This window comes from Nannobrachium achirus (assembly GCF_963921795.1).
Source record: "Nannobrachium achirus genome assembly, chromosome: 15".
NCBI lineage: Eukaryota > Metazoa > Chordata > Actinopteri > Myctophiformes > Myctophidae > Nannobrachium > Nannobrachium achirus.
Window position 1 is genome coordinate 36,942,020 of NC_137822.1, and position 144,179 is coordinate 37,086,198.

A 144,179-nucleotide genomic window follows, 5' to 3' on the forward strand; every position below is an offset into this window, starting at 1 on the left:
ACTGCACATTGTAGATCAGCTTCATACGTTTAGTATTAAGTGGTTTATATATGTTAACTATTAATAATAAAATCTGCAAAGTAACAAAAACTGAAGCTGTCAAATGCTGTAATTGTAGTCGAGTATAAGTAACAAAAATGGAATGTACAGTAAAAGTACCTCAAAATTGTACTGTTGGTACAAGTACTTGAATATACTTGAGTAAATGTACTTGGTTACTTTGCAGCACCACAGAACAGCCAATGACAGACAGGCCTGCCATCACAGGTGTGATGATTAACAGAGTGCAACTAGAGTGCAAATGGACATGGGTTGATATTAATGGTTTGAACTCCAAATAATACATCACACAGCTTAGATCTTTGGATTAAATCAGAGAGCAGACCTGTGTGAACTTGATGTTATAAAAAGAATATCTGAAGTGTGAAGATTGCAGCCACAGCACCTTAACATAAACATGGGTCTCTTATCCTCTCTCTCCAGACTCACTAAACCCATTGGAAATGCATTGGGTGCTTAAAGTTAAATATTTCAAAAACGACAAAACATTTCAAAAAGAAAGGTACAAGCACACGTGTCCACAGTAAGCTGAACATATTAGTTTGAATGGTGCTTCTAGGTGTAAGTATGTAGGAGTTGAATCGTGCCAAAGTTTTGAGGAGAACTTGACTATAAATAAATAATGAAGATAACATACGTGTGCTCGCCTTCAGAGAGCCCACAATGACATGCCAGGTTGAAACAGGTATAATTCTGGACTACCTTCTACAGTGGTTCCCAAACCTTTCAGGTCGGGACCAGAAAGAGTGATTATACATTTGCCTGGGACCCAAACTAGTGAAAACCGCAGATCTACAAGCTCACAACGCGTCGCGCCACGTTGTGGGCTTGTAGATCGGCTATTTTCACTACTCCTTAAACATTTGTGTTCTAATTTATGGAATTGCTTTGATTCTTCTTTGATTTCTTCATGAAATAACTGAAAGAAATCACTGAATTTTGTTTTTAATTCATGAAAATCTTAGAGCTTTTCTGGGAATGTTTTTTGAAAATGTTTTAAAATAATAATAATTCAAAACAAAATGCAGGAAACCAAAAAACTAAGGTACCCTGAAAAAATCTGTCCACGACCCACAAATGGGTCCTGACCCAGTGCTTGGGAAACAGAACAGACAAGGCCTCACAGCCAGGCCCCCACCCGCCCCCCCCCCCCCTCCCCCTTGTGATCTTTGGCGCCCCCCAGAGGGGGTCCCTGGCCCCAGGTTGGGGACCACCGGTGTCGGGTGTTCTTCACAGGTTGTTGAGTTCCAGCAGGGTCTGGTCCAGAACCTGGTGCATGTCTAGGTTCTCTTCTTTAGCCTGGGCCAGTTTCTCTGCAAACAGACGTACAGCGCGTCAGTAAATTAGAAAAATACTTGCTGTGTGAAAAACTACAGAAGGGCCATTTGTAATTTCAGGGTGAATAACACAAGAATCCCAAAGGTTACTGGCAGATATAAAAGGTTGGAAAGAAGCCAGAGGAGGTTTTGTAATCTATGCAACGACAACAGAGTTGTGGATGAGGTCCATGTATTTGGTGAGTGCAAGAACTCCACTCCAGTATTGTGAATTTCAGACAAAAATACTTGCCAAAGTACTACATAACCCGTCCATTTATGTGGAAATGGACTTTATTATTACAAACCGACAAGGCAAAGGTTATTTGTAAATTGGGTGCTTTCCTAAAGAGTGTTATGCCCCTGTTCAAATAATGTATGCCATGGCCCCTATTTTTGCTATGTCCGTTTGAATATTGCATTGTATTGACCAGTGCTACATAATGCATAACCTGTTGATGGTTGCATGAAACATTACTACAGTATTAGTCTTGCGTAGCCAGACAACTATTCCACAATCTCTGAATGCTATATAGTCTGGAACAGCAGCTCCCGAACGGCGAGTAATGGAAACGGGCATTACCGTTCAAGAAAATATAATTTAAAATGTCATTTCTGCTAAGCAGCAAGCTAAACATGCTTATATGATTTTTATTTATATAATGATAAATGTGTGCGATGTGAGACGGAAACGGAAGTGACGAGGAGGCTTCACTTCCGCTTTAACCGGTACTCATCGTTCTTCTTTCGATGCACCAGACTGTATGACGGGAGCATTTCTAAATCGCGGAGTTAACAGTCTGGCCACGCGAGACTACTACAGTATTCATTGGATGAAGCCTGCCCCTCCTACAGTGGCGGTTACAACAACTTGCAGATACAGTACCTGGGATGGAACATATGACAGTCCGGCTACAATTAAAGCTTCCTTTTTTGTGTCGTTTCTGTTTTATCGTTCCCATATTATTTAAAACAAATACAAAAAATAATTCTATTTAATGTAATGTTCTTTTTTTTTGTTTTTTTTTACTTAAAGCAGCACTATCTAACCCTTTTTAATTACTGGTAATAAAATGTAATTGTCCAATCTGTGTGGTATGAATGGTAGAGTATGTTAATACAATATACTGTAACTTATACAATTGGGGTGGTTGTATTGTGTATCCCTGCTCTTCTAGTGAGACATTTAAGATCGTGTCAAAGTTCATGTCTCACCAAGACCCAGGATCTGACACCAATTTTGACCTGATGGTCAAAAACTAGACCAGGTCACCTGGTTCTGCCAGACCCGCAATGAAAATCAGAATGCAAGGAAGGGGGGGGGGGGGGGGTGGATCAATCTTAGTCTGGCCTCTGAGCTTGTAGATGGGCTGAGGAATTTATAGTGTCAGCAGCTCGTCAGCCAACTCAACTCAGCTGGTCCTGTACAGGTGACGGCACTCAAGGCAATCAGCCGAGCAAGGGAAGGGAGGGGCAGATGAGCAGTCAGAGGCAAACACAGGCACACTGAGGAAAAGAGGGACCGACCGACCGACCGACAGACCGACAGACCGACAAAGCCTTTTGTAGGCCGACCCCCTGGGTCTGGCAAATATATATAGAGAGAGAGATGTAGTTGCAAAATGTGAGAGGCAGGGGCTGACATTTCTAAAAGGGCCTTTTCGTGAAATAGCCGTTATAGAAATAACCTCCAAGAAATAACCTCCAAGCTCACAACATGTCACGCTGTGACATGCTGTGAGCTTGGAGGTCGGCTATTTTCAGCAGTTGATACACTAAACTAAGCATAAAAAAGGCAATACTGGAGATGTGGTGTACAGCATGGATTTCTACACAGATAGGGCAATTCTTTCAACATAAGATGCTGCGTTCAAGTTCAGGAGACTGAGAGTTTGGACAAGGCAATTCTCTTGAATGCTGCCTTCAGGCATGGCATGGAAAGAGGGTATTTGCATTTCTTTCACCATAGTGAAAACGGCATTCATGGTCTGGAGAGGGCGCTTTTTGTCTATGTGTGCACGTGCCTGCACGTCATATATTTTACTGTAAGCCCTGGGCATTGTGCCTGACAAGCCATCCAGAACGTCACAAGGGGCCGTGTTTCACACTTAATGAGCTGACCCTCTTCTGTTGCGGTTCAGCTTGAAGTACTTTTTGGAATTGAAGCACAACTTAAGCCTTCTCAAATGACCAACGATAGTGATCATGTCTTCTTCTCATGTCACACACATACAGTACCGGCAGTTGTGATCCAAGTTTCTCCAAAGTAAATTAAAATAGAATGAAATGGAGAAAAAAATATATTAATAATCTTCACTTTCCTACATTACTGAATGTGGGTTCAGGGGCCACATGAATACTGTCCTTCACGGACCACCAATTGTCAACAAACCACATGTTTGAAAATCCCTGATCTAGAGCAGTGGTTCTCAACCTTTTCAGGCCACGACCCCCAAAATAATCATATTTTAACTGGGGACCCCCCACCCTGACGAGCACTAAGAGTTGAGGAATAACATTTTGTATAACACGATTCTATTGTGAAAATAGCCGATCTACATGCTCACAACATGCTCACAACGTGCTCACAACGTGGAACATGTAGATCGTCTAATATTTGACAATTTGGCCAATGTTTAATTTGTCATTTTAGAAATGTGTAGATACCCTCTACACAATTTGTTGGGTTGTTTACTGTTGAGTGAGGAAAACAATGTTGCACATTAAGGTCATCATCTGGGGACCCCCCAACATAATTTGGGGGTCCCGACCCACAGGTTGAGAACCAGACTAGAGGTATAAATTTATTGTATATTACTACTTATATATTATTATATATCAAGTGCCCTCCTCGTCTTTGTAGGACAATAATCATATAATATTGTCGCGCATACAGTACATTGCCTCAAAGGACAACTACACGCATTTTCAACATATCTTCATATAATTGGTCCTCACTAATGCAGTATTATAAGATGATAAAGATTGATACCATGTTTGTCTGCTCGTTCTGTGTCTCACAGGAGGGCTGCATGTGGACAGTTCAGAAACCCACCTACCAGTGACATCATCGATGAGGAATCCAAGCAAACAGAAACAGCAGGCTTTCTTTCCTGGAACATTAGCATGCTAGAATGGAAGCCCTTGTTCCCACCTTAATACAAATCTAAATAATAAATTTGAATTCTGTCAGTTTGAAACAGGATTTTTGATCAAACAAAATATGGAATTTTCACAAAAATGTCCACCGCACGCCAACTGGCTTAGGATGACCGCTGAGCTGCTGCCTGTAGTCAGATAATAAAGACGTGCTTAGAGGCTGTAACAGCAGGACAGTTCAGAAATAGAAGACAGCGTTTCACACACATGTGTGCTGTTTCAGTGTATGCTGAAATAATCAGTGGTGGAAAGTAACTAAGAACATTAATTTACTCACGCACTGTACTTAAAGGAACAGGTCACCCCCAACGACTATTACACACCCCACGCACGAAGCCTTGAATTCATGAAGCTAATAATTTGATGACCGCTGGAGTCTACGGTCGGAGACTCAAATGCAGGTCAATTGAGTCTCCTACAGAGTGTATGGGGTGTGTAATTGATAGTAAATAAATATTTTTTTGGGTGACCTACTCCTTTAAGCACCGATTTGAGGCACTTTACTAAAAATACCTTTCTTTTTTTTTACTCCACTACAATTATTTGAAAACTGTATTAGTAGTGGATTATAATTTACCAATTCAGACCTAATACTTTAGCTAAAATAGCAAATCTACAATCTCCCGACATGTCACATTGTGATGTGATGTGAGCGTGTAGATCTGCCATTTCAAAATATTTTAATACATTAAAAAATAAAATGTGAGGGTATATAATGTGAGGGTAAAGGGTATATAATGAGTATACTTTGTCAGTACTTTTCACTTTAACTCAAGTAAAAATGAAACAAACATTTACTTGAAAAGAGTATTTCAACATTATGGTATTGCTACATTTACTTGAGTAACAGATCAGAGTACTTCTTCCACCACTGAATAGAAAAGAGATGTTTAGAGTCTGGAAAAAGGACAGTTCAGAAACAGAAGACAGCTTTTCACAGACAGATTTATTAGAGAAGGGGAGAAGAAGGGAACAGTTTGTACATCGGTTTCATACAACGCTATAAAGACTCATTCCAAACCAAACCCCACATCTGCGCCGTACGGCTAAAAACGTGTATTCTCAACTGGTAAAAAAAAAGAAAAAGAGTTTCCAAAATCTTTTCTTGCCGTACGGAGCAGCCGTGCGACCATGCGGGAATTCGCCTCAACTTGATGCATTACAGGTCTAGAAACGCGGGAGTTTCCATCGACGCTGTCGGCGAGGGGGGAAACCATGTATCACAACCAGAATAGTTATTTGACATGGCTTTAACGGCATTCATTTACGGACAGACAAAAAAGAAAACATAAAAAGTTGATAAAAGTCAATGGTTCTCAAAGTGGATTCCAGGGTCTCTGTGGGTTCCTTTAGGGGGGGTCTAAATTGACCCATACAAGTCTGTAACTCTGACAGTGTACCCAGCAAGCACGGTCAGGACCTGGACCAATCAGTGACATCTCGATTGGGGCCAGATCACGTCAAACCATGACTAATCAGATCTGGCGAAGAATATCAAGTGATTTCAAACAACATAAATCCTGCCCACGAAAACGGACGTCCTGGATTAATCAGAGAGGGTCCGATCGAGGCCAGATAATAAATATCAAAACTAGTCAGATATGTCCCAGAATAACACCTTGTATGCTCATATTTCAACTAACATTACAAACAATAACAATAATCCTGTCAAACAAAAAAGTCCACATGACGTCCTGGTAATGACATCAAGATCATCCCCATACGGGCTGTGATCTGGCCTAGTTCTGAACGTCACTGGAGTCACCGGATGATGTTATCATAACGTCATCATGACGTAATTTGGCTTGCAGGGTACAAATGTGGAAGCATCATTTGGTTCCTACTTGTACACTGTCACAGAGTTAAGGGGGAAGACCTTGGGATTTTGAAAGTTTGAGAAACACTGATATAAAGTTTCTGCCCCGACAGCGACGATAACGTACTGTCATGGGTCACGTATAGCGTCTAAAAGCATTTGGAATGGACCAGACGTGAAACGAGGAAGGAAGAAGGGAAGGATGAAAGGAAGGGAGCAGAGCGGAGGGAGAGGCAGCAGCGGCGTCTAGAGCGTTGTCATGTCGTTGAGGGCCAGGTCCAGCTCCTCGCTGAGGGCCTTGCCCTTCAGCTTCTGTGCGTACACCTCGTCTGGAATGGGAAGGATCAGAGGACAGGCCAGGTGAAGAGAGAGAGAGCACAACACAGGCCACAGGTTGGAGGTAAGGTAAAGGAAGAAAAGAAGAGAGAAGAAAAACAGTCTAGTGGAAATGCAGCACAGGCGTGCGGCTACAGCCATGCAGTGTTGAATTAGTCTTGGGTCGAGCGCCTCCCGCCGCCCCCATATATTTTCTGAGCAGGGGTCTTGCTCGCCTCTCACGCAAACGGACATGCTTTGATCCCAAAACCCCCAAGTTCACACCTCGCCAACGCTTTAGTGTCACAACAGGGCGTTTTAACAAAGAAACAAGCCTATATGCATATCAATGAGTAGGTTAAGCGACATGCGTCTCTAGATAAGCAACCCCCCAAACATTAAATCACCAATGCACCACTGCAGCCATGTTATGTGTTAGGCGTGCAGACCGTTAATCGAACTATTCAATTAAGAAAAGTAAGTGATAATTTAATAAAATAATCTAACTATACTTTGGGGCGTGTCACAACACGATGTGGCTTATTGTGAGCTTATAGATCTGCTATTTCCACAATTCACACAAGTATAAAATATCACTCCAGAGGTTGATCTATTGTTAATGTATCAATTATCTATTTTTGAAAAAGAAAATAAATTATATATAAAATTACATATATCTCTCATTAGGATAGTCGCTACATAATCGCGATAATTGCAGCCGCACTGTTTGTAAAAGGAGTTCATTCTCATCAATCAACAAGCCGAGCAATTTTGAGCCAGAGTGTTGTTACAGGAGTTTTTAACTTTCTTAGTACAGCTCAGCTGCCTTGCCTTGCCTACATATTGGTCCTGGCTGGAGGCACAGTGGCAAAAAGATGAGGAGATAAACTCCATGGAGGAGAATACAGGAATTCAGTCAGCCAGGTCATGCAATGTCTACAGACACCTCAAACTCACACTTCAGCGTGCTTCAATAGCAAAATAAATAGCGGAAGGGAACAGAATCAGTTGACCTTAATTATTCACGCAGCAGCCATTTAGTTCTTGAAACCTATTTTTTTATCCTCTCAGAGTTATGTAAGGGTACATTTTGGACATTTAGGGGTCCGCCTCACCCGGACCGGACGTTGAGAACAAGTGGCCTAAAATTAAATCTCCTGCCTCAGCATCGTTCAAAGTCGGTCAAGCCCCTCCATCAAAAGGCTAGAATGTTAAACGGGTAGGTTAGGACACACCTAGGTAGCTTTGACTGGTTTAAAGAAACCGTACCTTCCAAATCGTCAATGGTCTTCTCAAGCTTGGCCACAGATCTCTCTGCGAACTCAGCACGGGTCTCAGCCTGGGAGGGACACACACATTAGAATGTCAGTGACCATTTTTCAAGGTAGGATATTGTGTCCAAGGGTATGCAGATGATGATGTTGGCCTTATGCTCTCCAAACAACAAGGGTGTCTGGGTCAGACACTTGTTTAGACATTCATGTGGCATCGTTATTGTAAAGGAAAAAGTAAAATATTTCAAAAATATGGTGGAAAACTGTGGTCAAATGTTTTATATCAGTGAAGTCTGGACTCTCTGGAGTCATGAACTCCTCCAAACATTTCTTCAGAGCAACACAAATGCACACTCACCTCTTTGAGTTTGTCCGAAAGAACCTTTATTTCTTCCTCGTATTTGTCTTCCTTTTGTGTGTACTGAAAACCAGACAGATAGGTGTGTTAAACTCACTTTGATGTCTCCCCCGGGACTCAAGCTAGTGAAAACGGCCGATCTACAAGCTCAAAACATACCACGATGTGACACGTTTGTAACATTCACCATTTCTTTGAAAATATATCTTTATCCTTTATGAAATTTCTTCTTTTCCTTTTTTTTAAATAATAATATATATAAGAAATCTAGGAAACTAGATTCTAGGGCTTTCTAGGGCTTCTACTGGCTCTACAGAGTGAAGACCCGCCCTCGCTGCCCTGGCAGCCAATAGCGTTCGTTTACGGTTGCTTTTCGGGACCGGAAATTCCAAGATGGTGGATTTGAATTCGCCTGAAAAAAGTGGCTTCAAAACGGGTCTGTAGAAAACCAATCGGTGGCGTCACCCTTCCCTTTGTCTGTATTCTTTCTACAGTCTATGGTCCTGTACCTTCTCAGCCTGCGCCTCCAGAGACTTCAGGTTGTTAGTGACATTTTTCAACTCTTCCTCAAGGTCACCTGATTTACTGCACAGCAGCAGAGAGACAGAGAGAGAGAAAGAGAGAGAGGAGGGGAAACAAAGGGATGGAAGAAAAGCGATTTGAGAGGACAGAGACTGCAGAGAAGAGCACTATTCTGGGTGTTTAAAGACCACTGATCCATTTAATGTTTGGATTGATAACTTCATAATAAATAAAATAAATGTCCGCTAAGGTGTTATTGTTACACCCTAAACACACTTTGGGGATATGAAAAATCCCTATGGTGCTTAGCTGTTTACCGGTTAATGACATTAAAAGTCTACTTATTTATAGCTATTAATAAATTAAACTCAAACTCCTGAAATGAGAAAAGGTTGAAAATCAGTGTTTACAGCATGACAGTGCAAAGTGCAGATGCAGGTCAGTGAGAAGGGAGATGCAGGTTAGAAAGTGCAGAGTGCAAAGGGCAACATGTTCAGTTCACCAGGCCCGCTAACAGCCCTGTCTGGCCTTGGCTAGAATCTAAATCAATGGTTCCTAAACTTTTAACTCGAGACCCAAAAGAGAAATTAGACGTTTGCCCGGGACCCAAACTAGTGAAAACAGCGGAGCTCACAAGCTCAAATGGAGCTCAAATGGACGGGTCCATTTGGTACAGTGTCAGAGTTAAGGGAAGACCTTGAAATGTAAAAGTTTGAGAACCAGTGATCTAAATGAACAGGAGACGGTCACAGTAAGGGTCTGGACAGTGGTACCAGCACAAATATAAAAAGCTAGATACCTCATCCGCCGCTGCAGTTCATTGGCGCGACAGGTAAAACAGGACTGGCGGCAGTGCGGCAGTGTGGAATGACTACTGACTGACCAATCACAGCGTGTCTTATCCAGGACTTACATTCAATTAAAAGGAGCTTTATTGGCATTAGGAGACAAACATTTATCTTGACAAAGCAAGTGCCTCTGGGAAAGAGGGAAATAGTCCTGCCTCTGATTGGCCTACCGAACGTCCCCTTCTGTGAGCACGCGAAGCATGCTTCAGAATTCCGGAAGCTTGCCTCAAAAAGAAAAAAGAAAAAGAAAAATGCCAGTCCTTTTTTACCAACGCCCCAGAGCCGGAGGAGGCGTCTACCTTTCTATGTCTATGGGTACCAGAGCCATCAGTGTTTGTGCATCAAGTACCTGGTCCTCGCCTGACATGAAAGATTTTAAATTCTGGTCCATGAGTTTGAGCTCCTCCTCCAGGTCTCTGACCCGACTGGGAGGGGCGGGGCCAGGAGGGCAGGCGGGAAAACCAGGAGCGCAGGGTGAACGGGCAGGGTTGGGTTGGGTTGGCAGCCACAAAAACAAGGCAAGTCCCAGGGAGTGGAGTGGATGTGGAGGGTTGCGTTCAGGCATGCAGGGAGAGAATGGAAACACACGCACGTATCCATGTACTCACACACACACACGCACGCATATGCAAACACACACACGCATCCATGCACGCTCACACCCAAATAAAGACACACGCACGCACGCACACATATGCAAACACACACACACACACACACACACACACACACACACACACACACACACACACACACACACACACACACACACACACACACACACACACACACACACACACACACACACACACGTGTGTCTAGGTGATTAGTGGATATCATTAAGTGCAGATCGTTAAGTCATGGGCTCGTTACAGGAAGTGCGTATTGAGCAGGAGGCCGGACATGGGACAGGAAGTCAGGATGGATGGGCGGGACCATCGCTAACCAATCAGTGGCTTGCTATTGATCTGAGCTAACCAATCAGTGGCTTGGTATTGATCAGCAAATGATTACTTTGGAAAAAAAGCCTTGTGATCCATCATGTCCGGGGAATTGAAAACCTCGCTGCTCAAGAGCTTGTTCCACTCACCAAACGTATCATGCTGCATGACTTTTGATGTTAAAGGTGTTGTAAGTGATTTTATGTTGTTTAAATACGTGTTAAATAGCACTGTATTGCGATAGTAATCATTGCTATAGAGGGTTTGTTCATTAACAGTGGTCTCTCCAGCTCTTTAGGAGACAGAAAAGAAAAGAAAAGGGTCGGGATACCAATTTTATCAAATTAGGAAAAAACAAATCTTAAAATACTTGATATAAATAATATTTTTGTAAATCTCTATACATGATAAACAAGTGAAACTGGTGATGAAAGGAAGAAAAAAAAGCAGACAAAACTGGAACTCGAACAGGATAAAACTGAGGCTTATATGATCTTTGTAGGGTACAAAACTGGTGACCCACCTGAAGATGTATTTTCTGTTTACTAAATCAGTGGTTCTCAAAGTGGATTCTAGGTTCCTTTAGGGAGGTCTAAATTGGCCCTTACAAGTCTGTAACTCTGACAGTGTACAAATGGAACATTTGGTTCCATTTGTACACTGTCAGAGTTAATGGGAGACCCTGAAATGTAAAAGATTTGAGAACCACTGTACTAAAGAGCTGTAGATACAACTGTAGTAACACCCTGTTACTATACCAATACTATCAGAATACAGAGCTTTAACTCGTCAGCTAAACAATATTACTTACAACCCATTTAACATATTGAGCTGATCGCAACGATGACGGCCTCCACGTCAATTCAGACTCACAACATCAGGTTAATTGGTTAATGTTCACAGTGTTTTCTGAATGTAAACGCTATATAAACCAGTGTAAGGAGATCTAGACATGGTACAGGTGATTACTTACGCCTCAGCCACCTCAGCGCGCTCCTCTGATCGCTCCAGGTCACCTTCAAGGATCACTAACTTGCGGGCGACCTGTGTTCAGCAACGTGTACAGATAAAGTAGTTAGACCCTGCGTTAACCTCTTGAACCCCTAGGTGTTGACCTCTGAACAGCTGTCAATAAATCAATAGAGACCAAATCAAACTACAATTTCATTGTTGATTATTGCTACAATGGGCCTACAGCATAATAATCAGCTGCCATTGTACTTTTCATATACATTACCCATATTACAAGATTATTATTGTTACTCTACTTAATTTTTATCATTAGTCACCCTATGCTTTTACATTACCAATATTGCAGCACTACTCTCACTAAAACATCTGTAGAGTTTACATAGTTTGGAATATATTCATACAATTTTGCCTATCAATTGATGACACCTTGGTGGACAATAGGTAAGTGATCACAGCAGGACAATTTGGTAAGAGAAATGTGATGTTTTACACTGCATTTGTGAATTTTCAGGGGTTAGCTGACATTTGGTGGGTCAAGCAACATACATACACATACTGTGTTCAACAACATACGAACACATAGTTAGACCAGGGTTTCCCAAAGTGGGTGCCGTGATGCCAGTCCAGGGGTGCCGCAGAATAATTTGATAATATTTGGAATTCATCAATGTCACTACATTAATATCACTTCACTATGATTAGTAAAACAGACTGATTTGCACTGTAGAGCTAGCCGATCTACAAGCTCCCAACGCGTCACAACATGACAAGTTGGGAGCTTGTAGATCGGCTATTTTTGGTGGACCTTCCCCCCAGAATAGGGATGCTGGGGTCATTGTTAAACATCAAGTATAAAGTTATTTTCAGTCTGTTCTGATAGAAAAGGATATTTCTCCAATATTTTCTCCTATATGATAAAAGATCACAATAGAACCGTGTTATACAAAATGTAATGACTCAACTCTTAGTGCTCGTCAGGGTGGGGGTGGGGGGGGGGGGGGTCTCCAGTTAAAATATGATTATTTTGGGTGTTGTGGCCTGAAAAGGTTGAGAACCACTGGTCTAGAGAGACAGACAGACAGACAGACAGACAGGCAAACAGACAGACACCTCTTCATATTTGCGGTCAGCCTCCTCAGCGATGTGTTTGGCCTCTTTGAGCTGCATTTCCTGAATCTCCATCTTCTCTTCATCTTTGGTGGCTCTGTTCTCTATGACCTTCATTCCTCTGAAGACAGGACACAAAACACACACATGCTCATTATAATATGGCACACTTTCTGTCTACTCACTGTGCGTCTCAGAGGAGGGCCGTGGACAGGTCAGAAACCTGAATACCAGCCACATCATCATAGGCAGGTTTGCTCATTTCAAACTAATATCTATAACTATATAGCAACATAAGTGTCCAAATAATTGTAATAAAAAATAAAAATAAAAATCTGTCATATCTCTTCAATGGCCACGGACCCTCATCTCAAAACATTTAGTTCCAGGAACCACCCAGAAGCAAAATTTGAGTTACAAACATTCGCTTTAAAAATACATACATTCAATACATTTTCACGACTTTTTCAAAAATAGCAGATCTACAAGGTCGCAGCGCGGCACTGTGAGCTTGTATATCTGCTATTTTTCACCGGTTAAAGCATTCAATAATTCTAGGCCTGAATGGGTTAAAGTATAATGGACAACGTTTCAAACGCCTTCGGGGTCTTCATCAGTTCTCAGCCGCGAAGGGGGTCGAAACGTTGTCCATTATACTTTAATAAAAAATCACTCCTGGGAGCAACAACTCAGTGTGCGGACCTCCTCCTCTTCTTATGTACGTATTTTTGTCTAGCAGCTGAAACTTTTTTTGGGATGTGCGTGCCTTCTCTTGAACTCGGCTCATACAATAATCCTGTCATATCTCGTCAACGGTAGTGAGTGAGTTAAGTTGTTGTTCTCGTGCGTGTGAATGAAGTAGAAATTCAAGGGCTGGGGCGTGGCGAGTTGTACTGACCTCTCGCTCTCGTCAGCAGCCTTCTCAGCCTCCTCCAGCTTCTGCAGCGCGGTGGCCAGTCTCTCCTGGGCTCTGTCCAACTCCTCCTCCACCAGCTGGATACGTCTGTTTAGAGAAGCCACCTCCGCCTCGGCCTGCAACACACACACATTTTACTCATTTATTTATGTCCACATAAGACTAAAATATACAATACAAGGACACACATATTACAAGGTGCTGTAAATAATATACAGTCAGCTAATCCTGGACAAATATCCAATACCCACACACCATTCAAGGGTACAAGTAACAATGCCTTCACCATATTTGGCGGCTACGCACACACACACACACACACACACACACACACACACACACACACACACACACACACACACACACACACACACACACACACACACACACACACACACACACACACACACACACACACAGTTTAGGCATTTACAGTTTAGGCATTTACAGTTTAGGCATTTAGCAGACGCTTTTAATCCAAAGCGACTTACAATAAGCAGATACAAAACATCACAAGATAATAATCAGTACATCAACAGCAATATAACAAGTGCAAATGGATATCTATCTAGAAAAAAAAACACAATAAAATCAAAGTTCTAAAAAAAAACTAAAAACAAATGCTAACTATCTTCATGTATGGTCATTGATTTTCTGTAGTGCTAAGGGTTTTTACACACACACACACACACACACACACACACACACACACACACACACACACACACACACACACACACACACACACACACACACACACACACACACACACAAAACTACAGAGTTAGAATATAAGTATAAAGCTATTGGGATAAACATATACTTAAAGTACCAAAAGTAAAAGTGCTCATTATGCTGAATGTCGGATTTCGAGTTTTCAAATGTATAAAAATATTTTTTACAAATAGCAGATCGACAAGCTCACAGCACGTCGCTTTGTGATGCATTGTGAGCATGTAGGATCGGCTATTTTCAAAAAGCCAAAGTAGGCCTGTGTGTATAGTGCTGGAGTGGTTCATGTATGTTTTGTAATAATAATCAAAATCTACAAAGTAACTAGCAACTTAAGATTCCAATCCTCTGGGATGTAGTGGAATAGAAGTAAAAGTATAGAAAATGTGAAATACTCCAGTAAAGTAAAAAGAAAAGACAAAAACTCCAAATTGTATAGTAGCCTACTTGAGTACATCTACTTACTGACTTTATACCACTGCCAAAGAGTGCAGGAATGTGCGTGACTCGTGAGTAGGTCTGTAATGAATGGTATTGCCGTTTAATTATCAATTAGTATTTTATCTTGTTATTGTAACGCCTTTAAATTAAAGTGCTTTATAAACAGCTAAGCTAGGGGTGTTCATAACTTGTGTGGTCTAGTTCTCAGAGGAACTTATAAAAACATGTTATGAGTAAATTATGACCAAAATAGGTCAATCATTTCAGTGCTGATTTAGAGCACATTACATAGGTAAGTCCAACAGACTGACTGATGGATTGATTGATTGATTGATTGATTGAATACTTTATTAGCAGTTCGCAGAAGAAAAAAAGCACAGAAAACTACAGTTCAATACGGTCTGATAAAAAGGACTTAAACCCAAGAAAGCACTATGGTTAATTGTAGTAACGATTGTTGGGGACGGGGTCTTTTGTACTCAATTCAATGGAGAAAAAAAGTTTTAACTTGAATTTGAAGATTTGGCGGAACAAATAGCCCAACCTTCATCTGCTCGTATTTCTCTCCTCATTCATGCATTCCTGGTTCAAAGTAAATAAATAAATAAAAATCACACCTGTGTGAACTGAGCGGTGGTCGTGGAGGCTGTGCAACAGCACTACTGGGTGGGTGCAGCGGGGTTAGTGTGCTTTACAATGCTGTAGTTTCTTCACACACTCTAATTTATTTGACCCTAAAACATTCAGTTTGTTAATAATAATAATAATACTTGACCACACATGCTGACCCACCCTTCCCCCCTGTGTGTGTGTGTGTGTGTGTGTGTGTGTGTGTGTGTGTGTGTGTGTGTGAGAGAGAGAACAACAGCGCCCCTCCCTTAACATGTGTGGTCAGAAAAGGTACTGCAGCCTTGAGGCTACATACAGACACGGCCGGACGGCCGGACGGACGGCCGGACACACACACGGCCACGTATAGGAGACGGTGTGACCACCGCTCAAAAAGTGACTGCTACTGTGCTGGAGCTGGTAACCATGGCAACTAGAGACAAACAGAAAACCTTACACCGTCACCCAGATGCGCCGCTGTGCCACTAGTGTCCGCATTTCAATGCAAATGAGAAATAAGAAACTGAATGAAACGTTGGCATATGAGTGTTTTTATATATTGCGTGTTATTCTTTTATTTTGTATGTTTTCCCCCTAGCAGCACGGTGTTGGGCTACATGAAAATTAAACACTTTAATACTCTCTAGAAGACTATAAAATGGACAGAAAGTTTGCTCTAGCTGTGAACTGTGACAGCTTTTTCCCGTCTACACCTGCAGGCTCATTATGTGTCGCAACGCAACGAGCTTATTATAGATCATAATAGCCTACGTTTCTTCTAAGTTATAATGTAGGGTTAGCTGAGCTCTAGTGGCGTCGAGTTCTCACTAACGCTCTGACGGGCGGCCGACTCACAGACAAGACCAGGAATTTCTCTGCCCTACGAGGGCTCGACTTCGGTCAAAATAAACAAAACTACTTCTCATCACCTAAACAAAAGTAGTTTTGCGTTGTTAAAAGTCTATTCTCCGCGGTGGGAAAACTCTCAACACCCTACTCTGAAGAAATAAACTATTTTTTATCATGAAATAAAATGCAGCATCCACCTCAACCGCCGCAGTTGAGCTCATTTCCGGCCGGGTTGTGTCTGCGGCGGTCGAAGTGGATGCATTTTATTTCATAACCAAAATAATGTATTTTACCTAGTAAAACAAACGTTGAGAGGTTGCCCACCTCGGAGAATAGACGTTCAACAACGCAAAACTACCTTCTTTTCCGTGAGTAACGACGTAGTTTAGTTTATTTTTTACTGAAGTCGAGCCAACAAAGGACAGGACAATCCCTGGTCCTGTCTGTGAGCCTGCTTACTGGCATAGCGGTTACGCTGTGGACCAGAGGCGTCAATTGGGTATGGCAAGCTATGGCAGCAGCCATACCTTGGCTAATTTACTTTTCATCGTGCCTGTTGCTAAGGTATGTCAACATGACTGGTGTCTTGCGCGCGTGCAAGACACCAGTCATGTTGCCATACCTTAGCTTTTGCTGAACTGACGCCGCTGCGCTGTGGACCAGAGCTATAGTCCTACCCGCTCCCTGTACTGAATGCCCTCGTCCGCCTCTCGCTGCAGCATCTCGGCTCGGTAGTCCGCGTCGTCCACCTGTTGCTGGAGCGTCTGGATCTTTCTCCTCACGGAATCCACGGAGTCCATGGAGATGTTTGTCGATGCCATGATCGCCCGATCGGTTCAGGCTACTGTCACTGTGACACTGACACGGGACGTGCAGACTAGAGGGGTCTTTCTTTTTGGTTGGGAATCAATGGAGCGATGATCTTTCGGCCCCGGAAAAAGTATGGGATCAGTGATCAGTGTGTGTTTGATTCACAGCCTGCTGTGTGCCGGCGCGGCGGAGAGGGGCGGGGCTAGTGGTGGAGGACTAGAACTAGTAATATAGGTCTACTAACCTCGCATCACAGATCGATCCATCTAAATTTAGAATATTGTGTAAAATGTCTTGAAACTTTCATAGCCTATATTCTTTTGAAACTTTCATATATTCTAGATACATTTCACATTCAGTGGATTATTCCAAACCTTTTTTGTTAACATTTTGATTTTTTTTTATGTCATACAGCTCACGAATATCAAAAGTCTATATTTCAAAATAGTGCAATATTACACATCTGTGCATAGTGGAAAGTAACTTCATTTGAGTATTACTCAAATGAAGTGAAAATAATATTAAATCTATATCTTGTACTTCAGAGGTTCCCAAACTGGTATCCCCAAATTATTTTTTGAGGGGTCTCCAGATGATTTAGCTTAAAGGAGTAGTTCACCCCCAAAATGACTTTTTTTCTATTGATTAGTCATGCCATGGAGACTAGAGTTCAATAATTTTTTTAGTTTTTTGTCGCTTTCCTAAGACAAAAATGTGATAACAATAAATTGACCCCCATTCATTCCGGATGGTGACCCATTTCGAAACGGGTCACCATCCGGAATCAATGGGGGTAAATTTACTCAAATCTAATTTTTGTCTTAGGAATGTGACAAAAACCAAAAAATATTATTGAACTCTACTCTCCATGGCATGAGTAATCAATAGAAAAAAAGTCATTTTGGGGGTGAACTACTCCTTTAATGTGCAACATTTTTTCTCACTCAACAGTAAACAAACCAACATCCAAGGTTTATACAGGATAACTGCACATTTCTTAAGTGACTATATTTAATTGATTTTAAGACCTTGTTAATACAAAATTGCCCAAATTGTCAAATATTACGTCAAAAAAATAGTCAAACATTGTGAAAAGACAATCTACAAGCTCACAACGCCTCAAAGTGCATTGTGTGAGCTTGTAGTTCGGCTATTTTCACAATATTTATCTGTGTAACTGAGTCAAACACTAAATGTACAATAATGTACAATTCCAAGTGCTTGTCAGGGTGGGGGGTCTCTAGTTCAAATATGATTATTGTGGGGGGTCGCGGCCTACAATGTTTGGGAACCAGAACCACTGGCCTACTTCATACCTCTCAAAGCCCCTTGCTGTAGCCTACTTTTTCCCCCTCTACTACAATTATTGTGTAGCTTTAGTTTCTAGTTGTTGTACTATTGTACTTTAGATTATTATCAAAACATAAATTAAGTGATGATGCAATGTTGTATCAAAAACTATCCCTTCAATCAAACAATTCAGCAGCAACACACATTAATAACAGTGGTAGATCAACATGCTCAGTCCTTTTGTGTTGGTTCATGGTGGAATTGTTGACAGAATGTAGAAGAAACTATAGATTAAAAAAAGGTTTTTCAATCAATGTGGATTCAACATTAAGTGCTGCTGTTTGTTCATCCTGCCACTGGGTGGCAGAGGAGGACTGAGAGCATACAGGCTCGCTCTGTGGAGTCTGGACCCCCTCAACAATGGAACGTAACATTTAAACTATTTTATCTTTCAAACTGTATGATATGGGCTGAACATCTAGTATCTACCAATCTACAAGCTCTATTCAAAGTGTTGATCAGAGCAGGTGTGCAGAGTGCACATCTGGTAGTGTTTCTGAGCTGTTGTTGGTAGTGAGGCCACCCAGATGTTTATGTTTGGATCATACAGTAGGTGCCTGAGGCAGGGGAGCCAACCTTTAAGTTGGACGTCTGTTTTAGGTTTTAGATGTGTCCAGAGCTAGCCTAGTAAACAACCAACTTCCGTAGTCCAGACTGAGGTGGGCAATTATTGTTTCCATGGGGCCACATGAACAACAGAAAATATTGAGGAGGGCCGGGCCAAAAGGCAGTGCTCCCCGCAAGATGTGCACCCCACAAACTAAACACACGGCTTTACCTCCGACTTCATTAAACAAATACTTAGCAGTCCATTTTTTTTGGAAAACCCAGCATTCGGCATCGACTTTTCTTTTTTTAGCCACTTTAGCCATTTTTGATGGGTAAGGTAAGGCAGGTTGTCTTGACGCGTGGCCGGTCAGAATGAACCAAAGGGCCGCATACGGCACCCGGGCCGCACAATGCCCAGGTCTGGTTCAGAGCCATGGCTGTGCCAGTCTGCAAAACAGTATAGTTAACCTAAACCTAAAGCCACGCACGCACACACACACATGCGCGCGCACACACATCAAAAGTAGCAGATCCACAAGCTCAAAATGTGGCGCTTGTTCGATCTGCTCTACTTTTAAGTTGAATCCTATAAAGTAACAGTTTTGGACATCGAGTTTCCACCCGACAGAGTCAATCGATATACATACACAAATCACAATCAGTGTGAAGTGAGCCTTTGATGAGTTGGATAGATTCCTGGGTTAGATTCCAGGAATAGATTCCATTTGTAGTTCTAAACGGCCATGTTGAGGACTAACACAGGTGTTTCAATTTGTCTGATTGGCACAGAACAGAACTAATGTTCTATGCCAATCAGAACACCTCTGTTGGTCCTTCAACATGGCCCGGTGTGGAACTACAAATGCAACCCATGAATAGATACCTTCATTATCCCAAGGGGGAAAATCAGTGATTGCATTACACTATATGAAGCAGAGGAACAATGTTAAATCCCTGTAGCCTACATTCCTTTCTGCTGCTCAACAGCACCGCTGGGTGGCTGCAGCTGTCGTTGCCGTGTTCATACAGCCATGCTCATATTAGTAAGGGGATATCTTCAGAAATAGTGTCAAATCCTGGAATAAATTCCTTACCAAAATATGTATTCACCAATGTGAACAAACACATTGGTGAAGAAAGCTTTTGGTAAGGGATTTATTCCAGGACTTTTTAAGATAGCCCCTTACTATATGGACAAACAAATACCAGTCTGTTCACCCTCCCTGCCGTTTGCCTCGGGCGTCTATCCGGCAGGAACTGTACACGGTCTCTGCCTCACTGCCTGGTATTCTTAAACGTAACCTCGGTAAAACGGTTAATACCTAAGTTTCCAAATAATTTCAGGCTCGCCTGGCTGGTAACTCTAAACTGTGTAACCCTAAACTTCTTCTTTCTCATCTTATCCTCAATAAAACAAAGTATACAAAAAGAAAAAATCACACCCGTGTGAACTGAGCGGTGGTCGTGGAGGCTGTGCAACAGCACTACTGGGTGGGTGCAGCGGGGTTAGTGTGCTTTACAATGCTGTAGTTTCTTCACACACTCTAATTTATTTGACCCTAAAACATTCAGTTTGTTAATAATAATAATAATACTTGACCACACATGCTGACCCACCCTTCTCCCCTGTGTGTGTGTGTGTGTGTGTGTGTGTGTGTGTGTGTGTGTGTGTGTGTGTGTGTGAGAACAACAGCGCCCCTCCCTTAACATGTGTGGTCAGAAAAGGTACTGCAGGCTTGAGGCTACATACGCGGACGGACGGCCGGACGGACGCATACACACACGGCCACGTATAGGAGACGGTGTGACCACCGCTCAAAAAAAAAAAAACAGCCCATCGAGCGGTCAGTGCAGTGAGCGTCAGGTCGGTGGAAAGAAATTTAGGGAATTAACGGCCGGGAGGGCTAACGGATTGGTTACCGAACAAACACCGACACGGGTCAAATGTTGGAGGCAGCAGCAGGCGCTGCTCAAAGAGCTGCAACATTCTACTACGATACAAGGTTTCACTCCAACAGCAAATCTATGTTTTAGTGCCTCTGGGATTGACAGGAGAATCTACTGTTGCCTACTGTAATCACATCCCGTTTGCGCTAATTAGGCTTTCTCCGCTCTCTCGTCCAAATGCTGATAGGGGGTGGGAACGAGTGAGGACGGGGCAGGGGAATGCTCGGAGCAGCAGAGGGGGTCACCCAAGAAAGCCAATTAAGCTCAACCGGAGCCACCCGGGGGGTGAGTGGGGGGCTTGGGTCAGAGGGGCTGCCCGGGGGGTGGGTGGGGGCAGGGGCGTCACAATAGGGGGGGGGGGGGGGGGGGGGGGGGGGAGTGGGACTGAGTTACTAGGGCCCAAGGTGGAGGGGCCTTAATTATTTTATACTTTAGCTATTGAAAAATAGCAGATATACGAGCTTGTATATTTTACGAGCTGCTGTATACGAGCTGCTATTTTTTGAAAAGTCGTGAAAATGTGTGCAAATCTTCTAATAATATATATATATATATATATATATGTGTGTTTTTAAGCGAACATTTGCAACTCAAAGTTTGCTTCTGGGGAGTCCCTGGAATGAAAATAGATGGGGGTTCCGTGGTCAAATACATCATTTTGGGGTCCCTTCACATGAAAGTTTGAGCACCACTGACATAGAAACATAGGTTTAAAAAAAAAAAGAAAACAATTGAAATATTCAAAGTATTTTCAAATTTTCATGATTTTTCAAGAATAGCAGATCTACAAGCTCGCAGCGCGGCACTCGGTGCCGCACTGTGAGCTTGTTTATCTGCTATTTTTCAATAGTTAAAGTACCCAGGGCCCAGAATGTGGTGCGACACCCCTGGGTGGGGGGCCTGGGGTCAGAGGGGCGAGCGCCATTGGCCCCCCGAGCTGCTGACAACCTTTATGATGTGTTTAGAAAATCCGATATGCGTCCGATTGGATGCGGTCGGCCTCCGTGCAGCTGTCAACAAGCAGCGTGGCCTGCTGGGAAAAGGAGGCTACGGTCAGGGGCGTCACAAGGGGGGGGGGGGGGGGGGAGTTGGACTGAGTTACTAGGGCCCAAGGTGGAGGGACCTTCATTATCTTATACTTTAGCTATTGAAAAATAGCAGATATACAAGCTCACTGTGAGCTTGTAGATCTGCTATTTTTGTTTTTTTTAAGCGAACATTTGTAACTCAAAATTTGGCCAAATACATATCATTTTGGGGGTCCTTCACATGAAAAAGTTTGAGCACCACTGACATAGAAACATAGGTTTCTTGCACACATTTTCACAATTTTTCAAAAATAGCAGATCTACAAGCTCGCAGCGCGGCACTCGCGCTGTGAGCTTGTATATCTGCTATTTTTCAATAGTTAACATTCATGGGGGGCCCACAGTGAATCCTTGCACCCAGGGCCCAGAATTTGGTGTGACGCCCCTGGCTACAGTACACATGCTCTGCTGGGGTCAGGTTGGAAAAGCCTTCGTTTAACGCATGCCGCGGCCCAAAATAGCCTCGATAATTAGGGCTGTCACAATCATGACATTTTACTTGAGGATTAGCTGCCGTGCTAATTGGCGATTGACGATTTATTTGTGTGTTTTTTTTGCATTGAACATTGGAATCAATAGGCTTTTTTCTTTTTTTTTGCAAAGGGTGGATATGACAAATTACTTAAGTAGGATATATAAAGACAATGACTGACAATGACCGGTATGCCTATTAATAATCACAATAAATAATTTACTAAGGCCAGAATAGTTCAATCCTCCAATTGATGCAGATTTGGACGATTATGCAAAAAAATAAAAAAATAAGCTATTATCTAATAATTCCGACAGGGATATTAAAAATACGTTGATAATGATATTGACAGAAAAACAGACTTTTTGTTGAAAGTGTGCTATTTCCGTGGACAGCAAGTTATCCTCGATGTAACTATGTAACTTTCTGCTGCACTATGTGACTTTCCTCTTCTGCCCCTGGATTTGAACCCACAGTTTCTTGTGCGGGACCTGACATGTTTTACATTGAGATAATAGAGAGCCTGCATCGTGTCAGATCCTGTGTCAAGGTGAGACATGACCTTTGACACAATCTAAAGCCCCTTTTCCACTGCAAGGTGGAACCAGAACTTTCAGGAACCTGAACCAATTTGTTTGGTTCTGGTTTTGTTTCCATAGCGTACGGCCCGGTAAGGGTTAGATCCAGATGAGGTTCCTGGAACCTTTTTTAGGTCCTGCTCCTGAGGTAGAACTAAACTTTAGTTCTATGTTCTACCTATGGGCGAGGCCAGCAGCGCTGCTGCTCTTTTTGGGACCTTCCCGGTTAGTTCTGGTTATATGGAAACGTAAGCAGAACTTTGTCCTGAAACTTCACAGGTTCTTGAAAGTTCTTGGTTCTAGTTCTGGGTTGGCTCTACAGTGGAAATAGGGCTTAAATGTCTCAATAGAGGAGCAGAGAGACAAAATACAACCACCCCGATTGTATAGGTTATATTGTATTAGTGTACTATGAAGGGGGAGGGGGTGGGCTGCGATGCGTTTGACTGACAGCGACACGTTGTGCAGCGGCGTGCGCTGACCACGGTCTGAATCCCTCCGAGCGAGGAGGAGGACTTAATTCATGGGGGGCGACAGATTTAGTTCCGTATAACTTTTTCCAAGATGGAAGGGCGATGACAGGCCCTGCGAAGATGCTGGCGAGTCAGGAAATAGCCTCCACGCACAAGCGTCCGGCATCCGGGGCACGATGTAAGTACGCAAGCGTTAAACTAACTATGCTCGCCACGTTTTGATGGGGGGGGGGGTTCAGCCCCCCCTCCTCAGCCCCTGCTTGTCACTCACGTCTGTGGCTTTCTTCTCGGCCTGCTCCAGTTTCTCCTGGGCATCCTTGAGAGACTCAGAGTATTTGTCCAACTCATCTTCCACTCCCTTCAGCTTCTTCTGCAAGCCCTGCAGCTCCTCTTCCAGCTAGGACAGAGGAAAGAACGCGGGCACAAAAGCAAACACACACACACACACACACACACACACACACACACACACACACACACACACACACACACACACACACACACACACACACACACACACACACACACACACACAGACACACACACACACACACACACACACACACACACACACACACACACACACAGGTTTGTATTACTATAGGCCTATGTGATTGATTGACTGAAGAATTTATTAGAAGGGTTACATAGAAAGAGTACAGTTTCATGACACTACGGCTTATTTACACAGGAACCACTTTATGTATCTCATATAACATTGAGAACATTGAGCCTATTGAGGTCATCAACAGCGTAGGACAGCAACTTGACAAACGTATATATATATTTTTTCTTTACCATTTTTAACCCCATTCTGGAGCCCAAAACAGCAGATCCATTGGCTCACAAGGTGTCGCGCTGCCGCGCACTGTGAACTTGTAGATCTTGCGCGACATCAACTGAATCTGTCGGTGACCAAATCGGGCAAAACTCCATTCCTAAACCCCTAATTCTATAACCTTTAAATGCATAATCCTTGCCGCAACCCCTAAACATTGAACTACTATCATCACGGTGTACTTTGCAAGCCAAACCCCACAATCAATCCTCCAGTTTCAGGCTTTTAGTTTTATGTTTTTAGGGGAGACTTTTTTCTTATTTCCACATAACAACTCAAAGGTATATTAATGACATAGTTCAATGTTGAAAAATGGGTGGTTTTCCCCTTTAACTAACCCCCAACTGTCTAAACCTTAATGCTAACTCCAACCTCAATCTTTTCTTTATTAACTCTAAAAACACTTTATTAACCATAAAATACATTCTCTTGTAAGGAGGACCAGTTCAATTGTCCTCCCATTCTGCTATGCTTCTGGTATTAAACATTTGGCCATCACAAGCATAGTGACGCACGGCGCTCTGCGCGTGTCAGAACACAAAACCAGAACTGAAGCGCTGTCATGAGCAGCAATAAATAGCTATGTTCACACAGAACAATTCAAACAAGGCCAGGTCCGTTTAGGGGGGAGAGAGATGGGGATAGAAATAGACTCCCGCTCTGGTGACAGACACGCCGTTCTTCCAGGGGACAACGATGGCAGCATGCAGGGACAGGGGGACCTTCTTTTTTTTAATGACAGCCACGGATAAACGCTGAAGGGGTCGCAACAGATGCACGGCTTAACCTTTGGCCTTTTCGGACAAAACCGGCGATCCGTTAACTCCTTGAGAGCATACGAATGGAACCAAATGGACCTTTATGGATCCAAATGGTTCCATTTGTTCGCTATCGAGAGTTACGGTACTGTAGGGGTCCATTTAGAACCCACCCAAGGAACCCAGAGGGTCCCTGGCTGGACCCCACTTTGATGAGTGAACCAAACCATCTGTTCCATTGTGTTCACTCACAGAGTTAAATAAACACTGCAGGATTTTACAGTGTAGATTGGGGGTATATTTTAAATCTCTGACGTCCCAGAGATTTAAAATATACATCAAACGGGGGTCCTTGGAATGTGTCGGACCCAATAATGGAACCTGATGAACTCGAGGACTCCAAAGTGGCCCATCAAGTTTTTATGTATTTATTTAAGAAACAATGACCGCCTTGGAACAACACTTAAACAGGTGGGAGCGTTCACATGGAAAGAATAGATCTGAATGTTGTGAATGTGAACTCAACACCCAGGAATACAGCTCTCTCTCAAGTTCAAGTCCAGGTTCAAGTAGAAGGTTCTCAGCTGAATCCTCAGTGTTAATTTAACTCTCGGGAGTGGACAGACGGACCCGCACGGGTCCGTTTGGTTCCATTTACTCTCAGGGTTACCAGATGGATAAGTTAACACTGAGGAAGCAAGGAACAAGATTAGTTTGTGTGTGTGAGTGAACCTAGCTATTACTTCTCTCTTTCCAACGTTCTTTCTCGATCTCGCTTTCACGCACACCCGCACATTCCTCAGCATTAATTTAACTGTCCTATGCTGTAAAAGGCGATTTTGGGGTTTATTTTTTTTTAGTACACTTGCAGAGTTAAATTAACACCACGGATTTGAGGGTGCGGTGAACTTGAGCTGACACCGGAGAGTCAAAGGCAGTTCGAAAGGAAGTCTACCCCCCCACCGACCAAAAAACAAACAAACAAAAAGAAAAAAACAATAATGCTGGGTTCAATTTAAGGCTGAGCATCTTAATTTAACTGACTGTTGGCTTTAGAAATATAATAATCCTGTGTCAATGTATCCTTTTGTAACTCTGACGGTGTCAACTGTAACCAAATGGACCCTTATGGCTCTGTAACTCTGAGAGTATCACTGAAGATTTTATATATTGTAGGGTCCCAGAGATGGAAGAAAACACACCAAATGGGGTCCGGGGTCTGTGATGCAAGCACCACCTGAGGGTCACATTTTGCACCCTCTCAGATCTACATTAAAAATAGCGGATCTATTTTTGAACCCCCCAGGTACCCGTTTGCTCTCAGATCTACACCAACACCCCCATGCAGGTGTCTCACGGACAGTACCTGTTTGCATTTGTCCTCCGCTCCCTTCTTGTCCCCCTCGGCCTGCTCCGCCCGGTCGATGGCGTTCTCCTTGTCCAGCTTCAGCATCTGCATCTTCTTCTTGATGGCCTCCATGGCTGCTGCTTCCTCTGGCTACTGCTGTGGCCCTTGTCAAAAGAAGAAAGAAAGACTCCCGGACTGGACGCACACGCACGGCTGGCTGGCTGGCTGGCTGGCTGGCTAGACGGCTGCTCTCGAAGGACGAGACTCAGACACGACCTGCTCTGGTGTGGGTCTGTTCTGTGGTGGTGGTGGTGGTGGGGGTTGGGGGGGTGCGTTAAGGGGGGGGGGGCAGAGAGAAGAGACAGACAGACAGACCCCCTGGGCTGGGACAGGACGGGCTGGACAAGACAAGACAAGACAAGACAGGCGCAGGGACGGACGGACGGACAGACAGACTGTGAGAGTTAGACTCGGGTTGGGAGACTGGGTAGAGAGAGAGAGAGTGAGAGGGGTGGGAGGTGCTGGTATGGGGGGGTGGGGGGGTAGGGAGGGGGGATCATTCTCCCAGCGGAGCAAGAATACTTTTTTTGGAAAGTTCTTGTTTAAAGCCCCCCCGTACAGCGTCCACACGCAGTGACATCACTCCCATCGCAGCGCCTGTGATTTGCTGCGACGCGCGGAGCGCTCAGCTGGAATGACCGTGCAAATATTTTCCCCATATTTGGGAGGGTCGTTATTTCTTTTCTTTCCTTTTTTCCCCCCTCCATCTCCCTCTCTCTCTCTCTCTCCCTCTCTGTGTAGTGCAGAGCTAGCTGTACAGTATGCGTGACGCTTTCATCTTCATAATTTACACACTGCCGGTTGCCAACTTGTGGTCCAGGGACCCCCAGGGGACCTTGAGGGGGTTTTAAAGAGCCCCCCCAGCTCAATGATTGATAGTTTGGAACCCGAGTGGATCCAAACAGGTCTGTAACTCTTGAGTGTGCAACAAATGGAACCAAATGGGCCCTGCAAAGGTCCATTTGTACACTCAGCGTTAAACACTGAGGATTTAACAGTGCGAATGGGTGTCGCGGGGATTATAAATAGCTAAATAAATAAACTGTTAATACTAATTTTAGAAGCAAGCATTATTAGATTATTTCAACGAGAGTAAAATCTATATTTATACACTAGTATATGAATACTATGCATATTACTAGTAAGACGCCTCAGGGCGACATCGCACCAATTCTTGGCCATCTGGCCAGTGATGTACTGTATATCGGACCAGTTACCCATATATGGAGACCCCTGGTACCCATATAAGGAGATCCATGTACTGTATATCGAGATATGCTGTGAGAGCCCAAACATGCTGACTCAGTTATTCGTTATGTGAAAGTCCTATGATGTCTGACATCTGACATCATACCCTTTTATGCCCATACATGGAGATCCCTGTCTGTAGAACCAGCCGTTAGTGTGGTATGTGGCCGATATGGCCTCCATATATGGGCATTCCCATATGAAGTCCTGTCAGATATGGGCTTAATATTGATGACATCAGGGAACTCCATATATGGGCATAAAAAGGTATTATGTTAGTGTGACATCACAGTGAAGCCAGAGTGTGATGTCAGAGCAGCAAACCCATTCTGTTAAGAGTGGCTAGAGTGTCAGGCGTGACAGAGACACATACATATGGACAAGCTGTGACTGTTCACATACTAAACTTGCGACCTATGGTCGCAAATATATATTTTTGCCAGACCCAGGGGGTCGGCCTACATAAGGCTTTGTCGGTCGGTCTGTCGGTCGGTCTGTCGGTCCCTCTTTTCCTCAGTGTGCCTGTCCCTTTTTTCCTCAGTGTGCCTGCTCATCTGCCCCTCCCTTCCCTTGCTGGGCTGATTGCCTTGAGTGCCGTCACCTGTACAGGACCAGCTGAGTTGAGTTGGCTGACGAGCTGCTGACACTATAAATTCCTCAGCCCATCTACAAGCTCACAAACATTTCCAGCTGCTCAGCCTATACAATCCTGTGTGTTCATGTGTTAGTTCAGTGCCATACTAGTGAAAACAGCCGATCTACAAGCTCACTACGCTTTGTTGCTGAGACTATAAAATCCTGTGTGTTCATGTGTTAGTTCAGTGCCATACTAGTTTTCATTGCGGGTCTGGCACGACCAGGTGACCTGGTCTAGTTTTTATCTCCGCCAGGCCAGAACGGCCGAGGGATGTTTTCGTCCCAGTCTGTGTCCACACGGACACGAAACGTCGGTGTGGAAAGCTAATCTCAGACAGTTGGTCCAATAGGTGTGAAAGATTGTACGCACCACTATTAGGACAAGGAAGAACCTCCACCCCAATATTTATTTGTTTTGTTTTTTCAAATCGGATTCATTGTGGCGCTATAACGAGACTCACATTTTAGACTAGAACTATTGAGAAGTATTTTCCCCCTCTGGATTCTGACGAAACTCCCCATATCGGCCCACACATTTCCACCTGAAGTCATTTTCCGCCATTTTGAGTTTACTTCAAAACACACTGGTATTTGCTACTACTCAGATGTTGTAAAATAAATAAATACATCACACAAATCTAAACATCATCTCTGGAGGTATGTGATCAAGATGTATCATTCAGGTGTTTCATATTCCATTCCGATTGGCGTCCAACGTTTGGGCAAGGGTCCCATTTGGCAAAATATGTAACAAATCATGAACAGTGTCCGATCTGCCCCAAATTTGAATCACACATCAAGGGGCCTCATGCTCCATACTGTTTGCCTGTAGACTCACAGAATTGTCAGCGGGGCCCATTTCTTACAAAAACAACAACGGCATACATCATGAACGCAACATTCAATCATACCCACAATGGAATCGCATGTTGAGGGGCCGCTACAGAGTGCACCTCTAAAATTCAGCTCCATAAACACTGTTGTGCTTACTTGTGTGCCCACGGCTGCACCCCCACGACTGACTGACACAGCCCTGGGTAGACCAGCAGGCCTGGTGGAGATCTGCGCTCCGAGGAGCACACCTAGCTTTTCTTGCGGGGGTGAAATGCAATGCATTTGTATTCATTTGGTTTAAGAACATGAACATTGAATGGATAATAAACAGGAAGAAGACATTGTTCCCAGGGGGTGAAAAACTTTATTGACTATATATAAATCTATGAATGATTGCCCTGTAATGCCATGATAATACCATGGTACTGCGATACCAGTGGTTCTACAACCTCCGTAACTCTGAGAGTGTACACATTGGTCCATTTGTACACTCTCAGAGTTACTGACCTGTAAGGGACCATATGGAGACCCTTGAGGGTCCCTGGATCCCACTTTGAGAACCAATGGTAACACATTCATACCAGAGTTCATGTAAAAAAAGAAAACAAACAAAAACAATAAGAAAGAAGAAATCACTTGATGTCTTGCAAAAATTAAACAACACCAAAGCCCTGTGTTTTCGTGTGCAATGTTTCGACGCTGAAATGTGAAGGATGGACGCATATCTAAGTCGTGTTATTTTAAACGATTAAGTGCACATACAGTACAAATGGGTAATGGGTGTAGTTAAATATTATGTAAAAAATAGATTACGTAGGCACTTTTGGAGTATTGAAAAATACGTTACTTTTCCGAGACTCGTTTCTGCAAAAAGAAAATACTGGATACAGTTCATACAGTTGGCTGCCAAGTTGAACATTACAATCTATTTAGCTAAAGAAATACATAAAAAAAAGGAAAGAAAAAAACAAAACAAAAAACAAAAAAACAATAGAACTTAACCGACAGCACCCAAAATAAAGTCATTTTTGACGAAAAACAAAATACAACATCCTGAAGCAGAATAGAAATGTATGGCTTTTTTATGACCTTTAAAATATTACAATACATCTCGTCCCAAAATGGAGCTCAAAGCGCTTTGACGCAGACAGACAAACTCGTATAGATTTCACTGATATCAATTTTCTTTTATCTCATAATAACACGTTTCATAGTTATAGCCTTATATTTCAAATAGAACCGACGTTTTCCCCCGCTTGAATGAAAATGTAAACTGGTGTTAGACTCAGGTTCCTGATTTCAACGGTTTCAATGTCCTAGTTAGGTTAAATAGAAAAAAACGACTACCCATTAAAATGCCAGTCTTTGTTTCTTCTAAGAGTTCGATCCCTTAACTGGTTCAAATCGCCACACTTGGCGCTCTGTCATCAAAGAAAATACGTTAAACAGTTGCTAACTAATCATAACTACCTAACAGTGGTTCTCAAACCTTTTTTTTTTTTCATCTCAAGGGCTTCCATAACTCTGAGAGCGTACACATGGAACCAAATGGTTACGAGTCCATTTGGTTCCATTTGTACACTCTCAGAGTTAAGAGTCCTGCAAGGGTCCGTTGGGAACCCCTCAAGGAATCCCTGGACCCCTACTTTGAGAATCACCAAACTAAACAATTTGTTCTAGCGGCAAAAAAAAAAAAAAAGATAAATCATTTGTTGGTAAGGAATTATTGAATTTACAAGGTCAAAAAATGTGTAGACATGCAACATTAGATACAAAGACTTTGACCTAAAAAATATTATCTCATGAACGTATAAAGCTAAAGAACCAATTTGCATAATATTATTACAAAACGCCTCAGGGCGGGAAAAGTAACTTTTAGATAAATCCCCCGCCTAGTGGCTGATATGTCATCGCTGCAAGTGCCCAATTTCAATCCTGTCGAGAGTAAAACTTCTTAGAACAGCCTTTTTTCCCTCCTTTACTTTACTCTTTTTTTATTACAATCGCGGGGTTGAAAGCGACACCTGGGAGTTATGGTGGCCGTTCGGCGCGGCGCAGAGCGAGGCTCCTCACTGATCCTGGCCTTCTTCCCGGAGTTCGGAGGGCAGGAACTTGTACTGCTGCTGGCGGATATGTGCCAGCTTCTTCCTGGCCTCGTCCAGCTCTCTCTCCTTCCTCAGCATCTCCTCCTGGGCGGCGATGATCTGTTGGGAAAAAGAAAAAAAGAAAAACCATAAGCCAATCAGCCCAGACGAGAACGATCAGTGATAACCAGTAAGACTCCCTAATCGGGAGATAAGCGACCGTTGGTCGCTTATCTCCACAAATAGGCCAAAAGTTTGTTTTACCAATTATCAAGACATACGGGCAGTTGACAGTTTGCCATGGTTACTCATTGAAGTTGAATCTCCATATATGGAGATAACCTACGCATCACACTAAGTCTGACCTCACCAGCCCATATTTGGGCATGAGCAACTTATGTCTCCATATATGGAGATATGATGACATCACACAGTCCTCAGCCGATGATGTGGCGTGATGTCATACAATACACAAACGAGCCCTACAGTATAAAGGGGCAATTCTTGCCAGGAAAGAAGCATTTCTTCGACTCAGACCTTATCGCCAGGGTTGGCTTATAGCAGCTGTCGGTAGGACCATATATGGATTCTGTTAGTGTGGATCTCCTAACAGGGCATCATCTGGGATACAATCCCTTTTATGCCCATATATGGAGATCCCTAACAGAATCCCTTTCATGCCCATATATGGAGATCCCTAACAGAATCCCTTTTATGCCCATATATGGAGATCCCTAACAGCATCCCTTTTATGCCCATATATGGAGATCACTAACAGCTAACAGAATCCCTTTTATGCCCATATATGGAGATCCCTAACAGAATCCATTTTATGCCCATATATGGAGATCCCTAACAGAATCCCTTTTATGCCCATATATGGAGATCCCTAACAGAATCCCTTTTATGCCCATATATGGAGATCGCTAACAGAATCCCTTTTATGCCCATATATGGAGATCCCTAACAGAATCCCTTTTATGCCCATATATGGAGATCCCTAACAGAATCCCTTGTATGCCCATATATGGAGATCCCTAACAGAATCCCTTTTATGCCCATATATGGAGATCCCTAACAGAATCCCTTGTATGCCCATATATTATGGAGAAATCCCTGCTCTGAGTATCTGACATCAGTGTGATGTCACCTGTTTATGCCCATATATGGAGATCCCTGCTCTGCGTATCTGGTTGCTATGGTAAACAGTTGGTTGCTAGGGTAAAAAAACATGGTTGCTATGGTAAACAGTTGGTTGCTAGGGTAAAACCATGGTTGCTAAGGTGGTTGCTAACGTACACTAACAGACCAGCAACAACAGACTGTTGCCACAGCAACGTACACAAAGGTTTGTGTACACATGTGGTGTGATGTCATACTGATGCGGAGATATGAGCAGGGCAAAGGTGTGACGTGTGACGTGTGACCGACGGACGGACGGACGGACGGACGGACGGCCGGCCGGTGGAGGTTTTCATAGTAAACTGCTCCCTGACGGTCGCAATAACCGATCAACAGGCTCACAATGTGTCGCATTTAGGGGTGTAACGATATAGTAACTGTAACGAAATATCGTGTTTAACTCATTTTGCGCCGATCCCGAGAATACTCGTGAAAAATACTCGAAAAGAACATGGTGCCGATCACGAGTATACTCGTGAAAAGTAATATATTACTGTAACGGCGGTTATATTACCGGATACAATGGCGGAACGTCCCGAGCCAAAATCCGTCGCTGATTTCTCATCATCACGGATCCACGAGCACAAAATAGTAATCCCATAACATTGAGGCAGGCGGGGGATCTCATCTTTAATGTCCATTATCTCAAAACTACACTTTAGAAGCGAAGATGGAGGCAGATGCTCGCTTATGTTACACATGTATAAAAGCTCCGGTCCGCCATTACACAACACCATGTGGAGGACGATCGCTTCCTGTGAATGACGCGATGACGTCAGACCGGAAGTGTTTACGCTATGGACTTCTGGCCTTCAAAATAAGACAATGGCCGTTTATGGAGCCTGAGGGTGGCATCGTGGACATGTTAACCCGTTAATTTCAGCAGCACAAAATGAGTTAACTTAAAAAATCGAAATAAAAACAGCTAAAATCAAATCGTATCGTTTTATTTTGTATCGTATCGGCAGTGCAAAGAATCGATTGTATCGATACTACCTATTTGTGCATTCTATTTAGCATTTTTAAGAAGAAAAAATTAAAAGGAGGGGTTTAATTACTTTTCCTTTCCATATAGCTACACTGGTCTATCGATAAATGTGTGTAATCTCTGGGTTCATGTCAAGGTGCAGGTTTGTCAATATACAATGTCCATGTATTTGGCAGATAATCACTGTGTTTACTTAATATATCCATAATACATGTTTCCCTTAAAAACCTGCACAATCCACAACTTTCACACAGATTTAATGTCTTTGCTAAATAGTTACCATATCGATTTTAAATCATTGAATCGAATCGTATCGTATCACCATGAATGAACCAATATCGTCCATGTATTGTATCGTCAATCAATGTATCGTGATATGTATCGAATCGCTATTAAAATGTATCGTTACACCCCTATTCGCATTCCAACACGTTGTTTTGTAAGACAGCTGTGTGAGTGCCAGAGACCTGGGGTCATTATTTAGTTGTTTATATTGTCACTCACCTGAGCGATGCCTCCCACCATCTTGCTCTTGACGACCACCGCCTGGTCGTCCTGGCGCTCGAAGGCTGCCGTCTGAGCAGCCTTCACCAGGTTGTCTGCAGCCCGCTTCACTGCATTACCAGCAGCCTAGAGACAGAGAGACAGATAGACAGAGAGAATATAATGTTAGCAGTGTTGGGAACAGTACTCACACTTTTTACTTAACCCATTTAGAACGGGTACACATTATGTGTATGATTATTTTATGCTTTAACTATTGAAAAATAGCAGATATACAAGCTCACAGCGCGGCACAAGTGCCGTGCTGCGAGCTTGTAGATCTGCTATTTTTGAAAAATTGTGAAAATTAGAATTTTGAGCCAATTCTATAAGTGTCTTTTGAATCCTTCTAGGGTTTTTTGAAAAACCTATGTTTCTATGTCAGCAATCTGGCTATAGCCATCGTCAAAGAAAAGGTCCTTTTCACTTGGAGCTCAGTTAACTGGAGCTCAGTTAGTCTGTTCTTGAGAGACTACTATGTCAGTGGTTCTCAAACGTTTTCATGTGAAGGACCCCCACATTGATATTTATTTGGCCACGGACCCCCATCTCAAAATATCTAGTTCCAGGGACCACCCAGAAGCAAAATTTGAGTTACAAACATTCGCTTTGAAAATACATATATTCAAAGATTTGCACACATTTTCACGACTTTTTCAAAAATAGCAGATCTACAAGCTCGCAGCGCGGCACCGGCACTCGGTGCCGCGCTGTGAGCTTGTATATCTGCTATTTTTTCACTGGTTAAAGCATTCAATAATTCTAACCCTAAATGGGTTAAGTAAAAGTATCAATGCTACAATCTAGAAATACTCTGTTGCAAATAAAAGTCCAGAATTAAAAATATACATGAGTAAAAGTACAAAAGATTGCCATCAAAATGTACTTAAAAGTACAAAAACTAAAAGTACTCATTGTGTAGAATGTACCATTTCACAAGTTTTCAAATGTATACAAATCTCTGAATAGCCGATCTCACAATCAGTCGCGATCCAACACATTTTGAGCTTGTAGTTCGGCTATTTTCAAATGGACGAAATGTATCTAGGTGTTAAGTACTAGTTAAGTTTTCATATACGTTTTGTGGAGTAAAAGTGCAATATGTGGATCTGAGGTGTAGTGCAGTACTAATGAAGTATAAGTATTGGAAATTGGAACTACTCCAGTAAAGTACAAATACCTCAAAATTGTACTTGAGTACAGCACTTGAGTAAATGTACTTAGTTCCTTTACGCCACTGTTGACATTCAAGTCGGGACGACGGAATCAAACGGGACCAAATATTTCCATGTTTATCCGTGGCTCTGGGATCAAATCCCTGCGTCCAAAACGTGAGCGAACGGTCCCGAGTCGTGTTAACGAGGCAGCGATATAGACTTCACTTCACTGAGGAGGCCTTTGGTTTACTTTAGAGCATAACTCTCCATGACGGACTCCCTGCTCGCTCGGCGGCAGAGCATGTCTTTAAAAGGCAATGGAAGAGCTCAAGCGCAGAAAACATCCATCTCCCTCTCGACTCGCTGACAGTCACTTTTAAACACAGAGCTAGCCAGGCTTGATGTTTCTCTCCTTTCCGGGTTCGGCTGGTGCAGACAGAGGCTGCAATCCTAGCTAGTCTCCCATCTGAGGCCTAGTTCCTCATGAAACGCCACAAATATGTGTCAACATTCTGTCTGACAACATATTTGACTAAAAGTACTCAACCGCAGTCCTTTATATGCTCCTGGTCAAAATAATTACTCCACCACAAGTGAAAGCTTCTCATCACATTTGTAAGTATAGTCTACTGTCGACTACTGGAGTAGATACTTCTAGTATTCAGACATTCTCTGCTTATACCGAAAATCTCTCTGACCTACTGAGCATTCAAAAGTGTATGTACTCAAGTATCCATGTATTTTTTCCCTTCCGAGAAAAGTAGAGGAGTCAGAAGTACAATATTTGTCTTTTAAATGTAGTGGAGTGAAAGTCATGTATACAAAAACAGAATACAGATACTCAGAAAATGTACTTAAGTACAGTAATTAAGTCCATGCTCTTTGTTACTGTCCAACACAGATCATGGGACACCACAAATCTATCATCGTTCTGGTGACAGCTCGATGCCACAAACCACTTGGAGAGATGTCTGCTACATCACTCATGTGGAAGAGTTTCAAAAACACTCCCCATGTCCTTGCTGGCTGCCACAGTAGCCCACCTGCTCCCATGGCTTCCAAGGCCCCAGATACCTGGATCCCTTTCAGCTACGTGTGAATCCCTTCAGTGCACAGAGGCCAAGGAGCCAGAGCACTGCCCGAAGTCAACTCACAGCTAATCGGATCTTAAAAGGTGATCTTAGGGCGGCCGTAGCTGAATGGTTTAGAGAGCCCAGCCCACCTAAAGTACCAAGCATAGTAATACATAAGGACCGCAAGTCTACACTAGAAACGGAGGGGGAGAGTGATTTAATCCTTTTGGTCTGTTGGTCTGTTCGTACCCTTACGGACAACCCTCAACCCGACGGATTAAAACCGATAAAAACGTACGTACGCATGAACTACCCGTGGTGAACTTTTGTCAACCGTGGGGGCAGTAGTGAGGAAAATTACTTTTCCTCTGCTCTATGACAGCGGTTCTGAAACTATGTGTCCCAATAAGAAATATATTTTATCAAGAAACGGGAAAAAAGGAACGTTGTTGCAACCACATGAAGAGGACGCCTCGACTCCACACACACACACACACACACACACACACACACACACACACACACACACACACACACACACACACACACACACACACACACACACACACACACACACACACACACACACACACACACACACACACACACACACACACACACACAGCCTCTCCTCCAACAGCGAGACGGGTGCACTCAGTGACAGTCAGTGCAGCAATAGTCTTGTTATAATTACTCCGGGTCCGGATCCATGTTGTTAAATATGTACCCTCGCGGCGTTGCATTTACCGTGATAACGTTGCCGACAAACAGCAGAACCAGTCCAGACTGTTACCACGTATTACCAAACATCACATCGGGTCAAGAAATTCTGTGGTTCTACATATTTTGGCTAAATGCTTCGGTTTACACGTGTGTGCAGAACCACCTCCATGTGGCACGCGGCTCCAACGGGAGCAGAATTGGAGCGGAGAGCGGGTCGGCACATAAATAACGTATAGGAACTATGCATGTCGACGGATTTACTGTACGTACTCTCTCACCCAAAACGTACACAACACGCATACGTAACTATAAACGGCCCTTAAAGGCCCCAGGTTCGATTCCAGCCATCTGCAATGTGTCGAAAATGTCTCTAAGCAAGACACTTAACCCCTAACTGCTCCCATGAGCGAGCGGTACAGCCAACGGCTGCTCACTGCTCCTAGGATGGATAACTGATGGGAAAATGTCAAGTATGTAACAATAAAACAGTCCAAGGACTGGGGACCCGATTATTTGTGATTATTATTAGGTGCGCTAATTTACACACTAATGCAATAATAGACCAGTGGTTTGCAAACATTTGTAATTTCCAGGAGCCCTATAACTGAGCATACAAATGGAACCGTACAGGTACATTTAGTTCCATTTGTGCACTCTCAGCGTTACAGACCTACAAGTGTCCATTTGGAACCCCCTCAAGGAACTGTGAGGGTCCCTGGACTGGACCCCATACCTCAGAGAATCTCTATCACAATGGCACCATTTCTGTCTACTCGCTCTGCTGCATTGGGTGGGCTGTGGACAGTTCAGAAACCTGCCTGGCCAGTGACATCAATGGGAATTCCAAGCTAACAGAAACTACAGCCCCTCTCTCAACAAAAACATAAATACAAATCAAAGTTTGAAATCTCGTTTGAAATGCCTACCGATGTCACTCACAGTCCACAGCCCTCCTTCGCACAGAAATGGTGTAGAAATGGACATGAATGGTGGAATCTTATAACAAAGCATTAGGGAGGACCAGGTATACGTTATGAAGATAAGTTTGAAAATGGCCAAAAATAGCCGAGCTCGCAGAGCTGCCACTTTCCCCATTTCTGAAAAGGGTATGAAAGAAAATGATATTGTTCTAAACTGTTCGCCTGTGACATGCCTAAGAATAGAGAGTAGAGACCCAAGGGTGAATGCGTTTAAAGAGCATCATTTATCGTTGTGGTCAGGCAGAAACCTTGCATCTCCATATTTAAACTTCTCCATGTTCGTCGTACTATAGCGTACACTGTATGAAAAGATCTGCTATTTTTGATGCAAGCCAGCGTCTGTGATTACATTGGATTCATTGCAACAGGTCATTTTCTCTTTTTCTGAAAGCAAGGGTTTTCAACATACAGTACAGTAGGCCTACTGTACAAGGTCTGACAGCAAAAACCCACAAGTGAGATGTGATGTCAATCCCTCAGAGCCCTATACTGTAAGTTAGGAAGCTAGGGTTTCAGCTAAGTGATGGAGATGACGTTTCTTTCAAAGCGAGGTGACAAGGGATGTTGCATCCACCACCAGATACCACAGACCAACACACACACGCACACACTGGTGTGGGAATTACCCGTGTGGCAGCTGCAAGCCCAAAACAGGAGGGGATAAGTCACTTGGTGATTGAATGGGAGAACATGAGCTGGCCTTGCCGCTCGCTCTAAAACACAGTGGTTCTCAAAAAGATGGGGTCTGGGGGACCCTTCCAGGGGTCCTTGAAGGGGTTCCCCAACAAAATAGGGTAATGTAGCATCAAAAGCGGTTTGAACACTTTTTTTTTTTTAAGATTTGTTTTTGGGCTTTTTGTGCCTTTATTTGATAGGATAGTAGACTGACAGGAAATGGGGAGAGAGATGGGGAATGACATGTGGCAAAGGTCGTCCGGATCGGGAATCGTACCAGTGACGCCAGCAGGCATCATAGCCTAGTATGTGGTATGCGCCTTGACCACTAGGCCAGCGGGCGCCCCCGGTTTGAACACTTTAACCCACTTTAGACAATTTGCCCTCCTGGCCCCCAAACTGTGGAATAAACTGTTGCAACATAAACGCACTTAGAACTACAGACTCACTCCCTAGCTTCTACCGTGGTCTGAAGACTCACCTCTTCAGACTCCACCTAAACCCATAGCACTACTGTAACACTCCGCTTCCCTCAATGACCATACATGAAGCGAGATAGCATTTTCAGGTTTTAGAAAAAAGGGGGAAAAAAAATGTTTTACTGATTAGGTGCGTGGTCTACCTACTGTATGTTATTGTTTTTCTAGATTGATATTCCTATGCCTTTGTTGTATTGTTGTTGATGTATGTCGCATTGGATTAAAAGTGTCTGCTAAATGCCTAAATTGTAAATTGTAACCCCAGCAAACTGAACATTGGCCATTTGGAAACAGCAGATCTATAAGCTCACAATGTGTGAAACCAAATGAAAAAGCAACACACATCTTGTATGGGTGTACCTGGTACGAAAAATATTTTCAGATGTGGGTCCAGGCCAAATGCATAATAATTTGGGGGTCCTTGACATGAAAAAGACTCCGCCATAATGTTCCCAACCTGTCTTGGTTTCAGTAACCCTTTCCCTGATGTGTTTAGAAAACAGCAAGAGAAAAGCAGAGGATGATGCTATGAATGGATGTGTCGTAGATCTGCTATTTTCGGCACACAGCTGAGTATAAATCAGGTATTTCAACACCATCAAGGCCTGCCAAAAATAAATAAATAATAATAATAATAATAGTCGACTAAATCAACCGTACATTTGGTCGACTAAAACCTCAGGCCTGTTAAAGCTCTCCAAAAGCGTCATTGTAGCCACAGATAAAAGCCTGCTCTAAATATAGTTTAGCCTAATCCTTAATGCGCCAGCTGTATATGCAGACTGTATGGGAGGGGGAAGACACATGTAACCCTAGAAACTGTCATTTAACAAATATTTATTTTATCCTTTTAAATTTGTCTTAAAATAATAATAACCCTGGTCTGAACCAAACCGATAAACAAACTACTTAAACATCAGCTCTTTTGACCTCAACTGTGACCTTGACCCAGTGACCTTGTGTGTTCAGGGGTGGTGAGCCTACAGGCCCACAGTCAAGATGTATTTATTCAAGATGTAACTTTGCTTCTGAGATGTAATGGAATATAATGCAAGTTACTTTGCAGATTTAAATTATTCTAACAAAACACATACTAACCACTGATCATTGGCCAATATATTTTGAAAATGGTCCATTCATCAAACACAGTAAAAGAGTACTTTTTGCAGTGGAGATTGCACAGTTGGCAAGCTTGACCTGGCAGACCATGGGATCAGGACGCTAGTGATGCGTGTAATGTTTACAGTTTTTCCATTTAAACACCAGCGTCTAGTAGATGTATTTTATTAATTTATGGTAAAAAAAAAAAAAAAGAAAAACAGAAAAACATTGCATTTTTCAAACAAGAAATTGTGAAGAGTCAGATCTGGAAGATTGACAGCGGTCTGGGAATCTTCGCGGTCGACGTCAATATTGACGCAAATGGTTGTAAATGACTTGGGAATATGACGTCCGTGAGCTGGATGGTCGTGAGTTTTCAACACGAGTGGTTGTAAATTCACTCAGGGTTACGATTAGGGTCAGTGTGACTGTGGTCTTACTGAGGTTTGCTGTTTACAACATGGAGAATACAGAAGTTTCAGGTGCATGGCCCAAAACTACGCCACATGAAGGGGTTTATTGGGTAGGCCCTAAAATTATGCTATTGAGTGCAGGGAATAATTATTTTAGGTTAAAACTGTTTCCGGTCTAGTAGTTCCGGCCAAAGTGTAGTCCGTCTGATTGGTTGTTTCTGCTCCCGACTGGATCAGAAACCCGAAAATGCAACTGATCCCAGGCTACTGTCCCACAGTCACACAGGGTCACAGTGTCATGACTCCCTGATCTCTGCTCAAAGACCCAAAGTCTCTCTCTCAGTCCTCAGTCTCTAACCCCAAGTAAAGTAAAAGTACCTGAAAGTAGTACAGCTGGCACAGAGTCCTGCAATCGGCCAGGGACCCGCGGATACCCGACCTGGCGTTTATGTAGGCTAATATAAATATAATTATTGCGTCGCGTGTAGGCTATATAACTGCGTTAGCCTACAGTATGTTCTCATAGCAAACACTGAGGACGGCGTGTGGGGCAGATCGAGTGCGTGCCATTTGGAAGCACGCACACCCTATTTACTTTACGGCATGTAATCATTCACGGTTAGCGGGGCGGGCAACGAGAAGATCTGGCCGCGATAATAGCGCTCGGCGATCCCTCCACGAGCGTTTTTGTGTGCGTTTGCGCGCGCGAGAATGAAAATCATTTGCGTCCTGCCTCGCTGCACGCACATATCACGGCCATTTCGGAACCTTTCACGTTTTCGTTGGACATTGGAATAAAAACAAATGTTGGCTGTATGTCTCGGGTCTAAATCGCATCCTGGTGAAATATCTGGCAGTGTGCGATCCCTCGTCGGCAATCAATCTTATGGTGTGAAAATCACAAAGATATGCCGATTTCAAGAAAGACACTTGTGCAGTGTGAAATACTCTAACGATCCAACAATCAATCCCCGACCACTTAAATATCGTTCAGTGTGTCCGAGTCTTAAATGTAGGGTGATGTCACTGACCTGCAGCCTCTTCATGGTCTGGGAGTCCTGGTCAGCCTTGACCTTGCAGGCCACCAGCAGCTGAGCGGTGGAAGCGGCCACCTGCTTGGCAGAGGAGATGAGCTTCTCCTCGCTGGCGTGGCCCTGCACCGCAGAGTTGGCCGCCTCACACAGGTTGTTGGTGGCGGCCGCAACCATCCTGGCCTGCATGGGGGGAGGGAGACATGATGGTCAATGTGGTGGTGCACCGCTAAGGACGATTTATATAATAAGAGAAATCATCAACTACCCATTATGTACAGTAGTTGTTTGCTGGCGTTATGCATTGAAAATAGCAGATCTGCAAGCGTTGTGAGCTTGTACATCGCCTATTTTAGTGTGTGCGACGCGCAACCAAGCATACAGGTGCATCAAAAACGGAATTGAATATTGTGCAAAAGCGATTTCCTTTTCTCATAATGTAATTCGAAAAGTTCAACTGTCATACATTCATTACACACACAGAAATATTTCAAGCCTTTGTTTTAATGTCGACAGTTACGGCATATAGTTCTTGAAGACCACCTTAAATCGCAACAGTCAGGAAAATAATATGTTTTCTTGGAATAAGTTGTGTCATATTCCACACGCACATGAACCTTTTCCACAACCTTTCCATTATATTTCTTTAGATGCACCTGTATACTGTAAGTCAAGCATTCATTTTGGAAATGAAAACCATGGGTGATGAGTGATACTTACAGCTGAAATGAGCCCCTGAGACCACTGTCCATCATCCACAGCGTTGGCAGGGCAGGCGCCCACCTGTTAAAGAGGATACAGGGATTAGAAGGTTCCTCAAAGTAACGCTAAAAACATAAGAGTTACAATAGGGATGGGACGATATGACATTGACCAAAGAAATCGCGATTCACGATACTATCGCGATAATCAAAATATCCCCAACATCCATTATCCTGGGGCAGAGCATTTAAAAAAAAATAGACGATCTACAAGCTCACAACGTGTTGCGTTGCGACTCGTTGTGAGCTTGTAGATCGGCAATTTTGGGGAAAAAAGATTTGGAAGAGTGGGAAAAAAAGCCGGTATCAAGTACGTATATTATAAGTACGTTTTACCAATAGAGGGTTTAAGTGGTGCAGCTATCCAAATAAAAGGTGAATTGATCCTAATGTATCAAGGAGGACGATTTCACGATAAATTAAATCTTCACAATACGATTATTGTTAGTGTTTTTTATCACGATAAACGATAATATCGTTCCGTCCCCAAGTTACATTCACCCCCGGGTGGGGAGTCTCAGCGGGACGCACCTTCCCCTGCGCCACCAGCTCCCTCTGGGCGGCCGAGGCTGCTTTGACCAGAGCGCTGGTCGCCGCCGCGATGGACTTGGCTGCTTCCAGGATCTGCTCCTCGAAGTTCAGGCTCTCATCGGCTTCCTGTTGATACAATTTAGGCAATTAGCAGATATTCTTATCCAGGATGACTTGCAAGAGCGAGATCAGAATAAGCGGAGTGAACATGAACTCTAGCCAACAGGCGACAAGGTAAATAATATGGGAAGATGCCAGGTAAACAATGAACCTAGAATCTATCTAAACAACATGCTATCTAAATAACTTTCTGTACATTTGAAAGTATGGAATACCTGGTAGACAATAGCATCAGTCTAAACAGCATGCTATCTAAATGACATTCTGTACATTTGAAACTATAGGATAATACCAGGTAAACAATGAACCTAGCATCTGTCTAGACAACATACTCCCTAATAAAGCACCTTTTTCAACAGACAGTAATGTGTTTGAAATAAACTGAGATAGTTTGCCAAAATTGTTATGAATCAATCTCTCAAAGTGAAACGTTTTCAAAAGAGTAGCTGATTATAGGTGTACAGATTTTAACCCATTAAAACCGGGAAAGTATCCATGTAATTTAGGATTTTAGCGTCTCTGTCGGGTGGAAACCTCTTGTGGCCGAAACTGTTACCATTCAGGATTCTAATTCAAAAGTAGCAAAAGTAGCAGATCTACAAGCTCAAAACGTTCAAGCTTGTGGATCTGCTGAGATAAGAGGTTTCTGCCTGACAGCAAAGATGCATAGATTTTTTTCAAAAAAAGATTTAGAAGGCATGTTTAGAATGGGCCTCAGGTCTTAATGGGTCAATGTGTACAGAGCAACGTGAACGATGTGGACCAGAAGCCCCTCTCTGAAGCCCCCTGACCTTGGGTTTGGTTCTGGGTCGAAGCAGCTCCAGTTTCCTGGCTGCGGCCTCGATGGCGGCGGCCGCACCCAGCAGCTCATTCTCCGCGATGACGGTGGGATCCTCCGGGTCCACCCATTCTGTTCCTGAAACACAGCACAAACACATTATTCAACCTCTCTGGGTCCACCCATTCTGTTCCTGAAACACAGCACAAACACATACATTATTCAACCTCTCTGGGTCCACCCATTCTGTCCCTGAAACACAGCACAAACACATACATTATTCAACCTCTCTGGGTCCACCCATTCTGTTCCTGAAACACAGCACAAACACATACATTATTCAACCTCTCTGGGTCCACCCATTCTGTCCCTGAAACACAGCACAAACACATACATTATTCAACCTCTCTGGGTCCACCCATTCTGTTCCTGAAACACAGCACAAACACATACATTATTCAACCTCTCTGGGTCCACCCATTCTGTTCCTGAAACACAGCACAAACACATACATTATTCAATCTCCGGGTCCACCCATTCTGTCCCTGAAACACAGCACAAACACATACATTATTCAACCTCTCTGGGTCCACCCATTCTGTTCCTGAAACACAGCACAAACACACACATTATTCAACCTCTCTGGGTCCACCCATTCTGTTCCTGAAACACAGCACAAACACATACATTATTCAACCTCTCTGGGTCCACCCATTCTGTCCCTGAAACACAGCACAAACACATACATTATTCAACCTCTCTGGGTCCACCCATTCTGTTCCTGAAACACAGCACAAACACACACATTATTCAACCTCTCTGGGTCCACCCATTCTGTTCCTGAAACACAGCACAAACACACACATTATTCAACCTCTCTGGGTCCACCCATTCTGTCCCTGAAACACAGCACAAACACATTATTCAACCTATCTGGGTCCACCCATTCTGTCCCTGAAACACAGCACAAACACACACACACACATTATTCAACCTCTCTGGGTCCACCCATTCTGTTCCTGAAACACAGCACAAACACATACATTATTCAATCTCCGGGTCCACCCATTCTGTTCCTGAAACACAGCACAAACACATTATTCAACCTCTCTGGGTCCACCCATTCTGTCCCTGAAACACAGCACAAACACACACACATTATTCAACCTCTCTGGGTCCACCCATTCTGTCCCTGAAACACAGCACAAACACATACATTATTCAACCTCTCTGGGTCCACCCATTCTGTTCCTGAAACACAGCACAAACACATACATTATTCAACCTCTCGGTCCACCCATTGTGTACCTGAAACAAAACAGCACACTAAACCCCTAATTGCTCCTGGTGTGCAGGTTGGTGCCTTGCATGGTTTCCTCCTGTCCAATGTGATTGTGAATGACACACACACACACATGCAGAGTCTAAACATTGTATTTACCTTTCATGGCTTCTGCAGCTTGGATGAGTTCAGTGACGGAGCCAGCAACACGTTTGGAGTAGTTGGACAGCTGCTGTTTGAGATCATGAGTGGGTTTCTGGATGATCTGCAGGCAACATGAGAGACAGCAATATGTCACATCTGTTCAATGTCAACAACACCATATGATCATAATGTGCTTTATGCCGGTAGCCATGGGGCTGTATGATATCAAACATGGTCCCTCCACATGGGTCCATAAGGTTAGGGTTAATAATGATAATTATAATATCCAATAATTCAGCAGTCTAATTGGTGGTCATGTTTGCAGTCTTAGGACAAATGTACATGACGATAATGCAATACTGTACTGACATAATGGCATATTATGTTGAACTTCATAGACACTGTGATTGTGAAATAAGCCCTCATGCACAATACACACTTACATTTGGAACTGTAAGTATATTTTGACGTGAAATCTTGAATGCAGTACTTCTACTGCATTCTACGTTGTAGTATTTCAGCATTGTGTTGTTATTGCTACCAAACTAGTAAAACAAAATCAGTAATTCTCCCACCAATGAGGGAAGCTGAATTGGTTAAAGCAGGGGTCTTCAACAGGGGGTCCTCAGAACTACAGGGGGTAGTCCTCCAAATCTTTATGTGATAGAAACCTTCTTTTCTCCTTTTTTTATATTAACCACTTGAACCCTGACGTTCATATTCTAAAAACTTTAGCCAAAAATAGCAGATCTACAAGCTCACGCTGCGAGGCGATGTGAGCTTGTAGATCGGCCATTTTCGGCAAAGAGGTTTGGTATAGAGGGGGAAGGTCAAGCTTATTAAATAATGACAGTTCAAGTGGTTAAATATCTGAAAACACAAATTGACATGAATCCAAAATACACTGACGATTGTGCTGTCAAACAATGAAACTATATGGAAGTTGTGGGGGTCCCTGCTTCATCTCTCTCTCAACTAAGGGGTCCTTGGCCTGAAAACGTTGAAGATCCCTGGGTTAAAGTATTTAAGGACTGGTCTAACATTGCATCAGGACTAACATTGTAAACCTTATTATTATTATTATTTCATGCTGCACATCACTCCAACACATGAAACTATGTGAAACCAAGCGTGCAGCAGTCCTGTCACAATTGTTACATAATTGGCTGGTCACAGTTATCTCAGATAACCACAATCATTTTACATAATCATCAGAATCACTTTGGAAAATAGTGATCACACTATTTATTTATCATCACACTGTGTTATGATTAAATATATAGCAATTTGTTGGCGATATGCTCTATTATTTATTTTGCTTATTGGTACCAGTCATCAAGTTATTTGTCATTTATGTTTACAGAAATGTAGTTTATATTCATAAATAGTTCCAATGCCAAAAACACAATTAAATCGTCAACCAGAATTCTTCTGTACAACAATTAATGGTCAACTACAATCTCCTGATCATGACAGCCCTAGCTGCACCGGGTGTACGCGCGCCACTATTAACACATCTCACATGCACTTATAAAACACTGGAGTGTTAATTTCACTGCCTGTGAGGCTTAATGCCAGCTTTAAAACTCACACTTAGTCCAAACAACCTGAAACCCACGTTAATACAAGACAAGCGCTGGCACAAGCGCTGGCACAAAGCGCTGGCGCAAGCGGGGCTTGTCTTGTCAGGTTATAAAAAGTCATGCTGATGCCAGGACCACGGCCATCAACCCCACATACGAGCATGGTGTTATTATATACGGAGTAGCGATAGCGTGTGATATGCTATCCTCTGGATGTTGGTCGGAGGTGGGAAGGGAGGGGAGGGGGGTTGCGAGGCATTTCCGGCTGACACTCACTCACACCTATGCAGGCTCTTGCACTTGTTCAGGTCAATCACACACACTCACCGGCTAGAAGCCACCGGCGGCGGTGAGGGGACCGTAGAGAGAGAGGTGGGGTAGGAGTAGAAAGGAGGGGCATTGAGACAGGGAGGGGGGCGAAAAAAAAGTGTTCAACTTTGACAAGATGCTGAGCTCAGTGGAACGGTGCCCCCCCCCAAAAAAGAAAGGCTCGACGCTTGAAGCTTACGGAAGTGGAGGGTTAATTAAGAGTTATATAATTGACACTGATTGGCTATTTCTGAAGAGTGAAACTGGCACTGGCACTTTATATTTTTTACCTAATCTACATTTTCTTGTTACTGGCATGGACCAGTATTATTGTACGGATACATTGTATTGTTGATTTACTGTAGCACTGTAATACATCTAAACGCCTCTTGATTCCTGAGAGGTCCCAAGAGATTTGACCACTGTCGCATGCCATAGCGATAGCGCAGTGGTTCCCAAACTGTTGTTCCAAGAGGATCCCCAAATTATTTTTGGGCGTCCCCAGATGGTTAGCTTAAGGTGCAACATTGCTTTCTCACTCAATAGTAAACAAACCAACATAGAGTATAAGTGTACAGGGTATCTGCACATTTATCAAGTGACAATCTAATGACTTTTAAGACCTTTTTAATACCAAATGGCCACATTGTCAAATATTACAATCTTGTAGTTTGGCTATTTTCACAATATTTAACTGCGGAAACCGAGTCAAACTAAATGTAATGCCTACAAAAAGTGCTTGTCGGGGAGGGGGTCTCCAGTTCAAATGATTATTATTTTGGGGGATCGCGACCTCTTTGTGTGTCAGACCAATCCTGAGAGCAGAACACTCACACATACTGTAGATGAGTGCATATTGAACCATGTGGCGCTTTTGATTGACACGTTCATTGTTCTAGGCTGGGCTGTTGTGAAATGCCTGCCACAGAAGCATGCCACCATCATCATACTACTATATATAAATATAGACATAAATATACACGGACAGCTGACAAATTAAAAGGGGAGACCGCCATGAGGTGTCTTAGTAAGGCTTGTTCATCATTAAAGGAGTAGTTCACCCCCAAAATGACTTTTTTTCTATTGATTACTCATGCCATGGAGACTTGAGTTCAATAATATTTTTTTGTATTTGTCGCATTCGTACGACAAAAATGTGATTATAGTAAATTTACCCCCATTGATTCTGGATGGGGACCCAAATGCATGGCACTGGATGGGGAAACCATCATGGTAAATCACATTATTGTCTTAGGAATGCGACAAAAAACAAGAAATATTATTGAACTCAAGTCTCCATGGTGAGTAATCAATAGGAAAAACATTATTTTGGGGGGTGAACTACTCCTTTAAACATGATGTTCTAACTTATGTGACATTATGTGTCTGTCTGTCTGTCTGTCTGTCTGTCTGTCTGTCTGTCTGTCTGTCTGTCTGTCTGTCTGTCTGTCTGTCTGTCTGTCTGTCTGTCTGTCTGTCTGTCTACTCTATATAAGCAGATATGGTATTACGTTGCTTATTGTAAGTCGCTCTGGATCAAGAGTGTTTGCTAAATGCCTAAATTGTAAGTTACGGTAAATGTAAGCGTTTACACAGAACTGGAAAGCTGTGCGTGGGACGTGCATAGTTTTGTTCTTTAAATATCTTGTGATGTACTGTAATGTGTTCAGGCCTAGAATTCTAAATGTCCGAAAAAGGTTTCGAGCCGCACCCACAAGATTTCTAAATCGCATTGCATTGTACTGTATTGCATGCATTAGTATTATCACTGATGAATTGAGTACAATGTTTGGACCACAATGGAAACAGGCCCTTTGTGGGCTTTTTGTGTAATGCTCTTGTTAATTAAGTATTAAATTAACAAAATGCATGGGACTCATATCTACATCACCTTCTCCTTTCTACCCTCTATTGGAACTATATGGTACTGCATGTGGTCAAATAGGAAATTCATGGTTTAGTAACATAATAGTTTAACATCTTCAAACATGAAAAATGACACGTCATGTTGTTGTTGTTCTCTCTTTGCACAAAGTAAAATAACAATGCTTTAAAAGACAGACGCAGTATAATTAAGCATAGTTAAAACGTATATTAATATGTCTTCTTTGATGTATTAACCATGTTTAGATGACGGATTACATTCAGAATACATTTGATGATGATGGATTACATTTAGATTTGTGCGATTAAAAACACAGTAATTACTCTCCCAAAAAAAATCTATTTCCATTCTGTGACAGGCAGCAAGTGATGCGTCCTACAGTATTATACTTGGTTGGGAGAGAGAGAGAGAGAGAGAGAGTGTGTGTGTGTGTGTGTGTGTGTGTGTGTGTGTGTGTGTGTGTGTGTGTGTGCAAGTACGAGTGTGTGCGTGTGCGAGCGAGCGCAAGTGTGTCCATGTGAGTGTGTACAGTATGTGTGTGTGTGTGTGTGTGTGTGTGTGCGTGCGAGTACGAGTACGAGTACGAGTGTGTGCATGTGTGTGCGTGTGTATGTCCTACCATGGTTACAAGGGGGCAGGCCTCTCTATTTGGAGAACCATTGTCATTGAACACACAATTGTCACGGTTCCCCCATCTAACCTCATCCCCCTCCCTTGAACACCGCTCTACAGCACACTGGTTGCATTGGGATTGGGAACGCCGCCTCATACGCAACCTACGCTGACGTCAGGACCAATGCGGTCGGCCCACACTCATTGAGTAAAATGTAAAAAGAAAATGCACCATGTTGGACGAATGCTGAACTGGGCCAAGGAAAGATGTATTAGCATCAATAGCACAATGTATACTTCGTCCTGCGACGGCGTCTCGCACTGAAAATAGGCAATCTACAAGCAGTGCTGGAGAGGAGCTAAGTACATAATATACTCAAGTTACTGTACTACTTTTCTTGAGTATTTCCATTTTGAGATGCCTAATACTGTACTTCTACTGTAATCCACTGAGCCTATTTTATACTTTTAAACTAAGAAAACCAAAAACCTTTAGTTTTGGCACTTCCAAGTATATTTAAAAATAATTTCGACATTGTGGTATTGCTACTTTGCTACTTTCAAATGTATGCGATACATTTTGACACGTATAATCGGCTATTTTCAGGCGTGCGGCGCTACAGCATAAATCATATTTTGCTCCATCAATGGCTGACTTAAGTGGGTGGTTAATCTATCGGGCTCTTAGTGCCCGGGCCCCGGGACATAAAACTTTAAAAATAATAGAAGGGCCCCAAGGTTGGAATTGTCCGGGGCAGTATTTCACACGTTGGCCTCACTCCAAATGAAGTGACAACTGTGTTGGTCTGGAAATACTCCGGGTGTGGTAAGAGGAGGAGAACCTTCTCACGTTACGGCTTCCAGAGCTTGGAGATTGACTGGCATGGGGACATTTGTTTGTCTAGGGTCAACCGCAACATAGCTGCTGTTTATTTAGCTATGACCTTGTCTCAACCGGGGAGGGGGCGAGTTGGAGGGAGGGAGGAGGGGGGATGGTTCTCGCGACACGACAGGGCTTTTGTTTCAGTTTGACAGGCATGGATATATAGACTCTAGTGGGGGGACTCAAGTACCACCAGTACATGAACCACAGGTTGAGAACCACAGAAGAGAGAGAGAGAGAGAGAGAGAGAGAGAGAGAGAGAGAGAGAGAGAGAGAGAGAGAGAGGAGAGAGAGAGAGCGCGCGCTAAGAGAGAACTAAGGCCTAATTTACGAGCTGAAAATAGCAGACCCACACACACACACAATTTTGAGCTTTGTTATACTAACTATACTGAAAGGAATGGCTGAAAACGATAAAGGAACTTCCTCATTGATTCAGTTTCGTCTTTGCAGTCACATACTGTATATTTGTCCGAATGAAAATCAAAGAAGCATGAAGCATATATACTGTAGCTCGCTGCTTTATCAGAAATGGAAATCCAAAAGGTATCTTTTAAAGATATTTTCGTGGTGGCTTTTCGGGAGGTGCAGTTCCCGACTATATATGTATAATCGGAGTTTGTGGAATAGCTGTCTGGCTCACGCAAGACTATCCGGAGTAGTCCAGTGATCTACAGTAGTAACCAGGGCAGGAATTTCAGGGAGGCCATATAGGCCATGGCCGTCGTTGCCCCTCAGTTTGGCCTTGTGCCCCTCCAAAAAGTGGCATGCCCTGAGGCCACTGCGGCCTTAATGCCCCAGCCCAGCTGACTGTAGGCCTACTACTTTCTCCTCTGTCTCTGTCTTGTCAATATGTAGACACCAGTGTCTGGTTGAGTCCCTCTTCAAACCAATCCAGTATCTTTGATGTGTTCAGGGCTGAGCATCAGATTGTAAATACCCACAGCAGATATTCTACATATTAAATGTAACCCATAAATATTATTTCAATGGACTAAAATCTTGTTTTTTGTGCCGTTGTGCCCTAAAGAAATGGACAACCCCAAAAGCCAAGTAGCCTTGCCCCTAAAATGATGAAATTCCAGGCCTGGTAGTAACCACTTCACTGACTGTTCCCATTCCTTACAGCGAACCCTATCGGTTCCTCCGTCCTCACCCACTCGCTCAGAGGCAGGGCTAAGGATCCAAGGATGTACGTTTGAGTGCTGGGATCTGACTAGAGAGATCGGAAGAGTGAGCAGAGGCAGAGAGAGAGGGGAGAGAGACACACAGAGACAGAGAGAGAGGTGTTCATTCTTACCACTAGCACATGCTCCAGCAGTCCCAGGTAGCCTGTAGCACATTCATTGCCGTAACGCAGCGCCCGGGACTGAACCTCCCGGCTGACCTCTGGATGGTACGCAGCTTGCTGGAGTGGACGGAAACAAACGTATAGATAGTTAGAATATACAGTAGACAATTACAAGCATGTGACATTTTAAACGTATAGATACATGAATTATTACCAGTAAGACTCCCTAATCGGGAGATAAGCGACGGTCACGTCGCATACACAAACTTTAGAAGGCAATCGTAGCCAATCAGGAAGGAATATGGGAAATGGGACAGATCCATGTTGATGACATGACTTTAGAGTTTCTGTGTACCGCTGTGTACTTTGCGTGATTTTAGGCCAAAATCTGTAGGAGAAGTGTCCAAAAATGTGTTTTGCAAAAGATTGGCCTGATGGTGGCGCTAGAAGAGGGCCATGTGAGATGGTTGTGATTTAACATCCAAGGAGTGTGTGCGCAAAGTTTGGCATTGGTAGGGCCAACGGTGGCGGAGATATGAGTAGGGCAAAAGTGTGACGTGATAGACTGACAGACTGACTGACTGACTGACTGACTTCCGGGGGAGCTTTTCATAGTAACTGCGACCTGACGGTCGCAATAACTTGATACACTCAATCTATGTATTTTCAGACAATAAAGACTTAAACCCTCAATACTTTGTAAACTTGACCTTTGGCTCTGTAGGCCTACTTGTTGGCCTGCTCTTTTTTCCCTCTACACCAAACCACTTTGCCAAAAACAGACGATAGAAAGGCTCACAACGTGCCACCACAATCTCATAAATCATGTTTTGTAGTGAGTGTTCGGGACAACTGCCAATCAAAGTGACTGTAATGGCCAATCACAGTAGCCTAGTTCCAGACCCTGAATCGCTAGCCACATCCCTTTATTTTTTTTGTTTTGGCGATTCAGGGGTCTAGAAGTGCTCTCATTGAAGAGGCCTGCCTCGGTTGAAAATCCGATCGGCGAATCAGCGTCGTGAATCAGCGTCTTGTGATCAGCGTGGGTGGGGGTTTCCCAGAACTCATGTGTGTTTCCAAGTACACCAGCGCCGCCGCCGTACCGTACCGCGCATCGCGTCTCGGTAAAATTTGGTAAATTGCGGTAAAATGCGATGATCTCGCTATGAAACAGCAGTAGCAGGCATGTTATGTTGTGTTTGATTACTAGTTCGTAGTGCTCCTATTCTGACTGTTTCTTTGGTTAGCAAGTAGCACTAGCAAGCAACAGGCTAGCCACTAGCCAGCCAGTCATGTGTTGGTCGGTGAACCAATCGCTGAAGACTGCCTCTTTTTGGCAACGCCCATCCCTGCAATCGCCCTGGGGGGAAGCGAGTTCAGACTGAATAATGAAGTGAAACGAAATGTCAATTCAGGCTGAGTGTCAGGCTACAATCACAGCGCATATTCTCAGAGACTTGGCAAAACACATAACAGCATAACATCTGTTTAGCAGACTGTGGTGGCTCATGTGGGACAACCAAGGCATGGATGTGTGTGTAATGACAACCAATAACCGATTGATAAAAAAATAAAATAAATAAATATATATATATATATATATATATATATATATATATATATCACTTTTTAATGCAACACATAGCGTGAGAAGCAATATTCTTATGTTATGGGGGCTGCTGGGGAAACTTGGCGCGACAGGGGCAATTCTGCAAAATAGACCAAGTCATTTGGGATCAATATAGGAAAATGAGCCTATACGTCATTTAGTCTGGAGTTGCCCGTTTAACCTTGTTTTTGTTAAGTTAAGTCAACTTTAAACAGTCCTCCTTGGTTTCTTGCATTACTTCTTTCGTTCTGAGTTCCTGCATATGGGTACAAAAACACCCAGGTTCCTCACAAAAGTGTAAAAAAAAAGAATGAACTGTTCACCCATTTAGACTCAGAATGCATATCTATTAGGGGTGCAACGGTTCACAAAATTCACGGTTCGGTTCGGTTCGATATTTTGGTGATAAACAGAAATGTCCTTGATTTATAAATGTATTTTTATAACTATGTATTTTTTTGTTTTAACTTTGAACAATTCGGTACCCAACCTATAGGGTAGTGGTTCTAAGTGGGCTCTGTGGACCCCTAGGGGTCCTTGAGGGGGTTCCAGGGGAATGTGGATGTGGAGTGGTATTGTATTGTTCGGTACAGGGTCATTCGGTTCGATATTTTGCACCCCTAATATCTATGTGTCACCGCTTTAACCATTATGTTATGCTTTAACTACTAAAAAATAGCAGTTATAAAGTAAAAGCTCACAGCGTGGCACTCTGCGAGCTTGTAGATCTGTTATTTTTGAAAAATCGTGAAAATGTGTGCAAATCTTTGAATGTATATATTTGTACATAAACAACGCAAATCCTTCTCTCACTTAGTCCCTGGAACAAAATACTTTCAGATGGGGGTCCGTGGTCAAAGGATGGAAATAGAGGCTGACCAACAGCCAAAAAGGTCATGCACATCCAAGGCCATATAGGCATTCATGACAAGCAGGTCCGTGTTCAAATACATATAATTCTAGGGGGTCCTTGACATGAAAAAGTTTGAGGACCACTGACATAGAAACAGTTTTTCAGAAAACTGTTAGGATTTAGAAGACTTTTTTGGTTGGTATTTTTCAGGCCTAAAAGGGTTCAAACCTTGCATGAGTGCAGCATGTCTAAAAGGGTTCAAACCTTGCATGAGTGCAGCATGTCTAAAAGGGTTCAAACCTTGCATGAGTGCAGCATGTCTAAAAGGGTTCAAACCTTGCATGAGTGCAGCATGTCGGCGATGGCTCTCCTGCTCAGGTTGGCCGTGGCGATGACGTCCTCCTGGCGGCAGGAGTTCCCAGCAGCCACTGCTTTGGCAGTGGCCATGGTGATCCCTTTGGTCATGCGGATGAAATCCTCCGGCGTGGAGGTCTTAGGAGGCGGATCCACGCTGCTGAACACCTGCAAACCATCAACACATGTTAATCACATCACTGAACACCTGCAATCCATGGCCACATGCTCACAGGTAGGGTAAGTGATTTCATTTAATTCAAATAATAACAGAATGGGTTTATGTTCCGATAGTATTAGTTAGTTAGTGTTTGGTCCATATTTGGACTTCAGCCTTATCCCCTGTGAGGAGAAAAAAAGCTGTTTTTGATGAAGCCCTATTTTATACTAAGTAATCCAATGGTGTTGCACAAAAACAGCGAAATCTGCTGTTTAACGTTTTGAATAAAAAAGTGGGTTATTAATTGCGACCGTAAGGTCGCAGTTTAGTATGAAAACCTCCACCGGCCGTCCGTCGGTCACACGTGCGGTCGACCGCACGTCACACGTGCGGTCGACGTGTGATGAGGTCACGATGAGTCATCTATGCCCAAATATAGATTTCTAGGTCAGATGGCCCATAGAGTTTGTGATGTCAAACCTAGCAACCCAATATAAACAAACCTGATGTCAGACCTGAAGTATCCTTTTATACCCATATATGGAGATACAGAGATCTCCATATATGGGCATATTAGAAAGCCCATATATGGGCATATACGGATGACATCAGGGATATCCATATATGGGCATAAAAGGGACAAGGGCTTACAGTTAAGAGATCTCCATATATGGGCATATCAGAAAGCCCATATATGTTCATATACTGATGACATCAGGAATATCCATATATGGGCATAAAAGGGACAAGGATTTACAGTTAAGAGATCTCCATATATGGGCATAAAGGGACAAGGACTGTTACAGTAGATATAGAGATGTCCATATATGGGCATAAATGAACAAGGACTGACAAACACTGAGATCTCCATATAACCTATGGGAATATAAGGGACGAGGACTGTCAGCTTGTAGACCTATTTTCTAAATATTGTTGTACATTAAAAACTTGAAATGGGTCGTTCTGCATAGTACTTGGGATTTGTTGATGTAAATGTTCACATAGAGTGTAATAATTGGTAAAACAAACCTTTGGCCTATTTGTGGAGATAAGCGACCAACGGTCGCTTATCTCCCGATTAGGGAGTCTTACTGGTCTATTTTACCCTAAAGTCTTATAATTGATTATTGTTGAACGACTTACGGCCAGCTCCTGTTTGATATGTTCGATGGTGGCTTCCAGACCCCTGGTCCCCTTGGTGGCTTCATCCTCTACCGCCTTCACCGTCTTCAGCAACGACGTCACGTTGGTCACCATCACCTGGAGGGTGCAAGGTAGGGGTGGGCGATATGGAAAAATACAATATCACGATATTGTACTTTTCAAAGCTGTATCACGATACACAATCTTATCGCGATTCTTTTTCATGTTGGTTTTTAAATGGTGAGCAGGCTCTACCTCCTTTCATATTATTATTATATGACATCTGCGTCAGAGCAGGTCACGGTAATGTTTTTAAAATGCAGTTCCAAATGTGTGGCATGATCAACATTTCAATCTGATAAAAAGAATGGTCATACTGTACATGTTTTTATGCATTCATGACAAGCAGGTGCTTACATGCAGTCTAATGCTGTGTCTAACTATTTGAACATTTGAGTAATGTACACATTTTATATAGCAGGGTTATCTTACACAAATACATGAATGTGCATTGAGCACATTCAGCATGCATAATAGTTTCTCAAGAATTAGTTGCGGTTGAACATAATTTCCTTCAGAATAACGAACAATCAAAGGGACCTACAGAAAAATGGGTACGTCAGATTAATCTTTCATAACGTGACTCAGCTGAACTGCTGAGGGAAAACAATATACTGTAGGTTACTCACAGACTATACTGTAATAGATACAGGCCTCTATCTACTGTATGTGAGACAGAGAGAGCAAGTTGAGCAAGAATTGCAGTGATATTATATTTAACGGTCGAACGGTCAGGATGTCCAGAGAGATTTATATTTTCCGGTCTTTGTCATAAAATATAGCTCAAAATATCGGCAATTACTGGACTAATGCAACCATTGATCTGCACACGTGTGCACAGATCAAGCAAAAAAAAAAACAGAATATTGTGTAAAAAAGCATTGCAGATGCCATAGAACCCCAAACTGACTGCGGAAACCTCCCACTGGACTTCAAACTACTCTGACTTCAGAAGGTTGACATTTCTCTATTATAAATCCTTGTTTTGAGTGGTCTTGTGTATTATTGTTATATTTTGAAATATGGACTTTTGATATTCATGCTGTATGTATCAAAATCTTGACAAAAAATGTTTGGGATAATTCACTGAATGTGCAAAGTATCTAGAACAGTGTTTCTCAAACTTTCAAATTTCAAGGTCTCCCCTTAACTCTGATAGTGTACAAATGGAACCAAATGAACCCGTCGGCGTTACAGACTTGTATGGGTCAATTTAGACCCCCCTAAAGGAACCCACAGAGTCCCTGGAATCCACTTTGAGAACCACTGATCTAGAACATATGAAAGTTTCAAAGAAAATGTACTTTTACACAATATTCTATTCTTCTTTTAGATTGATCTGTATGTCTGTGTGTGTGTTACCCACTGACCTTGGCAGAGTTCTTCAGTTGCAGCATGGCGGGGTCGTCGTGTGGTTTGCCCGCCGCTGCCTTGGTGGCACTGATGAGATCACCCAGCGCCTTGGCCACGTCTTTGACGGCGTTAATGAGCACCACCTGTGAATGATTTAACGTGTTAACCACCTGGAATGTTTTGTTAAAATAAACGTTAAATAGCTCTATGATAGTGTGATCATTGTTCTAGAGTGGTTGTTCAGTAACGGGGCAGGGTCTTTCCAGCTCTTTAGTAAAACAGAAAAGAAAATTTAGGTTGAACTACCAATTGTATGCCATCAGGAGAGAGCAATAATACTCATCCGTACTCATACACATCCATACTCATGCACACTCTGTCAAATGTTGGCACAGCAGGCACCGCTCACAAACGGGAAGACAAAATAAGAACACTCTAAAGTTAAAATTGAAGCTGATAAATGGGTCAGTGACCCACAGAAGTATTTTCTTTTTACTAAAGAGCTGGACAACTTATTGTTGGGAACAAAGAGAAAAGAAAACACTATCGATATCACTACCTACCAGTAAGACTCCCTAATCGGGAGATAAGCGACCGTTGGTCGCTTATCTCCACAAATATCACAGCCTCCACCTCTCACGTCATACGGGCAGCCATAGTTACACCTGGAATGTTGAATCTCCATATATGGAGATAACCTACCCATCACACAAAGTCTGACCTCACCAGCCCATACCTGGGCATGGACGACTTATATCTCCATATACGGAGATGGCCATATATGGTGATACGATGACATCACAGAGTCCACAGCTGATGATGTGGCGTGATGTCATACAATACACAAACAAGCCCTATATAAAGGGGCAATTCTCACCAGGGAAGAGAGCATTCCCCACTAGCTGAGTATCTTAAGATGGTTGGATGTGATGATAAGCCACAAATAGGCCAAAAGTTTGTTTTACCAATTATCAAGACATACGGGCAGTTGACAGTTTGCCATTGTTACTCATTGAAGTTGAATCTCCATCTGAATCAATTTTATGCCCATATATGGAGATCCCTGCTCTGAGTATCTGACATCACTAATCCCTTTTATGCCCATATATGGAGATCCCTGCTCTGAGTATCTGACATCACTAATCCCTTTTATGCCCATATACAGTATGGAGATCCCTAACAGAATCCATTTTATGCCCATATATGGAGATACCTGCTCTGAGTATCTGACATCACTGTGATGTCACCTGTTTATGCCTAAATATGGAGATCCCTGCTCTGAGTATCTGACATCACTGCGATCTCACCTGTGATGTCACAGTGACACATCACCTCAGTATCTGTGATGTCACAGTGACACATCACCTCAGTATCAGGCGTTACACGTATACATTGAGCAGGGCAAAGGTGTGACGTGTGTGACGGACGGACGGACGGCCGGTGGAGGTTTTCATACTAAACTGCGACCTTACGGTCGCAATAAATCTACAACAATTAACCCAACCTAAATCGAATCAAACCTAACCCAACTGTAAGGAATCAAATCATATTTAATCAGGTTTAATTACTAGACTAGAAAACGTCATGCTCCCACACCTGCGTCTCGGGGTCCTCAGCTCCCAGGCTGGCGGCGCCCAGCTTGACCACATCGGCCAGCTTGGTGATGGTGGTGACGGAGGACTGGGCAGCCTGTGCCAGTCTCTCCTGACTGGCACCCGCTCCTGATACCAGCAGCTTGGTGTCCTCCACCAACGCCTTGGCCGTCTTCAGTATGTGCTCTCTGTAAGGAACACACACACAACTCTGTTACGTCTTCAGTATGTGCTCTCTGTAAGGAACACACACACAACTCTGTTACGTCTTCAGTATGTGCTCTCTGTAAGGAACACACACACAACTCTGTTACGTCTCTATCACAGTGCAGATACATGGTAAATGTCTTCAGTATGTGCTCTCTGTAAGGAACACACACACAACTCCGTTACGTCTCTATCACAGTGCAGATACATGGTAAATGTCTTCAGTATGTGCTCTCTGTAAGGAACACACACACAACTCTGTTACGTCTCTATCACAGTGCAGATACATGGTAAACCCTTGGCCGTCTTCAGTATGTGCTCTCTGTAAGGAACACACACACACACAACTCTGTTATGTCTCTATCACAGTGCAGATACATGGTAAATGGTGCATTTATATAGCGCCTTCATCCAAGGCGCTTTACAGAGATTGGGCATCACATTCACCCATTCACAAACACAATCATACACCGATGGCGGAGGAAACCATGCAAGGCACCAACCTGCTCACTGGGAGCAATTAGGGGTTCAGAGTCTTGCTCAAGGACTCTTCGACACCAACTCTGGCGGAGCCTTGGATCGAACTGGGAACCCTCCGTGTTCTAATGACGGTTTATCTACCCCTGAGCCACTACCGCCCCTGGGGCGGTAAGTAACTAATTACAAGAAATCTTGTTACTGTAATTGAGTAGCTTATTAAAGTCCTCTTTATTCCCCCATTAGTTTTATTTAGAGTAGCCAATATTTCTTACCCACTTTCTCCCCGATTTAGTCTATGTCCTATACACAAGGGGGACTTTGGCATGGAACATTGGAACATATAGATCGATAATTACATTTCTGTTTGACGTTTACAAAAATTGCACAAGGCAGATATAAAATAACAAATAACTTATAATATACGGTAGGAAGAAACAACTGACAATGACCGCTACTAGTAATCAAAATAAACAATGCCAAAACAAGCTATATTTTTCTCACAAAGTGAGAATTATGCCAAATAATTGTGATGATCTCAAAGTGATAATACTATTATGTCATCTTTGTGACGGGCCTTACTTGTCGCCACACATGTCAGTATGTTCTGATTGTCTGGTTATGCGAGACTAAGAACGGACCAGAGATGGCGGCCTGCCTCGCCGCTGCATCGCAGTACCTGTGATCGGCGAAGGTCTCGGAGTTCTCTCGGTTGAGCGTGCCGGCGGTGGCGAACATGATGGTGGTGTCCAGGTCGGCGATGATGCCCGCCACGGCGCTGGCCGCCGTGATGCACGCCTGGGTGCCGCGGTTACCAGCCTGGAGGGCTGCCAACACGTACGATACCTGCAGGCAAACAAGACGGGAGGCTTAGAGCAGTGGTTCCCAAACGTTTTACCCTGTGACCCAAAAGAGAGATTAGACATTTGCCCGGTGGACTAAAACTAAATGACATTTCATTCAAAAGACTATGACTAAAACTAAATAAAAATGTGCTGTCAAAAACAACACTGCGGCTGAGTACATTTAAGGCAGAGTTACTGATGGTTGGCTGTATTTTTTTTGCGTTTACCTTTCCATTAACCTGTTGTTGACTTTGCATACTCTCTCTATCACCTCACCTTCTCAGAGACTATGCATACGCTATCTCACCTTCTCAGAGACTTTGCATACTCTCTCTATCACCTCACCTTCTCAGAGACTATGCATACGCTATCTCACCTTCTCAGGGACTTTGCATACTCTCTCTATCACCTCACCTTCTCAGAGACTATGCACACGCTATCTCACCTTCTCAGAGACTTTGCATACTCTCTCTATCACCTCACCTTCTCAGAGACTATGCATACGCTATCTCACCTTCTCAGGGACTTTGCATACTCTCTCTATCACCTCACCTTCTCAGAGACTATGCACACGCTATCTCACCTTCTCAGAGACTTTGCGTGCGCTCTCGATCAGCTCCTTCTTGGTGAAGGTGTCACTGGGGCTGCACTGCAGCGCTCCTGCTTTGGTCACCAGGCCTGTGCAGCTGAAGCCCAGCTCACCCACCTGCTTCTTGATGTGGGAGCCGATCTGTAAACACACACGTTTATATTAGTATACCTGAGAGGACATTTCACCTAAACCAGGGGTCCTTCAACGTTTTCAGGTCAGGGACCCCTTAGTTGAGAGAGAGAGATGAAGCACAACCCATAGATACAATGTAGTTTCATCGTTTGACAGCACAATCATCAGTGTATTTTGGATTCATGTAAATTTGTGTTTTCAGATATTTAACCACTTGACTTGAACCGTCAATACTTAATAAACTTGACCTTTCACTCTGCACTTAGTCTGCTCTTTTTTCTCCTCTACACCACAGTTCTTTGGCTGCGAGACGTTGTGAGCTTGTAGATCAGCTTTTTTTGGCTAAAGTTCTCAGAATCTGGACGCTAGAGTTCAAGTGGTTAATATAAAAAAGGAGAAAAAAAGGTTTATATCACTCGAATATTTGGAGGACCCCCTAGGGGTCCCGGACGCCCTGTTGAAGACCCTTGCCTTACATATTTCTCTTTGCAGTTTGATTTACTTTTCTCCTTGCTCTCCCTTCCCCCGCCCTGACATTTATTTTCCTCTTCCTGAAAATAACAAAAAACTATGGCGCTTGCACAAAAATAAATTTCACACACTTCTTTACACCTGTGATGTGATAATAAAAGTTGATTCTGAATCTTTTCCTACTTGTAAGCCTAAGTCTAAAAATCGTTTTAACCATAAAACAACCATTTATCTTGTGTGGAAGAGTAAAATTAAACAAAATTCTAATCTGATCCACTCTGATAGGGAATTACAGTTCTGAAGTCTTGGGCCAAGGGGATTACATTAACCCATTTAGGCCTAGAATTATTGAATGCTTTAACCAGTGAAAAATAGCAGATATACAAACTCACAGCACGGCTGTGAGCTTGTCGATCTGCTATTTTTGAAAAAGTCATGAAAATGTGTGCAAATCTTTGAATATATGTATTTTCAAAGCGAACGTTTGTAACTCAAATTTTGCTTCTGGGTGGTCCCTGGAACTAAATATTTTGAGATGGGGGTCCGTGGCCAAATAAATATAATTTTGGGGGTCCTTCACATGAAAAGGTTTGAACCACTGACATAGTAGTGTCTCAAGAACAGGCTAACTGAGCTCCAGTTGAAATGAAAAGGACCTTTTCTTTAACGATGGCTGGCCAGATTGATGACATAGAAACAGAGGTTTTTCAAAAAATCTTAGAAGAATCGGGTCAAAATTCTAATTTTCACAATTTTTCAAAAATAGCAGATCTACAAGCTCACAACACGTTGCATTGCATCACGTTGTGAGCTAAATGTATATTGACTAGTTTCACTACCAACAGCAACAACATTATGATCAAATATCAGTTGGATTACTTCGGCGTTCTCGGCGGTGATGGCGGCGTATTTGGCCTCGGTGGCCAGATCTCCAAACTCATTGGTCAGTTGATTGGCCAATCCCCCGAGGTCATCAGGGTTGGTGTTGGACTTGGTCACCTAGGGAGAGGGGGACAAAAAAGTGAATGGTTGAATGCATTTGGTGAAGCAATTTGCATAAAGATGAAAAAATAAATTCACCATTTACTATTTCGGGATATTTCACTTTCAAAAAAGCTTTTGGTCATTTTATCGCCTAATCAGGCTTTTATGAACACCCTGGACAGATTTTAATTTGCTTGATTCAGTATTTAGATATTTGATATAAATGTTATCAGGCCCTCCTCCTGCAGGACGCCTCCCCATACACACCCATTGTAACTTCAAACTCCATTATTAAATTATTATTATTACAAGTAAATGAAAAGAGTTATCAAAAAAACTGCTCACGTATTAGGAGTGTAGTATGAGCCACTAGAAAAAATAATGGGAGTTTTTAATGAATCTATCCTGGTTAAAATAGAGTTTGAAGTTACAACGGGAGTGTATGGGGCCCACGTCCTGGAGGAGGACTGATAACATTTACATCAAATATCTAAATATTGAATCAAGGAAATTAAAATCTGTTCAGGGTGTTCATAAAAGTCTGATTAGACGATATTACCAAAAGTATTTTTGAAAGTGAAATATCCCTTTAACTTAACACTAATGCTGCCGCTTAATATGAAGGGTTAAAATTTCTGCCGCGCCGCTCCCTCCATTAGCAGACGCTATTATTGTGAAGGGCTGGATGGGGTTGTCTTTGCACCAATAGAATGGTGAATGACAATAACGATTACGTCATCTAGTCACATGACATGTGTCATGTGACAGTGTGTCATGGCGGCCGCCAGCTGAGCCTTGTTTATGCTATAAACATGCCAGCTTTGGGATTAAAAAGTCTTTTTTTGAGTAAATGAAGTATTTTTATTGGCCTCTCAATGGATTTACTATGGAGGAGCTTCACTTCGCGTGCACGCCCAACGTGCGTTGTAAACAAATCGCGGACATTACCGATGCGGGCGGGTCCGGAGCGACGTACAGTAAGTAATAATTATTTTACTGTAAATACAGTAAGATTGACTGTCCTCACCGTCAACGGCACCATGATTTTAACCCTTTAAATGCCGGTGAGGATCGTCAACGGCAGCAGAACTGTTAAGACCTAGACTAGTAAACATCGTAAACCAATAATAAAAGCGGTCATTTACCATCTCCTGCACGGTGACGGCGATGGCCTTGGCCGTCTTCACCATGGTGGTCTGGTAGTCCACGAAGGTCCCGTCGGGCTCTCCGGGCTGCTCGTCCATCTTGTTGATGGCCTGGGTGTAGGAAACATACAATATCACAATATTATAATAGGCTCTCCGGGCTGCTCGTCCATCTTGTTGATGGCCTGGGTGTAGGAACAATACAATATCACAATATTATAATAGGCTCTCCGGGCTGCTCATCCATCTTGTTGATGGCCTGGGTGTAGGAAACATACAATATCACAATATTATAATAGGCTCTCCGGGCTGCTCGTCCATCTTGTTGATGGCCTGGGTGGAGGAAAAATATAATATCACAATATGTTCCCAAGCTGTATCACGATACACAATATAATGATTCTTTTTCATGTAGTTTTTTATGGTTATTTGTCAAGTTACGTAACAGTACAACCACCTACAAGGTAACAAAAACTAAAAGAAAAAGAGTAACAGACCATTTAGAAAAGTGGTCCTCAAAGTGGGGTCCAGGGACTCTCTTGGTTCCTTTTGGGAGGTCTAAATTGACCCTAAAAAGTATGTAACTGTGACAGTATACAAATGAAACCAAATGGACCCTTTACGGGTCCATTTGGTTTCATTTGAACACTGTCAGAGTTAAGGGGTGACCTTGACATTTTAAAGTTTGAGTACCGATTTAGACAAAAATGCAGGTTTAAATTAATTCTGCAATGAATCTCTTAATTAAGAATTCAACAGGATTTTATTATAAGCCTCTCCCTCATTGTATCACGATATATACGATATCTCTGAAAGGGCATATCGTGGAGACATTGTATCGTCTCAACGATATTTATACCCATATCGCCACCCTTACCTGGGTGATGCTGTCCACCATGCCTCCCACGGCCCCCGCCGCGCTGGCAGCCTCCGACAGCGTGGCTCCCAGGTCGTCCACCGCCTCCTTCATCATCTGCACCGACTCCTCCAGAGCCTCCTGGGTGTGAGCCGCCTGCACAGAGAGAGAGAGTGTGTGTGATTACAGGGGGAATAAATCCCTTTTATGCCCATAAGACAGTGGTTCCCAAACTTTTTTGTCTCAGGGCACCCCATAAATATTGTTTTAATCCGAGGCACCCCTACATTATAATTTTAACTCCCATCACCTTATATTTATAGCATATCATCGTTGTCGGGTTAGGGTCGTCGTTGTCGGGTGGAAACCTTGTATGTCCAAAACCGTTCGTTTTGTATTTATCATCTATAAAATGTACTATGCGAGGCGTTGTGTGCTTGTAGATCGGCTGTTTTCACTAGTTTTGTGCGACAGAGGTTTCTGCCCCACAGTGACGATATTTTAGTGATTATGTTGCGAGGAAAACGTTGAGATAATAGCCATTCTGGTTAGAACTGACTGAAAATAACTTTGTACTTCAAGTTTAAAATTATACTAAATATTTCTTCAAGTGTCCAAATAAATTCCAAATATTATCAAATTATCTCGCGGCACCCCTGGACTGCCGCCGCGGCACCCCAGGGTGCCCCGTCACCCACTTTGAAAACCCCTGCCATAAGATATGGAGATCCCTGTGATGCCAGGGGAACAAATACCTTATATGCCCATATATGGAGATCCCTGTTGTCCTATGTCCACATCACTGTGGCGCGACCTCGCCCTTTTAGGTAGGACAAGGTCGCTTGCCGCCCTGAGGTGTCTTACTAGTGGATATCTTGTCATTAGCATGAGAAATGTTTTTAACCTGAAAACAGTACTGGTATTCAGTTGATCAAAGCAAAATGTGTAGAGAGAAGAACACCTGCGCAAATCTGTGCTGTTGCACATGCATGTCTACGACATCAGAGCAGAGCTCCAATCAGCTTATAAAAGATGCTGCGGACATGCGAGAGGTAAAGGTATTCATAGTTCAGAGTCAACAGACAAAGGAATAGAGACAGACACAGAGATATACTTGAAAGAGAGAGAGAGAGAGAGAATGTTGTGCATGACAAGAGAAACGGTGCATCCGGAGACAGGACCAGAAACAGCCCTGTTTGCTTATCCCGCTGTGCCAGTGAAGGAAAAGGTTTTCTTCTTCGGAGGGATCCGTGAGGGGAAGAACTATGTCACGTGTCAGATTGAGGTACATGTCTTCAACACAGTGACTTTACACTGGGTGAGGTTGCCACCTGTGGCAACTAGAAGAGGAGGAAGGCGTCCTTTTGAGGTTCCTTCCATGCGTTGGGACCACACAGCTGTGTTGATAGAAGAAACAGTCTACCTCTGGGGTGGGACTAATCTACCATGTGACGAGCTCCTCAGAGACTACTGGGACATCTTCACCGGAGCCTACTGGGTGGAAAACACACTTTATGCATTTGATGTGGACACCCACAGGTGGTTCAAGCCATGTGTTTCTGGAACTGTTCCAGAGAAGAGGGCCGGCCACTCAGCCTGTGTTTTGGAGAGGATCATGTATGTTCACGGAGGAGAGGGGGTGGATGAATACCACGATGACATCTACAAGTTGGACACCACGACAATGGTCTGGTCTTTAATCAACACCAGTGGCGCGCCACCACCTGATTCTGCACGTCACTCTGCCACCATCATCGGGACAAAGATGTTTGTATTTGGGGGCGATGACTACCAGGACTACTACAACATCAGAGTATTTGACACAGAGACCAACTGCTGGCTGAACACGCCTTCCACAAAGCTCCGTCCAGGCCGACGTCGGTGTCATGCAGCCTATGCCAACAATGGAGAGCTGTTCATATTTGGTGGTTACGGTCCACATAACTATGATCTGTGGAAATACAATCCAGAGACCAGCTCCTGGAATAAGGTCAAAGTCAAGGGGAATGGGCCTCGTCTATTGTATTGCAGGAGCTCCTGCATGGTTGGTGATCGCGTCCTCCTCTTTGGAAGCACCCATAGAAAACAACCCGTCTTACAGATCTTACATGTAAGTCCTAGTCTGAAGACGTTATGCAAGCTAGCATTTGTTCAGTACGATCTGGAGCAGTCTGGACTCCCACACAACATCAAGTGGGAACTTAAAGCCATGGCCACCAACACAAAGAAAAGAAAAAGAAAACATTGATCCCACTAAAATCTGAGTTAAAAGTAATTCATATGAAAGAACATCACACCTGCGAAGTGAGCGGTGCAAACACACATACGTATATCTCCTTGTATGGGCCGGTCTGTCCGCTCTGTACTTTTTGTGTACTAGAGGTTTGTGCCCACTTTCCCCGCTCCTCCTGTTTTATAGTAAGATATTACCATGTCACGTGAAACCCATGTATAGTCTGGTTGGCGGAAATGTCATGTGAGGCTCACCAATCCACCAAACCTCATTATTGGACATATGCCCATTCGTCTCGTGGCCCGTATATATGCCTCAATATTATGACTCTCTGATTGTCAATGGGCTGTGGCCGCATGCTTTTTTCTTTTTTTTGCTGAAAGAAAAGCTGAAGGTTTTTTTCCAATTGTGGTCCATAAACCAATTAACACCCAACCAACAGAGAAAACATAAGAAACAAAAATAAACTTTAAATGTTAACTTTTTGGCGGGCACAGAGATCGGTGAACAAACGCTATTGGCCGGAGTCTCCCGGAGAGATTCCCCTGGTAGATCTAGAAGTAGATAGTGTATGCCTGCCCTTCTGTGTCAAGGAATGTCCGTGCTCCATCAGGCTAGTCCCAGGGAGACACTAGTTGTCCCACCCAGACTGGTGACAGTCAGTGTACCTTGGGGTTGCCGCCAGCCTCCTTGGCCGTGTAGAGCATCTGCAGGGCGGACTCGGCCAGGGTCTTGGTCTGGTCCAACACTGCCATCTGCTGCTGGCTGTTGAGCATCTTGGAGGCCATGCCGATGGACGTCATGATGAGAGGCTCAAAGTAGCTGGCCATCTGAGACACCTGGAGAGGAGTTGTCACACATTCACCTTATTATAAGATCTTTTTTTTTTTTTACACACTTTTCTTTTTATGTATAAACGTCATACTGGTTAGATACCATATAGTTTCATTGTTTGACGGCACAATCATCAGTGTATTTTGGATTCATGTCAATTTGTGTTGTCAGTTTAACCACGTGAAACAACAATACTTAATAAACTTGGCCTTTCACTCTGTACTTAGTCTGCTCTTTTTCTCCTCTATAGCAAACCTCTTTGCCGAAAATAGCCGATCTACAAGCTCAGTAGGTCTGCTATTTTTGGCTAAAGTTCTCAGAATATGGACGCTAGGGTTCAAGTGGTTAATATAAAAAAGGAGGGAAAAGAAGTTTCTATCACTCAAAGATTTGGACTGTAGTAACTCTGGGGACCCCCTAGGGGTCCCAGACCCCCTGTTGAAGACCCTTGGCCTATAAGCTTGTTCCAGTAGTAAACTGGACCAGAGCTGTCTCGGTACTTAGACCACTTTATTCCGTCTACACCAAATCACTTGGTCAAAAATATCCAATCTCTGCTATTTTCGTCTCATGTTCCCCCTAGAATATGGATGTTGAGGGGGAAAAATATCTTGCAGTAAATTGTGTTCATCACCACGAAAAGGTAATCATCTAATATAATCATCTATATAGTGTATTATGGTGTGAATACATACATGCATGCATTGTAGGAAGATACTGCATGTGTTCTACATTTGTCGCAATACATGTTGTGATGTCGCAATGTGTCACCTTGTGTCCCAGCTGAGAGGCCTCGGAGCGGGCAGCGATGGCCACCGGCTCTATCAGGTTGCTGATCTCCTGGACGGACGCTGCCATCTGCTCATGGAGAGCCTGAAACAAACACACACACACGTATGTTAGACCAGGGGTTCCCAAACTTTTTTGTCTCAGGGCACCCACAAATATTTTTTTAATCCGAGGCACCCCTAAATTTTCACTCCCAGCACCTTATATTTATAGCATATCGTCGTTGTCGGGTGGAAACCTTGTATGTCCAAAACCGTTTGTATTTATCATCTATAAAATGTACTAAACTAGTGAAAACAGCAGATCTACAAGCACACAATGCCTCGCATCGCGAGCCGTTGTGTGCTTGTAGATCGGCTGTTTTCACTAGTTTTGTGCGACAGAGGTTTCTGCCTGATAGTAATGATATTTTAGTGATTATGTTGCGAGGAAAACGTTGAGATAATAGCCTTTGGTTAGAACTGACTGAAAATAACGTTGTACTTCAAGTGTCCAAATAAATTCCAAATATTATCAAATGTACTCGCGGCACCCCTGGACTGCCGTCGCGGCACCCCAGGGTGCCCAGTCACCCACTTTGAAAACCCCTGTATTAGACAATTGTTTTCTAAAAAAAAAAAAAGTAAATGATTAGGTGCCCGGAGCTCATGAGCTCTTACTCCAGACTATGAATGCAGCATTTACTATGGTGAAAGAAATGCAAATGTTCCCTTTCCACGCAGTACCCAAAGGCAGTATTCAAGATAATTGCAGTGTCTATTTTCTGCAGAAGTGCCCATTTAGAAATGTCATCCCCTTTCCCACCCAGTATGGTGACACTAGGGTAGGTGCAGTCTCGCATAGCCATACAACTTTTCCACAATCACCACAATTTCACAAGCACAGACAGAGTCATTCGAGCGGCATATTCTAGTTATGCGTGTATAGTTTAAAATATTGAAAGAAGACATAACGCTTCCAGTAGGACATGGAGCAGAATTGCAAAAGCCCGCTTGATCTAGACTTTCAGTATGAGTACAGACTGTGAAAGCACGGTCTCACGATCCTTCTGGCATTTTTTTTTTTTTTTAACTCACTTAGCGCCGAGCGACTTTCAGAGCGACTTCCTAATTAGGGCGTTCAGTGCCGAGCGACTTAGAGCGACTTTTATATAAAAGCATTGTTTAAGCTTTTAATTTGGGTTAATAGACAGAGCGAAATGCTTAGCTTACCTTCGGAGGGTATCCACACGTAAACCGTGAAAAAAAAGGATACGATTATGACGTCACCTTTAAACCATAGCTTCCTGTTTACGCAGGCATCTGCTAGCCGCTAGGCTCAATGCAAACCATCCGACCCTCACGTAGCTTCACTAGGTCGGATTTTGATTCGGAAACTTTCTGTGTGGCATCTATATACGTTCCGGTGCCCATACCAATGGTGGTTTGAGACGATCAAGCACGAATTGAACAGTATTGAGCTCAAATGGCGACACGCGGCCCTTCCATTCAATGTCAATGGGGAGCATGTCATCGTCCCATCCTTGTATGCTATGAACCTCGTTTTTAACCTGGCTTAACATAGGGCCATCCACAGTCTATGGTCTATGGCTCTCTCTAGTGGTCATCTTGTGGTATGGTATTTCAACGTGCACTTGGTAAAGTAATGTGATTTTGGGGATTCAATATAGCTATTTCCTGGCGTTATAATTGAAATCTGGCTCTGTATGAGTTTTAAGTGGGGAGGTGTCAGAAAAGTTACCACAGGGATAACTGGCTCCTGCACCAAGGGAGCGGGTGCGTCACATCCGCTTTATCCCCATACTCATCACAAGACTTCCGTTGCCCCAGATTGCATGACGGGAGCATTTGCAAATCGCAGGAGTCAACAGTCTGACCATGCGAGGCTAGGGTAGAGAGACATGTGGTACCTCTTGGGAGGGTAGGTGTGAACAGAGACATGTGGTACCTCTTGGGAGACGTCCTCTCGTGGGGTGAGCTGCTGGCTGATGGCCGCCAGCGAGGCCTGGTCCACCTCTCTGATGCAGCCGTTCAGCACCTCGATGGCCTCGTCGCACTCCCTCTGACCGGGGGCCTTCTCTCTGTGACACACACACACACATTTTATTAGACTTGTGAGGACATCAACAATTTAGGACAGGGGGTTTTATCAATGCAATTTTTAAAGCAGAAAATAGCAGCTCTGCAAGCAAGCAACGCATAGCGGCGCTGCGACGCTTGTATCTGTGAGCTTGTATCTGCTATTTTTGGTTATTATTATTTCTTTCTGTACTATTTTCGATGCAACTAGTCCACACCAATGAATCAGGACAAATCTAGTTGCAACTGCAACCACTTAACATTATCCCAAATGCTTTGGTGTGGACTGGGCTCAAGTATAAACGAGGAACCCCTTACCCTAAACTCTATGTGTAATCCAAATCTTTGTCCACACAACACGGAACGATTACATGCACACTGAGCGCCATTATAACGAGGCGATCAAGCAACGCTTTTACTTTTCCAAATGAGATTAAAAATAAATAAATAAATAATAATAATGTGTAATAATAATAATTGCGTGGCTATTTTTGTTATTTTAGCTATTTTCGTTATTTCCATCAGTACGGGTGTGTTATCGAGCTTAACACTAATATCAATCTTTTCCTAATCGTAAGCTTAACACATTCCCTGCCATTTAACAATACCTTCGTACTCTCATATGCCTCCAGTTTCCATAGACTTCCATGTAATTCATAGTGCACGGATCATGCACACCCATGCCTAGATAATGCACCACGTGTGTCCACATTGCTCACAGCTTTCAAACAAAAAAATCCGAATGGAAATCCGTTCAGGCATTCATGAGATAGCAGCCATAATGTTTTCCTAAAATGTAAACAAAGATGGCTGCCATGTTTGAAAGATGGGGTTGCTATGGGGGTTAAACATGCAATTTCGCGATTGCTATCATGCCTACTACATTTTTTGGGGTAAAAACATTTTTTGGATTTTTTTTTTTTTTTTTAATTATCGGGATTATCGGGCCTGGCAGGGAAAGACATTGAAATAATCTCGGGATTATCGGGCCTGGCACACAATGAGTTAACTCAAACCTTCTTTTCTTTTCAACCATAAAAACTATTTCTCTTGTGAGGACCAGGGAAATTGTCCTCACAATGTCCATTTCTCAAATTCTACTACTACTTGTGTGGACATTCTGGCCCTGACAAGTAGAGTAAAACAAGAAAAAAACGCATATGCATGCACGCACGCACACAGCGCACACACACACACACACACACACACACACTCTAAGAAGCAGCGCATATGAGCTGACAACAACTTGTGCAGTTCACACGTCTGTAAATACATCGACAATGTCATCAAGTTCTGGATCAGATTCACAGGGCTGACTCAGAATGTGATACGATGCTTACAGTGCATACATGCACGGGGGTCAAAAGGTCAAGGCCGCCAGGCTAACTAAACATGTGGTGTCGACAACCTCCTTTGGTCCTACACAGATTTTGTGCAGTAAAATAAGCAATTAGGTCTCATTACCAAGTCATGAAAACCACTGGTCTAACAGCTTTGGTTCTCAAAGTGGGGTCTGGGGACCCGCAGGGGTGGGTTACAGGGGGTCCCCACTGCCAGCTAAATTAGTTAATACAGCATCACAACAATTTTCACCACTTTATCCATATTTTATACGTTGGCTATTAAAAGATGCACAAGCAGATTTAGAAGCTCACAGCGTGTCACTTTGTGCCGCGCTGTGAGCTTGTACATCTGCTGTTTTTTTTTTTATCTTTTATCTTGAAATTTGGAATAATTAACAAAAATCTTCTCTTCAGGGGGTCCCTGCTGGTACAAAACATTTTCAGATGGGTGTCCGCGGCCAAATACATAAAAGGTTAGAGAACCACTGCTCCAGCAGCATTGTCCTGTACTGCAAGGGTTCCCAAACGTTTTTTTTTTTTTTTTTTGTCTCAGTACACCCCATGAATTTTTTTTTAATCCGAGGTACCACTACATTATAATTTTCACTCCCAGCACCTTATATTTACAGCATATCGGCGTTGTCGGGTGGAAACCTTGTATGTCCAATACCATTGGTTTTGTATTTATCATCTATAAAATTTACTACATTTACTAGTTTTGTGCGACAGTCAAAATTTACTAGTTTTGTGCGACAGTCTTGTATGATGAAGCAGGGCCTTGCTTTACCAAAAGACATACACATTTGAAACTTGATTATGTTGCGAGGACAACGTTGAGATAATAGCCATTTTGGTTAGAATTGTCTGAAAATAATGTTGTATTATTATCAAATTATCTCGCGGCACCCCTGGACTGCCCATCCCAGGGTGCCCCGTCACCCACTTTGAAAACCCCTGCTGTACAGGACAGGTCCATACCTCATGTTGGTTATGAGCTTCTTGATGGAGTCCGACACGGTCCTGGAGTGTCCGGCCAGCACGGACCACTTGGGGGGGTCCTTGGGGTTGACGGCCAGACTGCGGGCCGTCTGGATGAGGCCTGTGGAGCTCTCCAGCATGGTCCTGGCTGCTGCCACGATGGGCTCCATGGCTGCATGGCCCTGGACACACACACACACACACACACACACACACACACACAATAGGGATGGGACAATATGAAAATGTCATATCACGATTATTGTGACCAAAGAAATCACGATTTACGATATTATCGCCATAATCAAAATATCCCCAACATCCAATTTCCTGGGGTGGAACATTTGCCAAAAAATAGCAGATCTACAAGCTCACAATGAGACGCGTTGTGAGCTTGTAGATCGTCTATTTGTTGGCAAAGAGATTTGGTAGAGAGTGACTATCAAGTACGTATATTATACGTTTGTTTTGTCAATAAAGGGTTTAAATATTACCGGGTATGCAGCTCTGCAAAAAAAAAGGTCAATTGATCCCAGTGCATGATGGAGGACGATTTCACGAATTAATCTCCACGATACGATTATCGTGAGTGTTTTTTATAAAGATAAACGATAATATCGCTTATCGTCCCATCCCTAAAACACAACGAACACTCCTTCACCACAGTGAACAACGCAGGCAAGCAACGCCAAGTTGAACTTCATTTCACCCACTCCTTTATTTATGTCGGACAGAGACCTTATTTCTGTCCGAAACAGACGATCTATAGCAGTGGTTCTCAACCTTTTCAGGCCGCAACCCAATATTTTACAATTTGGCCAGTGTTTGTCATTAAGAGGTATTAGAAAGTCCTTAAATTGTCACTTGAGTTAAACTTTGGTGGTTTGTTTACTGTTGAGTGAGAAAACAATGTTGCACTTTAAGCCAACCATCTGGGGACCTCCAAAATAATTTGGGGAGAACCACTGATCTACAGGCTCCCCGCGGGTACTGCGGAGAGCCAAGCACTTCGCTGCTATTCGGAGGGGATTCGTGTTTACTTCCAATCCAATATTAGCCGTAACGTAATATCATAGCGTAGTCACAGAAAGGTTCATTGATGTGGTTAAGTTAGGAGGTGGTGAGAAGCTGTACCTCAGGGCTGATCTGTGCCGGAACACTGGCGAATTCCGGGTTGGAGGCGAAGGCGGTGAGGTTGTCCACAGCCTCTATGAGCGGCACCGTGGCTGCTTTACACTTCTGTCTGTTCTCGTTGTTGAATGCTCCGTCCAACGCCTAGCACACACACACACACACACACACACACACACACACACACACACACACACACACACACACACACACACACACACACACACACACACACACACACACACACACACACACACACACACACACACACACACACACACACACACGGTTAAAGTTACGCATGGATTAGTAAAACAAAATCTCTACGACGGGACAACATTTCACAGACAGAAACATCCCTGCAAGGGATGAATCTCAACAAACAATCAACATAAACAGTGGAACAAAACCAAAATACAGCAGGAAGGATGCGTCTTTCTGCAGGAAAACACAATAGCATACATTAATTACACAGTGGCTGATAAAGGGAAAATGCCAAATATATAAATATATTGACCTATTTTGGCAGGATTTTACTGTATGCTGTGTGGGACACATCTGGTAAGCTTGTAGATAACAGCTGAGAACAGCTGAAATACAAGCTCACATCACGTCGCAGATGTGACTGTTATGAGCTTGTAGATCACACTCGGCACGGCTGCGATGTCGGAACTTCCGCCCACCTTCCGTGCAATGCACGATGGGACACTGGGAACGTGGACGTGAACGTGGATATATTTAAATTTAGCCTCAAAGTTACCTCGTTAACCTTTAACATGAAAAGGATTTTGAACCACTAGCGTAGGGGACCCTCGTCACCAACCTTGATGGACTTGACTAGGTTGGCGGTGCTGTTGGCCACTTCCTTGGCAGACTGGACGAACTGTCTCTTGGCGATGGGGTTGGACGTCTTGGAGGAGGCCAGGCGACAGGCGTTGCACAGCGCCGAGGTGTGTTTGGCCACGATGGTGGCTGCAGACAGTACCTACGGAAGGAAAGCAATGCTCGTAACAACATTTAGATTGCATGTTATTCAGACAATATTCTATAGGTTCATTGTTTACCAGGTTATCCTATACAGTAGTTTCAATGCACAGAATGTGTTCCAATGGATCCAATTAATTTAGTCAAAAGCTCTTAATACTCTTGATTGGTTCAAAAATGTGCAGTATACACCCAAACACTTTCAACATGGTGTCTCCATTTTGGTTATGTCATAGGTGAAAATGTTCAATTCATTTGTAAGCAAAAAAAAAAAAATCTAGGATGACATGATTGAGCATTAATTTAAAGCTATACTGTGTAAGTTGCTCAACTAGTGGTCAGTAAGTAGCTCTATAGCAAACCGCGGTCGCGTCCGCGTCTTTCGGACGTTTTTCGCCGCGGACCGGGCCTCACACCCCCGCGTCTGCCTCCACCTCGCCGAGATCTATCTTTAGAGGGGTCCCTGGTTCCTGTGCGTTCAGGCATTCCGGAGAAACAGACTCCTTCACCCGAGTATAGAGACACACGGGCGCCTACAAATATGGCCGCCCTATTGTGATAGCGACCCCACTTCAAGATGCGCTGTGATTGGCCAGCAGTGTATAACCCTCGCTGTGATTGGCCGGTAGTGTATGATGACGTAATTTTTTCGCGAAAACCGGCCCCCGGTCAGGATCATAGAAAACATATAAAGAGAAGGCTTTAGAAGCTGAAAATAACGGAGTGGGTGTTCTAAAACTTTAGCGATTTAACAGTTAGGACAATTTTAAGATTTGTTTTATAAAAAAAGTTACATGGTATAACGTTAAGTAAAAACATTAAAATATTAAAAATGGAAATACAAGATCTCTGTACGACAGCGACACATGCTCAGTGTATAACGATTGGGGTCAAAACGTTTGTTTTTGTGTTATGTACCTGGGACTGGGTGCAGGCCGGGTCCACTAGGTTCTGGCAGGCCATCTGGATGGACTGGTTGGCCCTGGCAAACTGGGCGGGGTCTACCAAGCCCTTCTGACCCGCCGTGCTGTTGGGGTCAGACACACCCACCAGGTAGGCAGCCTGTTCACAAACAACCAAACCAAGTCAAAACATGATCATACCTTCTGGCTGGACTAAAACATACCCACACTTTTCTGATTGTGTGTAGAATAACACTGTTTCCCATCAGGTGAATCAGTGAGCTCTGAAGGTCCTTATACATCCAGGGAGTTTATTTTGTGAGCTCTATTACCTTCAGGGTTGGTATGTGTGTAGTGTGTACAGTAATATACTGTATATTACCTGGGCAGCAGCCTCCGTTAGGCCGCACAGGGCTTTGGATCCGGCGCTGACGGAGTCTCCGAATTCGGGAAGGTTGCTGTTCTTGGCGTTATGGGAGATTCCTGCCATGGATTCGCCGAGGACCTGAACCAAAACACGGTCAATTAGGCCCGATTCAGACTTAATTGCAATGAAGGCATAGCACGGCTGACCTACAAGCTCACAATAAGTCATGGTTATGACGCGTTCAGAGCTTGTTGATCAGCTGTTTTTGCCGGTCATAAATTAGGCATTAGACGGAATCGACAATCGGTTGGTGAAATTCCTCCAGGCAACCAATCGCAAACCGAAAAACAAGCTATGATGAGTGAACAATGTTCAGAAACAAAATGTGAATTGGGCAGTTCACGTTACTTTAAAAAGGTTATTGTTACTGCTCTCAAGTTAGTTACCGCATTATAAAAGTAGTTACGTTACTATATAGTCACCTTTGTGTTACTTTTAGTTATTTTTTGTTGTTGCTGTGGCACAAGATAACAACTCTCATCTATTCTAGCTCACTATGATGAAAACTAGTAGATATACGTAGGAATCATGTCTTCAACACTGGAGCAGACCGCTTAACGTGATCTTGAACCCGCCTCCATGTTGAACGTGCTCGCGAGTTCTAGGCTGGCTAAAAAACCTGGAAGAAAAGGTTGTTTCAACCCATCGATTTCCCCAGACGGTTAGAACTACAGGCAACTGTAGCATAACGGCACTACCTTCACCTTTTTGATGCAATACAGAAAAAAGGTTAAGACTCGATCCGATCGTCCCCTGTTAAGACTCAACACTTTGGACACCGACAGAAGAGAGAGGAGGATGGTGTGAGCTTCTTGTAGTGTACCTTGGAGTTCTCCATCACACTGTCCACACAGTCGAAGTAGGACATGTCATTAACCGCTTCTGTAGGGTTCTCCAACATCCCCTGTACCGACTGAAACATATGTACACGTATAGACAGTCACTAAACAACATACCCTGTACCGACTGAAACATATGCAGTCACTAAACATACCCTGTACCGACTGAAACATATGTACACGTATATACAGTCACTAAACAAGTACAACAACAAATGCATCTTCAAACCATCCTGTCACATAAGAGTTGGATTTTAGGGTCCAATAGCTGATATTTCAGGATAATGAATCAGATATTATGAATGAAAGGGTAGTTGCTAAAGATAACAATAACTCATTTAAAAATGCTGTGCACAAACAAGGCGAGGGGAAAGGGTGGCGTTACCTCCAGCTCGCGCAGAGCGTTGTCGCACTCCTTCTGCCCCGGTGCCTGCTGGGTACACATGGTGATCAGCAGGTTGATGCTGTCTGTCACCGCTCTGTGGAGGGACAGTCGAGAGCCATTTAGAGCAGGGTTTCCCAAAGTGGGTGCTGTGATGCCAGTCTAGGGGTGCGCCTCAGAATAATCTGATAACATTTGGAATTGCACTGTACTTGAGTTCTTTTTCCATCTACCGCCAACTCTCTTCACCAAAAATAGCAGATCTACAACCTCACAACGCGTTTGTGACGCGTTGTGAGCTTGTGATTTTTGGTGAATCTTCCCCCCAGAATAGGGATGCAGGGGTTCAAGTGGTTAAACGTCAAATATAAGTGGAAAGATGTGCATATTTAAGTCGCGTAATAGGATGTAAGATTCTAAAGTCCCAGAGTCAAAAAAGTTTGAAAATCCCTGATTTAGAGTATGTTGTACGACGCTGTTGCGAACAGAATACAGCCAATCTAGAAGTACACCAGGCCTTACCGGGCAGCAGCTGCCAGCTGGTTCTTGAGGTTGGGGGAGTTGGGGTCGGTGGACAGAGCCTTGGCTGATAGGAGCAGTTTGCTGGAGCTCATGGAGATGGTCTTCAGGTTGGACACCACCTGTGTTTGGTCCTCTTTGGACTAGAGGGGAATAGAACGTGAATCAATTTCAGCTTTCCCCAAATGATATACCGGAACAAGGTTTGTACTGTATGGTCAGCATGTGTTTGCTTGTGCGGTTTTTGAGATGTGTTTCTCCATTACGTCTGGTTCTGCCATCACAGAGCACAGAAGCAATACAAAAAAAATCAAGAACAATATTATTAGAATATAGCTACAGTACACGAGATTCAGCGATTGCAATGTCCAGAACATGTAGCTAGGACTGTCACACAAAAATTAGGGCAGAAAAGGGGCAGAATTGTCAAATAACTGATATAGTTAGTCCCCCCAGGAATCCGCGATTCCGCGAAAACGGAATTTTTCGCGGAACTCGCGACCACCCGCGGATTTCTCGGCCATTCGCGGACTATTATTCTATTATTCTAACCACTAATTACAATTAATTGTAGCTATGTCATGAAGGGTTTTACTTGATTATTAGAACTATATAATATTTAGCTTGATAACTGGTCATTTTAGGTTGTTTTTTAATGTCCACGGAATCAAGAAATGTTCTCCGCAGAATTCCGCAGAATCAGGATTGTTCTCCGCGGAATAAAGATTTTTTTCTCCGCGGATTCCTGGGGGGACTATATAGTGTACACAAAGAAGAAAGGACTGACATATTTAATAACCGTATAATTTCAAACATGGAAATAGCTTGTAGATCTGCCATTTCCACCATTTAAACAAATTGAAACGATTATGATGATTACGCAAAAATAACTGTGATCACCTCAAATAAAAGCGATTAGGCGATTATGTCAAATGTGTGACAGGCCTAAGAACACGATGTTCCTCTCCCTCACTGATCTAGGCCTGGCATGGCCAGACTAATATCACTACGTAGATATTAGTCAGGAATCTGTGTGTGGAACCTGCAATAAAAAAAATCACACCCGTGTGAACTGAGCGGTGGTCGCGGAGGCTGCGCATCATCCATCCGTGTGTGTGTGTGTGTGTGTGTGTGTGTGTGTGTCTGGCCTGAACAACAGCGCCCCTCCCTTAACATGTGTGGTCACAAAAGGTACTGTAGGCTACATACAGACACGCACGCACACACACACACACACACACGGACGCATACACACACGGCCACGTATAGGAGACGGTGTAACCACCGCTCAAAAAATGCCTCTGGTGATAAACCAGCCCCATATTTGCATACTGGGCTAGGGATTTGACCATATGAATATGTCATGTCACGATTATTGTGACCAAAGAAATCGCGATTTATGACATTATCGCGGTAACTATCTCCAACATCCATTATCCTGGGGCAGAACATTTGCCCAAAAATAGCAGATCTACAAGCTCACAACGCGTTGCAACGCAACTCGTTGTGAGCTTGTATTGATCCCAGTGCATGACGGATGACAATTTAACAATAAATGAAATCTCCACGATACGATTATTGTAAGTGTTTTTTATCACGATAAACGATAATATCGCTTATCGTCCCAACCCTATACTGGGCCCTGATTGGTGCCGCACAACTTCGGGGAGAGGGAAATCCAATCACGAACGAGCGGGGCCAGACCAAATCTTTCCAGGCCATGAACACTGACCTGGGAGGTGCCGGCCATGTCGATGCCGGCGTCCAGGAAGTGGGTGAAGTCCTGTCCGAACTTGCTGGTGGAGCGGGCCAGGTCCTGGGTGGTGCCTCTGGACGACTGCACCAGCTCGTTGGCCGACTGGCTCAGACCCGCCGCCGCCTCGTTCAGCTGACCCTGCACCTCCTGGAAGCTCTTACCGCTGGACGGGAACTGTGGAGCCAACCAAACACATTTTACTTAACTCTCAAATACCTGGAACGCGCCCGAGTCGCGTTAGATTTGAACCACCTTAACCATTATTTTTATGCTTTAACTATTGAAAAATAGCAGATATACAAGCTCACAGCGCGGCACCGAGTGCCGCGCTGCGAGCTTGTAGATCTGCTATTTTTGAAAAAGTCGTGAAAATGTGTGCAAATCTTTGAATATATGTATTTTCAAAGCGAACGTCTGTAACTCAAATTTTGCTTCTGGGTGGTCCCTGGAACTAGATATTTTGAAATGGGGGTCCGTGGCCAAATAAATATCATTTTGGGGGTCCTTCACATGAAAAGGTTTGAGCACCACTGACATAGTCTCTCAAGAACAGACTAAGTTAAGTGAAAAGGGACCTTTTCTTTGACGATGGCTGGCCAGATTGCTGACATAGAAACATAGGTTTTTCAAAACACCTTAGAAGGATTCATTCATTCATACTTATAGAATCGGGTCAAAATTCAAATTTTCACGATTTTTCAAAAATAGCAGATCTACAAGCTCGCAGCGCGGCACTCGGTGCCGCGCTGTGAGCTTGTATACCTGCTATTTTTTTATATTTAAAGCATAAAATATTGCGTCATATTGTGTTCAGGCCTTAATGGGTTAACCCCATTTAGGGGCCTGGAATTATTTTATACTTTAGCTATTGAAAAATAGAAGATCTCCAACTAAATAAAAATAAATTGCAGAATCTATGGATTTGACAGTATTTGTGATGACAGCAGGTTTGGTCATAATGTTACTCACCGCATCAGCTTGCAGTCTCTTGCTGGATTCTCCCACAGCGCGGATGGCGTTGTCAACGTCCCTCTGACCCGGAAGACAGTTCACTGAACGATTCAGGGCCTGAGACACAGCCTTAGCCACCTACACACACACATGCACGCACACACAGAAGTTTGTATTGCTATACATCATCACAGTAGGATGGTTATTTCCACCAAATGTGGAAATGTGTCAAAAACTGACATGTCGAACCAATAACCAACTTAATCCTGCTCACGTAGGTTAGTCAATTAATCGAGAGGCAGGTTTTGTATATACATTTTTTTTGGTATTTCTTATACCAATACAAAAACAGTTTCATAGAGTCTTTGCAATCCTCAAAAATCGTGAGCTTGTAGCCATTTCCACTGAATGTTTGCCTGTTATGACAGCCATAAAACATTAAGTGATACGCCCCCATCCTCACCTGTGCCAACCTCTAATGTTTTTCCTATTATGACAGTCTTAAAAGATTAAGTGATATGCCCCCCTCCTGATCTGTGCCAGCCTCTGCTATGAAACATTATAAAAGGATATGCCCCCCTCCTCACCTGTGCCAGCCTCTGCTATAAAACATGAAGTGATATGCCCCCCTCCTAACCTGTGCCAGCCTCTGCTATAAAACATGAAGTGATATGCCCCCCTCCTCACCTGTGCCAGCCTCTGCTATAAAACATGAAGTGATATGCCCCCCTCCTCACCTGTGCCAGCCTCTGCTGGCTGTCTGGGTCTCCTGGGCGGGCGATGGCCCTCTTGGTCTCCTCTATCAGGTTGGCAGACTTGTCCATGACGTCGGCGGCACAGTCCAGCATGGCGTCGCGGGCCGCCGGCTCGCCCGTGTTGGCAGCCACTCCCCTGGCGGAGGACGCCAGCGTGCGCAGGGCCTGGGCCACGTCTCTAGCCGCCATGCCTGAGGGACACCACAGGCCAGGGAGGAAGAGGACGGTTAAAGCTAAGATCCTTAAGTTTAATGTCTGAACTAGACTGAAGATGGGAGGCACATCTAGTGTCCAGTACGATTCACCATCTATTTCAAATAACTTTCTCATTTAGACCTGAGGCCTTTTGAAAAATCGTGTACATTTGTGCAAGTCTTTGAATATTTTTTACCCGATTCTATAAATGTCTTCTAAATCCTTCTTCTAAATCAGTGGTTCTCAAACGTTTTCATGTTAACTCATTAAGAGCCCCTGAAATTAACGGATTAAAATGTCCACGATGCCTCCCTCAGGCTGCATTCACTCCCGTTGTCTTATTTTGAAGGCCAGAAGTCCACAGCGTAAACACTTCCGGTCTGACGTCATCGCGTCCTTCACCGGAATCGATCATTGTTTACGTGGTGTCATGGCGGATCGGATCGATGCTTTTCAACATGTGTTTTATAAGCGAGCATCTATTGCCATCTTCGCTTCTAAATTGTTGTTTTGAGATAATGGACATTAAAGATGAGATCCCCCGTCTGCCTCAATGTTATGGGATTACCATTTTGTGCTCGTGGATCCGTGATGATGATAAATCAGCGACGGAGATCGGCTCGGAACCTTCCACCATTGTACCCGGTAGGATAACCGCCGTTACAGTAATATATTACTTTTCGCGAGATATCTCGGGAATGGCACTCGAGATACTCGAGTACATTTCGCGAGATATCTCGGGAATGGCACTAAATCGGTTAAAAACATATATTCAAAGATTTGCAAATAGCAGATCTGCAAGCTCGCTGCATGGCACATGGTGCCGTGCCGCGAGCTTGTAGATCTGCTATTTTTCAATAGTTAAGATCCTTAAGTTTTATGTCCAAACTACACTGAAGATGGGAGGCACATCTAGTGTCCAGTACGATTCAGCATCTATTTCAAATAACTGTCTCATTTAGACCCGAGGCTGATTATAAAAACGTCCTTCCAAATCCTAATCTAAGTACATTGTAGTTTTAACACGTGTACGTGAGGTGTACCTACCTGTGTAGTTCTCGTTGCCCTGGGTCACTTCACTCAGCAGCTGGGCCACAGCGGAGCTCACAGCCTTGGTGCTCGTACTCAGATCCTGAGAACACTTCTCCAACTGGTAAAACGAACAATGGTTATATAGTATGTGGAGCGGAGTAAAAAGTATTGTATCGCATGTGTATTTGGCTCCATGAAGCAGTGGAGTAGAGGTTTAACTCTCAAATACCTGGAACGCGCCCGAGTCGCGTTAGATTTTGACCACTTTAACCATTATTTTATGCTTTAACTTTAGATGAATAGCAGATATACAAGCTCACAGCGCGGCACCGAGTGCCGCGCTGCGAGCTTGTAGATCTGCTATTTTTGAAAAATCGTGAAAATGAGTGCAAGTCTTTGAATATCTTTGACCCGATCTTTGACCCGACTTCTAAATCCTTCCTCTAAATCATGCTGTTCTCAAACCTTTTCATGTCAAGGACCCCCAAAATTACAGGTATTTGGCCATGGGCCCCCATCTCAAAATATGTTGTCCCAGGGACCACCTAGAAGTAAATATTTGAGTTACAAATGTTTGCTTTTAAGTACCGGTAGATATATTCAAAGACTTGCAAAAAAAAACATGATTTTTCAAAAATAGCAGATCTACAAGCTTGCAGCGCGGCACTCGGTGCCGCGCTGTGAGCTTGTATATCTGCTATTTTTCACTGGTTAAAGCATTCAATAATCCTAGGCCTAAATGGGTTAAAGTGTGCACTCACGGTCTCTCCAGGCAGTGGTTTCAGCTTGCCCTCCGAGGCGGAGGCCTTGGCCTCCTGTAGATCTTTCTCCAGGCCTCTCACCATGGACAGAGCGTTGTCGATCTCCAGAGGACCGCACGCTTCCTGAGCCTAAAACACACATTTTAATTATTTATTTGGATCCACAAATTACAATTCATTTTACAGGGAAACAAATTTAAAGGGTTGGTAGTTCATGGACACCTAAGGATACACATGACACCTTCTCCACACAGACAAACCGCCTATAACTGCTGAAACAGAGCAATAGTTAGCGAGTTGTTTGGCCTTGCTCTTTGTCATGCCAACTATTGTTAGGCCACTCATGGTAAATTTATGTACAGTAATGGTTGGTACTTAGAATGCTTATCTTGGAAAGCCTGATCCATGAAAACACACACCCAAACAACCCCCCCCCCACACACACACACACACACACACACACACACACACACACACACACACACACACACACACACACACACACACACACACACACACACACACACACACACACACACACACACACACACACACACACACACACACACACACACACACACACACACACACACACGTCAATAGAACAGCTACAACAACTTTGTACACTCAAGAGTTAGGGGGTTGGATGTTACAAATAATAAATAATACAAATAAAACGTTTGAGAATCAATGATCTACTAAGTTGTTACCTTCTGCGTGGCGGTGCGTAGTTCACCCAGAGCGCTGGCCAGGTTCTTGGCACACTGACTCAGCTGCATGGCGGAGGCCTGGTCACCGATGGTTGGCACCGTGGCCTTGGCTGCCGTCACCATTTTAGCACCGGGCTGAGACACAAGAAGGCAGGGCGGGAAGGGTAAGAACTCACAATCCAACGGCCAGATATGCTGCATGGGAACGAGAGCCTACAGTGTGCGCTGGGTGGTAATGTTATAACGTTCTGACCTGGAGGAAGTTCTGGCTGGATCCGATGAGGGCCAGCTGAGCACTGGGGCTGTCTGGCTGGGACTGACTGCCTCTCACACCCTGGACCAGCTGGGGAATCTGCTCTGCTACCACCTGAGGATGTCAACACCAGAGCATGTGAGCGGAGCGCGGGCGGAGCGGGCCGTTTTTGACGTGAGCGTGAGCGAGCGACTTTTCAAATGGGTCTGAGCGGCTTTGGAGCGAGGATTTTCCTCCGCTCCGTTCCTCCGCTCCAAGCCGACCCTATTGGGGCCGCGCGCCGCATGTTTCCAACAAAACAGTGCCGTACTAGTGGCTGTGCAGTGCAGCCATGTCGGACCGCGGAGAGGAGAACAGACAGAGAATTCCCTTTATCACGATTTCACTCAAGTCAAATGTATTTATATCATCCACACACGTAGGCTATGTTTATAATAAATAGCCTACCTTGTGTCCGTTAAGTTAAATATCACCAGCCAGTCAATGGATACGATTTGAATCAAGTGAGTGAAAGTGATTTGGCTGAATGAAAAACACACGCCACGAGTCGCCTCCCTCTCTCGGTTGTGGTGATTAATCAATAACCAACTGGATTTAATATTGCCCGGATTGGCGAGCGAGCGGGACAAGAGCCCGCTGGAGCGCGGATCGGCTTTTGTCACCGCTCCACTCCGCTCACATGCTCTGGTCAACACACACATTTTAGGACTGCAATTTTAGGAGTGCCATTTAAAAAAAACATATCTATATCAGAGTTTCTGATATAGATATGTGACGTTCATTATAATTATGGACGATAAATTATTTGATTGGCCGGTAAAATATAATCCTGCCGGCCAAGGTGGCCGGCCCCAAAAATGCCTAGCGGAAACCCTGATCTATATATATATTTGAGTGTGTGCTGTTTCTTTTTTTTTTCAGCCGTTGGATCTTGTGAAGACCAGGAAAACGGTTCTCACAATGTCTATCTTTCAAACAGACACACACACGTTAACAGCATTCTATTGAATATCGTCACAGTTGGACAGAAACCTTGCATCTCCAAGTTTCAAATTTGTTATGTTTTTTTCATAAAGTAAAGCCCTGCTTCACCATACAAGCACACGCATCGCTAGGCGTTGTGTGCTTGTAGATCTGCTATTTCACCATTTTGAAATGATAGATGCAAAACAAACAGTTTTGGACCTACAAGGTTTCCACCAGACGACGATATGCTACAGTACATCTTCTTTCAGATTCAGAATGTGATCCATGATGTGGTTCCTACCTTGCAGCTGTGCACCAGCTGTTGCTGAGCGGCTGGGTTCTTATTGGTGGAGGCAGCGTGCTGCGCTGCAGCGATGGTCTGAGTGGCTGCTGCTGCCGCTTGCTTCGCTGCATTCTGTTCAACCAATCAACAGCCACGTTAATGGTCATGTCATTGGCAACAAAAAAAAAGTAATCGGCCCGGATGGATAGACCCGCTTAGGCGGGTTCGAGTCCCGTTTTAGACCATCTTTGCTGCATCTCCCTCTCCCAGTTTTCTGTCCATCTCCACTTAAGACTATCATTAAAAGTAATCAATAGAATAATAGATAATCAACAGTTGCAGCCCTAGTGAGAGCCATGGTTATAGAGTTAATGTGAACCCACCTCCAGCTTGTTGACCAGGCGTTTCTTGATGGCGTTCTGTGCAGCAGCGTTGGTGGCCATGCGCAGGCCCTCCGCCGCCTCCCTCAGCTTCTGCTGCTGCTCCTCGCTGTCCGGGTTAGCCGCTGCACCCTGCAGGGAGTCACCATGGTTTCTCTAAATAAGACTCTTCGTTCCGGGGTTTGTGATGTTGATACGTTGTCAGAATCATCTTTGTGTGCGTTCATTTATGCACTAAAAGAGTGACTGCTGAGAGCTGCTTCAGTGTACAATGCAAGTCATTGAGACATCATTTGTTTGAGTACTTATATTAGAGTTTTCAAATTCTGCCCGAACCTGACCCGACATTTAGGGCCGGGTAGGGCCTAAAATGTATGCTAATTAGTCGGGCTGGCCCAGTTAGCACCAGGCCTTCATTTTCAGGCCCGTTGAGAACTCCGACCTATATCTGTATCTGTACTGCTGTGCGGTCTCTGGTGCATGAATTTCCCACGTGGAATCAATAAAGGTAGGTAGGTAGGTATACATTATATATCTATACATCTACCTTCCTACATACCTACCTTCATATCTATCCATCCAACTACCTACATATCTTTGCGCAGTAGATTAAAAAAAAATGCTAATCCAAAGGACAATCTATGATTTACATCTAGTTCCATCAAGAGGCCTACTGTACCTTGGCAGCCTCCACCATCTTGGCGGTGGCGTCAGCCAGCAGCTTGGCGGCAGACAGCAGCTTGCGGGAGTTCTCCAGGTCAGACTCTCCCTCGGCGTCCATCTTGATGGCGTTGACCAGGTCAGAGGTGGCCTGGGCCAGGATGCGAGCCTGACGCACCATCTCACCTGGAGCAGGGGTTAAATAGGATTTTAACTTTTACCCATTGAAGACCTGAGGCAGATTCTAGAAATGTCTTCTGAAAAACGTTTCTGTATCAGTGGTTCTCAAACGTATTGGCCACCATAAATGCAGGATCTTTGTAAGAGAATTGATTAAAAAACTGTTTTCAGTCATTTGCTGTATTGAAAAGAGGATAAGAGAAAACACATTATTTGTGTTATTTAAAAAAAAAAGAGAATGCTGGATTTGTGCATAAAGAGAAAAAAATAAATGGTGTTAAAAAAAATCGTAATGTGTACTATCGTGGGTGGCTGGGTGATTAATCGATTTGTACCAAAATCCGATTTTTTGTTTGGAAGATAAAAAAACAGGATTTTCACTTTAATTTGAGTAATTCTGGTACGGATCTCGCTCACTAGAGCAGTGCAGAAGGCAAAAGGTCCACAGCCCAGTCCTCCTAAGACACGACAAGGTTCTGCAATATAATAAGCCCGAGTCCGACAAGAAAAAAAGATTAGATTTTTTAGGAAAATCATTTCATTGAGTGAATGGTTACATTGCCTACTGCAGTGCACAGAGCCAACACACACACACACACACACACACACACACACACAGACCTACCGGCGTCTCCCATGGAGCTGAAGATGTTCTCGGTGACGTCCAGGATGCGGTCGGTGGCCTCCCCGTGGCGTCCTATTGGCTGGCCTCCGCTGGCGTACTGCTTGATGTGCTGCAGCAGCTCGTTGAGCGCAGTGGTGACGCCGCTGGCCGCCACGCCCACCTGCTTCAGCAGGACTTCGTCTCCCGTGGCGCCCTGGAGGTTTCATTTCAATTATTTAACAATTTAACTATGGAAAAATAGCAGATATACAAGCTCACAACGCGGCACCGAGTGCCGCGCTGCGAGCTTGTAGATCTACTATTTCTTTTGAAAAATCGTGATTTTCTTTTTGCAAGTATATGAATATCTTTTCAAATGCAAACATTTGTAACTCAAATATTTTGCTTCTGGGTGGTCCCTGGAACAACATATTTTGAGAAATCATGATTTTATTTTTGCAAGTCTATGAATATCTTTTTAAATGCAAACATTTGTAACTGAAATATTTTGCTTCTGGGTGGTCCCTGGAACAACATTATTTTTAGATGGGGGGGTTCCGTGGCCAAATACATGTAATTTTCAACATTAAAAAGTTTGAGAACCACTGATTTAGCAGAAGGATTTAGAAGACATTTACAGAATCGGGTCAAAAATATTCAAAGACTTGCACAGATGTTCACGATTTTTCAAAATTAGCAGATCTACAAGCTTGCAGCGCGGCTAATTAATCCCAAATAAACAAACAAATAAACTGAATGCAAATTGTGGCAGACTAGATTCTACGCAGCAGTTGGTGTCCTGTGTACCTGTGAGGCCTCCACGCAGCCCTCCACTGACTTGGCTACCAGCTTCCCTGCCTCGATCAGCTGCTCCTGACACACTGGAGAGCTGATGGTGGGGGCGACCACCTACAGACACACACACACGCGCACGCGCACACGCACACGCACACACACGCATGTATGCACGTAAGCACACACAAGTACACACATAAACAAGTAGAAAATATATGGATCCGTTACAAAAGATGAACTATACAGCTATATAAGTAAAGATTAAATATACATACGAATACAAATACAAAAGGGCGCATTTCTTTTTTTCTTTTTAACAGATTGCAGCAGTGTAAGAACTACTCTTATCAATACCACAACAATGCTGTTACAAGTTAAAAGTCCTGTATTCAAAATGTTTACTTGAGTAAAATTGCAAAAGTATTGGCACCAAAATGCAGTAACAAACATGACAGTGCTCATTATGCAGAATGACACAATACATTTTCAGTTTGAGGGGTCCATCCATGGCCAAATACACATTCATTTGACATGAAAAAGGTTTGAGAAACCCTGGTTATAATATATTACAGTAGCTAATGTTTTACCCGTGTACAGGCCACCAGCTGTGAAGTGGACAGGGCACACTGTGTGGCGGCTGCGATGACCCGGTTCTGCTGGGCGGAGTCTTCAGTCTTCTGTGCCACGTTCTTGGCTTTCAGCACCAGCGCCGCCGCAGCGTTGGCCACAGCCTTAGCCAGCTGCATTAGCATGTCCTGTCAAATTGAAATAAAACAATAACAAATGAACCACGTATGCCTCGTTGTACGATGGGAGTCGCGAGGACGGCATAGATAGGTTGTGTGGAGATGAAAATAGCACCTCTACGATGCCTCCTCTCTGGTTATCCAATACTCGTTGTGTACTCGTACAGAGGGTACTTAGTGCACCCGTTAGGTGGATTTTTACAGTGTGCATTGGGGTTCCCAGAGATAAGAATGCTTTCTAACTGGGGGTCCTTGAAATTAAAAAGTGCTGAGGTGGAGTGCCACACAGCATCCCAGTACACGCAGGTACTTACAATATCCTAGCCGGGGGATACTAATATGCCGAATCGGCGGTGCCTGGGATCGAACCTATGACCTTGTGGCTGAAAGGCGACTGAGCAATCCGGACACCAAATCACTGAGGTCACTGATTTAAGAGAAATGTGTAGGTGCTTCCAAGGCCTGTGTAAATGGGCGTTGTGAGGAATGTTTGGCAACAGTTTGTGTTGTCGTGTGACGTCACAGCAGAGCTCAGCCTATAAAGTGCTGTACAGGCTTATATGTTCACTTATCATGTATGCACAACAGCGTCATTAGAATCTACTTTGGTAACTTCCCAAGACCGATTATAGAGGTATAGGAGTGTTTGAGAGAATATGAGGAGGACACATATTCATGAACACATTGCCCTGACAACCTTTTTAATTTTGCTGGTGGCGGAAATTGCAGCCGTCTGCTACGCCACGTTATATGTTTACACGAACGCCACCAAATGGCTACTGAGTATAGCCGGCGCACTGGCACCGTCGACAGTAAACGTGACAAGGTTTGTAAACGTATCTGCAGGCACACAGTACTTTGTGGAGTACCCACACGACTACCACTTCGTTGTGGACCAGCCGGGGAAATGTGAACAACAGAAGCCTTTCTTGGTTCTGATCGTCCCGGTGAGCCCTCGCAACAGGGCCGACCGCGACGTCATCCGGAGGACGTGGGGAAGCGAAATCCGGCGGCCCGTGTCGGGCAAAACGGTGAGCCTGTTCTTCCTGCTGGGACTGCCGGCGGGAGAGGGGGCGGAACAGGTCCAACGGCGGGTTCTGGAGGAGTGCGCCGAGCACGGGGACCTGCTGCAGGGCGACTTCCTCGACTCCTACAACAACCTGACCATCAAGACCATGGTGATGTTGGAGTGGCTGGACTTTCACTGCCCCGGCGCCGCCTACGCCATGAAGGTCGACACGGACGTGTTTCTCAACGTGCCGAACCTGGTCGACATGCTGTCGGAAGCTCCCAAGGACAACTACTTGACTGGGCTCATAGCGTTTGGGGCTCGGGCTGTCAGAGACGCCGACTCTAAATGGTACCTGCCTCGCGATGTTTACCCCGGGTCGCATTACCCGCCGTATGCACAAGGAGGGGCTTACGTTCTGTCCTTAGACCTGCCCAGAAAGCTGGTGGAAGCGTCCAGGCGTGTTAAAGCCGTTTACCTGGAGGACGTGTATTTGGGGTTGTGCATGGAATACCTGCGTATTCCACTCACCAAACCCCCAAAACTGTCTCTGTTTCCCAACTCTGTGCCTTACAGCCGCTGTGCTTACTCCAAGGTAATACGCGCCACGATACCACCTGCACACCTAAACACCACCGTCCGAATGGATTTCTGGGAAGACTTCAAAAGACCAGATTCTTACTGTTACATAGGCAATGGCTCAGTTTCACATGAGCTCAGACCCCAATTTGACTGATGGAGGGGAAAGGAACTGGTTGTGAATAACGTGTTCCTTCCACACGCTGTCCTATTGGGGAAACTCGCCCCTGTCAGGTGATAAGAAGCGACCTGCTCACTCATGCACTGAAGGAAGCATGAGCTCAGTTCAGGGATCTCCCCAGGTTGGCAGAGGGAGATTAGCGCCCAGTATTACAGTTTAGGCAATTGGTTGGGATCAGAATACCAGCACCCACACATCAAACAGAGTAGCACCATCTGAATGGGGCTGTTAAGTATGACATCATTTTGTAGGCAGAGGAGAATTTCTGCCCCCAGTTTCCGTGAATCTTTTTACTATTTTTACTATTTACACATTTTTCTTCTCTTTGTTATTGAAAGGAAAGTGTTAGAATTATACTTTAGTCGTTATTTTTTAGTCGTTGTTTTTTGAAATAGCGAGGGACAGAAAATGCTCTGGGGCAGATTCTCCTCTGCCTACAAAATGATATCACGGCTTAAAAGCCCCATACCAGCGCACACATCTCAATAGAGTATACTGTCTGAATATCAGCACCCACGCATCAAATAGAGTAGTACCGTCTGAATAATACCAGCACACACTCAAACAGAGCTTACTCACACTGGGTGCGATTTCTTTTTGAGCGGTGGTAAACCGCTCCATAGAGTGGCTGTGCGTGTGTCTGTAGCCACTTTTCCTGCAATGTGTTTTCCTCAGCGATTTGCCATAGCAATATGTGTGTGTGTGTGTGTGTGTGTGTGTGTGTGTGTGTGTAGCCATATTACATCACCAATTACATCCTAGACCCATCTGTAGACACTTTTCCTCAGCGTTTTGCCATAGCAATGTGTTTTCCTCAGCGTTTTTCCATAGCAATGTGTGTGTATGTAGCCATATTACATCACCAATTACATCCTAGACCTATATCCTAGTCCTTTTCCTCAGCGTTTTGCCATAGCAATGTGTGTGTGTGTGTAGCCTGTGTGTGTAGCCTGTATTACATCACCAATTACCAATTGAAGACGTTATGCAAGCATGACCACCGCTCACTTCACATTGGGTGTGATTTTTTTCTTTGATCCTGCCATGTGGATTTATTTTTTATGAAATATGTGTTTTTCTTGTTTCACCTCATGTCCAATCATGCAAATACCTGCCTCTGATTGGCCGCTATGTGGATCTACCAATGTGTTACTGCCAGGGCAGGAATTTCAGGGAGGCCACGAAGGCCATGGCCGTCGTTGCCCCTCAGTTTGGCCTTGTGCCCCTCATAATAATGGCATGTCCTGAAGCCACAGTGGCCTTAATGCCCCAGCTGACTGCACCACTTTCTCTCTTTCTTGTCAATATCTTTCTTAAGTTGTCATGTAGACACCATAGTCTTTTGTTGACTCCACTGAGGCCCCATATTTAAACCAATCCATTGACTGGTGCAGGGCTGAGCATGGATCAAAGTGTAAACACCATAATTTATTTATTTCACTGCAGATAGTCTACATATCACATCTAAAAAAACATCCTTAATCCTTAAATTCTTTCAATGAACCAACATCTATTAGTCAAAATATTTAGTAACTAAAATTAGACAAAAACATTTCAGATGACTAAAACGAAACAAATTTGCAGTGAAGGTCAACAGTGCGGCAGACTCACCTGAAAGTGTGGATCGGTGTCGGTCTCGCCGATGTGTGAGAGCAGCTCACCACTGGCCTGGCCCACGTTGCCCGCAGCCTGCAGCAGATGCTGGCGAGGCTGGAACCCAGGAGAACACACACGCACACACACACAAACACGCGCGCACAGACACACATCAGAAATATCCTCACTGTCAACTGGAACACCAAACAGATCACACGCGTCGCTATTTGTGCGCGTGTGTTTTTGTGTGTGTGTGTGTGTGTGTGTGTGTGTGTGTGTGTGTGAGTTTGTCTAGCTATACTTATGGGGACTAAACGCATGTTCACACAGTCACCTGCAGGGGACCTGTGACAGTGTGGGGACAAAATAGTAGGTCCCCACAACGGTTAGGGTTAGCATGCCTTCAACACTTTCACACTTCCGCCTTGCCTTTTTTACTGGTAGCTCCAATGAACTGCAGCGGGAAATGAGGTATCTAGCTTTTTATATCTATGACTAAAACTAAATCAAAATTACGTGTCAAAATCAACACGTGCGTACGTGTATGCATGCGTGCATGTACCTCTGTGTTGGCGGGCTGGGCCGTCTTCAGCATGTCGGACACGGCTCCCGCCAGGTTCTTGGCGGCGCCCAGCAGCTGCTGGCCGTTGGCGCCCTCGTCCTCCATGAGCGCCGCCAGCAGCTTCACGCCCTTGGACATCTCCGTCAGGTTGGAGGAGATGGTGGTGACCGCACAGCCCACCGCCGTGTAGTCAGTCTCTGCCGGGTCGCCTGGAGGACACACACACACACACACACACACACACACACACACACACACACACACACACACACACACACACACACACACACACACACACACACACACACACACACACACACACACACACACACACACACACACACACACACACACACACACACACACACACACGTTAGGGGCGGCATAGCTCAGGGGTAGAGAAACCGTTATTAGAGCACGAAGGGCTCCCGAAGGGTTCCCAGTTCGAATCCGGGCTCCCCCTGAGTTAATGTCGAAGAGTCCTTGAGCAAGACTCTGAACCCCTAGTTGCTCCCGGTGAGCAGGTTGGTGCCTTGCATGGTTTCCTCCGCCACCGGTGTATGAATGTGTGCGTGAATGGGTGAATGTAATGCACAATCTATGTAAAGTGCTTTGGATAAAAGCGCTATATAAATGCACCATTTACCATTTATTTACCATTTACGGTTAGAACTAAAAGACAAGTCATTTTAAGCTAAGTTTTACATTTGGTTGCGCTCTGAAACTAGCATATCTACAAGCTCTACGAGCTTGTAGATCTGCAATTTTCAGAGCGCAACCAAATGTAAAATCAGGCATTATGACACCAACAAGGCACCGCCAAAATACATTTTAGTCCACTAAATCAACTGGAGAATTAGTCAACCAACCAACATCTTATGATATTTAGTCGACTAAAACTAGACTAGAACTAAAACATTGAAGATGACAAAAATATGACTATAACTACATTGTATTCAAAAGACTGACTGAAACTAATCTAAATTTCCTGTAACACTACTCTGGATGAGATCGGCAGGAGACACTAATCATAGCAGAGACGGAAGTTGAAAAAGGAAAAGAAATACGACAGTGAGAGCCATGGGGGGCCTTTTGATTCGGCCAGCAGAAATGGCTTTTAATTTATTTCTACCTGCAGTGAGGTTGACCATGGATGCGGTGCCTGCTGTGATTGCATCCACCTGGGAATGGATCTCGTGTTTGGACTCGTCCATCTTGTTCCTGCGCCACGCTTGAGACGCCTGGACATTAGGAGCAAACAGAGAACAAGTTAAAGTTGATCTAAGTAGGGTTTCATCACACTGTCAGAGCTGGTAAGTGGACACGTCTGCTAAGAAATTACAATACAGGTGGTTCTCACAATTCTTTATTTCAAGGACCACCATAAATCAGAGTTACAGTCCTGTTAGGGTCCATTTGGAACGCCCTATAGGAATCGTTAAAGTTAACCGTTAAGGAACAGGACCGCTAAGGGGGGGAACTGTTGGGGAACCGGAATCATTACCTAAAAGAATCCCAACCCTTGCTCTAAATATTGTTTTATTGAATTAATGATTTTATTTAGAAAGTATGAGTGTCTTGAGCTATGCGAGTGAATGTGAAAGCAGCAACACAAGAAGCCACAGGGAGGCGGCACAGAGCTATGCGAGTGAGTGTGAAAGCAACAACAAGAGAAGGAAGTTATCCCACACATTTTCCCCCCGGATCTATTGGGCAAACTTTGACGGTCGCTAATCATCATTAGGGCGTTTTACTTGTTTAGAAAGTATGAGTGTCTTACAGTGTCAGTGCCTAGAGGAGGCAGAGTAAATGTACTTCAAGTAGAAAGTAAAGTATGAGTGTCTTACAGTGTTGGTGCCCAGAGGGGGCAGAGTAAATGGGTGCCATGGCATTGGTCCGAAGGTTCATTAGTCAGAATTTGTTAAGAATACTATGCCTAACTCTAACTCTAACCCTAACCCTAACCTCAGTAACCCTAACTAAATTCGGATTAATGAACCTTCGGACTAATGAACCTTCTGACTTATGGGCAGTCCCCGAGTAAATGTACTTCAAGTAGAAAGTAAAGTATGAGTGTCTTACAGTGTCAGTGCCCAGAGGGGGCAGAGTAAATGTACTTCAAGTAGAAAGTAAAGTATGAGTGTCTTACAGCGTCAGTGCCCAGAGGAGGCAGAGTAAATGTACTTCAAGTAGAAAGTAAAGTATGAGTGTCTTACAGCGTCAGTGCCCAGAGGCAGAGTAAATGTACTTCAAGTAGAACATACATGGGCAACTGGTGGCCCGGGGGCCACATGCGGTCCCAACCTTCACTTAATGCGGCCCTCAGCTGTTACAATTCCAAACATGACCTGCTTTAATTCATTCAGTCTATATTAGTAGCTTAATGACTAGTATAGTAGTATTCATATGTATTTTTTTTTCATGTCCAATGTATTTGTATTCAAGTTAATAAAATTAACATGAGTATATAATTAAACATGTTTGAAATTAAATCAAAATGTTACATTTCAGGATTCCAATTAAAAAAAAATATTCAGGATTCCAATTCAAAAGACGCAAAAAATAGCTGATCTACAAGCTCAAAACGCATCGCAGCGCGATGCGTTTTGAGCTTGTAGATCTGCTATTTTTTGCTTCTTTTGTATGAGATACTAGAATGACAAAGTAGGATGTAGCAATATGCAATGTGGCCCTCTGGAGTGAAGGTGGAAATATAGTGGCCCTCGCCATCATCAAAGTTGCCCACCCCTGAAGTAGAAACTAAAGTATGAGTGTCTTACAGCGTCAGTTCCCAGAGGGGGCAGGGCGTCCAGCTCGTCCAGGTTGGCCCAGGCAGCCTGCACCGCCTGCATGCTGCTGTTGATGGTCCCTGTTAACGCCTGCTGGGCCGACGTCTGTGGAGGGTTCACACAACGCAACGTCAGTACATTCACCATGTGGACGGTTCACACAATGCAACACTAGTACATTCATGATCTTCACTGCAGTCATTTGCAAAGTAGGAGAATTGGAAAGGAGGGGAATCTGAAGAAAAGGTATTTTAGCTATTCCCCCCTCCCTCCTTTAAAGCATTTAGCAATAGGAGGCGTAGCCCGGGTCTATGACTATTCAGGGGTGCTTGGCAAGGAAAGAGTTTAGGAACCCCCGATTTAGCCACCAACAAGACAACTGAGAAGTGTGCATAGATTCAATGAAAACACCAATCCTTTTTTCTGGTGACACCTGACGCCCTCCTGATACATGAGCAGGCCGTGTTAGAATAAATAAATGATTATAAATAAATGAGAAAAAGTTGCCCAGTGTCTCTTCCAGCCCCCAAAAAAACCTTTCATTAACTCTAAGCCTTGCCTTTCATTTCAGTGATTTTCTGAGTGAGTGCGTCCGAACGGTTCTCTCCTGAAATGAGGACTGGTGTGAGGTCACACCTGGGCCCATTTCCTATTGGGCTCCCTCGAGAAGGGGGCGGAACTTTTTGGGAGGCTATATTCTATTGAAACTATATATATGAGGTGGAACCATGAGGTAAAGTGGTACTAAAGTTGGAACGATACAGAGGAGATTACGATTGACTCTACATGGATCTCATCGTGGTTCTCTAATATTCTCTGTATCGTTCCCATTTTAGCCCAAAGACAGCGACCCGTTGCCAACAAAGGGCATTTTGGTATTGCATCTGAAACGGCTTGGAATTAAAGACAGACAGAACATAAAATGTCAATATCCGAGTGGTTGTTTAGGCTGGCATGGTGGGGCCCCTTTAACTCATTCTGCACGATCCCCGTAGAAACCGTAGATTTCCCGCTGTACCGCGGTGCCATGCCCGTCGATCCCGGAAGTTTAATTAGCTTTAATCATTATGAAAGGATTAAAAGTATTATCACAGATTTTCGCTGATTCTGGCTCTTTAGGCCCGCCCCCTAACTGTATCCGGTCATTTCCGGTCTGGACCGGATCTAGCTTTCCGTATCCGGTCTGAGCCTGGGCCATAGTCCCGCCTCCGTTGGTTTACAGTGTAACAGAAGAGAAAGCTACTCGGCGATGGAACACTCGTTTTTCAATCGGATTTTTGCGTTTGGAAACTTTGATCCAGTCTCTACACGCCTGGATTATGATCCCCGCACATATTGTGCGTTTTGTGCGTGAACGTGTCCACTTGTTACCATAGCGCACAGTTGGCTTTTTTCAATGTTTTTTCATGTAAACACTGGCGGATAAGCAGGGATACAGCGTGGCAACGGATATGTCTATTTCAATGGGGGTTTTTTTATTCGAAAGCTTGTCACCGAGTCTACAGTCTACTAGATGAGTCGCGCACAGATTGTGCACGATGCGTGCGCGTGCCCACGTTAAAAGGTAAGGACAATTTGGCAGCTGCTTATTACAGCTATGTTTAAAATGGCAGCAAAATTGTTAATAAACATAAAAGGATCTACAGTATTCTACTTACCAGTGGTGGCATGTGCCCCCTGTGCATCTGGCCGCTGGTGATGTGCTGCTTGGCCTGAGGCATGGAGCCCATCTGGAAGCTCTCGGGGCCGCCGGCCCCCGAGCGCATGATGGCCGGGAGGGCCACGGAGCCCGTCTCCACCCGGCCCACCTTGTTGAACTGCTGCTGCAGCACCGTGGACCTGGGGAGGAGGAGGCGAGGACGGCATGTCACACCAACGTGATGCGCTTCATTTAAACACATTAAGCGCAGAAAACAGAGATCTAATTTGTTTCTTTTCTTTTCTTGATATCTTTTTAATGCGAGCATATTAATATCGCCATTCGCAACTGTAAGAACGATCCACGGTTGCTAGGAGACCGATGCATGCAAAGATAACCCGGAAATGAAATGCACTACTCCATCCGGTTCAACAACTTCTTCTGCAGGGAAATTGGATTATCTACTGTTTAGTGGACACTAGGTGAAGCTACAACAACCGGAGAAATATATTTTTTTGTCTTAACATTCCACCGCGATGACGATCGTGTCCACACAGACACCCGCCCTCGAAAATAGCTAAAAACGCGGAATTCTGCCAGGTAACACACTAAAGACTTGAACACGGCAGTGGTTCTAAACCTTCAGCGGCACTCCGCTGTTGCGTCATGCCTCACTACGCTTCTCAGCCATTATACAATAAATACAAGCTAAACTGCGAACTTTAGTGGCTCACATAAGAAATACAAGGTAGAAGAAGAGGAGAAGTTACTTTTTGGGGGACACCGAGTCTTCCAGCATGGTGGACTCCTCATCCCCCTCCAGTCCAAAGTGGTCCTTACTCTTTTTCTGTAAGAGAGAGAATTAAAATGTTATACATCACATATTCCACAATCGCCAAATGCTATATTGAGACTGGAACTACACCTGAAAGTAGTAATTTCCATTCACGGAAATACCTTTTAAAATATCTTTAAAAAGGTTTGACTTGTCAGTTTGTAACTTCATGTCTCTGGCTTCTATTGGAAATGGCTTGTAAATGAACACATCTTATGGTATTATTCACGTCTGAAGTACACTAGAGAAAAACCTCCGCCGTTACCTTTTTGAGAATAATGTCGATGTATCCGGCTATCAGCTGTGCTATCTGCTCCCCTTCACTGGTCTGAACGGAGTAATAGCCATCCTGGTAGTCACCAAAGTCCTAAAGAACACACACACACACACACACACACACACACACACACACAACAACATTTATTATCAGAGGAGACATTGCAAGCATAACTTAGATTATTGTAGTCTTTTTGGTGACACTTGAACAATGACTCCAGCAATTAAACAAAAGAATTGTTGTGTAAATTAAATTGTTACACATGTCGATTTTAACTATTCTCATATATACATCAATGATGATTAGCTGGAGTATCATTTCTCATGTTGACGCTAAGTCAATCAGCAAACGGAATCTGTGTTGTACAAAAACTAATTTCTATGAAGTCCACAAACTTGACCCGGTCGCCACTAGAGGGCGGCGATGTGTTAAGAATGCCACTCGTGTCACCAGTGAGTTCAGTCAGTAGAATGTATAGCAGAAGACTGAAGTGTGTACAAAAGTAGTCAGTTGTCAAAAATGGCATAATTCTTCAAATGTAAACAGTTTAACAACGATCGGCCTAATTTCGACAACTCTACGTGTTAACCAATTTAGGCCTAGAATTATTTAATGCTTTAACTATTGAAAAAATGTTGCAAGTCTTTGAATATATATTTTTAAAAGCGAACATTTGTAAGTCATATTTGCTTCTGGGGGGGGTCAACATATTATATATTTATTTATATGAACAAATACATGTCATTTTGGGGGTCCTTGACATGAAAAAGTTCCACTGATTTAGAAGAAGGATTTAGAAGCCATTTATAGAACCGGGCCAAAAGTATTCAAAGACTTGCACAAAATGTTTACGATTCTTTAAAAAATAGCAGATCTACAAGCTCACAGCGCGGCACTTGAGTGCCGCGCTGTGAGCTTGTATATCTACTATTTTTTAATAGTTAAAGCATTAAATAATTCTAGGCCTAAATGAGTCAAAGAGTCGTGGACCCACCAGGGTGAAGCTTTTGGGCGAGGCGGCCCAGCGCTTGATGTTGGTGAGGTTCCACTCCTGCACCACCTCCTTGGTCTTCTCCTCCACACGCATCACGCTCTCCTTGGTGATGCCCAGCAGACGCGGCACCAGCTTGTTCTTGCCCTTCATCTTCTCCTACACAAAGGGCAGACGTCGAGGAACGCACAGCGTTAGCACACTTTATTATGCTCCGCTAAACTTTGAAAAGAGGCGATCTGCAAAGACTGGCTATTTTCGGAGAGCAACAAAGTAGAAATCAGGCTCAATTGATAATTGTATCTTAGAAAGGATAGGTCATTATAGGTAAAGGCACGCTTTCAAATGCATCAGATAACGTCATTGAGCGGACATGTATGCATTTTGCAGAAGCAAGCTCTAAATACACAATGCATACATATTTTCTTCAACACTATGCGGCATATACTGTACGACGATCTTGTACACTTTTTGAAATGTGTCCCTTTAAAATTAAACTATAATCTAAAATGTAAATTAAAACTGAAAGGATATTCTGTACTTGGAAACAAAAAAAAATCACACCCGTGTGAAGTGGAGCTGTGTGTGTGTGTGTGTGTGTGTGTGTGTGTGTGTGTGTGTGTGTGTGTGTGTGTGTGTGTGTGTGTGTGTGTGTGTGTGTGTGTGTGGATCATGTGTACCGATTTTTGTGACATTTGAAGAAAATATGTAGGAAAAGGAGCAAAAAGTGTGTTTTGGAGAAAATTCAAGATGGCGGAAAATCTATCATGGCGCAAATGGGCGTGGCCTATATGGGGAGATGCGTCATGACCCAAGGAATCCAGGGAAAAAATATTTTTAATTTTCCGACCTACGGTTCAAGAGTTACAGGCCAAAACGTAAAGTGGGGTGTTATGGCGCCACCATGCGGCCAAATGACACAATTATTTTTTATTTAATCCTTGAAATCATTATGAACCTCCTCTCCAAGTCTTGAAACTCTAGCCCCTATGGTTTGCGAGAGACAAATAATTGAATGTGAGTTTTTGCGATTCCCATTATAAGTCAATGGGGAAAATTAATTCACTAATAAATTAATATCAATTAAACTATTGAACCTTTCTCTTAGCAAGTTACTAGCCCACGATTCCCGAGTAAGCCGGTCGATTTGACATATGGCACGAGTGTGTGGTGGCAAAACTGTGGGACTAGTAGCGTGCCGAAGTTTAGGAAGTTCAGGCTACATACACACAGACACACACACAGACAGACAGACAGACCCACACAGCCACGTATAGGGAGCCTGTGCTTCACACAGCTCCAAAAAGTTTCTCAATTTGGCAAAGAAAAGATGAAACCAATAGAAAGGGCAAAAGCTGTAAAAACTCGTAAGGGTGTACCAAACTTTTCTCAGTTGATTCTTATGAATTTTTTCATGTAGAATCCATTTCTGCATTGTACATTTTTGTGTTGTGCATAATTCATGAAGATCATTAGCATATCTGACTCATTAATTAACATTGGAGAAATGGATTCTACAGGAAAACAATACATAAGAATCAACTGAGAAAAGTGTGGTACACCCTTTAATCAGGTTTTTACAGTGTCCTGTCTACAATATTCAAACCAGAACTAGATAGGCAATTTGGGTGTGCGGCGCCCATCGTGCACCATTGAGAGAGAGTATGAACCGCGGCTTTACCTTGACGAGGAAGAAGGACACGCCGTATGTTTTCAGAGAGCGGGCCAGTTTGACGTAGGCCACTTTGGCCTCGATCTCCGTCATGTTCTGGTAGTTCTTGTGCGCCTGCACGGGACCAGAGACAACACCATTAATGTACAATCATACAGTACATATACAGAAAAGATCAAACTGATTACAGCACAGTTTTATTATATGTGTGGCTGTTCAACAGTATAAAGAAAAACAATAATAATAATGCCATATAGACAGTTCTTACCTGGAAGATCCTCTTCTCTCCTTTATGTTTAATGTATTCTTTGGGGAGGAACTCTTTCATACTGCAAATACAATTAATTTTGAAAATGTGCAACAAAAAAAAATAACCTGTCCTATCCTTTAAATAAATCAAAAATTAAATGTGATCAACATGTTGGCAATAAACATGCTAAGTTAATCATTTAACCTAGCCTGTTCCAATGGATAGTTATTAAGTCACAAGCTCTATATTCTCTGTTAAATGCTTTGATTCGATGTTTATAAAACCTCCACATACACTTGACTACATTCAAACACATTCCAGATAGAGAAAAAAGCAGATCTACAAGCACACAACGCGTCGCAATGCGACAGATGATGATGATGTACTCACTCTAGGAATCCAGGTTTGTGTTTGTTCTCGTCGTGGTCCCCGAACTGGATCTGACACTGGTAGCCAGCGAAGTCACACGCTTTGTCAAAGGAGACCGGGTGAGATCCGTTTATAATGTCATCACGGGCCTGGACACACACACACACACACACACACACACACACACACACACACACACACACACACACACACACACACACACACACACACACACACACACACACACACACACACACACACACACACACACACACACACACACACACACACACACACACACACACACACACACGTAGACACAGTATTATTCCATTATTCCATTCAAGTGAAAGAAATGTCTTCACTGTGGTATTCACAGACTTAAAAATATATACCATATGCAATGTCTTTGTACTGTAATTTCTCTAATTGTATGACTGAATGGGGCGCCCGCTGGCCTACTGGTCCAGGCGCATACCACTTAGGCATTGCCACATAGGCATGAATGCCTGGTGGCATCGCTGGTTCGATTTCCGATCTGGACGACTTCTGCCGCGCGTCACTGCCCATCTCTCCCCCCATTTCCTGTCAGTCTACTGTCCTATCAATAAAGGCATAAAAGCCCCAAAACCAATCTTAAAAAAAATTAAAATGTTAAGACTGAATAAAGAAGGCTCTCGTTTGGACAGCCCTGGAGTAGGAGGATAGGAGGATTGTGGAGTTGTACCTGAACGTAGAGTAAGTTGAGTTGGACAGGGTCTCTGGAATCAACGTTCTGGTCTGAGTAGAAGAACTTTCTCCTGAGTAGAAGCATCTCTGTTTCCTCCACGCCCTGTTCCCTCAACGTCCTGCCATGATCCAACCAGTTCACTGGATACATGAAAAATAAAATAACTTCATTAGCACACTCTGTTCCCTCAACGTGAAATCGCAGGGTGTAAGGAAAATGACAAATGATATAGAACATCTGTCTGTGCTACAGGGACAGAGATATAGAACATCTTACACTGTCTGTGCTACAGGGACAGAGATATAGAACATCTTACACTGTCTGTGCTACAGGGACAGAGATATAGAACATCTTACACTGTCTGTGCTACAGGGACAGAGATATAGAACATCTTACACTGTCTGTGCTACAGGGACAGAGATATAGAACATCTTACACTGTCTGTGCTACAGGGATTAAAGATATAGAACATCTTACACTGTCTGTGCTACAGGGATTAAAGATATAGAACATCTTACACTGTCTGTGCTACAGGGATTAAAGATATAGAACATCTTACACTGTCTGTGCTACAGGGATTAAAGATATAGAACATCTTACACTGTCTGTGCTACAGGGACAGAGAGATATAGAACATCTTACACTGTCTGTGCTACAGGGACAGAGAGATATAGAACATCTTACACTGTCTGTGCTACAGGGACAGAGAGATATAGAACATCTTACACTGTCTGTGCTACAGGGACAGAGAGATATAGAACATCTTACACTGTCTGTGCTACAGGGACAGAGAGATATAGAACATCTTACACTGTCTGTGCTACAGGGATTAAAGATATAGAACATCTTACACTGTCTGTGCTACAGGGATTAGAGATATAGAACATCTTACACTGTCTGTGCAACAGGGATTAGAGATATAGAACATCTTACACTGTCTGTGCTACAGGGATTAGAGATATAGAACATCTTACACTGTCTGTGCTACAGGGATTAGAGATATAGAACATCTTACACTGTCTGTGCTACAGGGAGGGAGAGATATAGAACATCTTACACTGTCTGTGCTACAGGGAGGGAGAGATATAGAACATCTTACACTCGTCGTCTGTGTGCAGCTTCTGTTTGAGTTTCTCCATCTTCTTGTCGTCTCGTAGGAGGGTCTTGTCCCTCTTCAGCGTCCCCATCGTCTCCTCTTTTTTCTCCTCGCCCATGTCTCGCACCAGAGAGTACTCGTCATAGTTTGTGATGCCTGCCCGACAAAAAATAAAACTGGCATGTATAAGAGTGTTTTGTTTAAAGGTAACACGAAGCCAAGTTATCTAGAGTCCCACAGGGCTCTGTACTAGGTCCACTTGTATTTCCCTCTAAAGGGAAACGGCGGTCTGTGGACCATAGGTGGTCCACGGATGAAGGTATTTCATGTGGTCCCTGACCGTGCATTCAGGCTGCAGTAAGGGTTAGCTTTGCCGAGCCATGTGGCCTATAGTGCAGGAGCCTAAGGCTAGGGCTCCACCAAAAAGACGGCGTTGTGCCGGCGTCGGACGGCGCGGAGCAGTGGAGCACCCTTCATTAATTAAAATGAGAGCGCTCCCAGCGTTGACGCGACACTCCTGCTGGAGCCGAGGGGTAACACCTGTTTAAGTAGGGTCAGGCGGCTTGATGTCCACGTACATCCCTCAGTCATGACATAGCACTAGAATATCGCAGGGTATACAATATCACCAATCCAAGTGCCAAGCAGGGAGGCATTGGGTCCCATTTTTATAGTCTTTGGTATGACCCGGCCGGGGCATCGAACCCCGACCTCCCAATCTCAGGGTGGACACTCTAACCACAACTTGCCACAAGGCCACTGATCTGGTATTGGGGTTCAGTGAACGTACCTATCCTGAGCTGGTATTGGGGTTCAGTGAACGTACCTATCCTGTTCTGGTATTGGGGTTCAGTGAACGTACCTATCCTGAGCTGGTATTGCGGTTCAGTGAACGTACCTATCCTGGCGCAGATGGTCATGAGCATGTCGCTGACTATCTTGGAGTCGTCCACCATCACGGTTTTCACTGTGCCGTCCAGCATGCGGATCTTTAGGGGGCGCTGTTTCTTCTTGTACTCCAGGGTGTCCTGTTATCCCAGAGGACATGAAAATAAAAAAATAAACAATCAAGACTCCTGTAATTACAACTGCTGGCCAACAGGGGGTGTGAGTCCACTGCCGGTTGGCTAACTAGTGTTTAGGGAGTGTTGGATGGCTGGCATAGTGTTTGCTGTGGTGCCAATAGGGTGTTTAAGGCAGTTGCCTCTGTGCTGTATGCAGAACATAATATTATGCCTAAAGATCTTCATAAGAATGTCACCTGACATTCACTCAAATTTACATTCATTTAGCCCCCAATTTCACATTCATTTAGCCTTCTGTCATACAGGGTTCCCACACATTTTTACCAATTCATTTCCAAAACTTTTTCAGAATATTTAACCCAATTTCCAGGACAATATCTATACTATAATTTTGCGAATGTCTGTCTGAGTGAGTGAGTGAGTGTCTGTCTGTCTGTCTGTCTGAAACAGCGTTTCTCCTCGGTGGCTGGAGCAATTGATCTGAAATCGCATCACCATCAGCATATGAACACACCTGACATAACTGTGAAGGCCGTTTGTCACTTTCACAAATCGTATGCTGTATATTAGCATTTTTATGGTGTATCTACGATCTATTCTGCATCTAGCATGAGGCGCATCTATTCTGCATCTAGCATGAGGCAACATGTTTAACCAGCTCTCTGTGTGTGTGTGTGTGTGTGTGTGTGTGTGTGTGTGTGTGTGTGTGTGTGTGTGTGTGTGTGTGTGTGTGTGTGTGTGCAGGCAGGCAGGTGTGTGCGCAGGCGGGTGGGCGGGTGGGCTGGGGGGGGGGGGGTAGCCATTAAACGAAACGGGTATTTCTTACATTGATGCTCCTACATATTATCATGCAAGCACCAGCTAAAGTTACTTTCCATCCCTCATATACTGTATGCACAGTGCACATCCCATAACCCACACACTGCACATCATTTTGGAGCTCATATCTTTGAACGGGTAAGGGCTAGTAACAATAATTCAGCTCAATAACATGCTGAGCATGTAGATCGGTTATTTTTACAATTTCTGCCTCTAATATTTGACAATTTGGCCAATGTTTAATTTGTCATTTCAGAGGTATTAACAAAATCAATAACCAAAGACAATGCATAGCTATTTCTTCCAGGACCTTCCAGGACCCTTGATCAATTCCCAAACTTTTCCAGTACTGGATAAATATTTTTTCTAACTTAAAAATATTTCCAGGAATTTCATGACCGTGGGAGCCCTGGTCATAACTCAGTTGTGGAATTTCTCTAGACGCATCACTAATGTGGATATAAATTATAGTATTATAAAAGATACATTAACCACTGTAGACCTATTTTATACTTGGGCTATTTGAAAATAGCCGATCTACAAGCTCCCAACACGTCGCGGCATGTTGTGAGCTTGTAGATCTGCTATTTTCCAGCCTCGGGATCCAAGCTTTAGCTATTTTCAAACATTTTGTACTTTTACTTTTGGTACTTTAAGTACATTTTGATGCCAATACTTTTGTACTTTTACTCAAGTACATTTTGAATTCCAGACTTTTACTTGCAGTTTCTATTTTGCAGTATTGAGAATGTGAGTACTTTTCCCACCACTGCTTGAAATGAAAACATGTTAAAATGACTGTGATGTGATGACTAACCCCATTCCTCAACATGTAGTAGTCCAGAGCTTTGCCTGCCTCCAGCCAGATGCCCTTCTTTGGGTCCTCGTCCGACAGGAACAGACCATAGTCGTTAGCTGCAAAACAGACACATATTAGACCTTCATATAGTTACATTTTTGATCAAAATAACTAGCTGTGCTTTTTAATGTTGCAGCAAGTGATTGTCTTTTATTGTACGTGTTAAATAAGCCCTGTATTGTTACAGTAATCATTGCTAAAGAGTGTTTTCGTTCAGTAACAGTCTTCCGTCTCTCCAGCTGTTTTTTTGTTTTTGTTTCAGGCCTATGATTTTCTATGATGACTAAAACTAAGACAATTTCACATAAAAACTAGACAAAAATGTTACGGAGGGACTAGTGGAGAAGAGATCCAATAGAACTAAAAGACACATTATTTCATGTGTTGCACTCTGAAAATAGCAGATCTACAAGCTCGAGCTTATAGAACTGCTATTTTCAGCATGCAACCTGGGGTAAAATCAGCCATTAGGCCGCCATCAAGGCCCGCCAAAATAATTTTTTGACGACAAAATCAACTGTAGATTTGGTGGACTAAAATCTTGTGGTAATTAGTTGACGAAAAGTATGTGTGTGTGTGTGTGTGTGTGTGTGTGTGTGTGTGTGTGTGTGTGTGTGTGTGTTTGTAGACCTGTCACAATTATTACATAATAATGTCCTTTTTTAAGTATAAAGTTGTCAAATATGTCAGTCATTTCTTTGTGTATTTAGGTTATGAGTCATATCTGCCATGTGCAACTTCAAAGCCTACAAGCCAAACAGAAATGTAATTGTCAACGACAAAAACGCAATTAAATCGTTAAACGCAAATATTTGAGTGACAATTAATGTTCATGTAAAATATCATAATTGTGAATTTGTGACAGCCGTGTGTGTGTGTGTGTGTGTGTGTGTGTGTGTGTGTGTGTGTGTGTGTGTCTCTCTCTCTCTCACGTTGTCCCAGCTGGGCCTCGGGGACTCTCTCTCGGATCATGCGACATGCGTCATACACCATGGTGGAGGGCTCGAACTGCATGGTCTTCACCACGTTGCCCACGCTGATCTTGAGCGACAGCGCCACCATGTTTGCTGCTGGCCGGTCGCAGTACTGCTGCTACACCTGAAACGCAGTCAAACACAACAACCACAACACTATCATCACACAGTCCCAAATTTGAAATTAGTACATGATTTTCTGATTAATTGCAATTATTATTTTGCAGAGTTGTCACAATCGTCACAATTGTTTCCGGGGTTGAAACGATACATAAAAACATAAGGGAAATAGCTACAAGCTACAAGCTGACATCGCGTCGCGATGTGACATGTTGCTATTTTAAATTTCTTTGGAAAGTGTAGTCATTAAATATGTCAAACAGAAATGTAATCTTTAATCATAATGTTCAAATGTTAATATAATAACATAATTAAGTAATTAATCACAATTATTTGTGTGAAAATTAATCTTCAAGTTAAGTCCTGCCCCATGCAGCATCTCACTATTTCCATAGACAACACCCTGGTGACTTCAGTTCCAACTGCTAAGAACCTTGGTGTGGTCCTGGACAGCCAGCTCTCATTCAAGGCACACAATGCTACAGTCATCCGGTCCCGTAGGTTCACACTCTATAACATTCGTAGGATCAGACCCTTCCTCACCCAGGAGTCAGCCCAGCTCTTCATCCAAACTCAGTCATATCAAACTGGACTTCTGTAACTCTCTCCTCACTGGCCTACTGACATGTGCACTTAAGCCTCTCCAATTGATCAAAAATGCAGCAGCTTGATTGGTCATCAACCAGACGAAATTCTCATATGTCTCCCCCCTTCTCCGCTCCCTCTACTGGCTCCCGGTTGCGGCCCACACAGAGTACACAACACTGACGCTGGCCTACAAAGTAGCCAAAGGTATGGCACCTCCATACGGCCAAAGCCTGATCGATCCCTACAACCCCACCCGTTCACTCAGATCAGCTAACACAGGGATGCTGACAGAACCCTCACTAAAGACCCCATGACACCGATCCACTCGTCCTAGACTCTTTGCCCTCCCTGGCCACCAAATTGTGGAATAAACTCCTTGTTGCACTTAGAACGGCACTCACTCCCTAGCTTCCCCCGTGGTCTGAAGACTCGCCTCTTCAGACTCCACCTTGGCCCATAGCATTTACCGTAGCACTTGCCTATCCTCAATAACCATACATGTCATTTACTGTAGATAGCATTTTTCTTTTCTTTTTTTGTATAACGTTTAACGTGTTTGAAAACCGTACGGTAGTATAGTAAAAAGATAACACAAAAAGGCCCGGGTTCTTGTTTCCATTGTGATCAATTCACAATGGAATCAATTCACTCAATGTACTCAATTCATCATCATGACATATCAGCAACAACACTAAAAGCAATACAGTATATTTACAGGAAGAACCAGTGGTGCAAAGTACTGTAACTAAGTACGTTTACTCAAGTACTGTACTTATTTCCAATTTTCAGTACTTTTACCTCTACTCCACTACATCTTAAGAGGCAAATATTATACTTTTTCTCCACTACAATTATTAGAAAACGTTAGGTACTAGTTTCTTTGTAGATTTAGATAATTATTACAAAACGTACACTAACCACTTCAGCCCTACAGTATATACATTTCGGCCATTTGAAAAAAGTGAGCTGGTGAGCAAACCAAGCAATGCTTGATTGTTGTTACACCATTTTATTGTTTATATATCTTATGGAAAAGAGTGGGCTTACTGAAAGATTATGGCCACAGTTTTAAATAAATCTGCCCAGATGGCACTAATTGCATCTCTTTCACTTCATTTCTTATTGTCTTCGCCAGGTCAGGCGGCTGAAGGGCGGAGACTATGGGCCCTATTTTCCTCCATGCTAAACCCTAAACCCTAAACTCCTAAACCTCCTTGCCTTTTTTTTTTACCATTTTGAAAAACATTCTTAAACAGTTCAAATAGCTGAACTACAAGCTCACAATGTGTTGATGTAGATCGGCTATTTGAAGTATTCAAAAATGTTTTTCAAAATAGTAAAAAAAAAAAAGGCAAAAAGGTTTAGCGGTTTAGGGCTTAGCATGGACGAAAATAGGGCCCTATGTGTTTGCATCCAATCGTGTGTGCATGTGTGTGTGTGTGACTGAACAGCTCATCCGGCACTGGAATAGGCACTGTTGGGCCAAACGAGGTGAAACTCTGCCCACACACTCTCAGTAGGCCAAGGAGAAACCTCTGCAACTCCACCACATACTAACCCTAACCCACTCCCAGTAGGCCAAAGAGGAACCTCTGCAAATCACCACGTACTCGCCCATTTCCACATACTCTCCCATTTCCACTTGACAATATTTTCCAACATTTAGCTTTTCTTTAAAAAAAAAAGAAAAAAAGCAACCCGTGTGAACACAGGTGTGAACTGAGCTGTGCAGGCTGTGTCGTGCATATCTCCTTGTATGGGCCGTTCTGTCCGTGACATCAGCTGTGGTGATGTCTGTCTCTGCGTACTTTCTATGACTTTAGTCTTGTGTGCCGTTAGGGCATACATAGGGACATGGGGATCTACAGACTAAGGCCCCGTCCAGACGACAACGGATTATTTTTCACCGGGGAGGTAAAGCCACGAACACCCATGGGTGTCCACATGCAGACGCATGCAAACGGAGGACTAGACGAATAGTTTCCAAAACTCCGGCTGCAGTGCATTTTTGTTACCCGGGCGTATTTCTTTTGCCTTGTGGACACCGTAAACGGAGAAGTTCTTTGCTTGCATGCTTACGTCACCTTGTGCTCCTCGCCTCCTCCTCCTTGCTATGAGAGAATCCCATGGTAGTCTCTGTAGAATATCCATATTTATGAGCGCATTCACGACATGTTAACATTAGAGAGCTCAGCTGTCTTATTTAGGGATGGAGCCCTAATGAATGATATTTGTTACTCTTGTCAAATGTCATCTTCATAGATGGTGGTCACTGGTCAGCCACGAACTCACAGTTGCAAAAGATACCAGTTATGTTCTGAATTTGTTGTCTCACATAGCTTTCCACCGGCTCAATAAGCCGGATCGATAAGGTGCTCATTATCAATAACGAGATGCAGCCCTCGTCTTGTTAACGGAGCATATCTGACGCGACGCGCCTGCCTCTTCTCTTTGTCAAAGTTTGGATATCAAATGCCAATATCAAATGATTTCAAGCATAATGGAGACATATGCACGCATGCAGGCATTATTCCAGCCCATTCTCACAGTTGTCTGACGCTTTGAAGGTGAGAATATGTTGATTATTCACGGCATGTGCCTCCTTTTTTAAATTATTTCCACGATCAGCACAAGCACAAAAAGAAAGTCCGTCTGTAGTTGCTTCTCTCTCTCTCTCTCTCTGATTGATAGAGTTAGCGCACCACACTCTCTCTCTCAATACAAAGTGATGCTAGCTTGACCACGATGTTCTGATTGATAGAGTTACATTTGTTTAATGCTGAGAGAGAGAGAGAGCGCACCACACTCTCGACGATTCCTCTCCTCTCTTGCTCTAGAAATAGTTCGCGAATTTATATTAAATTAATGTTTAAATAGCAATTGTGCATGTTAAAGTGTGAAGATTGTGAAACTTGGACGATGCATAGCCTATAGATAGATAGCTGCTGCAATGATTGCATGAGAGCAGGGGTACGCGGCCACCCGCTTCGGTGACGCACAGACAGGAATTTATAGCGTTTTGATAATACCGTGTGGACACACATATTTTTCTACACGGGCCCGTGTGGAGGCGTATAGGTTTCAAAACGAAGTCAGAAACGCCCGGGGATTTTTTAGGTATAGACAGGGCCTAAAGCCCTTTGCACACAAGCGCGTTTATCCGCACGGCTAAAACGGACAATTACATTTTTTTTAAAGAAAACAATGATTCTCTACGACCTCATGCACACCGGATCCGAAATAGCCGTGCGATGAGTGGCTGCGGCCTTGCGTTTTTTTTCTCGATCGAACCCCGTTCGATTTGTGCGTCTTGTCGCATGCGGTAAAAAACTCATCACTCCTTTTACGACTCCTTTTGGGATCCGCAGCGCCGATTCCGCACAGCACTGCACACCAAATCCAATGCGTTTTATTCATGCAGCAAACGAAAAAAAAAAAAAAAAAAAAAAACGCAACTGTCCTGTGAGCAAAGGGCTTAAGTCAAATGTAGGAGTGGTTTGCACCACTCAAAAAAAAACACGACTGAATACTTTCTAAGGTTAGGTATGAGCATCAAAACAATATTTTAAACATGTTTTATTTGCACATACATTCCATAGGGCTGGACCACAAATGGACAAATTACATCAACTTGTGATGGGAGTTGTCCCTATTGAGTAAAAGATTATATATTATTCCTAAAATAAATGAAATATTTTTTACATTTTAGTTACGGACCGAGGGCAATTATAATGTATTAAGACATTAGCCAGGGAACCAGGGAATCTTGCTAATTAAGAATGAATCAATCAAATAACTTTAACATGGCCATCTCCTACATACAGTATAGCATCATTGTTATATGAGATGCATAAAGTGGTTCCTTTGTAAATAAGCCTAAAGCTTACTAGGATCTCCTTTTAGTTGACCTTGTACCAGTGGTTTGTGCCGTCATGAAACTGTACTTTTTCCTAATGAAGCAGTAATAGCATTGTTATTGGTACAGGGGGGACCAAGGGAGGTGCAAAAATGTTAGAGAGGAATAGGCTGAACATTTTAAAGGGAATATTTGGCCCGCACTCAACTATTGTATAATCAAGATGCGGCACAAGGCATGGATTTCTACACAAAGAGGACAATTCTTTCTTTCAACATAAAACATTCCTGCAGTCAAGTTCAGGAGAGTTCGGAAAAGGCATGATCTTGAATGCTGACTTCGGGTATGACATTTGTAGGGGGCTTGTTTCAACCACAGTAATAATAATAATAATAATAACTTTATAAATGTATATAGCGCCTTTCAAAAAACCCAAGGCGCTTAACAAAACAGAAACAAAAACACATTATTGTCCAAAAGCCTGAATGAATAAGTGTCTCTTCAGTGCGGACTTGAAAGAGTTCAGTGTTGGCAACTGGCGAATCGCTATGGGGAGGGAGTTCCAGAGGGTTGAGGCCGCCACACTGAAGGCTCTATCCCCAAGGGTCCGCTTTTTGCTGGGAGGGACGGTGAGGAGCCCCAGGTCAGCCGATCTCAGATTCCGCTCCGGGGAGTAGTCCTTGAGGAGGTCCGACAGGTACTGAGGGGCTAGGGCATGGAGGGCTTTATAGGTGAGGAGGAGCAGTTTGTACGTAATGCGGAACTTGACCGGGAGCCAGTGGAGGCGTTTGAGGGTGGGGGTGATGTGCTGCCAGTAAATGCTGCATTAAGCTGGTCTGTAGAGGGGTTTACCAGATCGCTCGCAGTCATCTGTTCGTCATTTCCATTCACGAAATGTTTTACAAATATATTTTCTTAATTATTATTTCCATTTTTGATAAGAAGCAAGCAATAGGGCTTTCATTACCTGGCTTTATTGTTGCGACCGAAGGTCGCATATACTCTGAAAAACCGTGTCGCTTGAGTGTCCTTCCTTCCTTCCGTAACCTCTGTGATGTCAGTGTGATGTCAGCGAGTTGTGACATCACTTCCTGTACGGGGTGGCTACACGAAATGTGGATAACACTATATATGGAGATAGTCCAGTCCATCATGTCATATGGGACTAGCCAGAAGAGAAGGATACACAAGACTAAAGCTGAATTCCAATCCGAAGGGTTCGCACTTTGAAGTGCGCATTTGAAGGGCTATGACGTCACTGGGCCGCGCCAAATAGCAATCTACAAGCTCACAATGCGTTGCGTTGCGACCTATGGTTGCGACTAACTCTATGGTTGCGACGCATTGTGAGCTTGTAGATCTGTGACCAGTGACGTCATAGCCCTTCAAATGCGCACTTCAAAGTGCAAACCCTTCGGATTGGAATTCAGCTTAAGAAAGACAAAAAAAGGAGGAGGAGGATAAAGATACCAAAAGGAGAGAGAAGAAAGGGTGGATGAGGTACAATGTGTCTCAGAAAAGAAAAGGAGGTGGCAACGGGGGCGGCTAGATAAAGTTATTAGGCCTGGATCCGACTTTAAGTCGACGTACAGGATTCCAGAAGTGTAGCGCTTATTCGCTCTTTTATCAAACTGGTACTCGAAACGTTCTTAGAATTTAATATATATTTTCTAAAGTAAATATGGGGGCGGCTGTGAAGAAAAGAGAAGAATAAAAAAGAAAAAAAGGAGGAGGAGGATAAAGATACCAAAAGGAGAGAGAAGAAAGGGTGGATGAGGTACAATGTGCGGTATCCTCCTTGTCAAGCTCAACGTTGGTCATTTGGACCTATACATGGAGAAATGGAGCGAACCTGTTTGGCCTAAACATGGAGATGTGGTACAGAATGACTCATATATGGGCATAAAAAGTATGTCATGTGACATCACTTCCTGTACAGACAGTCAGACAGACAGCCATTGACTCCGGCCTAACAATAGCTACTGTCTATGACGGTAGTCCCATATGACATGATGGACTGGACTATCTCCATATATAGTGTTCTCCACATCTCCATGTTTAGGCCTATCGCTCACACCCTAGGTGGGGTTGGCGATAGGGCCTTTCTGTGTGGAGTTTGCATGTTCTCCCCGTGTCTCCTAGGGTTGATACCCTCACAAAAACATGAACAAACTCCCCCCAGAATGATAACAACTAGAATCGTCAGAGAAACGCTGTGGTTGGCCAGATAGTCAAGAATTGGCGCGACCTCGCCCTTTAGGGCGAGGTCGCATGTCACCCTGAGGTCGCATTCCACCCTCAGGTGTCTTACTAGTATTGGGACACATTTGTGTGACTGTAAAGACGTAAACGAAGCGAGGAGGAGACGTCAAGTCCACTTTATCCTCTATTATTTTCAGAGCTTCTGTTACTCCAGCAGGGACATGCTGGGCCCCTGATTCAGCCCGGGAAAAAGAGTTGGAGAGGCCCTCATTGTGTGCTATAGAGAGAGATCTCTCTCTATAGCGCTGCTGCTACTAAGATTTGCCACTTCAGATCATGACAAGTGACAAGCCAGTGGGCCAATTACTGTACATGAGTTATATTTCGTCGTTGTCGGGTGGAAACCTTGTATGTCCAAAACCGTTTGTTTTGTATTTATCATTTTAAAAATGATTTAAACTAGTGAAAACAGCCGATCTACATGCACACAACGTTGTGTGCTTGTAGATCTGCTGTTTTTACTACTTTTGTGCGACGGCCTTGTATGATGAAGCAGGGCTTTGCTTTGTGAAAAAAATGTATACATTTGAAAATTTGATACGAGGTTTCTGCCCGACAGTGACAATTTACTTTGTTGGCCTCCCAGCCCCCAAAATGGAACGAAGAAGCTGACATTTTATTTTGATTTTTTTCCTAATGGCCGGCCTGGACCGGCCGGGAATGAACCGGCCGTTCGGAAATTGTCCCGCTTTTCCCAATGGCCAGCACGTCCCTGTGCTCCAGACTGTATGACGGAAGCATTTCCACATTGTGGGAGGCAACGGTCCGGCTCAAGTGATTAGGTAAAAGGGCAGGGGGGCTCGAACCCCCTTTGAAGTCTTATGTTTATGAGTGCACGTGTCATATGGGGAGGAGGGGTCTGTACTGTACCTGACTGCTGCTTCTAGTGGGAGATGTACTCCCAACGGTATGTTCCACTGGATGTCCTGATCCAGCCTGGAAGAAAGAAAGAAAAAAACAAACACACTCAATGACTGCTATACTGACACAGAGAAATACAGTCAGATTCTTTCCTCTGTGAGTTGACCATCGACAAGCCACATGCACAAGGGCATTGAGCAATTGGCATGTTGTCACCTTCCGTCGGAAACCTTGAATCACCACGATTTTATAATTAAAAACATTTTCAAAAACCAAAAACAGTTGTTCTAGAAACTCACAACACATCACGACATGTGTTGTGACCATAAAGATCAGCTATTTTTGCTACTCGCCATATGGGAAGTATATAGTGGGTGTGTGCGTGTGTGCGTGCGTGCGTGTCTCAGCTTGTGCTCCAAGGAAAATGTTTTCGGGAAGGACAGGATTAAATCATTCCCTGCCAAAAAACAGACACCGACATTGTGATGTAACAGTTTTCAGGTGAAAGGCCAATCCTGTCTATCAGAAACCTTGCATCTGCTCCATAATGTCCACGTTTTGTGTTTTCTTTCTAAATGAACGTCGCAAAAAAAAGTGAAACTGAAAGTTGTTAAATGTTTTTTTTTAAATAAATATCGAACCAATGAAAAGTATCAGCAAGAGCTTGTGACCACTACAATTAGTTGTACAACATAACCTCCAGCCGTTTTATTAGCATCGTTACCAAAGTGCTAACAAGCTCCCAGTGGACGTTACAGTAAACACACTGTACGTTCCGGAGACACACACACACACACACACACACACACACACACACACACACACACACACACACACACACACACACACACACACACACACACACACACACACACACACACACACACACACACACACACACACACACACACACACACACACACACACACACACACACACACACACACACACACACACACACACACACACACACACACACACACACACACACACACACGTTGAGATGTCACTTCCTCCTTCCTGCTGACGCTACCATGAATCCAACCCCCCCCCCCCCCCCCCCCACCCCACCCACCCCACTTCCTCAAAAGGAATTTTGGTGTGAGTGTGTGTGAGTGTGTGAGAGTGCGCGCGCATGCTGGCTTGTATTACTATACTAGTGAGAGAGCCATGTCCCCCCAGGCATACAGTAGTAGAATGTAGGGCTGTCACAATTATTACATAATCGTCTAATCGTCATAATCGTGACAGCTCTAGCAGAATGATTGATTGATTGATTGATTGATTGAAGACTTCATTAGAGGGTTGCATAGGAAAAGGTACAGTTTCATGACGATACAGTTCACTGGTACTTTGTGAATGCAACTATCCTGGGTTTGGACAACAGTTAACGGTTCAGGTTGGTGTTAGGAACAGAATATTTAGAGAGGTTAGGTTTAAGGGGTTGGGGTTAAAGAGTCATGAAGATACCCCATTCATTAAGACTGCAAGCCACGCAATGGCAGATTTACAAGCCCAGAACGCGCCGCAGTGCGACACGTTGTCAGCTTGTAAATCTGCAACTTTTCCCCCCTGCTATTTTTGATGCCGTCCTAACATGTTGAGGTTGTCCTCACAAGTATACTTAATTCAAATATCAGAGAGAGAGAGAGTGTGAGTGTGTGTGTGTGTGTGTGTGTGTGTGTGTGTGTGTGTGTGTGTGTGTGTGTGTGTGTGTGTGTGTGTGTGTGTGTGTGTGTGTGTGTGTGTGTGTTCGTATGTCAGCTCTTCCAGAAACTAGCCCCCCCCCCCTCCCTTCCCCTCCCATCAAATGATACACACTCAGTCTGTTCTCTCGCCTTTACGGCACACAAGCTGTCAGTGGTGTAAAGGAACTCGAGTATATTTACTCACGTCCTGTACTTAAGTACACATTTTAGGAATGTTTGCTTTATGGTTAGGGTTAGGGTTAGTATTTCCTTTTCTGCTTCTACTCCACTACATCTCTGAGGCGGATATTGTACGTTTTACTACGCTGCAATTATCAGACAGCTTTAGTTACTAGTTACTTTGCTGATCTGAAATTATTATTACAAACCGCACGTTCATCACTTAAGCTCCGTTTTATACCAAGTTCACAACGCATCGCCAATGTGACGCGTCGTCAGCTTGTGGTTCTGCCATTTTCAAAAAAGTGTGAAAAACATTGACACATTTTGAGCACTTTTATTGACACAAACACTTGTTGTCCTTTCACTCAAAAAACATTGAGAATTATGCAGGCCTTTTGTATTGCAACAGAGTATTTTTGGATGTTGTGGTATTGTTACTTTTACTTAGAAGTAAAAGTACTCTGTGTGTATGTGTAGTACAGCAGCGAGTTGCAAGCTCTGCTTCCCTCCCAGAAGCAGCTCTGCCCTGACGTGTCCACAGACTCCACACACACACACACACACACACACACACACACACACACACACACACACACACACACACACACACACACACACACACACACACACACACACACACACACACACACACACACACACACACACACACACACACACACACACACACACACACACACACACACACACAGCCATGTCATTTCCTGTTGCACTAAAAAAGGCCCCCGCAATGCCATAAAAGGGAATTTTAGCCGTCCTGCGCCCAGCCTGACGGAGTTAAGACATCAGTGTGTGTGTGTGTGTGTGTTAAGAGTTCCTCTCTATGCTGTAGCGTGTGTGTGTGTGTGTGTGTGTGTGTGTGTGTGTGTGTGTGTGTGTGTGTGTGTGTGTGTGTGTAGTGTCAGTGTGTATCCTGTGAGTTTAGGACAGTGGTGGGAGAATTACTCAGTTACAAGGAAAAGCCATGCGTTCAAAATTTGACAGGAGTTCAAGTACAATAAAGTAAACTGGCATCAAAATGTACTTACCATAACGTACAAAAGTATTCACATTATTTTTCTAGCATGTACATCGGAAGTAAATGATGTAATAGGGCTTAATTAATTGATGTACGTTACGTACACCAATGTAAATCTTCAACATAACTAGTAGCAAGTAGCAACTATGGATTTCCAACGATTGTAGTGTTGTAAAACATGCAATGTTGGCCTCTGAGATAGAGTGGAATAGAAGATTAAATGTGTACAGTAGAAAATTGGAAATTACCCAAGTTAGTGACCTAAAAGTATACCTGAAAATGTACAAAAGATATACAGAAAATATAAAAAATGATGCATTTTCTATCAATTACTCACCCCATGAAGCCTTGAACTCATGGAAAATGTTATGTTTTTGACACATTCCTAAACCATTAATTCAATATTTGTTGATGTTTCTGTGGTAGAGAACAAGGCAAAACTAATATAAAAGAATAATTTTAGAACTCTCACAGTGTTAACTCTTTCGTAGTTTACGGCCGAGGAGCCCGAAGATTTTTCAATGTCTTTCACTGCTGGCTTCTCCTACCTGTTAACGCGGGCGCTCATCCAGTTCCCATCGTGCGTGATCGGACACTGCTATGCATTGTGTGTTCGCGTATTTCCATCAGCTTCTCAAATCCTTTTAAATTTTTCCAATTGATCAATAAGTTCTCCGTCTGTAAGCCGCGGAGTTTACACAGAAAGCTAACGGGCCAAAATAGACGACGGACCATCCGCTTCCGGTTCACGGCCTCAATGTTAACTGGTCCGCTCAATAATGTGTCCGTGTAGAAACCGATCACGGAGCATTAGTTCCGGCCTATTTTGGTTCCGCTTCGATAAATTATTTCTTTTTAACCAGTAAGACTCCCTAATCGGGAGATAAGCGACCGTAGGTCACTTATCTCCACAAATAGAGCAAAAATTTGTTTTTCCAAAATCTTCCTGAGCATGTTGATGACATGAGTGTAGACATACTGTGTAGTGATTTTCGTGATTTTAGGGCAAAATCTGAATCGGCCTCATGGTGGCGCTAGAGGGCCATGTGAGAAATGAGGGGTGGGGTCTCCGCGCCGCCAAGGCGGACGAATAGGTACCGGCCCCGGCTCTCCCGGTCGCTCCTAGCCCGAGTTACGGCATTTTATGTGAGCTGCAGTGGCAGGGGGTCCTCCACTGGGGGCGCCACCACTTTTGCATCCGTTCTGGAGCACCAGGAGTGGGTGGTCCCCGGTAATGCCCCGTGAGCAGCCCCGTTGGGGTGGTCATTTGGTAATTTTTGCACATGTGCTCATTTTTTACACTTGGGGGTCCCCGAGGGAGCTGGGGGTCCCTGGAGCTCCGGGGGTCCTTGGAGGTTGTAGTTTGGCAGGTAAGGAGTGTGTGTGCAAAATCTGGCATGGATCGGGGCAACGGTTGCGGAGATATGAGCAGGGCAAAAGTGTGACGTGTGACGTGTGTGACGGACGGACGGACGGACGGACGGACGGACACCTCGAGCAGCTTTCTGTAGTAAGTGCGACCTACGGTCGCAATTAAAGCTTATTAAATCTTCGGGTTCCTCGGGCATGGCAGGGAAGTGGTACAAAGGGGTATTTTTTTGGCAGAGGTTGAGTTAATCACTGAGAGGCCTACAGATGATCCAGGTTCAATCCTATTAACTTCAATAGAATAATATGATGTAATAATCATATTTACGGCATATATAACGGCAGGTTAGCTACTCACCAGCGTTAGTTTTACTGAGGTTAGGGTTAAGGTTAGGTTTAGGTGGTCGGACCAAAGGAAGTTCGAACCAAGGACATGTTACCTAACTTGTCACTTAAGAAATGTGTCGATAGTCGATACCCTGCCTGTATAAACTTTGACTATGTTGGTTTATTTACTGTTGAGTGAGAAAACAATGTTGCACATTAAGCTAATCATCTGGAGACACCCCAAAAACATTTTGGGGACCCCCCGACAACCCCCAGTTTGGGAACCATTGAAGTAGAGCACTGGAGTAAATGTACTCTAGTTACTTTCCAACGCTGGCTTTAATGAGTCAGTGTGACAGCACAGGAATGTCGGGGCTTAGCTTCTGACACACACATAACAACACAAACAATGACACCCACCCTCAATTATCACAAACTATCTGCTGAAGAATGATGTTTCACTGCTGTTGGAATGTACAGTACACATTTACACAACCACACCACATGCCTGTCAACCACATCAATCCTAATGGGTTCATACTGCTCGGCGACGCAACGTCTATCCATAGTGTTTCTCAATTATTATTGGTGTGGTTGCCCCTACAGGTCAATCAGACTCTAGTCTTTATTCTATCCATCCATTCATCTCTTTCTTTCTTTCTTTCCCCTCCTAGATAAACTTTATTTTGCCGCGCTAGTCCTCCCACAGTTTTGGTGGCACGCTCTTAGGGCAGATGTCAAATCGACCGGCTTCATCGGGAATCGATTCCTTGCATTTTGCAAGAAAATGAAAACATGGCACTTCATGTCAAAAAGGTAGCAGATCCCTGGATCTACAGTATTTAGAGGGCTACAGGACAACATCAATATATCCATCCATTTAGAGGGCTACAGGACAACATCAGTCAACAGAAGCAGGGATGTGTTTGAGTTGAAGTTCAATGGGTTCATATACAGTAGGAAAAGTAGTTTTAAATAGGTCATATTATTATCTAAGGTATCTACATCACATTTTATCCATTTTGGAATCCATCTCTCCAGAGACGCAGATTAACATCATCTTATTGAAGTTCTTTGGAAGCTGTGTATGAAAAAAGGGCTGCTATTACACTAATTTCCTACAGGATACGATGAGAGCATGTTACCGTAATCCCCCCCCCCCATCCCCCACCAACCCCACCCATAACTGAAAAACGGAAGTGCTGTGTTGTCTGCTGATAAACAAGGAACAACACACGCTAAACCACACACACACACACATTATGCAAGAGTTAAGCTGCAGGATTTGAAAAGGAATGAAGATATTGCTTGAAATTCATGCTTAAAATAAAGTTTGTCTCCTCTTGGCACTGAAGGACAGTAGGACAGTTGTCAGAGGACAGTTCAGTGGGGACAACAGGTTGTGAGGTAGTCTCGCATAGCCAGACAACTATTCCACAATCAATTCCACAAAGAGTCTGGAACTACACCTCCCGAAATCAGGGGTAACGGAACTGGCATTTCCATTCTCAGAAATATATATATTTTGTTTCTATTTCTGCTAAACAGAAAGCTATCCATGCTTAGATGATTTTTATTCATACAGTATTAGGATAAATGTCCGTTACTGTAAAAAAACGAAACGGAAGTGGGGAGGAGGATTCACTTATCGCTTCTCATGCCGGATACTCGTGATCAGAACTTCCGTCTCCCAGACCGTGTGACGGGAGCATTTGCAAATTGTGGGAGGCAACAGTCTGGCCACGCAAGACTAGTTATGAGGGAACAGTTCAGTGGGGACAGCAGGAAGGACAGTAGGACTGTTGTGAGGGGACAGTTCAGTGGAGACAGTAGGACAGGACAGTTGTGAGGGGACAGTTCAGTGGGGAGTGGGACAACAGGAATGACAGTAGGACTGTTGTGAGGGGACAGTTCAGTGGGGACAACAGGAATGACAGTAGGACTGTTGTTAGGGGACAGTTCAGTGGGGACAGTAGGACAGGACAGTTGTGAGGGGACAGTTCAGTGGAGACAGTAGGACAGGACAGTTGTGAGGGGACAGTTCAGTGGGGAGTGGGACAACAGGAATGACAGTAGGACAGTTGTGAGGGGACAGTTCAGTGGGGACAACAGGAATGACAGTAGGACAGTTGTGAGGGGACAGTTCAGTGGGGACAACAGGGAGGACAGTAGGACAGTTCAGTGGGGACAGCAGGAAGGACAGTAGGACAGTTGTGAAGGGACAGTTCAGTGGGGACAGTAGGATAGGACAGTTGTGAGGGGACAGTTCAGTGGAGACAGTAGGACAGGACAGTTGTGAGGGGACAGTTCAGTGGAGACAGTAGGACAGGACAGTTGTGAGGGGACAGTTCAGTGGGGAGTGGGACAACAGGAATGACAGTAGGACAGTTGTGAGGGGACAGTTCAGTGGGGACAACAGGGAGGACAGTAGGACAGTTCAGTGGGGACAGCAGGAAGGACAGTTGTGAGGGGACAGTTCAGTGGGGACAGTAGGATAGGACAGTTGTGAGGGGACAGTTCAGTGGGGACAACAGGAAGGACAGTAGGACAGTTGTGAGGGCACAGTTCAGTAGGGACGCAATGCGCTGTGAGCTTGTAGAAACTCTGTGAGCTTGTGAAAAATGCTGAATATTTGTGGAACATTTTAACAACATAAAAATCTTGTATGGGTGAACCCTGGCACAACATAATTTCAGATGGGGGTCCGCGGCCAAATACTAGGCACAGACATCAAAGGGGGCTTGAGGCTTGAGCCCCCTTTTATCCGTCTGTAGAAAAGTGCCCTTTCCAGACCATGAATGCAAGTAGTGAAAAAAGCCAACCTCCAAGCTCACAACACGTCGCAGGGCGGAGCTTGGAGGTCTGCTATTTTCAATATTTTCACCAAAAGGCCCTTTTAGATATTTCAGCCCCTGCCTCTCTAACATTCCCTGCAGGTCCCTGATTACAAATACAGTAATGTGATGGTCCTTGAGGAGATCCACTGACTGAGGACATCCATTGCCAGGCTATAAAACTATCTTGTTAGTGGATGGCCATTACAATTGACATTGATTACGATGAACTGTGCCAGGACATTAATACTGGATGTAGATAGCCTATCAGTGATCACACAGCAGAAATAAACACAGCAGCCAGCCAGTCACCACTGCAGCGGCTCAACCTTTTCAGGCCACGACCCCCAAAATAATCATATCTTAACTGGGGATCCCCCCACCCTGACGAGCACTAAGAGTTGAGGCATTACATTTTGTATAAGACGGTTCTATTGTGAAAATAGCAGATCTACATGCTCACAACGCCTCGCGTTGTGAGCATGTAGATCGGCTATTTTCACAATTTCTGCCTCTAATATTTGTGTCGTTTCCTTTTAGAGGTATTAAATTGTCACTTTAAAAATGTGCACATACCCTCTACATAAACTTTGTTCTTGAGAGAGAAAACAATGTTAAACGTTAAGTTAATCATATGGGGACCCCCCAAAATAATTTGGGGCTCCCGACCCACAGGTTGAGAACCATTGGCTTAAAGGTTAGAGGAACGAGTTTGTAACCAAAAAGGGTTCCCAGTTCGATTCCCCCGGACCGGCAAAAAAAAAAAGAAAAAAGAAAATATGTGTGGGGAAGTGAATAGCCACCACTTAACCCCTCCCCCAACACAACTGAAGTGCTCTTGAGCAAGGCCGGGCGCTGAACCCCCAATCTGCTCTGTGGACAACAACAATGTGTGGTCGTACTGGGCAGCTCCCAGGTTTCTCTGTGTGTGTGTGTGTGTGTGTGTGTGTGTGTGTGTGTGTGTGTGTGTGTGTGTGTGTGTGTGTGTGTGCGTGCGTGCGTGCGTGCGTGCGTGCGTGCGTGCGTGCGTGCGTGTGCGTGCGTGCGAGAGAGTGAAGTAAGCAGGGCGTTTTTGCATGTTAAAGTACACACCCATTTCCTACTACGATGCATTGTTTACATTGAGCTACCAGCCGAGAGGAAAGTAGTTGTGGAAGTGATTTAAAAAAAGAGAAGGGAGAGAGAGACAAGGCGCCAAGGCGTGTGCCACATACATACTGTAGGCTCTGATGCCTGACAGCTGGTGAGGTCACTGGTAGGCAGGTTTCTGAACTGTCCACAGCCTTCCTCGAAGACTCAGATTTAGGGCTGTCACAATTATTACATAATCGTCTAAACGCAGTTATTTGACATAATCGCAATTATTTTGTGATAATCGCCATAATCGTTTACATGTTGAAAAATGTTTCATTAAAAAAATGTGTAAATAGCAGATCTACAAGCTCACAACGCGCCGCGATCTATCAACGTATAAAGTTGTCAAATATGTCGGTCATTTCTTTGTATATTTAGGTTACGTGTCATATCTACCATGTGCAACTTCAAAACCTACAAGCCAAACAGAAATGTAACTGTCAACGACAAATACACAATTAAATTGTTAATCTGACAATTAATCGTCGTGTAAAATGTCATAATCGTGACAGCCCTACTCGGATTAGACGGAAATGGTGCATAATTATGAGCATTAGTGAGGAGCAATTATATGAAAATAATTATGAAAATGGGTGAGGTGCTCTCTGCTCTGCTCCTTTAAGCGTGGATTTTTTTAAGGGCTTTGCACACAGGAGCGTTGCGTTTCTTTCCGTTTGCTGCATGATTAAAACGCATTGGATTTGGTGTGCAAGGCTGTGCGGAATCCACACTGCGGATCCGAAGAGGAGTCATAAAAGGAGTCAATGAGTTTTTACCGCATGCGACAAGAAAGACGCACAAATCGAACTGAGTTCGATCGGGGAAAAAACGCACAGCCGCAGCCACTATCTATCTATCTATCTATCTATCTATCTGCCGCATGGCAAATTCGGAGGTCATAGATCATTTGCATGAGGTCATAGAGAATCATTGTTTTCTTTAAAAAAATGAAATCGTCAGTTTTTTCCGTGCAAGAAAAACGTGTCTGTGTGCAAAGAGCTTTAGAGTGGTCTATTTTTAAAGGAAGTCTCTAAATGATGTACGACACTTTGTGCAGACGTGCTATTTTGAGGACAGATAGTTTTTCACACACACATAAAAGACAGACATTGTGGTCAGTCATCTGCACAGGACAGACAGACGAGCGTGTGAAAGGCAGGAGGAACCCTTGTTGAATGTCCAAAACCAACCGTTCCTTCTTTATCATCTTATTATCAACCTTTATTTTTAAAGAAATTAAAGGTCGTGAAAATAACAGATCTACAAGCTCACAATGCGTAACACTGCAACGTGCTGTCAGCTTGTAGATCTGACATTTTCACTACTTTCATATAAGACGTTGAAATATGGAGATGGAAGCAAAACAACAAAAAAACGAATTACAACTGAAAAGAGTCAAGCACCAAAAACAGCAGATCTTTAAGGTCACAAAGTGTTGCACTTGTCCACGTTGTGATCTTGAACATCGGAGATCTATTTGAAGTACAACTGAGTATAAATCATCGTTTAGAGCAGTGGTTCTCAACCTTTTCAGGCCACGACCCCACAAAATAATCATACAGTATTTGAACTGGGGACCACCCACCCTGACAAGCACTTGAAAAATTGTAGGAGTTGAGGCATTACATTCAGTTTGACTCGGTTCCACAGATAAATATTGTGAAAATAGCCGCTCTACAAGCTAACAACGCTAGCTTGTAGATCAGCTATTTAACATTTCTATTTAACAATTCTGCCAATGTTTGACCATTTGCATTAGCCTGGTTCCAGACCCTGAGTTGCTAGCCACACCCCTTTAAAAAGTAGTTTTGGCGATTCAGGGGTCTGGAAGTGCTCTCATTGAAGAGGTTTTCCTCGTTTGGAAATCTGTATGGCGAATCAGCGTCGCTTCAACTCGATGACGTCGGGGCTTGTAAGCAGCGTGGGTGGGGTTTTCCCAGAACTCATGTGCGATTCCAATTAACCCAGCGCCGCCGCCGCACATTCCTAAACATAAACATCGCTTCGCCCGCCGCGGTAACATGCGATCGTATCGATCTCGCTATGAAACATCAGTAGCAGACATGTTATGTTATATTTGATTCTACTGTAGTTCGTAGCGCTCCTATTCTGCCTGTTTCTTTGGTTAGCAAGTAGCAAGCAACATGCTAGCCACTAGCCAGCCACATAACAACACTACGTCATCTGCTTTGCTACTGTTGTGATTGGTCAGGCGGTGAACCAATCGCAGAAGACTGCCTCTTTGGCAACGCCCATCCCAGAAACTGCTGTGGATGAAAGCACGTTCAGACTGAATAATGGAGTGAAACGAAATGTAAATTCAGACTGAGTGTCAGGCTACATTTGCATCGTATAGTTTGTTGATTACTTTTGGTGCAGTAATGGTCTTTTCAAAAAGTCCTTACAGTCCTGTCACTTTACTGTCATCTGGCGACCCCCCCTCAATTATGTGGGAGCCAAGAAGTTGGCCAAGAGAAAGTCATGTTGAACTCTGTGGAATCCAAAGAGTGAAAACCTGAATCCATGCAGTAGTAAGGCAGACAGACAAAAATGTTGACACCGTTCCAAACAAGAGGGTGCCCTGACACAGACAGTCTCTCATGCCAGACAACTCTTCCATGATCTGAGAAAGAATGCTAAGCAACACAGTGGTTCTCAAAGTGGGGTCCGTTCGAGGACCCCCAGGAGTCCTTGAGGGGGTTTTCCAGGAAGAAATCTTGTGAAATAAAATGTTGTGAAACAATTATCAAGTACGATGATACACAAAAGAAGAAGAAGGGGTCCCTCCCAGCTAAATGATTGATAGTTAGGAACCAAATGGACCCTAAGGGTAGATGGATACTACACCAGAACGACCAACATCAGGCTCTCCGACCCGTAAAAAAAACGTTACGTGTTCTGGAAGCCAGACCCTGCTGGAACTGATGTTTAAATTCATACCTAGATATCGCGACCGCGACGGACTGTGAGGAATTTGTGACGGAGGTATGGAGGTTTTCCTCTTCCTGGCGATAAGTTGTGTTTATGAATGGTCACTAGAGACAGATTTCAGAGGCGTTTTCTACCCCCTGGAAGTTGGATCGTGTCTCTCTCTTCCAAACTACAGCTGCTGTTCATTGGCTTCACTTTGCTGACACAATGAACTCGAAGCTGGGCTGTATGCGGAAACGCTGCGGAACATCTGACCAATCACAGTAGCCGATCTAGTTCCGGTAGTCACAAAACCCAAATGTTGTTCTGATCATGCCCACCTGAACCTCTGAATGATTTCATATTATAGTTTTGAACAGATTTGCAGATCGGTAACGGTGAGTGTAATAAAACCAAAGGGACCCTTACAGGCCTGTAACTCTGTAAAGAGTTAAGGACCATTCACCCCCAGCACGATAACTACAGTATACCTATAATGATAATTATGTGACAGTCCACGATGAAGAACGATAGCGTTCTATAAGCAGTGGCACCAAACGCGCGCCACACAGTCTGCAGCTGTGTCAGGGCAAACGCGCGGAGGCAAAGAGATCAGTCTCTGTGGTGCTGAAATACACATGCAATAGGATGTATGGATAATCTGATTATTAAATCATAAGCAGCCGAGAGATAATAGGCTGTAGGCGATACCAGAGTTAATGTAAGCCTGCCATGCTATGCATAATCGTCTCCTCTTTACTCCATTAACACCTTCTAAGCCTGGTCGTACTCCCTCGGACTTCCTACTGGGTCCCATCAGCCACGCGTCTATTCCCGGACTTTTGATATAAATGATAATAATAAAAAAAAAAAACATCGGAAATTCTTCACTGTGTCTTTTTGGAGCTATCTGAAACGGTTAATATGCTCTCACAGACATTTTCTGGTGCTGGGTGTGATACTCGTAATATCCAGCAGGCCACGCCGTTGACTCACATTCTGGATGGATGGCTGGCCAGGAGTGGCCATGAACTCTCCCCAGTGTTGAAAATCGACAAGAAGGACACACAAGATGGCTACTCTTTGTCTCTGTTCGTGGATCGCGGTTTCAATCACGTTCGGGCGCCGCTTCTCTATCGCTCCTTTCCCTGCTTCGCCGCACGTAAACGAATGGAATTGATCTCCCCTCCGCCTCGCCAAAGTAAGATCGCCGACCTCTGCAGGATGAATATGTACGCTGTATCGAGCACTCCATTACGTGTTGTTATCATGTGGGCTTTGTTTTTTTAAAACATGTTTGTAAATAAATGGCTTATTTCTTCGGCGCTACCTCTGTTCAGAGGGTTCTGCCGCGGCTTGCAACGTGTTAACAACAAGACTTTCAGAGTGTCAGTAAGACTGACTGCATCCCAGGTTTCCTTCCGATGGATTTTGAACGGCTGTCATTATGTCTACCGTTCATAAAAGTGATATACAAGGGAAATCGTTCACCTTGTTATAGTTGATACGTGGTATGGCCATCCACTTCAGTTAACCCATTTAGGCCTAACCTATAGTTAGGCCTAACTCTGAATTTAGCCTACAAATACAAATATGTTGCAACATACTGTACATGTACTGTAAGCCCCTCCCATACACTAAAATGTGTACCTGGCCTGAATGTTAAAATGTTAAAACTAGAGGCAGTGCTCTTCCGAGCACAGGTCTCCACCAGGCCACACAAATTGCCCTGTTATAGCGCCACCATGAGGCTGATTTGAGAATTTTGAAGTATTTCTTCCTCTACCTAGTGGGAACGTGCACGCTCAATTTCACCAAGATTGCACGCTGTGTTCATGATTTGAGGCATTTTGTTCAAAACGGAGCAATCCTGCAAACTTTGGAAGCCAATTGTAGCCAATCAGGATGGAATATGGAAAATCGGATGTATCCATGATGATCACATTACTGTAGAGATACTGTCTACCGATTTGTAGGATCTTTGGACAAAATCTGTAGGAGTAGTGTACAGAAATGTGTTTTGCAAACATTGGCCTCATGGTGGCGCTAGAACAGGGCCATTTGAAAAATGTGGGGCAGAGGTTCTGAATTGGCATCCAGGGAGTGTGTGTGCTCAGTTTGGCAGCGATCGGGCCAACGGCGCCGGAGATTAGCTGTACACAAACTCGGAGGACGGACGGACGGACGGACGGACGGACGGACAGGAGCGAAAACATACTCTCCCCCTGCCTTCGGCTGGTGGAGACAACTACATATTTATCAGTTATGGTTATAGTTCTCGTGCTTGGTGTTGAATTTAAGAATCTGCACAAATCTGAGGATTGTCAACAGCAGTCTCTGCTCATGTAAAATGAAAGTATAAACGCATGTCCTGAACAGAAAAGGTAGCAAGAACGAAAGTTATTTTGGGGTAAAAGAAGAAGAAAAAATCACACTCGTGTGAACTGAGCGGTGGTGTGTGTGTGTGTGTGTGTGTGTGTGTGTGTGTGTGTGTGTATGTGTGTGTGTGCAACAGCGCCCCTCCCTTAACATGTGTGGTCAGAAAAGGTTACTGCAGGCTACGGACACGGAGACAGACAGACAGACAGACAGACAGACAGACCCACACACACGGCCACGTATAGGAGCGTTGTGACCACCGCTCAAAAAAGCTTCAGAGGTAAATTAACACTGACAATTTGACAGTATAGTCAGTGTGTGAATTTGAAGATAACTGTCCTCTTCCGACCCATGTGACAACATGGGTCTTGCCGAATGACAGCCTTGCCGAATGACAGCCGAGGTCGCGGGTTGTGGGTTCTAATCTCCCGCCAGCAGCCCAGCTCAGACCGGGACCCCAGTGTCACTCAGCCATGTCACACCATAGACATACAGTAGGCTGACCTGTCATGTGACAATGTGGCTGTCAATGTTATTATGACTTATGGCTGTGCTAGGGGTGGGCAATATAATCGATATGGCAATACATCGCAATAGTTTATTTGCCAATACTGTATCGATACTTCAGGCCTTAGTATCGCGATACTTTGAGGAAAATAAAATATGTTCCAATGCATAGGAACCAATGGTAGAAGTCCGGTCCTGACACTCCGCTGCCTCTAAATGTCGCTTTACTATAGTAGCTACTGTACTTCCCCTTCCCACGGTTCAGTGAGTGAGGACTCTCGAGAAAATGGCTGTGAACGACGAAAACAACAACATTAGAGCAGCGTCTTCAGCTATCGTGATACTATTGCATCGTGACCCAAGTATCGTGATACGTATTGCATCGCGAGATTCTTGCCAATATCCACCCCTAGGCTGTGCTGTGGGAGTGCAAATACATAGTGTAACAGCACAGCTGTACTGAGGCAAGCATGTTGTCAAATGTGGTTGATGCCTTAAAATGCAATATCGGTATCGTTTCATATCGGTTATCTGCCATAACAGCAATTATTATTTCAGATATCGATATCGAAAAGGCAAAAACTCCATGCAAACTTTTGCCTGATGAAGGTTTAAATACCGAAACGTTGCATCACTTTATTAAATTCCCCCTTTTTGCATTGAAGACAGTGTGCGTGGAGTTTTTGCCTTTTCAGTTCACCGACCATTGTTTGGTCTTTCCTCGACAGCACCCGTCGTTGTAGGTGTGCAAAAGCCTTTATTTCATAAATCGATATCGACCAGACATTTCATATCGCCCATCCCTACTGCGTTTTCACTAGACGGTTGTTCTGGATTAACAACACACTACCCAATTCTTTGAGTTATTAAAAAGAAAAATTCTTAAAAGTCCTTAACTTGTCACTTCACTGTCATCTGGCGACCCCCACCAAAATCATGTGGTGACCGGGCCCCCTGGGGGTCCCGACCCACAGGTTGAGAACCACTGTTTTAGGAGATACAAGGTTTCAAACCGACAGGGAGGATATATAAACTGGCTAAATTCCAGGAAACATCCGACTGACCTCATGAGTCCTAGGGGAAGCATCCCAACCATCTGGGCTTTCCTTTAGATCAGTGGTTCTCAAGCATGCTCATGTCAAGGACCCCCAAATTAATATGTTTGGCCATGGACCGCCATGTGAAAATATTTTGTAACAGCCACCCCCCCCATACAACACATTTTGTGTTTACAATGTTTTATGTGTTTAAGCCTATTGTTATACTATATTAAACATTTTATTGTGGGGACCACTTGAATCGCCTCGAGGACCCCCAGGGGGTCCCTGAACCCCACTTTGAGAACCACTCATCATCACCACACACAAACACACACTATTTGAGCTCTCGTGAGTCGTGACCTAAAGCCTTTTCAACCCATCGACACACTGAGCTTGTACATCGGCCATTTTCACAACCTTTAACAAAATGTTGAGTATAAAATTATTAAATATGGCCTATTTTGACCATGGAATGTCATTTTGATTCATTTTGGTTACTCATTTGTCATATCTATCTGCCCTGAACAATTTGTGTTTACGGGGCGGCATAGCTCAGGGGTAGAGAAACCGGCATTAGAGCACGAAGGGTTCCCAGTTTGAATCCGGGCTCCCCCAGAGTTAGTGTCGAAGAGTCCTTGAGCAAGACTCTGAAGTGACCCCTAGTTGCTCCCGGTGAGCAGGTTGGTGCCTTGCATGGTTTCCTCCGCCATCGGTGTATGAATATGTGTGTGAACGGGTGAATGTAATGCACAATCTATGTAAAGCGCCTTGGATAAAAGCGCTATATAAATGCATAAATTTACCATTTACAAAGACAAAAGGGGAAAACAAATGTAACTTTTATTCATTTAGTTTGAATGTAATACACTAGTTAACCACAATTACTTGTATGTCAATCGTTGAGTAAGATGTCATGATCGTGACAGTCCTAGCAAAGCACCTGGGCTGGGATTCAAAAACCTGGGTCAGCTGGGGAAAGGCCTCTGGCCTTGTAGCTGTGGTCCATGCTCATAGAATCATGAAGCCAGGTACATGCAGAGTGGAAGGGGAGGGGTGCTGAATTAAACATTGTGAGCTTGCAGATCTGTCATTTTCACTGAATGTTTGCCCTCCATAATGGGGACGCTATGGTTCATGGGGTTAAAACTAGATTTCAGTATTAAGTGTCATTGGTCTTCTGGAATCCTGACCTGACACAGCATCAGAGCGCACGCATGCACGCAGAATCCTACATGAAGCTGAGATTGTGGTTGAGAATTTTGAAAAATGTGAAAGAAAATGGATATTATCGTCTCGATATGGTCACCATATACCATATTATTGTACTAATATCAATTTGGTCAAAGGTTTTTGCCCACATGGCCCAGCCCCATCTATGACATGTCAATGAGGGTTCGTGATCTCAACCAAGTCAACATAGGTGAGAAACGTGACGAGCGCTGCAACACACTATTACAGTACACAGAAACATAATGAGCAGAGCAACAAAGTATGAGAGGACAGAAAAGGAGTGAAAGACTTTACTAGTAGGCTGTCAGGGTGTACAGCAACACAGCAGGCACGCAGACTGGCTCCCATACAGTCAAGTCGACATCAACGCGTTTCTATCTTTGGAGTCACACACCATGTCTGGATCATAGGTCTGGATGAGTGGATGCACAACGCAACCACACAGGAATTCTACTGATTCTACAATCTACATGAAGCCGAGTGGCTGACTAGCTGTAGGAAAGGTGGCTCAATTTGGCCATCTTGAGATGTCAACTCAGGGTGTGTGTGTGTGTGTGTGTGTGTGTGTGTGTGTGTGTGTGTGTGTGTGTGTGTGTTTTTCTTTTTTTGTATGTTCCTTTAATTATCCATGATATCCCTCTTCAAAAAAAGGACTACAGCAATATTTGTGTTATAAATCAATAGAAGGTATGCGTAATGCGTATGCATAAAGTGAATGGCAAATTGAGTGGCAAAGTGAGTTTAACATTGTTTAACGTCATTTAATGCAATCAGATAGGACTTCTCTGTTGGGAAGGCTACAGCAGCCAAAAACTAACAAGGAATATAAGAATGGTCCTCAACCCACAACTATCAATACTTAAATGCCCTAAGTCGCTTATAATAAGCAGACTTGGCAACACTGGCCATTACTGCATTCTAAATCAAGGCATTTAGGCTAATAAATAAAGGGAATAATTATTGTCCGTCTGACCGACTCACTCCAGCTTCCCCATCCCACTTTGTCCCACTGTCCCCCATGTCTCGTATCAATCAAGAGACAGACTGACCGTCTTGTTCAGTGATGTCACAGCAATGATTTGCAGTGCATTCTGGGATGACAGCTAGTGGAAGCCAGACAATTATCTCCTCAAGAACCAACTCGTCGCGAGCTCCGAATGACCCGCAGCAAGCTGCTACGGTTATGTCACTGGCATGGATCCTCAGTCGTAATTGCGACCGTCAGCTCGCATTTACTATCAAAACCTCCACCGGCTGTCTGTCCGTCTGTCACGTCACGTCACGTCACGTCACACTTTTGCCCAACTCATATCTCCGCCATCGTTGCCCCTATCCATGTGACATTTGCCACACACACTCCTTACCTGCCAAACCACAACCTTCAGGACCCCCGGACCTCCACGGACCCCCTACCACCGCCGGCAAATAGTGCAAAAATGACCAAATCAACACCCCAACTGGCCTACTCACAGCGAATTCCCGGGGGCCTCTTTGTGTATACTGTGACCTGACGGTCGCTTATCTCCCGATTAGGGAGTCTTACTGGTAATCGTTGATACAAGTTGCAGAATTCAGTTGTGCTTGACTCACCCATTAAGGCCCGAGGCCTTTTCTTTTACAAAGGTCTTCTAAATCCGTGGTTCTCAAACAAGGTCCGCCAAACTGATAAATATTTAGCCGCGGACTGCGAGGTTACACCTTTTTGTAGCCAACGTCAAAATCTAAAATGACCGGTTCTAATGAACTAAACTAAACATTTGTGACGTGCACATTAACAGTTGTGAGCTTGTAGAGCTGATATTTTCACAACTTTTGAGCAACGCTTGTGTATGATGAAAGTTGAAATATGGATAGGAGGATTCTGTGTCTGTTCTGAAGACAGATATATACAAATTAGGCATTTAGCAGACGCATTTAATCCAAAGCGACTTACAATAAGCAGGTAATACATCAATATAATAAGATAATATGTCAGTACATTAACAACAATATAACAATGTATAGGAATATCAATCTAGAACAACAATAACATAGGAATATCAATGAGTTAGTACATGTAGTATAGATACATGTACTTCTACTATATAGTGTTATGCAAATGCATTTAATATAGCAGTGATGAACATTGAACAATCATAATTACCATGAAGAGGGTTAGTTTGATAAAACACATTCAAATTGCATTTTTATGATTATTTGATTAAAATAAATAATTTCTCTCCAGAACTGGATAATAATAGTTACAAATCAACACAGCCACACATATTCTGTTTAAAAGCCCCATATGTTCCGTAAGAGTTAGATTTTCTCATGAAAGATTATTCAGAACTTTCTTTAAAAAGTAATAAATCCAAACGTGAGTGTAAAAGGAGCGGATATACTGGCTGCTCTATACTGTAGCAAGAAAAACACATTAAAACTCCAACAACAATACATCTAATCCAAGTTCAAAATCATTCATGTGTTGTGGTCCTTTGCCGAAAATAGCCGATATATACAGTTATAACCGCTATTTTCGACAGGCAACACCTTCATACAAGTAAGTAAATATCGAGCTCGAGTGTATGAACCTTCCGAGTGTGATTAGCTTATATTTTATACACTCCCAGTAGTTATAATAGTTCAAATAAGACACACACACACACACACACACACACACACACACACACACACACACACACACACACACACACACACACACACACACACACACACACACACACACACACACACACACACACACACAGGTTTGTATTACTATACTCCTGAGGATACCCAGATTTGAGATGACATTGAAAATACTGTATCTGAAAATAGCCAACAAAAAGGCCAGTATTGCACAAGCTTGTAGATTAGCTATACTTTTCAGTGTGCGCCACACAAGCAGGTATATAAATAATCTAACCACAACCACTAAATGTCCAACGCTAACCCGGTCCCTAACCTATATCTTTCTCTTAAAAAAACTTTTTTTTTTAACCATAAAAACAAAATTGTCCTTGTGCGGAGTGCAGACCAGGGAAATTGTACACACAATAGGGATGGGAAGATGTGAAAATGTCATAACACGAGTATTGTGACCAAATATCCCCAACATCCATTATCCTGGGGCGGAACATTTGCCGAAAAATAGCCGATCTACAAGCTCACAACGTGTCGCAACGTAAATCTGATATTTATTGGCAAAGAGATTTGGTAGAGAGTGAAAAAAAAAACTATCAAGTAAGTAAGTACGTATATTATAAGTACCTTTTACTAATAGAGGGTTTAAATGGTACCTAATACGCAGCTCTGCAAATATAAGGTGAATTGATCCCAGTGCATGACAGAGGACGATTTCACCATGAATACGATTATCACAAGTGTTTTTTAATCATGATAAACCATGGGTCTTCAACAGGGGGTCCTCAGCGTTATTACAGGGGGTCCTCCAAATCTTTGAGTTTTCTCTTTTTTGAACCCTAATGTCCATATTCTGAGAACTTTAGCCAAAAATAGCAGACATTAGCTCACATTGTGAGCTTGTAGATCGGCTATTTTTGGCAAAGAGCTTTTGTCTAGAGGGGGAAAAGAGCAGACAGAGTGAACGGTCAAGTTTATTAACTATTGGCGGTTCAAGTGGTTAAATATCTGAAAACACAAATTGACGTGACTCCAAAATACACTGATGATTGTGCTGTCAAACGATGAAACTATATGGAATCTATGATAAGGTTGTGGGGGTCCCTGCTTCATCTCTCAATTAAGGGGTCCTTGGCCTGAAAACGTTGGAAGACCCCTGTGATAAACGATAATATCGCTTATCGTCCCATCCCTAGTCCTCACAAGGATAGTGATGCACACACACACACACACACACACACACACACACACACACACACACACACACACACACACACACACACACACACACACACACACACACACACACACACACACACACACACACACACACACACACACACACACACACACACACACACACACACACAGCCTTTAAATAGTAGTGATGGATTTAGGGGAGGCAGCAGGCTGAGCTCCATGGCTCCATTCCATCCCACATTCCAATGGAATTCCACTAGCATTCTGAGAGCACACAGCTCTGCTCTACCCTCTCTCTCTCTCTCTCTCTCTGTATCACACACACAACTGTGTGCAGGGGCGTCACAAAGGGGGGGGGGGGGGGGGGGGGGGGGGGGGGGGGGGAGTGGGACTGAGTTACTAGGGCCCAAGGTGGAGGGACCTGTCACCTAAAGGGGTACTGTCACTTTAAAAAAGTCATCTTAAAATATGAGTTAATATTTTTATGATGTCATTGTGGGAATGCGCAATTATAAGCCAATCCAATTAATTGATTGTACTTAGACTACTTACTGTACTGGTCAGCTGTTGTTGGGGAGCGAGGGGCAGATTACACTGTGACATGAGTTTCAGACTATTTCAGACCGTTTTCAGAGAGACCACGTGACCTACTGTATCATACTATTATAATTTCGGGCGTGTCAGCGGGCCTTTAATTATTTTATACTTTAGCTATTGAAAAATAGCAGATATACAAGCTCACAGCGCGGCACCGAGTGCCGCACTGCGAGCTTGTAGATCTGCCATTTTTGAAAAGTCATGAAAATGTGTGCAAATCTTTGAATATATGTATTTTTTTAAGCAAACATTTGTAACTAAAATTTTGCTCCTGTAACTAAATATTGTGAGATGGGGATCTGGGTCCAAATACATATCATTTTGGGGTCATTCACATGAAAAGGTTTGAGCAGCACCGACACAGAAACTTAGGTTTTTCAAAAAACCTTAGAAGGATTTAGAAGACATTTATAGAATCGAGTCAAAAATATTCAAAGACTTTTTTCATGATTTTTCTAAAATAACAGCTCTACAAGCTTTCAGCGTGCGCTGTGAGCTTGTATATCTGCTATTTTTCAATAGTTAAAGTACAAGATAATGCATAATAATGCGTTCCCAGTCTAAATGGGTTAAACCCCCTCCCCCTATGAACATCTTTCATGGGGGCCCGCAGTGAATCCTTGTAAACCCAGGGCCCAGAATTTAGTGCGACACTCCTGACTGTATCTCTCTCCCTCCCTCTACCTCTCTCCTGCTCTCCCCCTATGTATGAGTCTTTCTCACTCTCTCCCCCTCAGACAGAGCAGCGGATCGCAGTCATTTCATTGGCTCCCAGAGGAGTGCAGGAATGCTGGGAGGGAAACAGCCAATCACAACATATCTGTGGACATCAGTATACATACATGACCGGATGCTACTACAGTACACACTGCTGCTACAACTACTGCACATTTGCATCTGTTGTGAGCTCGTAGAGCTGCTATTTACGCTATTTTTTTCATTTAAGTATACATTTTCTTTTTAAATACATGACCTGTTCTGGCCATATATTGGTGCATGATTTATTTACAATATTGGTAGTAGCAGTCATTTTTGTATACAAAGTCCAAATGACAAACCATTTTAATGTTTCATGGTCAATGCCAAGGATGTAATTAAATCACGACGGTAGGATAATTAATCGCAAACTAAAAATGTCATGAACGTGACAGTCTTATAGTCTCGCGTAGTCAGACTTTCAGAGATCTCCTCCTAGGAGGTCAACTCCTGACCTCGACCAGCGGTTCTCAGGGGGTCGGGACCCCAAGAGGGGTCCCCACAACAACTTGAGGGAAGGTGGGAAGATTTAACTAGGGTCGAGTACCGAGGGCCACACCCACACTTTGAGAAGCAGGGCTTTTTAAGCCAGCGAGAGCAGGCAGTGGAAGTCGTGTGTGGTTCTTCTTAACATGAGTGTGCAGAAACAGAGCAAACACACACAGTGACGTGTGAAAACACACACACACACACACACACACACACACACACACACACACACACACACACACACACACACACACACACACACACACACACACACACACACACACACACACACACACACACACACACACACACACACACACACAGTGTGACCACAGTGTGAACACTGAGCCTACATTATCACCACCACCAAGCCTTCTACTGCTGCTGATGCTAACGCTGCTGCCAAACGACACCATGGACTGTCACCACATTTAGCTGATGATTAATTGTCACAAAACTAATTGTGATTAATGATTTGTTTGACTTTGTTGCATCTAATTGCATTGGAACATAAACATAAAAAATATTGTATAATTTGAAATATTTCAAAATAGCCCATCTACAAGCTTGTAATTCTGCTACTTTTGCCATTTATTTTTATTTATCTTTGGGTACTGTAATTGACAGTTGCAAAGAGTTGCACTGGTGCGGTCTGGCCTTAAAACTGTTTAGTTGCAAGGAGTTGCGACTATAGTTGCATTGGTGCGGTCTGGGACAACTCTGAGTGTTCAAATGGAACGAAATGGACAGGTCCATTTGGTTCCTTTTGTACACTCTCGGATTCAAATTAACACTGAAGATTTTACAGTGTAGATTGGGGTCCCTAAGTCTGTCAGTCTCTCTGTCTGTTTATCTCCATCTGGCTGGCTGGCTGGCTGGCTGGCTGTCCAATCTTAAATCCTCCCACAAAAGATGACTGAATGATAGCAGAATCAGCAGAGCTGAATCATAACTATGGCCTGTCTGTAACATCCTCCAGACTTTTACATTCGTCCAGGCCGATTCTTCTCATTATATACAATAAATTACTGTTTAATCGTTCGTGTTTTTAAGTAACATCTCCAAAGGACTGCAACGGAAATACATTTTCAAGCTTTCTTGTGTTTATAATTTTGACTTTTGCATACACATGGTTTTAGATTTCAGATCACGTGTACATGTGATTATGTCAATACAAATTTCTATTCAGTCAGTAAGTCTTGTTCATCAGTCAGTCTTGTTCATCTTTCCGTCCATCTGTTCTAAAAATATCTCAGGAAGCAATACATGGATTCTCAGCAGCTTTGTCACCAACTGTCACGTCCCCACGTTAAAGCCACAAACAGTGATCTATTTGGACAATCGGATCTGTTGAAAACTATCCCAGGATTGTGCCTGTTATGCCATTTAGGCCTAGAATTATTGAATGCTTTAACTATTGAAAAATAGCAGATATACAAGCTCACAGCGCGGCACCGAATGCCGCGCTGCGAGCTTGTAGATCTGCTATTTTTGAAATATCGTGAAAATGTGTGCACATTTTTCAATATATATTTTTCAAAGCAAACTTTTGTAACTCAAATCTCTGCTTCTGGGGGGGTCCCTGGAACAACATATTTTGAGATGGGGGTCTGCGGCCAAATACATTTAATTTTGGGGGTCCTTGACATGAAAACGTTTGAGAACCACTGATTTAGAGGAATGATTTAGAATTCGGGTCAAAGATCGGGTCAAAGATATTCAAAGACTTTGCACACATTTTCACGATTTTTCAAAAATAGCAGATCTAAAAGCTCGCAGTGAGCTTGTATATCTGCTATTTTTCAATAGTTAGAACATACAATAATGGTTAAAGTGGTTCAAATCTAATGCGACTCGGGCGCGTTCCAGCAAGGTCTTGAGGGTTAATGTCCAGCCATTTAACGTCTCATCACCAAGCGGCCGGTGGAGATATGGCAGCACACAGCCATTATCCTGACACGTCTCTTGAGCCAAAACACGATCCAGCGACGACGGCTGAAAAACACTGCGTTTTGCACGGCCGGAGCCACGCTAGCAGTAGCACTGGCCAAATATGGCCGTGCGCGGCGTGGAAGTAAACATGTACCACATCCACACAACTCCTAAACTGGAAGCACGGAGGAATGTGCTGACAATGGCAGCCATGCCTGGACTGTCAAATAACAGAGTGGTGATTTAACTCTGGGAGTGAGCAAATACAAACCCAGTGCAACCCACAAGGGTGTGTTCGGTTCAGTGGCTGGGAGATGAAAACATTTATTTCTTTCATGAAATGATCTGTTACGGGTAAAATGTTAGAATTGTCACGACATTAAGTGTCTCGTTCAAAGGAACAGTTGTTTAAATCAGTGGTTCTCAACTTCTCAAACGTTTTCATGTCAAGAGTATACATTACGGCTGTCACGATTATGACACTTTACATGACGATTAATTGTTACTCAAATAATTGTGATTAACGATTTAATTGTGTATTTGTCGTTGACAATTACATTTCTGTTTGGCTTTTAGGCTTTGAAGTTGCACATGGCAATTATGACACATACATTAAATATACAAAGAAAAAGACATATTTGACAATTTTATACTTAAAAAAGAAGATTGATAGTGGAAATAGCCGATCTACAAGCTCACAATGCGTCGCGATGCGACGCGTTGTGAGCTTGTAGATTTGAAAGTGTTTGAAACTATATTAACATTTCTCAACATGGAAACGATTATGACGATTATGCAAAATAATTGCGATTACCTCAAATAATTGCGATTAGACGATTATGTAATAATTGTGACAGCCCTAGTATACATTTGGGCAATTATTTTGTGCCAGAGACCCACATGCAATATTTGTGTTGTTGAAATGTATCAAAACAAGTATTCTATGGTTGCAGAACTTGAGAAGCACTCAGCAATGATGTGAACATCAGATTATTCTACCAAAAATGTTTGGGGAAAACATGCATCAGTGGACTAGATTTTAAGTCAAATGTGAACACTAGGGGGTGGCAAACGCCATCCCCTGACACCCCAAATGACAAACCTGAATGGAAACACCCATCTCAATGCCTCTCTCTGTACAATCCTAGCATTCAGAACTTAATTCTGAAGGAGTATAAAATGCTGTAGTCCTCTCCCAAAATATTCTTCGGATCGACAAGTCTTTCCGAAGCCCCCCCCAAAAAGTTAGGGTGGGCGATATGGAAAAATGCAATATCACGATATTTTCCCAAGCTGTATCACGATCAGGGCAGGAATTTCATGGAGGCCATGAAGGCCATGGCTGCCGATGCCCCTCAGTTTGGCCTTGTGCCCCTCAAACCAATGGCATGACGTGAGGCCACAGTGGCCTTAATGCCCTAGCTGACTGTAGCACTTTCTCCTCTGTCTCTTTCTTGTCAATATGGAGACAGTAGACACCGGTGTCTCTTTCTTGTCATGTACACACCAGTGTCTTTTGTTGAGATTCTGAAATCTTAAATCCCCCAAGTCCCCATCTTAAACCAATCCAGTGACTTTGATTGGTGCTGGGCTGAACATGGACCAGATTGTAAATACTATCATTTATAATCCTGGTATTTCATTGCAGATTAGGTTATCATCTCTAACCGTTAAATTCAACAAATTCTTTCAATGGACTAAAATCGTGTTTTATTTGATGGCCTTCCTGCCCTGGCATTTGGCCTTTTTGACCTAAAGAAATTGACACCAAAAGGCCAAGTGGCCTTGCCCCTAAAATGACAAAATTCCAGGCCTGATCACGATACATGATTTTATCACGATTCATTTTTCAAGTTGGTATTTATGGTTCTTTTTCAAGTTACTTGACAAAAACTAGACTCTCTGGGTTCCTTTTGGGAGGTCTAAATTGAACTTTACAAGCATGTAACTCTGACAGTATACAAATGAAACCAAATGTACACTGTCAGAGTTAAGTGGAGACATTGACATTTTAAAGTTTTAGAACTACTGATTTAGACCAAAATGCAGGTTTAAACTGAATTCTGCAATGAACGATTAAACAGGATTTTTTACAAGGCTCCCTCAATTGTATCACGATATATACGATATCTCTAAAAAGGCATATCGTGTTGACATTGTATCGTCTCAACGATAATTATCACCATATCGCCCACCCCTAGTTGGGAGTACAGCATGCCTTAAAAGACCAAACAAGACAGGGTTTTGGCCTGCTGCTGCACAAGAAATGTGCTGCTGAATCTGATGTGTGTAATGTTGGACAGATTATGATCCATGGACAGACATAACACAAAGGATCTGGGCTGTGTTCATATCGCCCGGCCCTATCATGAATGTTAAATGCTCTATTTATAAAGCGCCTTCATCCAAAGGTCCTCAAATCACGTTCAACCGATTCGGCTCAAACAAAGCATTACATTTGTTCTACTGCTGTGCCACCAAAATGTGGAATGCCCTACCAACAGACAAGTGTGACTCCATGATCTCCTTCAAAACAGCTCTAAAAGAGCTATTACAGGTCGTAAGGTACTTATAGCATCCTTTATATAAAACTGTACCTCTCAGTCTGTGCTTTTTTTGTGAGCGGGTACACATTGTGTATCATTATTTTATGCTTTAACTATTGAAAAATAGCAGATATACAAGCTCACAACGCGGCAACGAGTGCCGCACTGCAAGCTTGTAGATCTGCTATTTTTGAAAAATCCTGAAAATTAGAATTTTGACCCGATTCTATAAGTGTCTTTTGAATCCTTCTAAGATTATTTGAAAAACCCGTTTCTATGTCAGCAATCTGTCTAGCCATCGTCAAGGAAAAGGTCCTTTTCACTTAACTGGAGCTCAGTTAGTCTGTTCTTGAGAGACTACTATGTCAGTGGTTCTCAAACCTTTTCATGTGAAGGACCCCCAAACTAATATTTATTTGGCCACGGACCCCATCTCAAAATATTTAGTTCCAGGGACCGCCCAGAAGCAAAATTTGAGTTACAGTACAAATGTTCACTTTGAAAATACATATAGTCAAAGATTTGCACACATTTTCACGACTTTTAAAAAAAATAGCAGATCTACAAGCTTGTATATCTGCTATTTGTCATTAGTTAAGGCATTCAATAATTCTAGGCCTAAATGAAGTATTCAATCAATCAAAACACACTGACGGCAATTCGGCAAAGGACACCATGCAAGCCATGCACCAACCTGCTCATCAGACTCGGCTCAGTGTCTTGCTCAAGGACACATTGACAACAACACAGACATGGCGAACCCAGGGTTGAAGTGTCCGCTCTACCTCCACACACGTGCACACACTTCTCCAAAAGGCACACCCCTTAGGTGCCTTGCTATAAAAATAATAATAATAAAAACCATACGTTCACAGAAAAGTATTTGTGTTGTATAAATAAGCCATAAATACATATATGACACATAAATGATATGTGTGTTATGTTGTTAAAAGCTGCTTTTATGAATCAAGACCCTGCCCCCAACAGGGAGACTGCACAGTGCACACACGCACACGCACGCGCACACGCACACGCACACGCACACACACACACACACACACACAAACACAAAACAACAGTTAACTAACATACTACTTCCATTATTACCATGCCTGCAGCCTTCCTGTGTGTGTGTGTGTGTGTGTGTGTGTGTGTGTGTGTGTGTGTGTGTGTGTGTGTGTGTGTGTGTGTGTGTGTGTGTGTGTGTGTGTGTGTGGGGGGGGGGGGGGGGTATTACTATACTTGTGAGCCACAAGTATAACTAGAAGCAGTGCTCTTCCGAGCACAGGTCTCCACCAGGCCACACAAATCGGCCTGTTATAGCGCCACCATGAGGCTGATTTAAAAAATGTGGGGCAGAGGTTCTGAATTAGCATCCAGGGAGTGTGTGTGCTCAGTTTGGCAGCGATCGGGCCAACGGCGCCGGAGATTAGCTGGTAACAACCAGGCCACACAAATCGGCCTGTTATAGCGCCACCATGAGGCTGATTTGAAAAATGTGGGGCAGAGGTTCTAGATTGGCATCCAGGGAGTGTGTGTGCTCAGTTTGGCAGCGATCGGGCCAACGGTGACTGAGATTAGCTGTTCACAAACTGCGAGGACGCACGGACGCACGGACGGACGCACGGACGCACGGACGGACGGACGGACGGAGGGGAAAACATACTCTCCCTCAGCCTTCGGCTGGTGGAGACAATAAGAGTTTGAGGACATTCAAAAGAGAAATGCTTGTTTTATAGTTAATTTCTGAAGAGTTAGGATTACAAATAGCAAGGTTGGGATTAGCCATAAAAAGGTTAGGTTTAGGTGCCGGCTACACGGAGCTGGATATTTCTGAAGCTAGACATTTCTTTGTGCGATTGGGGCTTGCAGCCACACAAAGCTGGATATTTCGGCCGTGAAATTGGATATTTTCAAAACCGGATAAATAAGTGAAGAGATTGAAAAATATCCGATTCACTGGATCCGTGTAGACATGGAACCCGGATATCTCTGAAGACTTTACTGTGTGTGCTTGTCCCCCTAGTGGAGGTCTGGGGACTCAAATTATTTTAGACCTAGATATCTTTGTCGCGTGGACCTAGATATTTTTCTATGTGGATATCTTAAAAACCGGGATGTATGAAATATCCAGCTCCGTCTGGCTTAGGCCTTAGGGCATTGGGGATGGAGAGGGAATATGCCTCGATAGACAATCTACAAGTGTCGCAGCACGATGCATTGTGAGCTTGTAGATCTCCTAGTTTGGGCTTTAGGGTTAAGGTTTAAAATAAAACACTTAAAAATGCCGTTCTTAAAATCACCGTCATAAAACGCTGATGTCCTCACAAG

General features: G+C 43.6%; 3 protein-coding genes across 6 annotated transcripts; 1 reads left to right on the forward strand and 2 right to left on the reverse strand.

Moving 5' to 3' along the window:
* Window positions 1–1,257: 1,257 nt before the first annotated feature.
* Window positions 1,258–26,578, reverse strand: LOC308298809 (uncharacterized protein; the record flags this gene model as incomplete). 4 transcript variants are annotated; one of them, XM_080742487.1, is made up of 9 exons in its annotated part: window positions 1,258–1,373; window positions 7,936–8,005; window positions 8,299–8,361; window positions 8,808–8,883; window positions 11,583–11,653; window positions 12,692–12,809; window positions 13,587–13,720; window positions 23,774–23,899; window positions 26,465–26,578. In XM_080742487.1, the coding sequence occupies 9 exons, from the start codon at window positions 26,576–26,578 to the stop codon at window positions 1,291–1,293; spliced, it is 855 nt and encodes a 284-aa protein (XP_080598613.1). The 4 variants fall into 4 exon arrangements, with proteins under 4 accessions (XP_080598613.1, XP_080598614.1, XP_080598615.1 ...); XM_080742488.1 differs by lacking the exon at window positions 8,808–8,883 and adding an exon at window positions 10,018–10,093; XM_080742489.1 differs by lacking the exon at window positions 1,258–1,373 and adding an exon at window positions 6,598–6,680.
* A 3,103-nt stretch (window positions 26,579–29,681) lies between these two features.
* On the reverse strand, window positions 29,682–115,147 carry tln1 (talin 1). The gene is made up of 58 exons (XM_080743799.1): window positions 115,080–115,147; window positions 107,342–107,507; window positions 106,368–106,465; window positions 104,605–104,734; window positions 103,710–103,862; window positions 102,608–102,750; window positions 101,902–102,029; window positions 101,530–101,590; window positions 101,271–101,375; window positions 99,593–99,748; window positions 98,587–98,688; window positions 98,257–98,333; window positions 97,506–97,686; window positions 95,839–95,952; window positions 94,191–94,299; window positions 93,059–93,267; window positions 92,512–92,610; window positions 88,973–89,140; window positions 88,398–88,499; window positions 87,612–87,804; window positions 86,826–86,992; window positions 86,150–86,278; window positions 85,785–85,898; window positions 84,518–84,631; window positions 84,265–84,399; window positions 83,555–83,683; window positions 82,809–82,911; window positions 81,549–81,757; window positions 80,830–80,949; window positions 79,837–80,034; window positions 78,108–78,247; window positions 77,589–77,682; window positions 77,188–77,277; window positions 76,320–76,442; window positions 75,954–76,097; window positions 74,875–75,036; window positions 74,055–74,195; window positions 72,921–73,102; window positions 70,469–70,601; window positions 68,504–68,605; window positions 67,567–67,737; window positions 64,687–64,821; window positions 63,810–63,920; window positions 62,560–62,679; window positions 61,069–61,215; window positions 60,320–60,486; window positions 58,961–59,144; window positions 57,382–57,507; window positions 55,952–56,068; window positions 54,631–54,816; window positions 51,842–51,949; window positions 45,285–45,390; window positions 43,857–43,981; window positions 42,946–43,071; window positions 42,374–42,436; window positions 41,654–41,836; window positions 33,983–34,108; window positions 29,682–31,428 (listed from the first exon to the last, which is right to left on the reverse strand). Exons 2-58 carry the CDS (start codon window positions 107,469–107,471, stop codon window positions 31,294–31,296), a joined length of 7,623 nt encoding a protein of 2,540 aa, XP_080599925.1. The 5' UTR covers window positions 107,472–107,507; window positions 115,080–115,147; the 3' UTR covers window positions 29,682–31,293.
* LOC308299083 (beta-1,3-galactosyltransferase 5-like) lies at window positions 89,788–90,876 on the forward strand (the record flags this gene model as incomplete). The annotated part of the gene is made up of 1 exon (XM_080742808.1): window positions 89,788–90,876. One exon carries the CDS (start codon window positions 89,788–89,790, stop codon window positions 90,874–90,876), a length of 1,089 nt encoding a protein of 362 aa, XP_080598934.1.
* Window positions 115,148–144,179: the final 29,032 nt, after the last annotated feature.

Bases quoted from the DNA above. Each gene is read 5' to 3' on its own strand.
- tln1 (XM_080743799.1), bottom strand. From the start codon at position 107,471: ATGGTGGCGCTGTCGCTCAAGATCAGCGTGGGCAACGTGGTGAAGACC. The intron at 88,500-88,972 runs GTAAAACATTAG...GTGTGTCTGTAG, and splicing joins AGCTGGTGGCCTGTACACGG to GTGGTCGCCCCCACCATCAG. The intron at 70,602-72,920 runs GTATGGACCTGT...TGTGTGTCACAG, and splicing joins AAGCTCATAACCAACATGAG to AGAGAAGGCCCCCGGTCAGA.